The 130,913-nt window shown below is 44.1% G+C and overlaps 2 protein-coding genes across 2 annotated transcripts; both read left to right on the top strand.

Annotated features, from left to right (window-relative positions):
* Nucleotides 1–838: 838 nt before the first annotated feature.
* On the top strand, nucleotides 839–25,933 carry KDSR (3-ketodihydrosphingosine reductase). Its single transcript, XM_030041854.2, has 10 exons — nucleotides 839–1,136; nucleotides 9,855–9,944; nucleotides 11,061–11,117; nucleotides 15,039–15,104; nucleotides 15,256–15,351; nucleotides 16,463–16,654; nucleotides 18,507–18,590; nucleotides 21,339–21,422; nucleotides 22,450–22,551; nucleotides 22,907–25,933. Exons 1-10 carry the CDS (start codon nucleotides 1,029–1,031, stop codon nucleotides 23,024–23,026), a joined length of 999 nt encoding a protein of 332 aa, XP_029897714.1. The 5' UTR covers nucleotides 839–1,028; the 3' UTR covers nucleotides 23,027–25,933.
* An 8,872-nt stretch (nucleotides 25,934–34,805) lies between these two features.
* BCL2 (BCL2 apoptosis regulator) lies at nucleotides 34,806–130,699 on the top strand. The gene is made up of 2 exons (XM_030042030.2): nucleotides 34,806–35,940; nucleotides 125,899–130,699. Exons 1-2 carry the CDS (start codon nucleotides 35,338–35,340, stop codon nucleotides 126,031–126,033), a joined length of 738 nt encoding a protein of 245 aa, XP_029897890.1. The 5' UTR covers nucleotides 34,806–35,337; the 3' UTR covers nucleotides 126,034–130,699.
* The last annotated feature ends 214 nt before the right edge of the window (nucleotides 130,700–130,913 follow it).

Genomic DNA, 130,913 nt, shown 5'->3' with positions numbered 1-130,913 from the left:
ATTTTAATCGCCTCAATTAGTAACCTCGGGCAACGTATTAAAAAGTTTGTGTACAAACAGGTGCTTAATATTCAAGACATTCTTGTAAGCACACGAGGAAGCCAAGACAAGTGCTTAATACTGCCATACTTAACCAACGTCGCTTTTTTTTTCATCCCTCTCCCCAAACTGGCGTTTATTGCCCCGTGAAAGGGGCATTCGGGGCTGACACCGTGCACGGACGACTCCACGGCGAGCCGGCGCACACCGGCCATCTCCGGACGGACGGCAGCGGCAAGCCCAGGGGAAGGGGACGCCCCCAAGCAGGCCTCTCGCTAGGAGCCCGTACCCGCACAAGGGCCGAGCTCTTCGGACCGAAGCTCTTCTTCGGTCACCCCGGAGAAGCCTCCCCTCGGCGTCCCCCCGCTCCCCGGGCCGGGGTGCCGGCCGGCCGCCCCGCACCTCACGGCGCCGCGGCCCCGCCCCTCCCTTTCGGCGGGAAGCCACCGCCCGCCCCACGTGACGAGGCAAAGGCGCGGCCCCGCCCACCCCGGGCAAAGACCCCGCGGGGCGACAGGCGCGCAGCGCTGCCGCTCCGCCCCTAGGGGGCGCCCGCCCGACCCCCGCCTCCTCGAGAGGGATTCTCTCTTCCCCGCCGCCCTTCGCTTCCAACCGCGACCCTGAAAACACCCTCGGGCTCCAATCTCCGAGCCCCGTCCCGCCCCTCGGCCAATCCGCGGGCACCTTTCTTCCCCCTCTTCCCCTCCCCTCTCCTCGCCGGCCAATCCGAGCCCGCAGGCCCGCGCCCGCCTCGGCAGCCAATCAGGTGGCGGAGTGGCGGCCGGGCCCTCCTACTCCTCCTCGCTCGCCCCGTGGCAGCGCCTTCCCCCCTCCCGCCCGGTGCCGCGGCGCAGGCGGGCGGCTGCTGCTGCTGCTGCGGCGGGCTGCGGTCGGCGCCCCCTCCTTCCCCGCGGCGGCGGCGGCTGCCGCCTGACGGGCTTCGGCGCCCCCCTGCTCGCCGCGACCCTTCCGCGAGCGCAGCCCGAGCCATGCTGCTCCTGGCGGTCGCCTTCATCGTGGCCTTCGTCCTCCTCCTCTACATGGTCTCGCCGCTCATCAGCCCCAAGCCCCTCAAGCTGCCCGGCGCTCACGTCGTGGTGAGTGAGGCGCCCCGGGAGCGGGAGGCGCTGGGCGAGGCAGGGGTCCCCCTCGCCGGCCCTTTCCGCCCGGCGCCGAGGGAGCGGGCCGTTGGCGGGCGGCCGCCGCCGCCGCTCGGCCTCGGCGCCTTCCCCCGCCCCGCCGCGGGGGTGGGGGCTTGCGCGCGAGCCGCCCTCGGCCGTTTCGTCCGTTGGGCCGGGGCGGGAGGGAGGGAGGCCGCTGCCTCCGGGGTGGGCGCGCAGGGCTGTGGGGAGGAGGGTGCCGCTGCCGGGCAGGCTGGCCGCGGGGGGGTACGGCGGCCTTTGGGGGGGGGGGGGGGGGCCGCGGGGAAGGCCCCGCTCCGGGGGGGGGGGGAGCGGAGGAAGCCTCTCGATCACGGGAACGGCGGGCTGCGGGCGGGGCGGGGGGGGGGGGGGGGCTGGCGTTCGGCGGCAGCCGGAGCAGGGCCGGTGGCCGAGGCCCGCGCCGGGGAGGTTCAGCGTTCGGGGTGCCCGCCGGTTTGCAAGGAACCTTGGCGGCTCGCCGTAACACCCCAAGCTACCAAAACGTGGGAGCCACAAGTCCGAGTGATAAGGAAATGACCTGTACTGATGACTCTGACAACGGCTGTCTTTCTCGGTTGGCTTAAGGCGATCTTCTGAGTCACCAGAAATGCAAACCCTCTTCAGTCTTAATGTTGACTTTTTGAGACGTTCCTTTTGTACTCCTTGGGTTCTGTTTTCTTTCAGCATCTGCCAAGGTATTTAAGTGGTGTGTGCGCTCATAAACAAAAGGGAAAATCTATTGTTTCCTTGGTCTAAAAAACAAGTCAGATGTGAGGAAATGGGAAGACTAATACAAAGGAAGTGGTCAGATGACACTCATGAAACTTTTCGTATTTAACTACGTGGGTATCGATGTCTATGAGCAATATTTTGACTGTCTGCAGTCAAGAAGGTAGAAGTTTTTAGAAAGGCGTCTTCAGAAGAACATACTGGTGAAACAGTTCATGAGTAGATGACGCTCATGAAACTTTTCGTATTTAAGTACGTAGATATTGATGTCTATGAGCAATATTTTGACTGTCTGCACTCAAGGTGGTAGAAGTAAGTTTTTAGAAAGGTGTCTTCAGAAGAACATACTGGTGAAACAGTTCACGAGTAGTACACCATTAGACGTTCCCCTTCCTCCCCTGCCAAGCTACACACCCATACAACAATACCCGGGTGCTCTGAGGTGGATCACAAAGTCGTGAATTTGGATGCATGAGAGCAAATGACTTAAGCAGTTGCAAGAATTGGGGTCCTAGAATTAGCTTTCTAAACTTAGCTTTAAATCCCTAAGATATGCTCTATGCAGAGAAGCTGTAGTTTACAGTTTGGTTAAATTTGCTTGTAAGGGGCGAGTTACACTTGCAGATGCCCTTTGTTACACTGGGAGTTTGGGATAATCCAGAAGTTAGACCTTTTAGGTGCAAGTGAATTTACAGCTACTCTGAGTTAATATATATATATATATATTTTTTTTTTTTTTTTTTTTTTTTAAGCTCTGTATGGTGCCTATTTGTTTTGGGGTTTTTGTTATTATTTTTGGAGCTCCTCTTTGGAGGATGGATCTGTCCCCAGAATAATTTAGACCCGTCCAAGTTGCAACAGTGTTCCCTAGTTGCTTTATGCAATAGGTGTTACTTGGATGCTGTAACTGGCTTTACAGCATCATATACTGTGTGAGGTGTGTTTGAGCTTGCATTAAGGTTCCCTGGTTATGGTTCTTCCCACAGGAGTAATGCTTGTTAGGGAGGAACCCTTCAATAGGATTTTAGGAACCTTCAATACTGTGTAAAAGAAAAGGTGAAGCAGACTTAAGAGCCTTCTGTGACTTTTATGCAGAAATAGAATAGAAAACAACAAAAAGTTTAATGGATTTTATGCCAAATTTTTGCTTGTTTTTTTTTTTTTTTAACATGCATTATGATTATCCCAAGTTTTGTCTGTTCTGTATGTGATTAGACTCTTTAAAAGCTACTGTCCTTGTTCTTCTAATCAGAATGGCTCATTGAAAAAAGTTAACACTGAAAATGACGAGAATATTCTTGTCGGAGAAACCTCCCTGTAACCACTGACGCTAGTTATATGAGCAGTTTAAGCTCAATTTGAAACAGGTGGAAGTCTCAAAAACAGTGTTGCTGAAAGTAGTATAAAATTAGGAGTTCAGCTAGAGAAGTAACTATGTTAATATATTGATGGAGGAAAAGGCTGTAGATACATTTAACTTGATGATACAAATCAAAATCTGCAGCTAAGCAATTTTATTGGTGTCACCAGTGGCAGAACTACATGTTTTATTTTGACTTGAGTTAGGCTTTTAAAGTATTCATGCAAACTAATGACATGTGGAACAATTGTTTCAGAGTTCACTAATTCTTAGATTTGTAGATGCTGTTAACGCTGGATGCTTGTACATTTGGATTTCAAATTTTCTAGTGTAATGCATAAGGAAAAATATTGGATGATGGTACTGCAAATCGGGAATTTTGTTCAGGGAGGCTTTCCGCGTTGTGTATGTAAAGTGAATTCTTGAATTGTATACTGGGAGTAAGTGTTCTCTGCTACTGAAATGACTGAGAGACTTCATGAAAATATTTAAGGACCATAACATTCTCTAAGGACTTCTCTGAAGTCTTCTCACAGAAAAATATCAAAAGCTGTTTAAGTAATCTACATATGTAAATTCTTTTTAGTTTATGACTCGATTCAGATAAGACTGTAGATTCATATTTGGTAATCTTTGTCAGGTGTTAGTTAAACCCAGTCTTGAAAGAATAAAGGAATAAAGACCTGCAAATTACGTATTTAGCTGGTTAAGCCCTCTAAAGAGGGCAAGTGATTACCATTACACAGTAAATATGATTTTTCAAGATGTACTTGAATAAATTGTTTTTCTGAAACGGAAAAAGTCGGTCTTACCTAGAAACTCTTGTTCCTGGGGGCCTCTTGAAAGTATGGTGAAAATGTATCCGTTACATTTCTGAAGGAAGGTCATTGGGCAACTTCAGAGGCTCTTACATACCAGTTAATGAATTTTCAACTTAAGTCAGCATTCTTTTCACTCTTAATCCTTCATAAAAAGTACTTCACTCCTAACAGTTATGGTTAATAGATGTTTGAGTTATGGCTAAGTAACTGGCTCTGGCTGCCTTTTGGGATAGAAATTTGAAGCAGAAAACTTGTGAGTTTTTTCTCTCTATCCTCTCCCAGAGTCATTGCCATGATGGAAGTGCTTGCTGTGTTAGGCGAGGCATGCTTTCTGGAGGAATCATGATCATAGGAGTCTCTTTTTCCTTTGAAAAGAATAGGACTGTTACTCAGAGTGAGAGTCTACAGAACTCCAAAATTACTAATGGTCTAATCTTGTGGGTTCCCTCCCCCCCCCCCTTAACTGCTATGTATTTTGGTGACCCCAGTGAGCACCATTAAATAAAAAGGACTTCTCTGCTATCAAATTGGCTCAAGCATGAGGTTTAGCTTATTTAAAACAAAATGCTTTTTAGATGTTTAATGCTACTTGCTTTGTTTCTAGCACGAGTAGGAAAGTGTTCTCAAATAAAGGGTATAAAAGTTATTTTTGTGCTGTAAAGCTGCTGCTTCTTGTGCTGAAATTCTCCATGCTTCAAAATCCGGAAGACTATTTTATACATCTTTTATTTTGCCATGGGCTTTTAACTCTCTCCTTGGCTCTTAGGCTACGTACTAGCACATCACCTATTCTGTAACAATAAGCTATTATTTTGGTAGCTGGTTCTCATAGTAGACAGGAAAATAAAAACAGCATAAGGCAGTAGTCATCGCTGCTTCATATGCATCATGCTCACTTGCATCACATTTAACTGTCCTTTGTCAGGGATGTTACACCTGGCCTACACATGTTCTCTCTGATCTTTCCTTCCATTTCTCTACAAAGGTACTTTTCTTGATGGAGCAGAATGCAACAAAAACTTACATTGTTAGGGCAAAAGCAGCCTTCTGTAAATTTCATGAGTGATGTTTAGAAACTGTTTGCTGAAATACCAATGCTAAGCTTCCCCCGCCTTGTTTCAGCCTTAATCTTTCTAAAACAAAGTTGAAATTTCTGCAGAAAAACCCCTGAGATCTTAGTGATATGAATGCAGTTTATCAAAGTTTGTGGACTAACAATGGCAGGAAATGTAAAGATGTTCTCTGCTTGGGACTATCTCCCATTCAGATTGAAAAGGGCCTTTTGCTTGGACATAGTTCAGGATGATCATGCCAAATCCACATGCATAAGGGTCATCTCTAGTCTAGAAGTAGTTTCACAACTTCTGTGCAGAGCGCAACTTGATAACTGCAGTCAACTTTAAAGGATGGCCAATCTTGGTGTCTCAGCATTGTAGCTCTTGTGTTGGGAGTGATATGATCTGTGGTTTGGATGCATCCGAGTGGTTCGACAAGAGGTCATTTTGACTCTAGTCAGGCATACTAACCACTTAGATTACAGGGCTGTTCTGTTTCAGTGGAACTAAATACCTTCTGTCAGAGCACTGTCTAAAAGCATGAAGGCAGCTTGGATCCAGTGCCAAGTGAAAGTTAATAAGCTCTGTTGGAGATACAATATCAATCAAGTCTTGATTTTGATCATTCCTGATGATAGTTCTGTTAATTTGGAGTTGCACTGTCTCATCAATTGAAACGAATTTCCAATATCTCAAATCTGAAAGTCAAAACCAGCAATTCTCTGTACCCTCACCCCAACAATTCCATTTATCAAGGGGGAAATAAACCCTATGATCCTTAGAAGCTTAACTCTGTTATTGTGATGGTCTGATAAATTATAGTCAATGTCTCAAACATTTGTTAAAGAACTTTGCTGGAGATGATGGCTTCTGTAAAAACGCTGGAGTTGTGTGAACAGGACAATGTGGCCGGAGGACAGGGCCCCACGGAGAGTGGGACTACGCTTCTCCAAAGCCGCAATTCCTTATCTTAAGTGACCATGAGAAGGAGCACAGCATATGCACCTGGAGGAGGTGGCCTCATGGAGGATGGGACTGTGCTTCTATCTTAAGTGGTCATGCCAGCAGGGAAAGAGAGACAACTCCCCAATGAACCCCCAAGCTCACCAAACAATTCCAGAGAACCCCGGGAATGTGAACTGTGCATCTCGAGACCACCGACTAATATGCTATAAAAGAAGGGAGAATGAGTTCTCAGTGCGCACCCTCTGGAACTGGGTCTCTCCGCTGGCTGGACCAATGCTGGACCCAGGACTGGTGAAACCCTTTTCTTCTCTCTTTCTTTTTCTTTCTTTCTCTCTCTCTCTTTTTCTTCTCTCTTTTCCACAGTCCTTACGCCTCATCCTTTTAAACATAAACCGTTGACCAAGTCTGAGACTAGGAGTGGATCCAGCCTCCCCTGAGCTCCTTTTTGAGAAGGAGTCCAGAAAGCAAGGGGGTCTGCTCTGAACCTTGTGACTCAATGGGAGGGCTCTCCTTCTGACACAGTTTCATGTTCCTTTTTCTTCTTCTTTTTACACCTCCCTTCTCTTTTCAAAGAGCAGCTTAATGACATGATGCAAGGTTCATATTGATAAGTTCACTTGTACTTGGGCAAGGTTAGCTAGGTTGAATAAATGTTGATTTGTTGTTTGAACTCCCCTGGTGTTGTTTCATCTTAATTCTGACAAAGGAAATCCACAAACCTGAGTCACTCCAACTTTGGGATGTGACAGTTATCAAGGATCATAGCTCCAGAAGTTGGAGCCAGACTCTTTTTGGAATAGCTAATTTGGTACCTGTTATTCTCAAACACAGAAACAGCTCAACAACCCTGCTCAAGGCCTGGTAGTACTGCATCCTGAACATCTGAATTAATACTAGGATTTAATTGTCCCTCCCTGTCAAGAATTTAGTCTGTGTTTTGAGTTGCTGTGACCAGATTTTTATTTTTGCTAACTCCTCTGAGGCTGGGTTACAGTGAAATTTAAAAATGGGATCAGTGGCAATTCAAATGTCTGGAACTAATGAAAGGCAGTAGCACTGTAGAACTATTGGCCACAAAGGTAAGTAACTGTAATAATGTCTGGTTTAATGGAGTAGATGTGTGCTCTTCCTTTAATTCTGAGCATCTATGTTAGTAACTTACCTAACTAACAGACTTCATAGATTTACTTAGGCTAACTTCATTGTAGCACAAAGCAAAGTTTTCACTGGTGTTAGGGTGGGGTTTCGGGTGTTTTTTTTCTGTTACATTGGCATTCATGGTGAATGTGTCTGAAAGATGTGCATACTAGTAACAACCTCCCACGTACTGGTAACAGCCTCCCACCTAAATGATAAAGTTCCCAGCTAATGGATATTGCCTTTTGTCATTGACCTATCTGACATGAGCCCTATCCAGTGTTCTTGGGTGTGACTGTGAATAAAAACTTCCTTTTTCTGTTTCTTGCATGACTTAGACCTTCTCTTTCTGAAATGAACATTAGTGTTGCCTGACAAGTGGGGCTTGGTGCCAGTACCATCACCTTCAAAGAATTTCTCAAGCACTGGTGTAGTTGACCTGTTCATGATACTCAGCAGTTTGTGCAGGTAGTAATTGGCTGTCTCTTGGTGCTATGCCAAATATTGGAATTGGAGTAGTCTTCCATGCACGTTGATTAGTTCACGTGCTGGTGTACCTGCTGCCATTGAAAATCTGTAGAAGCAGCTCACAAGTGCTGTGGAACTGAGGTCTGCCTAAATGTATCAAACTGAGCCTTTTAATCTTTCCAGAGATGTATTGAAATCTTGCAAGCTATTCTGCGAATACACTAACATTCTTAACTTCTATCCATTGTGAAGCATTAAATTAATTCTGGGCTTCTGCTGAAGTCCCGAATCGTTAACTAACACTTGCACTCTTACGAACTTCATTTACTTTGAAAGCAGTCATCCTTGCTTCAGAATGTTACAGACTAGGTTTCACATTTCTGGAACAGGACATGCGTCTTGGAGTCGTCCTCAAAGATTAGTGTACTGTGAAGCTAATCTTGGAGAGAGAGAGAGAGTTAGAAGCTAGTTTGAAGCACCTATCTCTAATAATAGAGGAAGCCTAAAGAGCTGAAATCAGTCTTTGTGAATATCACACCCATTCTTGGCACATTTGTGACTGCACACAAACCAGTCAGAAACCGTGGACCACATTGTAAGTCTTTGTTTGCTGGGATTATTTGACTTACACTAAGCTATTTTTGAAGGTTAGTGGTAAAATACTCATATGAAAGAAGAATTTAGTGACTCGTGGGAATGTACTTCTGACTCTTCTGACTTTACTGCCTCCAAAACAATTTTAAGGATAATGCATCTCTAAAAACAAAACTGAGTTACTGGCAGATGAGGAAGCAACACAAGGTTTTTGATAGGATGTGTAGTTAGAGATTGCGGATCTTTGCTCTTCCACTAATTAGCTCAATGCCTCCATTTTCTCATACTTAAGATGGAGGTGATACCTTACATTCTCTGACGCCTTTTGAAAGGTTTTGATAAAGAACAAAAAATTACAATTTCTAGAGCAATCCGAGTCACTTCTTTTTCCAAGTACTAGGAAATCTGTATTTCAGAACTCATTTCCTCAACAGAATTTTTTTACAATAACTGCTTCTAGGCATTTTGTTCCAATATTTGCTCAAGTATAGCGTCTTAATATGCTGTTAAAAGAAAATTCAAATAATTTGGGTATATAAGGAAGATACCAGTGTTTGTTTACGGACCAAAGTCACATGCAGACTGAGACTGGGCTTAAATGAACAAGTCATCTAAAGGCAGTGTCAGACAGGCAGACATTTTTATTTTAGTCAAAAAGAGAGGTCAGGATTGTTGTCTGCATCTTGTTCCACATGGAGTTCATAAGTAGGTTTATTGAGGGTAGTGAGAGAGGTGTTAAGGTGACTTAAACCTGTATATTGGTATCATTTGGCACTGTATCCTCCTACAACATATGGTGTAGGACTGTAGTCATCACCCTGCGTTTGTCTATAGACAAACTATTAATTTCCTGTTTGCGTGTAAGACTATTCAGTGTTACAGTTTAGAGGAAGAAGAAAAGGTAATGGAAGCTTAGGTGCGGGCATCCCCACAAAACTGGAATTGCGGGGTGACATGGACAGTTAAAAGTCCAGACTGGGAGACTGAGAAATTCTCTACAGAGGGCCAACTGTTGAATTAATGGATTTTTTTTTTTTTTTAAATAAGAAAAGGTATTTTCTGTTTATTTTTACATGATGATATTTTCAGCAGGCAATCTACAATTGTTAATTTTACAAATAATTACTGCTGTGATCAGGTATGGAAGGGTGATATATAATTGTATTATTATGGCTAACATTAATAGTGATTTCAAACTTGTAACTACTGCTTTTAGAAATAACATACAGAACTTAGTCAAAAGCATGTGAGAGAGCCCATGTGGGAGTGGGTCTAAGTGTGCCTAACGTTAAGAAATGAGCAAAAAAATACCACTGAGGTAAAATTGGTTTTGGGATAGAAACAAATGCTCATCGATCTATTCAGATCTTATTTTTCATTCATACTCAGTAAGTAAACTAACTTTAGTGTTTATTCTGTATTCATACCTAATTGGGTGATATTTTAATCTCAGTATATTTTTAGAATTTTCATTTGATGTGACTCATATGGGAGAAGGGATGAGAACAGTGAACTAACACTGCCATTTTCAAATAACTTTCAGGTAACTGGAGGCTCCAGTGGAATTGGAAAATGTATTGCTATTGAATGTTATAAACAAGGTGCTTTCATAACACTGATTGCAAGGGATGAGGTAAGTGTATGTGTGTTTTTACTGGCTAAACTCTATTCACAAAATCTATATAGGTGGGGAATAATTTTGGAATTGATAATTTTTCCATACTTTCTTCAGTGTATATTTTAAGGGGATCCTGAGTATTTCATGTTAATACATGTGAATAGCAGAGGTGGCTGCCTTTTTAAGGAGTGTAGCCCAATGTGGAATTTGTGATGAGCTTGCCTTAAAACTGCCAGTGCTATCACTTCTGTTAATGGCATTCATTATTTCACTGTCTAGATCTGGTAGAGGACAAAAGCAGGAAACACCCTATATTCTTTAAAACTGTAGAATTTCCCTACAGTAAGTGACAACTGGGGGATTAAAGACAATTCTTAAAATTCACAGAATCTTTTGGTGTCTAATTAGCATTACATGATACTTTTTACTAGTGAAAAACTGTTCATCAAGACAGCTTTGGAGGAAAAAGGGTTTAGTTGTTTTTTTAACTAAGAAGTATTCTGAATTTCATTGGAATGAGTCTGTTTTCATAATGGGTTGTTATTTGTAGAGAAAAAACCTAATTATTCAGGAAATAAAAGCACTTAACCTCTTTGGGGGGCCTCAGTCTCAGCTGTCTTTGATAATTTACTTACACTTGAGAACTGACTTTGCATAATCTTGAATGCAGCCAAAATTAACACAAGTTTTCTTCAAAGGAGTATGACAATTTGAATTTACCAAATTTTATTTTTATTTTTATAATTCCATGACAGTGATTGTTCTTCAGAATAGTTTATGTAGTGTTACATAAATACAGAGTAAAACCAAAATCCAAGAGAAAAATGAATACCTACAGCCTTAGGTGCTCTGTGTAGTTGTAGACAACAAAAGCATTAAATCTATTATAGAAGTTGTTACTGGCTTCAGAAGATGAAGTGAAAAATAGATAAGCAAGTTCTGTAGCTTGATGGATTTCATGTTTTCAGCATCTATTCATAAATCTGTAAAAGAGCAATAGTAAAGTGTTGTAACTAGTTGAGGATGACTTTTGGGGGGTTTAGGGAATGTTTTTTAAGCCTTACTGAAATGCTGAAGACTAATGCTGCTGTCAGAACTGCAATGCTTTAGCTGTTCTTGTATCCATTTCAGAACAAGCTGTTGCAGACAAAGAAGGAAATAGAAAAATATTGTGTTAATGACAAGCAGGTAAGATCACTGCTAACAGTGGCTGTTGTGTGTTTTAAGATAGTCACTACAACGTAGTTCAGTAGTCCTGTCTTTAAAACAAAGCTGTTTGACAAAAATGAGTGAGGACTTAGTATTTGAATGCAAAAATACCAATCTGCTTACATGAGATGTTCTGCACTCTGCTACGTTTGATGTTGCCTAGCTAGTGCATTAGCCTGCTTTTCTTAGAGGAAAAGATTGATGTCTTCAGCTGTAGGTGTAGTATGCTTTTTTGGATAGCTGCAATTTACTGTCACTCGATAAGCGTTTGTATTCTTGAAGATGAAGAACCAAATTTTTTTCAAATATCTTGCTTTTTGCAGTTCATAAATACAGCGATTGTCTTGGCAAAGAAATTTAGATACTTGTTTCCAGGTTTAGTTCACTACATCATACTTGTATTCCTTATCCTGGCAAAGTACTGTAACACATACACAAATTAAATATGTGAAGTTCTGAGACTTCTAAACACTGAAGCTGCTTTGGTGAATAGATAGTGCGCTCATGCATAAAGGCACCATTTTAGAGCTTGCAGAGCTACTAGCTTAAAATAGGTAAGCTTGCTATATTCAAAATATGCAACTTCAACATGAAATGCTAAAATTATATTTTTGCAGCACGAATAATCAAGGGGAGAGGGGAAACAAGATTGAGACTGTTAAAATCTTTGACTTTTTCTTTCTTGTGTTCAAGAACTTTTTTGTTACTTTCATGATTACAAATAAAAGCAATTTATTTATCTATGAAAAGGGATTTGAATTGATAAATTGGATATTCTGTTGAAAAGAAGCAACAGAAAAAGCCGAATATGTGGAGGCAATAATGTTAGTACTAGCTGATACAAAATTTTCTTAATACCTCTATGAGATTATGTCTTCACTTCCTTATATTTTTGTCAAATGGCTCGATCTGATTTTTTTTTTTTTTTTCTCTGCACATGCTGCCTTACTCAGACCAACTTTATTTGAAAAACTAAGCCATTTGAGGTGAGGAGAAACTATATTTCGCCCATTTAAAAAAAAAAAAAAATCCTGATAACCATTTTCTTTTAGCTGCTCTAGTAGTTTCCCATACTTAGCATTAAAGTTAATCTCTTGTCAAACACTGTGTCAGGATGTTCTTGTTAAAATCTGTCCAAGCTTGATAGATGCAGACTTTTTAAAAGACTGTTACTTGGTGCGTGTTCGTAAGAGTTTCAGTTAAAATCTCCGAAAGTACCCTCAGGGTTGAGCAAGCTCCAGTGTGGACTGAACAGGACTGCTTTTGCAGAAGCAGCTTTAGACTTGCAGCCAGGTTAAGCATAGGCAGTGGGAGTCATAGGTAGGCTGGCTCTTTGGTAGCTGTTACTGGGTTGTAGACGAGGTCACAGGGAAGCCTGCCTGATCTAAATGCAAAGAACAGAACTGGAAAAAGCAGGAGTCTGGGGCAGAGCTTGCACTGGAACAGCAGATCAGAAGCTGGGAAGTGAGGATAGCTGAACTGAGAGAAGCTGTACAAAAGGATTGCTGAAAGAGTGTAGAGAAAGGTGTTGTCTGATATGGATCATGTACACAGAGACTGTTATGTTTACTAGATGTCGAGCTAAGAGGTGAAGATCCTCAGGAAAGATTACTTTTTACATGAGCATATACTGTAACTGTTCAGCTCTTGGATATATACATGAAACCAGGTTGCGTACATACATTTTAGTGTTCGATGTTGACATGCAATTTATTTGGAGTGCTGACAGTGCAGCCTTTATGGGTATAGGTGTGCAATGGAACAAAATCCTTGCCCTTAGAGGTTTCTTTGCAATATTTTTTTTTTAAATCCCTTTCCTAATATAGAATATTCCCAGTTACTGCACTGGGAACTGAATTGATCTTTTATTGTAAAAGCTTTATTAATGATCCAACACCACACAATATTTAGAACAAGATGTGAGGAAGAGGGCTGGCGATACTAGACTATTTCTGGCAGCATATTCTATGTCCTAGGCGTGGATCTATGGTGCATGCTTTGGAGTGAAGGTAATCAGTATATTGTAGCAGAAGAAAGAACGTATGATAATAGAAGCAGAGGTGAATTGTATAATGTGATAGTAGTCAATAAAAGCTGTGGTACTTCCTGAGTGTTGTTCACAGCATGTATAACTAATCTATGCAATCTGATATATTAAACAACTGCTCTAATTTTGATACAGAACTGTGATTTTTTTTTTTTAACCTCCTCGCTGACCTTGCAAAGACATCTTGATAATAAATCAATGTCCTTTTCGTTCAACTGCTATTTTGTTCTTAAACTTATGTAAAAGATAAATATTTCCAAAATACAATAAATGCCCTAAGGGCATGCAGACCCACCGATAACTTGCACCACAAGTTTACTCTGATGTCCAACTACACACAGTGCTGGGAGGCAGGAATAGCCAACCTGCTGTACAGGAATGGCAGGCAGATTCTGTTTATGGAGCTAAGAAGTGTTGCAGTCTGACCAGAGGCAGAACTGACAAATGACTAGCTGCCAAAGCAGTTAGTTACACTGTGGTAAGCCTTTTTTTTTGTGTGTGTGTGTGTGTCCACGTGCTCTATGACAAGTGGTCATGATGATACTTGTTACAAACTGGTGATGACTTTGTATTATTTCACCTCAAACTGAGTTTAAATGAATTGACCAAAGTAACAGAAAGGATAGAAGTTGGAACAAGAATACAGGAGTCCCTCCTTTTATTGAGATAAGAGATTGCTTTTGCTTTCAAGATGATGAATTGCCCTGAAGCTCTGCTGATTGCTCAGCAGAGAGGGTAGCTTATTTGTCAATACCTGCCCAAGCTGGAGTTTGTAGCAATCTTATAGCTTGTAAGTGGTAACCCAAAGACAGTGCTTCCTTTGGCCAGAAGTTGATTTGAAGGTGCTTCAAAATGTAGGTTCTGAGATCACCTTGCCGAAAGTAATCGGTAGCTTTCAAGAAAAACAGGGCCTAACTTTCAGTTGCAAGAAAACTTAGGTATCACTGTCACCTGTTTTTTGTCATCCTGTCCTGCCCCCCTCCCGCCCCCCACCCCGGGCCAATGCTTATTTTAATTTTTCTGTATCTTTCAAACTAAACCTCATAATCTCTGGTTTCTGGACAAGGAGTAAACATATACACATTATTTTACTTTTTAGGTATTTTTGACACTGTGCAACTAGTCAGTTTCTCATAGAATTTTTATTTTAGTTTTGTCCTTCATGTGTCTCAATTAAACAGTATCCAATTAAGTTAACTACTATTCTTTTAAAAAAAAAAAAAAAAACCCACCCAAAAAAACCCCCATGAAAAAAGTGGGTAGCGTGCATTACCAGTACTAAAGTTAGCAGGTTTTTAACACTTGCTTTATAAATTTTGGAAAAGTTTCTTTGCTGTGCTGATGCTGCAGTTTCAGAGCAACACTCTGCAACCATGCCTTTCTATGATGTGGAAAAAAAAATGTTTTTTCTTAAAGATGAGCCTAAGCCACACAAATGGTTCGCTTTGTGTTTAGCGCTCATGAAAGTTAAATGTAGCACTGTAGAATTTTGACTGCCTTAGAATAGTTTTTACTACACTTTATGTAAATAACTTGAATCATAGTGTGTCTAGGTACAGTAAATTAGAAATGATACTTTGCGCACGAGTAGCTGCTTTGAAGATCCTGAAGTGCTTATTCGTTCTTAATATAATCTTTATTATACTAGAATGGGTGTGTGAGGGGGAGGAGCTCAGAGGGGGAAGGGATTGCTTTCTCCAGTGTGGGAGAAGTGCAAACTGTACTGTCAAAAAGACTACTTCTTTTTCTGGAAAAGATATGCCATTGGGTTTTGTTTCATTTTGAAAGGCTCGGAGTCAACAGTTACTGGACTTACTGTGTTGTAAAAATGTTCTTTCACTTCCCTTTTCTAGGTTGTACTGTGTATTTCTGTTGATGTATCTAAAGACTACGAACAGGTGGAGAATGTTCTAAAACAGGTGAGGAAGTAACCGATTCCCCTATGTATCTTAAGAAGCTTATTGGTGTGTGATGTATTTCTAATGGAAATAGTTTCTTATAATGATACTGTGCTATAGGAAGGGTTTTATTCCTGCTAAAGAACAGCTTAACCTCTATCCCTTCTTCCAGGCTCAGGAGAAGCTGGGGCCAGTTGACATGCTTGTAAACTGTGCAGGAACATCAGTTACAGGAAAATTTGAGGATATTGAAGTAAATTCTTTTGAAGTGAGTGAGCATACTTTTTAATTTTATTTTATGATGATTTCTTACTCAACCGTTCTAACACTGCATTCGTATATCTTTGCAGACTTTGTATTAATAGTGATACACTTGATTTGTGGTAGCTGTCAGAATTAGAATGTATCTTTAGATTTGTGAGGATTGCCTCTGGTTTCTCAGCTAACTATCAATCCATTGATGGGTCAGAACAGTGAATTCTCCCTCTGGGAAAGAGTCCTCGAGATGGCAAAAAAGCCTGGCATGTATTTTTGTAGTTTAATGCACTGTGAAAGGCACTGAATTTCACATGGTCTGATTTTTATTCTGGTGAAGAAATTTTTTTTAATACAATTTTAACCTGTTTAAGAAAAGTTTGGCTGTTATCAGTGTTCAACTCTGAGGTGCCCAAATTGTTTGCAGCTTGAGAAGCTGCTGCTCTGATGAAAAGACCAAAAAAAAAACCCTGCCAAACCCCTGTATTTTGGTTACTTTATGCCCACAGTCCTCAGGCCCCCAGTCATCTACAGATAACATTGAATCGTCTGAAAATAATAGGCGTAATTTTATAATAAATTTGAATCATCCCTTCTATTGCTTCTGTGGGCTATCAGTTATGTTTTAGGTCGTCTAGAGAGTGAAATTAAAGACTTCCCCTTATCCTGCCAAAGATTAAAATCTCTGAAATGCATAAATACATAAAATTTTTCCTGTTTCCTGTTTTAGAAAGCTCTTTAAACTTTCATTTCAGTATGTTTTCATACATCATGTGTAAATGGATTGCTTCCTGGACACTGTTTAGGTTAGATTTTTCCTTCAAATATTCTTCTTTTTTCCTTGAAGGCCATATGATTCACAGTATTATCAGTATCCTGGATGCTATTAAGACTTGCAGATAGACTGGATTTCTTTTGGCTTGAAGTGAGATTTTTAGCTATAAAACAGTTTATGAAGCTGTAGAATAGAGAACAATTGTTTCTTTTGCCAGCTGATAGAACTACAAATCTAGTGAACTTCATTGTTAAAGCAGACTGAAATAGGGATTTTTGATAAATAATGCCAAACAGCTGAAGGATTCCGAATCTGTGGCTCAAATACCATATTAATATCGTTTGTGCAGAGATTAATGGCAGTCAATTATCTGGGTAGTGTTTACCCGAGTCGAGCAGTAATCGCTACCATGAAGGAACGAAGAATGGGAAGGATTGTGTTTGTATCATCTCAGGCTGGGCAATTAGGCCTATTTGGTTATACAGCTTATTCTCCAACAAAGTTTGCTCTTCGAGGGTTGGCTGAAGCCCTGCAAATGGAGGTACGTGTGCAATAATTTAAGTATTTTTGATTGTAAACAAAAATACTTTTTTTTAACTAGCAGCACAGCACATTTTCATTTAAATAGTTCTCTTTTTGTCTTGTGCAGCACTGCTGATATCTGTGTGCTATGTTGGCCCTTTTTTTGGCAGCAGTACAGTCCTATTGCTCTGCATGGGGTTGTAGAAACTAAGCTGGTTTCAGTCGCATAAGAGGGAATAGATTGAATCTGTTCCTAGAACTGAAGATGACCACATGTGCAGACATTTTAAAAATAATTTATTTTAACTAAAAGGACTTGGATTTTAAGTCTTTTGAGTAAAAGTCTTTTTCAAGGCTCTAAGTGGAGAATGATATTGAAGATCCCATGGATGCATGAGGGGCAGGCCACTGATTCCCAACTTGTTTGTGAGGCCATGGTAAGTGGTATGTGAACCATATGAAACAGTAAAACTTGCAAGCTAGAATTTGAGAATTGTCCACAAAAAAAAATTGTGTTGACAGTGGTTCACCCTTCTAAATTTTGGTACATATGAGCTTTTTAAAGTGCAATGATCTAAGCTTATGCTTAAGTCAAGACTAAAAACAAAAAAAACACTGTTTTCATTATTCAATAGAATGAGGTTGGTAAGTACATTGTAGTAAGACAGGTAAAATTGATTTGAAAATTACTTCCCTCATTCTTCTGTTAAGAATTTATATTTTAGTTGTTAAGTGTTTATGTATTAAGTGTCTGTGTTTGGTTCTAGGCCCTTGCATAGTCCCTGTTGTTACCATGTTCTGTTCCATTTAGTTGTATGCCTTGATCAGGATAAGAATGTGAGGTAAAATTGCTTCTAATCACTTCTGGCCTGCCAAATAGAACAGCGTGACTGCAGGGTCTTTCTTCAGACTGGTGATAGATATTTTTGTGAAGACTGAATTATTCAAAACTAAAAATAGGGCGTTCATGGACCTGTGATGTGGTATTTCAGTAAGTGTTTTCAATATAGAATGTTTCATAAATAAAAATGCTTAGCGCTTTAGAACACTTTGCTTTATCTTAGCTCTCTGAATATTTTCATTAAAAGCTTCTTTATTTGTATTTGGAGTACAGATCTGCATTGTAGTTTCTGAATAGTAGTGCAGTAAGTGATGTAATTCTGTGACACATACATACAAATACATAACTAACGCAATTCTTGACATGAGACCTTCCATTTTTCCTTACGCTTTCTACTTATTTTTTTGTCTCCTTAGACTTTGAGCCCTTGCAAGTTTATACCATGGCTTGAAAAGCCTTGTGACTTGAGTATACCTCTTAAAGATTTAAAATTTGAATTTTATGGTTTTGTTGCATTTTTTTTTTCTTGTATTTGTCCAGCAGTAAAAATGTTGACATAAACAGCAACAAAAGAGCATGCTAATAAGCCTCAGTGAAGGCCTTTTTGGCCTTGTGTTTATGAATATTGGTTACCGGTGTTTGGCAATGGTTTAGTGTTTTTTTTGAAATTTGAAATTGATAAAATTATAGAGCTAAACTACTTTCATATTCCTCCTAAATGTCTTAAAAACACTTAGGTTCATCAAATAATTTACATCAAATGCAAGGGTTTTAGATGCTTTTATTAAACAACACAACCATCTTTTAAAATCTTTGCTGTTTTGCTTTCTCATTTGACAAAGCTCTTGAGTCTTGCAAGTGCTGAATATGAGGGTGGCTTAACCCTAGAAGCAGTTTAAATTCATGCTTGCTGTATTTCTTGAAAAATAAGAAAGAAAAATTCTTATTAGTTCAAGAGAAATTAATGAAGTTATGAGGGACATGTAAAGGCTGTCAGTATTAAGATAACACTTACTTTTGTAAAATACAGGTAAAACCTTATAATGTCTACGTAACGGTGGCCTATCCTCCAGATACTGACACACCTGGCTTTGCAGAAGAAAGTAAAACAAAGGTAAATTGTCCTTCAGTAATACTGTAATGTTTTGAAAGCTTCACTTTGTAGTAAGCAGTGCAGTTCAGATTTCATTCACTTTCTTAGTACTTTTGAAATCAGTGCATGTTAAAATTTTAAGAAGTACTCTTAAACTCTTCAATTTTATCAACTTAACTACTCAGAGTTAAATAGCTTGTAGGATAATTGTGTAGCTTATTGTTCTGGCTTTAAATGGAAGAACTACCTACCTTTTAATATCTGAAACACTGCAAAGTCTTTTTGTACACAGTTGAAATATTGTTGTAGAATGGTAAACTGTAAAACCACTTTTTTTTTAATATCAAAGCTTAATGAGCCAAAATTAATATTCTTACTTTGCATCTTTAATATGCAGTTGTTCTGATAGATGTGACAGATCAAATAATCCTCAGTTCCTTCCGTGAAGTCTGCGAACTAACCATGCTATATGAATATATGTAATGACACAATTCAATAGTGGCTGTTGTCTAGTATTAAAGTAGGAAGGAAACTCTCTTGTGTTGTGTTTGTAGTGCAAATGACAGTATCTCTTTTGGGAAGGGTATGTCAGCAGTAGGCCTTTTTCATTTGGCTTACCTTAAAAGTGAAAGTTCTAACCTTCAAAAAATTTAGTTGCCTCTCATCATTTGACATGTCCCTACACATGAAGTATAATTCCAAAAACTACATTCAGGCCCCGCGTTCAGACTGAAGTATCAGGTAACCAGAGAAAAATATGTCTTATTTTTTATTTGCATACTGTGAACTAGAAACCTGATATCTAAGGAGATCAGCCTTTTCAAGATGCCCCATCATGTATAATGGGAAGTTGAGGTTGAATTCCATTTTGTCTTTCACCCTTTGTATAGGAATCAGTAGGGATTGTATAATGCAATTCTTACTTCATAATTTCTTGATATCTTTAAAAGAGATGTGTGATATTTATCTTTGTCAAAAAGTTGTCTTTTAAGCAAAGACTTAAGCTTTGTTTTAGCATAAGTGAAGTCTTCGGGTGACTTGCTCCTGTCGTGATAGTGCACCTTAAATCTCTGCAATATTACACTGCTCTGACAGTTCAGATACTAATTTATTATTGTTGCATTTATTTAATACTACTTAGTTTAGAACACCTGTCTCTGTAGTTTGCATCTTGTTAGGACTTTGCTATTTTTCTCTGTAATCTTTGAATATAGTAAAAGAAAATGTCAGGAACTAGGATACAGCTTTCCTGTGTTTAATTTTTTTTTTTTTTTTTTTTTGAGGTAACTGCTTTACAAATTACAACTGTGCTTTGGTTGGCTGATAGCCAGATCACGTATTTAATGGCTGACTTCTGCCTGCCTTTTTCTCAACATGTCATTAACTTTAGCTGTTGCTCTGGACAGTTGCTAATTTTTTTCCCAAACTTACAGTATTTTAATTACTGTTGACATCCCTATATCTCTTTCAGATTTGGTTGATACTGGCCAGTAAGCTCAAAAGTACATAGGGGTTATGAGATGGATATCTGATGACATAAGTGATATCACCATAGGAAAGCATGTAAAAGGTGTTTGTATGTGATTTCTGCTGGCAAAGACACTGATTCCCCCCCCCCTTAAAATACACATAGTAAAAAAACCAACCAACCAACCAACCAAAAAAACCCAAAAAACCCAACCAACCAAAGTTTTCAGTGAGCCTGAGTTTTCAGTGAAATCAGGATTCATAATTCTACAGATACTTGGAAATGGGCCTGTTTCTGTGAAATTTAATTTCTGTAGTACTTTGGATTGATAATGAGAGAGAAACCTGTAGTTGCTCAGCTCTTCCCTAGAAGTGCTTTTTTAAAGTATTAATCTCAGAATTAAACTAGTTCCAGTATTTGACTAGCTTTGAATGCTTCAATTAAATTTTGTTATTAAATGTAATTGAATTAGCCATTAAAACAAGTCAACCCGTGACCTAGTATTCTTTTTCTCCCTAATTTAGCGCTGGTTTTTTCTTCATCAACAGAACCATCTATCTTAACATATTGAGCATTTAAATAGCTTGCTGTGCAGTTACCTCCATCATTGTTTTATTTATTAAAATGACATGAATGCCAAACATGCTTCTAAATACTTTAAAGCATATTTTTGCTGTTTGCTTTTGTAACAGACCAGATTTGTTTGGTTTGGGTTTTTTTTGTGAAAGAAATTGTGGCTGCTAAAAAAACTGCCATAATTGCTTTCTTCTAGTGAGGTAAAATTGCAAAAATGCTCTAAAACACGAAGAGATAAAATGTAGTGATGGATTTTGTTGGATACCAGTTTGTGGAGTTTGAGAAATTTAAAATAAAAAAAAAAAAAGTGGTTTTGTAGGATCTTAAAATATTTCAGGCCTATCTTTTGCTTCATTTCTGGCAAAAAACCATAAATGAACTAATGCAGGTGTTGAGAGGACATAGTTTAAGCATTTTGATAGCTTTTACTGAAAATAGAATACTTGGGGGGAAAAAACCACTTTTTCATATTTTATTAGTAATAAACTATTAAAAAAAAAAAGTACTACTCAAGGAAAAGCTGGCATTTCCCTTCATAAAATTAGACTATTATTTATGAAGGTGCTTTTACCTTTCTTTAAGTGAATGTTTTAGGTGACAGTATGATACCACTTGCTAACGGTGATGCCACCCATGACAAAAGACCCAAACCCAAAATTTGACCTTTGTATTTTTCTCTCCTGTGTGGTGTTAGTCAAACTTATATTGGTGTTTTTCTACTAAAGCCCTTAGAGACGAAGCTAATTTCTGAAACCTCATCTGTTTGCCAAGCAGAACAAGTCGCCAGAGTTATAGTCAAAGATGCTGTAGTAAGTAAATTATCTTTTTAAAGTACATTCTTCGTTAGAGGGACTTAAGATCCCATGTAATACTTGTTTAAGAGTGTAAAACAACAGCTAAGCTAAATGCAAAATCAATTTACACGAAACAGTACTCTCTGCTGGTTAGTTTGAACAGGAAGAATTTTCTTTATTATTCTTTTGCCCCTGCGCCCACAAATGAGTTTATACAATCTCTTGGAACTAAAAAGTATCTGAAGTTGTACATTAGATAGAACAAAATGATGCGTCAGTATGATGCAGTGTCTCAAAGAGAGATTATGACTGACTTTAAAGCACTAAACTTTATTGACTTTTTATGTATCAAATACCATTTGTCTAACCTCAAAAGCTTGTTGGACTACCTTATTTTTCTTGAAGTTGAGTTCATATAAAAATAATTTTACAATAAATGAAGGCAGTCTAGACTTTTAATGTTGTATGTGATTTATGAGTGATTAAAATACATAAAATGCTGCTCTTAGTGGTTAAAAGTGTATTGCCTTTCTGAGGAATTTTTTTAACGTTTTGTGCTATAGAATGCTTGCATGCTTCATAAAGCACCTCAGAATGGAAACAAACATGAAATTTCATGTTCATAAAGCACAGCAAATGAATCCTAGAATCTGTAATTATTTTGCAGTTCCAAATACTCTTGATCTTCAACATGATTTACATCTACAGCAGGTGTTCAGTTGTGAAGTTTTTACAATATTTTTACAAATACAGCACATAAAATTGTCTGGTTTTGGAGTGGTGAGTTTTAAAAGCAAGTACTACCTCGCTGTCCATTTTTAAGTGAATGCCTTTTGGAATGTCGCTGTATAGCACAAAATATTTTTGACTATTTTGATTCTTAATTGTGTTAATATTTTTTTACATAAAAATATTCGCTGTTAGTGACATCAGTCAGCTGTGTTAATCTAGAATAGCTGTTGAAAAAATACACATTGTGATTTGCCACAACGGGGTAAATTACTTTTTTGCTTTTCTTAATCTCTGTCTTCCTTCCATCCAGCAAGGGAACTTCAACAGCTCAGTTGGATCAGATGGTTACATGCTATCAATATTGACAAGTGGAATGTCACCAGTCACTTCTATTACTGAAGGTCTTCAGCAGGTAAGATTTGGGAAGGCCCCATAGTCACAATTCCTTATAGTTTAAAAGACTTTAAAAGGTAGAACATTATGTAAACATTGATTATTTTTTCATCAAATGGCTCTTAATACTGTGGAGACTTGGGTTTAGGATACTGAAGTAGTATTTTCAAGCTGGAGCAGCAAGTTGGCAGGAAAACTAAGATTACTACCTGATACTCAGTCCTGAACGGTTACATGGTTACGATGGTTTTCATGAGTTTGTTTTCCTGAGGTTATATAACAAACCTGCCTGGAACTTTTTTATTTCACGAGTAAATAATATGCTGCAATCTGGGATCTTAAATGAATTGAAAGATGTTTCTCTCTGTTTCCAGGTTGTTTGCATGGGCATTTTTCGCATCGTTGGCCTATTTTACCTAGGAAGTTTTGACAGCATAGTTCGTCGCTGCATGATGCAAAGGGAAAAATCTGAAAGTGCAGATAAAACTGAGTAATCTTTACTTTGAATTGAAAGAAGAATGTCAAACAGTCCTGGACAGCTTGCTGCTTAAGTGGGACTCAGTTTTTCTCCTGAAGGATTTAGACTGGAAGTACTTGCTATGTGACCAATGAGTCCCCTTAAAAGCTATGAAAGAAAACAAAAGTACAACTCCAGAAAATGCCAAACTATGCAAAAGTGAGAATGAGGATTAGATTTTTTTTTTTTTGGTGATTTGAGTTGGAGAGAATTTGGGGAACTTGTAAGTGACCTGCAGAGTAGGATTTGAGAATGGACTATGTGTGGTAATTCTGGACAAATGCTTAAGTTTTCTCACTTTGGTGCTTATGGACAAAATAAGTACCGTGACAGACTGGGCTAAAGTAGACTGAAGTCCCCTGAACAAGTTGGTACCTTTTGCTAACGTTTTGGGACTGTTTTTAATTTAGAATGTTAACTTTTCCTTTGGCCAATCTACAGATCTTCTGTCAATGACAGCTTTCCTTATTCTGTCCAACATGCAACTGTGGAAACCTTAAGATGGCAGATACATTTGTACGATCCAAGCTTTCTCAGTTTGGGAGTAATTAAAAAGTATGGTTTAATATATGCATACTTTCTAAAGGGAGATGAAGAACCCATTCCCACAGAGAAATGCTAGGAGATCGGGTCTGTAGCTCTTCTGGCTTTTGAAGAATGTTGTGAACAAAAAAAATCAAACCAGTATCAAGTGTGTTGATTTATGACTTTCAGCATTTTAAGCCATTGAAATAATGTACAATTTTTACAGATACTTACTTTTCCTTATCTGCCAGTTTTTGCTCTGGAAAGGAAAGTAGCTTAATGCTACTGTTATGCACATTATTTTTCAAAGCTGCAAATGATGAGCCAAACCAGTAGTTGATAGAATCAATTGTAATGAAAATGCCAGGCTCTTCCAGTAGCAGGAATGTAGCTTTTTGGGGCAGAGTGGTCGGGAGGGGGACTGGTGTGTGTCAGAATGGCATTCCACACTTAATTGTATCACTATATGGAAAAACTTTCACATGACAAGAAATTATTTAAAATACTCTCCTTCTGTGCCCCACTTCTAATTTGTTTCGTTTACATTATATGAAACAAGGCTGCTCAATAACTGCTTCAGAATACACAGAACCCAGTGATTGTTTCTAATAAATCTTAACACTGAAAAAGCTTGATGCATAACAATGATGTTTTAAGGGTGCACTATATATACTGTTTATTTAATGGACCACTATAGCAAGTGCCTTGTGAGCTTTTTTTTCAAAAGCTGCATATTTTGTATATGTTAGCAGTGATATGTTTTCAATGTCATATTTTCCATTTTCAGTCAGTACTCTGAATCTAAAATTACTTGTAAAACTGGGCACTTTCACTTCCTTGAAAGTAGTATTTAACAACAAAATAGGAAAAATTGATTGCTTTTGTTAAGATAGTCTTTACATCTATTTAAGAAGAGGTATTCAATTAAACCGAGATGAAAAATAATAGGTGGTTAACTAGAAAACCTTTAAAATTTAATTTATTGAGGCTATTTATTTTCCCTCTCTGAATTCAGTTGGTCACTTTTCAAGTTTTCTTCACATAGACTAAACTTGCTTTAATACCTCGTTTACAAACATATTTTGGGGGGAGGGTCACATTGACACTCTCGTTTTAAGTGGTTAGACTTTCATTAGATTGCAAATGTTGAGGCACTGTTGAATTCTTCACAAAGCCTATGTTTTAGGTCCCGCTTCCTGATTTTTGTTTAGAAATGTGAAGTTGTGCATGCCTATAATATAATACAAATTTTGAGAATAGAGTGTATTCCTGCATTTTTAAACAGCTGGGCTTCAGTGCAAAGAAATGTAGTGTGCATATGTGTTTCCTGTGCTGCTTAATGTGAATGACATAATGGAGCATTTATCGTATATCCATTGTCAACATTGCTATATTTTTTAAAGCAACATAACAATGCTATTTGGACCCTATTATCTATGTTAGTTCTTATTTTGATGCAAATCAAATACTCCTTTGACCACCTGCAAAAGATACCAAAACAGGTGAATCGGTTGTGCTGTAGTTTGAAAGAAATGCTAATGTAAATGGCTTGACATCAACACAAGCTTGAAGGTCAGGACTTAAAACCAGTAAGACTTTGGATACTTGAATTTTTGGATCTTCAGCTTGGAATGTTAAAGGGTTTGCATTTAAGAAACGTAATCCAGAAGGTCAGAGCACACACAAGACACTGTGGCAGCTGGGCCTCTTTACAATGTTTCAGGTTGGACATCTTAGATCACTAATCACTCTTTCTTGACTGAAGAGTCCTCCAAATAATGACTGATACAATTCAGCGCAAGTGTCTGTGAAGGAGGAATAAGAATACAGGGTGAAAGTTATGGCACTGATCTATAGAGACGTCAGTTCACACCTAATTTTGCATAGTGTAAGTGGTTGTATTGACAGTAAAACTGTAGGTTGAACCCCTCAACAATTGTGGAAGTTGGAACGAGGCAAGTCTTTTGAAGGAACAAGTAAAGAAAAATCTTCTTAAATGTCCTAGTTTCTGCTGTTGCAAGTTAATGCAGTTAATTTTAACTGATAAACTTTTCAACTGTTTTATTGTCAAAACATAGTAAATTGTCAGCTACAGCAACCTTAGGTGTAAATTTTGTTTTCTTATGCGCATTCTCTATCTACCAATGTACTCATTTTAAGGTCCAATATTAAGTGAAGGAGATGCCTTGTAATCTTGTGGAAAAATGTTTAGCAGCCAAAAAAATATTTTGCCAGTTTAAATGTTACAAAATCTCTGCATTGAAAAGTTTTAGCAGTGTCTTAGATCTGTGAAGAACTTCAAATAGGCTTTATTACTTCTTGTCAAATTGTCAATAATTTAATCACTTGTGCCATATCAGTTGGTGTCTTGTCTCTTGTTTTCTTGGTCAGTCTTTAAGATTCAATTTAGGCTTTGATAGTCTTTTCCGTTCCATGTAGTTTCTAATGACTGTCTGCTTTAAATACAGATTTATTGTAACTTCACATATAGTTTACTTCACCAAGGTGTTCATGTGCAATTTAAATAGATTTAATATTTTACTAAGAAAAAAGATAAAGGTAAATAAACTTTATTTGCTGTGAAAAACTCTAGGCACTTTTAAATGGTAAAAATATATAGCATTATTTGTAAAAAGAAACTTTGTGCTTATTGTTTCATCATTTTTGTGCCAGAACTGTAAACTAGTTTTCATATTTTATATTTCTCAAAATAAATGGAGAATCAACAAAGCCTGTAACTTGTAAGTTCTTTGAGGAGATGAAGAGCAATGGATAAATGCGTTTGCAGGGCTTGGTGGGGTTTTGTTTGTTTGTTTTAAATCTGGGATTAGTTCAGCAGGATCCTCTTAATTTTGTAGGATAGCAGAGGGGGCAATATATCCCTCCATTTTAGCAGATTAGGGCAGAGGTGTACAGCAGATGAAGGATGTAAAGAATTTGACTGAATATTGTCAGCAGACCCAGTGTCATCAAACCATAGTGAAAGTGGGATTAAATTGACAAAATCTGCCTTTATTGCAGGAGGTGCTGCCAGTATAGAACTAGTGCTTGTGCTCTCTGGAAGTGCTTGTGAATCCTGATGAGCCAAGTGATGCTTATCCTTCCTAGTGGAAAACAATGGAAATAATAGTTATGGTAGCTGTCTTTCTGTAACACCACTGAGCATGCAGCTGTGTAGGAAATTACTATATTATGTTTCAGCTGTGTGGTAGGAGGGCTTGAGTGGATAGCTAGCTTCAAGATAATAGTAGGGGAGAAATAGCCCTAAGATACTTATTCTCAAAGTAAATCCAAAATCTCAAAAGTTCAGTCTTTTAGAAGGACATTAAGTTATCAGAGCACCAAAATCAAAGATGGATTGAGGAAAGTATATGCTATCTAAAATGTGTTTTTAAAGCTGAGGGGCTGTTAATCTTAGAATGTTGGAGAATTAGAAGTTTTGAAATGGAAGATGGCCATGTTGCAACTGGAGCTCCTGACTTTTCAGTAAAAGTAGCAGGCCAAAGTAGATTGCTCTTCATTCCTTTTTGTAATCAGATTTCAGCTACAAGGCTAAATTATCTGCTAGCTCCATTTTTTTTTTAATTTTTTTTTTCTCCTGCCCAGCCAGTACCAGGCACACTTGAAGAGTAGGTGTGTGTTTGATTGTCTGTCAAAGCTGGTAGTAAAACCTCATGAAGTCATTTCCTTTCCTCTGTCACTGGGGGGGGGATTCTCACAAGAGCCAGAGACCTTTAAATGAGGTGTCTGTCTTGCCACACCTCCCATCCTCTTTCTCCTATTTCCTTTCTTTCAGCCTAGATGCACTACATTGGTGAAAAAGAAGACTGTGCTAATCTTCTGTTGTTGGTGGTCTGTGGTGGGGGGGAAATAATACTGTTAAGCTTTTAGACAGAAACTTGAGCTGAAGGAAGCGGGAAGTGCAAATACTTTTTTTTTTTTTTTTTTTTTAAACCCCAAAGATGCATATCTAATTTGATGGGGGTGGGGGGAAGCATTTCATAAAGCTCATTGGGAAGGTTTGCTGTTTGGGGAAACCTTGATGAAGGAATATAATACCAAACCTCTTCTGTGGTAAAATTGCCACCAAGCCAATCTGAAATTTTATTTTTCTAAGTTGAAAACAAGTTTGTTTTCAGCTTGGAGGGGAATCCCCATGCTAATTTTAGACCTTTCGAGTTCTATGAAGTTTGTTCTGTAGTAGTGCTGTTAGAGCAATGTAAACAAACACAAGGGGCAAAAGCAAAACATACACACGACTAACACTAAATGATGCTACTGACCACTGACAAGCAACTCCTTTGGCCAAAATTAGGTGTTAAATCTGTAAAGATACCAGCTGTAAATAATGTATATAACAATAAGTCTAAAACCAAATTTTAAATGTTATAGGTAACTTGCAACTGAGGGGAATATCCTTTTCGAAGCTAACAGGTACTTCAAAGAAAGTAGTTAAAATGAGGTGTGTTGGACTTTATTTCAAAGCATTTGCTCAAAAAATGCTTTCCCCTGTTTTACCTTCAGAAATTTTAACAGGTGTAGTAAAAGTTTATGGATCAGAGATGAATGTTCCTATTTGTCCAGCAGACTCTTCCCATCTCGTATTCCTCCATGCTGAAACTGTCTCCTTTGCTATTCTGCTGTTTCAACTGGGAAGTTGGTCTCTGATTCCTTTTTCCATAGCAGAAAGAAAGGGCATAGGCGGCATTGCCCAAGTCACAAGAATAAGTTGGTAGCTTGCGAAAGGTGCTGAGACAGCTCAGATACTGTAAGGACAAGACCCTATTGCCACATCGTGAAGCAGCGATGTCAAAGGGAAGGATTTCCTGAGCTGGATGCAGTTGTTTTGCCTCCTTCCAATCCAAACCATGGGGCCTCTGTATCTTGACAAGAAGTGGAGATGGTTGAGGGATGAGTACGGCAAAAGGGGTCTGAAAGTCAGGAGCTGTTTGCTATGTTGGACCCTAAGGGTATTATCTGAGTATCTCATCCAGCTGCCTTTCCTCATGAGCACAATTAAGCCCCATGAAATAAACCATAATTGCAGGTTGAGCACCCTTTAAGTGTTTTACAGTAGCATTCTCTGCTCTGCAAGCGCTTCCAGCCAAAAAGGATCCACTCCACACCTGTAGCATTTGCAACACCGGCAGGATGAAAGGCAATCTCCCATTTCAGGAATGCGCTCTGAAGAAGTTTGTTCAGGTCAACCTACCACCGTCCTGGTTAAAAATTAGGAAAATACACATCCAGGCTTCATGGGTGCTACTTTCCCCTATACTTTTCACATGCAGAAAACTGTTTTTTAAAGCATTGTATATGACAGATGCTGCCTGATAGCAATGTTGGGCAATACGTTGAGCAAAACAGATGAGACAGTCTTAGCAATAAATGGTGGTGTGCAGTTGATAGCAGAGAATTAGGTGCACGCATGCAAGTCTCTAGAAAAGCGTTGTTTTTAAGGCATTTTATGCAGCTTGGCAGAGATACCGTGGGTCCGTGGTCTCACGGACAGAAACAAACGTGAAAGGTCGTGCAGTTGGTGGTTACTCTTAGTCAGGGCAAGTTAGAAAGCTCTTGCAAGCACAAAGGCACGCAGAGCAAAATACGTGCTGGTGTGGAAAGGAGAAGCCCTGAATGCCTTGAACAGAGGGAAGCACGGCCGTGGGTGGTGCAGTCAAATGCCTCGCTGGACTTAGCACCAACAAGCATTTACAGTGCCACTGGCATTTACAGGCATTTACAGAGCTATTGGCTGTATGAGGAGCAGCCTGCTAATTTGCATACGTGCAAATTCCCCACCCATGGGCACAATCTTAAGTGGACACTCAGTAAAACCAGTATTTAAGCTGTGCTAGAACATCGTAAGGCAAAGCACCTCTTTAGTTGTCATAATTGTACTTACCTGTACCACTCTAAATACTACTTTTAGGTTACTCAGGGTTTTTGTTGCGGGTTTTTTTGTTGTTGTTTTGATTTGTTCTAGAATAGAAAATCTCTGCAGATTTTCAGCAGAAAGTGTGGCAATGTCCTTGCTGACTTTTGAGTGCTGTCACACGGTGTAAACGTACACCCTGCTTGTTTCATGCCTGCTCAGGCAGGGCTTTAAACAATCGCTTGCTTCTCTCCAACCTGCCTGCTCATGAGCCAAGGAAATAAAAGGGTGGGCAGGTCACCAGGAACCAGGATTGCTGTTGAAATCCTGTTGATGTTAATACAAAGGTACAGGGAAAAGGTGTCCACTTTCAGATTGTCGGGAAGTTCAGCGTTGCCAGGCATTACAAACTTCTAGATCATTTGTTAATAACGCGCCTATGTACATGGGGCATCTGGGAAGCTATCAAAGAAACAGCAGGCTTTGCAGGACCCGGCCTGTTTGGTCAGTGGCCCAAGCACGGATAAGAAAGGCATCTCAAGAAAACAGTCTGTCCTTTACACTGCCAGACCCGACTGATGCCTGCTATCGATGCTCCTGCCTCTCTAATTGTCAAGGAAAGTTTTTTCACGTGAGCTTCTGTTTGTATTCCTAACCAAGATCCAATCCTTTATACAGCTAATTCTTCTTATTAGGCGGATAAACTTCGGTGGGCCAGCTCACATAAAGGTAAATGTGTGTGTGAAGGATTTGCGGTATCGGATCTTGAGCAGTCAGCATGTTATTCTGCTACCTAAAAGCACCGTAATGATTTCTTAGCTGACTTTATGCGCTCATTCCATGTTCCTTGATAAATCCTGAGCCTCTCTTGCCAGTTTCTTCTGTCTGCCCCCCAAAACATATTGCCCTTATTTTGGATGTCTTTTTAACTTGTTTTGTCCTGCTGAGCCCAAACAAACAAGCAAGGTAAAAAGCAGTACTGTGGCGCAAACTTGTGACACTTTAATAGATGCTCATCACCCACTCAGGTAACATTATAATTGGTTTTAAGGTGCCGCTCCCTTCAATTACAGCCATAAATGCAGGTCAGATGCAATGCATTTGACACATTAAGTTAAGAACAAGAAAGACTGTTTAAATACACATAATTTTGTTTTGCGTTTTTACAGAGTCCCAATTTGTCATTCTTCAAGGCACAGTTTTTGTTTCCCATGACTCATCCCTGATATCCTTGCTTCAAGCAAACAGTTCTGAGGATTTTCCCTTGTGTTTTTAATTTTTTTTGGTACAGGCTCAGCTGTGTTTGGTATTAACAAGCTTTCTTGTGAACCATGACCACTATTTTCCTATTAAACTTTTAAAGAGGCTGGGATCTATCATTCCTATGGTGAAGTGCTGAATGTAGAGCTGGTGGGGAAGAAGCATCATTACTAAATCCATTCCAAACAGAGTATCTCAAAGTTTTGCTGTACCCGTTTCTATCAGAAATCAGTTATGAATTCTGAAACTATTTTGTTGCACTGATTATATGCCCTCAGTACACTCTGTTCATTTAGTTGGTCTTACTTCCATTTCTGCATACAAGATACATTTAAAAACCCTAAGCAAATTCAGTGATATTTTCAATTGCTCCTTACAAAAGCCCATTGATTTTATATGCATCTTTGTTTTCTGCATCAGTCCCACACTGATGTATCCTCTGGGCTTTAAAACCGATCCTGCTATGACATTGTTTTGCAGCTTACCCAGACAGTTTTTTCTGTGTTACTTAACATCTGTGTCTGATGTATTTTCAGTTGCGGGACCAACTACATTAGATTCAGTCACTAGCACAGGGACAGACTGAATCGGCAGCCTGGTTGGTTACGGCTGTTCTGATTTTCTGTATCACTCGTTCCATTTAAACCATAGCATGTTACGTGGAAATGTCAGGTTACTTTCTGTATTCAGAGACCTCTTTTCTTCTTTCTCTTTTGGTGCAAGAATGTAAAGGCAGTGATTTTACTCGGTTGACAGATCCCTCGTCTACATTTCTGCCATCAGAAGCAATCCCTCAGCTCATCGCAAACGCCTTACTTTCCGAAGTCTTTTATACAGACAGAGACGAGGTGTGTTTGCGCTCCGGCACGTAACCATGCCCCGAGTTACACGCGTGCCCTGGTGGGCTACAGCCCTCAGCCCACGGCCGCGTAGAGCATCGTCTGTCGTCTTTGGACCCCGTTTCACCTGCTGTCCTGCAACCTCCGTCCCTCTCAATCCCCGAGAACACAACCGACCCCAACCCGCCCCGTTTTAAACACCAGCAGGCGGGAGGGAATACGAGGCGGAGCGGGGCGGGGGCACCGCTTTACTCCCCGAATTCCCCAGGCGTGGATGAGGCGGGTGAGCCCCTGCCTCCCCCCCAGCCTACAGGGCCGGCCCGGGGGGGGTCCCGGCTGCCGCGCCCGGGGCGAGCAGCGGCCGCTGGGTGGCAACAGCCGCCCGCCGGGGAAGGGCTGACGGCGGGGAACGGCACCGCCGGCCCCCGCACCGCTCCGCACCGCTCCGCCCCGCTCCGCCCGCCGCCCCCGGGGCCTCGGCCAGCCGCAGCATCCCTCCTCCGTTCGGGGCCTGCGTGTGCGCGGCCCCCCGCCGGCGAGGGGAGAGGGGAGCTGCTGGCAGGGAGGTGGAAAATGCTGGCACTAAGTACGGTGCCGAGCGCCTGCCCTTGCCCCCTCCGCCGAATAAGGGACGCCAGGAGCATTAAACATCCTGAACGCCTCTTCGGGTACCTGGAAAGGTGCTGGTGTTTGTACACGCCGGAGACAAATTCCTCGGTACGGCCTCGAAACAACTCCCCGGATCAGCCGGGGCACAAGCGAGCTCCTTGGGCGCGTGGAGATTCGTCCCCGTTTGGATGCCCGGAGCTCCCCTTCTTCTGGATGGAGCGAAAGGTGGTCACCCTGCCCCGCGCCAGTGCGTCTTCCTCAAGCAGGGGAGCTGCCAGCCCGTGAACCACGCGTGATGGGGCAGTGCGTGAAGGAAACGTGACCCCGAAAATGGAGGCTTGGAGGGCAGCGTGCAGCCACTCCCTGTGTCCCCTTGTTAAAACAAACTCACCTGCACAGCTTTATTTAGGCATTTTATTGCTTTTAGGTTCGGGGTGGTTTATGTATGAGATTATCATCCCAGTCACACTCGTATTGCCAAAAATCGGCAGAATGTATCAAACATCTCTTTTCCCCTCTCATATTAAGCAGCGAAAGGTGGCCGGTACCTCCTGCTCCCGTCTCACTTGGCTTCACCCGGGGCTGGCTCCCCATTTCACTGGGGCTGTCCCAGCATCACTCATCCTGCCCTGGGGTCGCTTCTCGGGGTAGGAGGGGGGCAGAGCCATCACTGTTTCCCAGCGCTGTGGGTTTAACCTACTTGGAAGGTCAACTCTGCTTCTTTGGTCAAGCTCCAGATTAACCTGATCTCCCAACAGTTCGGTTCCCCCCTCTTCAGTCTACAGGCAAACCTTCAGGCCAGGTGCAAGGACAAATCCCAGTCCCGTTTCTGCAAAAAGTCCTAAACTCCAACTCCCTGCCTGTCCCACGGGCATGCCTGAAAACCGACCGGGCGGCCTGTGCGGAGCAGGTGTGCGGGACCCCGCACCGCCGGGGGGGGGCCACCCGCCGAGGCGGCCCGCGGGGCCCGGCCCCGGTCCCGCACGGGCTCCGCGGCCGTGCAGGGGCCGCTGCCAGTGCAGACCCCGACCCACCCCGCCTGGAGCCCCTGTCCGCCTCCATCGGGCCGCTTTTCTTTTTAAAAAGGGTGCTTCGGCTTTCTCTCTCCACTCCCCATTTTATTTATTTTTTTTTTAATTTTTTAATTTTTTTTTTTTTTTTTTTTTAACAAATCCACGCAGCTGCAGCAGCCTCACCCCTCCGGCGCGGGGCGGCAGAGGCGCGGAGCGGGGCGCTCCCCCGCGGAGGGCCGGCAGCCCGCAGCCAACCCTTCCCGCTCCCCGCCTGCCCGCCCGCTTCCTCCGCGGAGGCGGCGGCAGCGGCGGGCGGGCGCGGTCCGGTCCGCCAGCACCACCCGCGGCCCCGGTGCCGCCCCTCCGCGCCGCTCCGCTCCGCTCCGCGCCGCTCCGCCCCGCCGCCGGCCCCAGGCCCGCGCCGCGATGGAGGGCGGGCCCGGGCTGCGCGGGGCTGCTCGCCTCCCCCCGCCGCCTTTTTTTTCTTTTTCTTTTTTTTTTTTTTTTTTTTTAGTATTCCCCCCCCCCGCCTCCCCTCCCCATTTCCCCCTTTTCTTGAATGAAGCGTGAGGCGGAGCTCTAGGAAACCACCGCGCCCGGCTGCGCCGCGCGGGGCCGGAGCCGGAGCCGGAGCCGGAGCCTCCCCCTCGGGCTCCGCTCCTCCCCGCCTCTCCCCGCCCCCGCCGCTCCGCTCCGCTCCGCTCCCCGCCGCCGCCGCCGCCGGGAGAGCTCCCCGCCCGCGCCCGCCGCCGCCGCCGCTGCTCGGAGCCGCCGCCCGGAGCCGCCGCCCGGAGCCGCCCGGAGCCGCCGCCGCCGGCAGCAGCAGCAGCGCCCGGAGGAGCCGCCCGGAGCCGGCGGGGTGCGCGGGGCTGCGCGGGCGGGCGGGCGGGCGGGCGGGCAGCGGCCGCGGTCCCCATCGGCACCGGTCACACCGCACACACGCCCCGTCCGCGCCCCTCCTCGGCAGCGCCGGGGGCTCTTCCTCCTCCTCCGATACAAAGCTGCTCGGGAAATGGCATTTCTCCCCGGAGCCACAGTCAAACGCAATTTTCCGTCTTTATTTTTATTTCTGTATTAATTTTTTTGACGCTCTTGCTCGTGAAACAGAATGAATTTCCTAAATGCGTATGATTTTTCTTTTTGATTTTTTTTTTTTTTTTTTTTTTTTTGGTGGGTGCGTGCGTGTGTGTGGAAGCACCGGGCTCCTGCGATCGGTGTCTTGAATGAAACTACGTAAATGCATATGTCTGTACGTTGCACTGGAGGGAAAAACGGAGCACTTCTGCGAGAGCTTGGATTCAAATGTGGTTCATCTGGTCTCCAGGATTTTCCGTCTCTTTGGGGTTGTTCGCCTTCCCGGGCTGCGAGGCGGGATTTTCTGAGCTTTGACACATCTTTGGAGATGTCTGTTAAACAGGAGTCTGGGAAAAAACATTTGAAATCGTAGAGATACTTTTTTTTTGTCCCTTTCCCATCCCCTTGGTGACTTGAAGCATCAAAGCGGCCAGAACTTAACGTTTCTGAAGACTTCTGATGTTTGGGTTTTGTTGTTGCTATTTTTTTTTAGAGGAAACTTGACAGAGGAACATATTTATAGTCCAAGTAAGTACTTTACAGAGGAAATTTAGTTTGTGTAACTTAACAAAAAAAAAAAAAAAAAAAGCAGTGTTGAGGTTTCTAGCTTAAAGTGCGTTGGATTAACGTTCATCCAAGGCTGTTTAGCAAGTCGTATTGAATTGCAGTTTTTACGGTGTGTGTTCGTCCGCTCCGTCGTGTCCGTGGTAGTTCAGCACCTAGGGGAAAATGCACCTGATTTTGAATCGGTATAATATTTTTTAAGATGTATTTCAACACCGAGGAGGAAATGGTCCTAACGTAAATTTATAATAAGTAATAAATGTGCACCTGGAAGTAAAGTATTTACAGCGTTTTAATCCCTATTTATACCGTGCATCTCAAACCGAGGAGGAAACACTGAGAAGACAAAAGTACCTCCGAGACCCTGAGAACTCCCCCACACCACCATGAATGAAACCGTGCCCGATACAGTAACTGGATTATAATTTTTGGTGTTATTAATTTTATTATTATTGGCTGCTTTACTTTTTTGGGTTCAACCTGCTCCTCTTCTTCCTCTCTCCCTTCCTCTTGCTGCTTCCTCTTGGGAATTATGGCTCATCCGGGGAGAAGAGGCTACGATAACCGGGAGATAGTGCTGAAGTACATCCACTATAAACTCTCGCAGAGGGGATACGACTGGGCTGCCGCCGAGGACAGGGCACCCCTGCCTCCGGGTCTCTCTCCTCCTCCTGCTGCTGCTGCTGCGGTTGCTGCTGCTGCTGCTGCTGCTGCTGGGACTTCCTCTGATCACACTGGGCTGGTGTCTCCGCACCCCGAGCCCCCCGGCTCGGCTGCTGCTAGCCACGCGCCCCCGGCCGAGGGGCTGCCCCCCGCGCCCCAGGTCGTCCACCTCGCCCTGCGCCAGGCGGGCGACGAGTTCTCCCGCCGCTACCAGAGGGACTTCGCCCAAATGTCCGGCCAGCTGCACCTGACGCCCTTCACGGCCAGGGGCCGCTTCGTGGCGGTGGTGGAGGAGCTCTTCCGAGACGGCGTTAACTGGGGCAGGATCGTGGCCTTCTTCGAGTTCGGCGGCGTGATGTGCGTGGAGAGCGTCAACCGGGAGATGTCTCCCCTCGTAGACAGCATCGCCGCCTGGATGACCGAGTACCTGAACCGGCACCTGCACAACTGGATCCAGGACAACGGAGGCTGGGTACGTCCCCGCGTTGCTCCTTCCCTCTCCCGCCTCTGGCCCGCGGCCGGCGGGGTCCGGGGTGGGCAGCGCCCGGGGGGGGGGATGCGTTCGCGTCACGGGGCGGGGGGGGGGGGGGGTGTGTGAAACGTTTCTGCACTGGCGTGCGCCGAAGCAGCACAGGCCTTTTGCCGGCTGTCGAGTTTCGCCTCGTCGCGGGGATACGGTGGAGCGGTTTGGGATGGGGGCAGCAGCTACAGCTGGGGAGCGAAAAGGCTGAGCGAGGCACCTTCTCCATCAGCGCTCCCCGCTCTCCCACCCCCGTCCACCCTCGCCTGCTGGCGGCACCGGCCCTGGCCAGGGCAGCGGGCCGGGAAGGGGCAGCGGAGGTGCCCGTGTGCGTGCGCGGTGGTACGGGCGGGCAGGTGGACGCCGCGTGCGTGTGTGCCTGCGCACGACGCGCACGGGATCCCGGTGGTACGGGCGGGCAGGTGGACTTCGGTGCCAGCATCTACAGCTGCGGCGGCGACGGGAGTGGGGTTTTATGGTATTGGACGTGTCTAGCGTGAAAAGTCTGCCTTTGTCTCAAGATGAAACAAAGGTGCGGGGAGCCGTGTCTGCGGGATTGTTCTGGAAAATGAGTATTTGTTGTGATCCGATGGGTGACTGTGTTTCGGGGGTAGAGATCACCTCTGGCCAGGGTTGGCTTCAGCATCGTCCAGAGAGGGAAGAGATCCGCTTGTGGAAAGTGGACAGCTTTTACACTCGTAGTCAATCAAAAGCCTTTCCTTTTTCTCTCTCTCGCTTTCCACAATACGTAACTGCATTGAAATTGGAAGGGTATTTCTTTCCTTTTTTCCTGTATTAATTGACATACTGTAACAAAATGCGGTCCCAGCCGTTCTCCCGCAAACCAAACCTGTTGTATGTGTGAAGCTTATGATATTAACGCGTTGGAGGAGTAAATGGCAAAAGTTATACTGAAGAAGAAGCTTTACGTATGGGCTGAGAGCTGCTGTAAGTCACCTAGAAATGGAGGTCAGCTGGGCGGACACTGGCAGTTTCAGGTCCGGTCCCCTGTGAAATACAGAGAGCTGACTCAATTACACAGCACACCTTTAAGAGGCGTGTGTGAAGGAATGTAAAATACAGCGTATGTTTCCCAGTTAACATGATTTGCAAGCCTGGTGTTTGTGAAGCGTTGCGGCATTGAATTTTTAGCATTGGGTCTCTTGCTAAGTCAGTGTTAGGCTAAGTAACGTGCCACCCACATTGACCATCTCTGTTAAAAAATGAAGATGCTGCCTTCCCGCTGCTGAAACCGCCTGACTAAAGGGTGTACGTGTTCGGGGATCCAGAGGACATCTACATGCAGCCGTAACGGAGGGAGTAAGGCTCCAGGGCCCTTTTCTCAGCAGGAATCCACGCTGCGCACCTCCCAGAGGAGTGCTGCAGATCCCTGGCTACAAGTCACGTTGGAGGCAGGATCGTTCTCCTGCTCTCCCCTGCTTCCACCAAGAAGAAAAAAAATTCAAGATTCATGGGGCCAGAAGGGGGAGCAAAAAATGTGTGTGCGTACGTGTGTGTGTGTGTGTCTGTGTATTGATATACATATATGCTTATGTATATACAAATATGCATATGTATACAGACACACACACACACATATATACACACATACATAAAATGACTCCAGTGCTTAGTGGTTGGGACCACACTTGGGAGAGGGAGACCTATCCCCTGATCCCCTATTTCACAGATGACTACAGAGGGTTTGTCAGTGGCTTTTTTTTTTTTTCATGAAACACGTAACTGGGGAGAAAAAAAATCTGCAAACCATTCAGGCTTTTGGAGACCTTGGCTGCTTAAAAGACGAGCAGCTAAAGGGTTAGGGATTTTGTGATTGCACTTCTGGGCTGGGATGCCTAACTTGTGCGTAAGTCCCTCCTCAGGCTGGAAGCCCGTCTGTGGAGCTGGGGCCCTCGGTTCGCTCCAGAGCCAGTGAAGTCATTCTGTTGACTCCAGTGAGCTTTGGATCAAATCTGTAAGCATGCTGGAGATGTATTGTCCTGTGAGTGTATTGTGTAAAGAGAAGCATAAATAATGAATAAAACTAAGAATGTGAAAAGACAGGTGTTACCAGGCGTGATTGGCCAGATAAGGCGAGTGCTGGAGCTGTTTCTCGACAGTTAGAAATACACAAAACTCGGACTATAAACACCGACTGCCTTTAAAAGGAAAAGATGCTTCTTATCGATAGCCGTTTCGTTGTTTATTGAGGTTTCCTATAAACAAAAGCTCCAGAGTTTGGATGCATGTGATGCCATTTACTGCCACGTGTTATTTGTAATGTACACATGGAAGAAGATGTGCAAAATATTACTCCAAGGTGGCTTTTGCCTGTCTGGTAAACGGCTGGTACCTTTGAGCCATGGGATTATTAAACACAGCCAACACCTTCTAGCTGGTTACAAAGAGCAAAAGACTAACATGAAGTTGCAAACACAGCTTTTAGGATCCTGTCTTCAGACAGAAGAATCAAGGATGGCATGGGGAGGCGGATTTTCTTTTTTTCTTTTCCTAGCTTTCAGGATCTGTCAGTGAAAAAAGATGCTTTAATACATGCAGTTGGTCTTCAGCTTGGCACTTGCACCATACCCCATGTACGAACCTTATTAAAGCGTCGTAAATGGCTCTTCCAAAGTAGCTGATCACCTTGTAGGTCGTGATGCTTTGTAGGACCTCAGCACGGCTGCCTGCAAGGTCTCTCTGTCATGCAGGCTCCTGCAACAAGTGGGAGCGCCGGCTGTTGTAGCCTTCTCCTCCTTTACGTTGTGTTGCGGAGCGGTGAGTTTATTAGAGGCTGTGGAGTAGTAGAGAAGAGAGCATCGGAGTTAGTCACAAGCATATGTTACCCAGTGAGTTGGACAGCGCGTGCTTTGAGTTTATTGTATATTGATATTTATTGTTACATCCTACACTCAGGTCTGAAGTTTGGTTGAAATGTCTTTCTTATTTATCTGTTTCTTTTGAATCGGTTCTGTAAGTTGACAGTGTATTTTCAGGACATAAATTCTTTATATTGGAAGGAAAACGAAGAAGGAAAGAATCATATCGAAGGGCAAGTTGGAAGGGGTGGAGCTGGTGGAGTGTATATTTTAAGCACTAGACATTGCCATTAATGGTGTCTGGGGATTGTTAATACCCTTACAATACACAGCATCACGGGTTTGTTTGAAACTTAGAAGAAGCGACAGATGGGGACTGCCTGCACGGAGGCTGTATTATTAGCTTGTGGTTCTGGTGGCAAATAAATGCAGCTTTCAAAGATTTTCAAGTAGGCCAGGATACCGCAATATTGTACTTTGGCCTGATAACATCTTAATTGTGTTACAAAAGAAATAAGAGGAGAACCAGCTCATCTCTGCAATTTTGTGGTACTTGGTGTAACGTATGCTTTCTGACTGACAATGTAATGGCTTCATTTTTTTAGAGCCTGGTGTTTGAGCTGCAGCAGAACTGGCTTGGCAGTGGGCTGTTGCACTTGGTGACTTTTGACTTTGACTTAGGGAACATTGAAGTGATGCAGCCAGCGTGGGGGGAAATAACAGTGTTTGTCTTGCAGTGATGGGTGACCTCTTCGGGCACACAACATGATGTACATGGGAGCCGTGCTCAGCTCTGGGGGCTTCTGGTCCAACACACGGCTTCCTCCCCAAGCTGTTCGACGAAAACCAAGAGCATGAGAACTATAGAAGGAGACACAGGCACTGTCATATACGTGTAGACAAGTACGTTTTTGACATAAAGAATGTAAAGAAGCCCAGGTGAGAGAAGCAGTGTCGTGTTGAAAATTCAGCCAAGAAAGCATCATTTTAAATGACAATATTTACATTTGAACCAGGAATGTGATGGTTGCGTGTTTTCATCCGATTCTGTTCTTTTATTGCGGCTCTTTATTCTGTTTGAGAGTTAAGGCCAGACAGGAGGAAGGATTTAGATGTCTGAAGTGGACCTTAGGTGGAGCGTAAGCGCTTGCGTCCCCCGAGTGCCCGCCTAGCCAGGATGGTGGCAGAGGTCGCTGGCTCCCCGCCGTTCCTCACCCAAGCCAGCCGGGAGCTGCTCCTGCCTTGAGAGAGGGGAGCCACTCGGCACGCTGCGGGGGACACGGATCCCAAGAACCTCCGTGTCCCGAAGCCGGCAGGCATCCTCTGGCTCGGCCGCTGTCACTCACGTGCCATCCTCGTGCGCAACCACAGCCGGGGAGAAGCCCCCGCTTTCCCTGGCGGCTCCTTGGTTAAGGCCTCTCCCGAGGTAACGAGAGGTTTGCCAGCGAGACCTTCTCCAGCGTGGCAGGGGGGTATACACCCGCGTCTCTGACATCTCAGGAGGCTTCACCTGCCAGATGGCTGCTGGTTTTGCCGAGCTGTCCTCCTCCTTCTGCAGGGGTGAGATTTCGTTTGGTGGAGGAGGAAGAACCGGGGTGTCTAATTCCCGCTGTCTGATGTGTTTTCTCAGGTGGCTGTCTGCAGCCAAATGAATAAATGCTTCTTGGACCAGCAACTAGACCCCAGGTTTCCCTTCTCCTGGGTTGACTGCCCTAATCACTGAGCTTCCTCTTTTCTTTTTTTTTTTGCCTAGTAAATCATTAATTCTCTTTGCTCGGTGGCACTCTTTGAAAAGGAAGCGTGGAGAGTCGCCGTGCCCTGCGATGGTCCGTAGCCTCCTCATGAAGGCGAGGGATGGCAGCTGCGTCTGCCTCCGGGACAGTGCTAGAGGTCCTGGATATCGGTGGGATGCAGGGCCCTTCCCGGGCTCGTGCGTGGGCTACCGACCGAAATCTCATCCCTTTTGGGCTCTGGAGCCGCTCTCCCAGCAGCTCGGCCAGGCGCCTGCCTGCACAGCACGTTGCTTCTCTTGGAAGTCCCGAGCAAAAGCCTCGCGCTCATCCGGGACGGGACGGTGCCTTGCTCGGAGCCGGATGCCCCACGCTGGAGCAGAGGCGCTTTGAGTTTTTTTTTTACCGGTGACATGCGGCCTTGTAACGACTCAATCCCCAGCGGGGCTAACCCCAAGTCACTGTTTGACTGGTAAAAGGAAACTATCTGAAATCCACTCAGTTAAATAAATGAATTGGCAGTTTCAAGTGTTACACCTTCTAGGTCCTTTGCCAGTTTTTGTGGCTTTGTGGGTTTATAATCGAATTCTCAAAATATTATCAAAATATTTTTCTTTTTGCTGTTGCTGAAGAGCGAGAAATTCATTCTGTGGAGGATAAGTGCCAAAGCAAGGAGGAGAAGAGCTAGGGCAGAAAGAGAAAATGATTGTGGTTCTCTAGTCCCTTTCATTTGTAATAGCTTTCTCCGTAACTTGCAACAACGTTAGGTTGCGTATTTTCTCAGAAGTCTTGTCTTTCTTGTCTTTTTTTTTTTTTTTTTCCAAAAAATACATGTATTGACCGTGACCTTTAAAATTTCAGAACCAGAGGTCTCGGTTATGGAGATGATGTCATTTGCCTTGATCTTGCAAAGAACCGTAAAGTTCAAACAGCAATCCTATTAAAAAGTTCTACTTTACTTTCAATATTGAGAAAGAAGTTAGTTCTGTGCCTGCATTAACACAGGCCTCTCTCAAGCTGCTGCGTTAGCTCTGCTGGGCAGTAAGTAGCTTAGTTTTTCGAGTATGTAGCTTGAAATTCAGAGTCGGTAATCCACGGAGAAAATCCAGTTGAATTTTTCTGCCGAGGCACAAGCGTTTCTCCGACGGCAAAGCATGGCTCTAGCAGGAGAATCACAAGACCTATGCAATGAGGTGTGAAATTGCATGTGGAGCAGAAGCGTTTTCTTAGCGGCCAGATACCAGGGCCTGGGCTTCCTAAGGCAGCACGGGAACTTTGTACTGCATCGCCAGCAAAGGTTGAGCCCTCGTGCCCGATACGGGCGTCCTTGACGCGAGGGTCGTCTTTCAGCGGGTTGGACCTGGGGTGGCGGAGGGGGGCGGACGTAGGAACGGGAGCGCCGCTCGGCTGTCGCTCCGAAGCCTCTGCTGTGGTTTCGGTCTCGTGTGACGGTGTGTGCCTCGCGCTGGCGAGCCAACCTCGCGCTCCGCCGTCGCCACCGAGGGGTGCCGGGCCCGGGGCTCGGGGCGGCACCGGCTGAAGCGGCGGCTCTCCGTACGCCGCCCCGCTCGCTAGCGCGAGCCGCCGGCAATCTTGCTGCGTCCTCGTCTCCCCTCTCGCTCCGCAGCCGCCTCGCCGGGCCGGCCCGCGGTGTCGTAGCCCCGCGGTCCTACCCGGGGGCTGCCGGCGGGACGGCGGGCGCTCGCTCCCGGCCTGGGGTCCGGGTCAGCAGCCTTGGCCGTCGAGCGGGCCGTAGCTACAAAACAGCGCGATAGGCCCGATTAAACAACAACTCGCCTGCGGCGAAGCGGATTTTTATTCTTTGGCTATCGCGTTCCCGTCCCGTTCGGCGACGGGGGCTACGGTGAAGGGTGCGGCCGGGCAGGGGCGAGCGCGCAGCCGTGGCACGCTCCCCGCGCGCTCGCGTTTGGCGGGTGCCTGGTTCTTTGCCCGTTTTGTGTTTCTGCTTCGTGGAGGGCTGGCGGTCCCCGGCTTTCCGCAGGCCTCTCCGACCATCCCTTTCCATCACGGCGCCGGGTGCCGGACGCGGTTCTGGGTGCTGCCGCCCGGCCGTCGGCCACGGTGCACGCCGGGTCCGGGTCCGGGTCCGGCCCTTCCCACCTCCCTCCCTGGACTGTTTTATTTTCCTTCACGCCCTTGGCGGGGGCAGCCCAGCCCTGTTTGGTTTGTTGGTTTTTTTTAAATAATTTATTTATGAGCACCTCGTGGCTGCTCTCCTGCTGACTTGGTAATAATAATAACAACACTTGTTACTCAGTGGCAGCAAAATACTGATTATTTCTGAGGGTAGTACCGGCCTGTTTTATTTTCCATTTCATATATAATAATAGAATGGATGAAGGTGTGCGTTGCCATAAATCTTCTCTTCCCCAGCAGGATAACATCCAGGCCTTCTTGGCAAACGCAAATGCCGATGACAGATTTGAGGGATTTTTATTTTACTCTGGCTTTCAGTCTCATTAACAGTCTGATGGCTTTTTTCCCCCCCTTTTTTTTTCCCCTTTTTTCCCCCTTCCCCCTACCCCCCCCCCCCTTTTTTTTTTGGCTCCTGAAAGACTGTGAAACCAAAGAACTTTTCCAAATGCATCTAAAAGTCTGGAATTTATTTTCTGTTATTTTATCCTAATGTCAGTTTGCTGTCATAATTATTGTATCTCGATAGACTTTGCTAAATCCCCCTCGCTGGAAAGTTCCTTGTGGGTTTCTGGATTTTAAAGTTAATGAGTAAGAAAACAAATCTGAATTTACAAAGTGTTGCCATTGACTTCAATAGGAACAGGAAGAGGCACTTAATTGGACAATTGTAGTTATGTTTACTTTGTATATGCGGCAAGAAAAATAAGATCAAATGAAAAAGCCACGGGTTTTCAACTAATAGAGAAAAATAGCCTTTTCTGCAATGCATGATTAACCTTTGGGAGCTGTTTTCATGGGAGAGCTGTGAGTGGAAGTACTAAGCTGCATTCAGGAAAGGTTTAGGTATTTATAAGGGTAAGGAAAACATCTTACTTACATTTGAATAAAATTGCTTGAAAGGGCAGTCATACACCTTGGGGCAAATTTAACAACAGCTGCTGAAATGAGATCACCAGGTGCTGAGGGTGGACCTTTCTCTGGGGAATGCTATTTCAAAATTATCTATGACATTGCTTCTCCCCCAGAGCACCTGGTGCTGGTTGGTGACTGGGGATACTGGGATGGATGCACTGCCAGTCTCATCTGTCCAGGAAAAACTTCTTACTTCTGCATGTGTCTTGTAAAGGTAATTGTAAATGCGCTTGTTGTGTTGCGAAGAGCACCCACATCACTGAATTTATTCCTGCGCTGACTGAAGACCTGTTATGAATTGCCACATTTAGAGCTAGTTAAAAGAAATAGCATCCTTCAGTGCATACATCATTTTATTGCTATTTCATTTTATTGAAGCATAAAAAGGATGATTCCAGCTGTTGATTGAAAAGGCAGCTCAGTGGGTTTTGGGGTACTTCAGTGAGTAATTTATGTACATGGGCCAGGTAAAATCAAAAAGAAAAGGCCCCATTTTTCCCACATAGTGATTGAAAGAGGCTGTCGCGCAGTTGTTCAAGAAAGCAACTGAGAGTCAAAACTTAACTTCCTCTTTTTGGCTCTAGTACTGAGTACACGATAGGATATGGGGCAAATCATTAATAGCTCTCTTTTTCAGTTAACCCAGCTATGAAATCGGTATTCTTGCTAGCTATACAGCACACCAGCTCTGGGAAATGTGTTGTTGCCTACCATGCTATCATGAGTTGGGCTGATGTTTTTTAATTAAACAAAAGAGGTCATACAAGGTACAATATTGAACAAAATGTCTGTCATGGTAATTTGGGGCTTAGAATAAAATTCAAATCTGTCGCATTACATTTTGTCATTGCTGGAGCGCGCTAGCCTGGAAAAGAGCAAAGTGAGTCAGATTGTGAAACTACCTGGGGGTGAGATTTGAGTGGAGAGTGGAGGTAGAAGAAAGAAAGAAAAAGTTAAATGGAAATTAGGCTTACACTTTTTCAGCTCCACTGTTTGGACGTGTTTAGCAATGCTTGTGATGGAAACAGATGAAACAGATCAGTTTCAGTGTTGATTTCTAGTTTTTATTTAGGAAAAGGGTGAGAAATGGCAACTGACAACGTTAGTGTTTTCCTTTATGTATCAGCACAGTTCATCGGGTGTTTCAAGAAGGAAATTGTCCTTCCTTTTCCATTCCCACCATAGGTAAAAGCTGTCTGTGGCACTTCAGGGGAAGGAGCAATAAGCTGTATTACATGCACTTGTAAGAAGTATCTTCATGCACATGTATTCTTTTGCTTCCATTCACAAGCTTCATTAAGTGTTCAGATACAGGCAGAAAAAGCAATTTTAAAACATTAAAAATAAAAGTGAGTAGTAATCAAGCTTTTGGGCTTGACCGTGAGGTTGAAGTTAGTTTTAACGGTCTTGCTGAACTGAGGCTTAGGAGACAAAATTCCCGTTGTGTGCTCTGGAGAGACTTGCGAGAGTCACTAGAAAGTCAGGATAGGACCTTGGACAGGAGGCCAGTGAAACGCCTCCCTCTGCAGTATGGGACAGTCCTGTAGCGTGTCTGTGCAATGGAATAACTACTGCCAGCTTTGTCTCTGAAGGAAAGAACTCCTTTCTTAAGAACATTCATCACATGTTCAGACCGTGTATTATAAAATGTAGTAGAGGACCCTATTTCTAATCTTTTTTCTAGAGAAAAAAGAATTAAAAATAATTCAAAGACAAATTCAAATATAGTACTAAACAAGTTGGCATTTCCATTAGAATAAGATGGTCAGTGTTGTAGATTAGTGAAATCTGTTGAACTTCTCCAGAATGTACGCACAGCTCAAGTGAAAAATGACGTTAAAAAAACTGAAGTAAAAACTCCCTCGTTCATAACAGAAGCAAGTCCTACATCGTGCTCCAAGTGTCTGCAAATTTTAATTCAATTTAGACATATCCAAAGCCCCTCTCCTGAAGGCATCTGGCAAATCACAGTAAATCACGCCGTCTAAATCCCCAGTCTGCTGCTGGATGCGAAAGGTCACAAATATAACCGAGAAGGAGGCCTAATGCCCGTGTTATTTTCAGGTTCCAGCTTGACCTGTTCCTTTCTCCGTTGCCCAGTTCTGCAACAGATAGCAGCGCTGCCGTGGAGCCTGGGCAAGCTAAAGGTTTTCCTCCTTGCGGGGCTGGAGCGCGGCGGTGGGGCTCACCGGCAAGGGAGGAAATAAAACCGGTCGCTTGAAATGTCAGGTGGCAATCAAGGCTGCAAGTCGATGAGCCGGCCTGGAGTCTGTTCAGGCTTCTGCAGTAGCTCATGGCTGTCTGCAAAAAATTCCTGCAGCAGAAAATTCACGTATTTGGCTCTGGACTGAATGTGTGAAATCCTTGCCTGGTTGGAGTCAATAGCTGTTTTTTTCCAGTACAGACGCTAAAACCGGCAGTATCCAGCCTCGTACAGCGGCGAGCATGTGGGCAGACCCAAAAAGGGATCTATAAAGCGTCGTACAAAGCCCCGGTTGCAGTGGATGGTTGGGCAGGTCTCTGCAGCGGTGGAAAACTGGAGCGAGGCTGCCTTGGGTTTTGCCTGGCGAGTGCTCCTCAGCTTCCCCAGGCGTCCTCGCTGTAGAGGGAACCTGGCCTGGGACACTGCAAAGGTCCCTCTGACGGTGGGCCAGGGGTGGTAGTGTCCCACCAGGACCACGGCAGCTTTTTAGAAATGAGTCCTGTTCAGCTAAAGCCGTTGCCTCAGCCCCAGGGGCGAGCCGAGGAGCCTCCCTGGTGCTTTGGGACCATGAGGGTGGGAGCTCCCCGCTCTGCTCTCCAGCCCGGCTGGCACAAGGGGTAGGGAAACCTGTCAAGGCATCTCCTCCTACCTTTTTCCGTATCTGTTGAAGTTGATTGTTTCACGAGGGAATCGTGTATTTATTTTGCAAGCAATTGGAAATTTTTGCCTTTTTTTTCTTTAGTTCTTTCATTTTATTTTCCCCAACCCAGAGAGAAGGATGTTTGGGGCACGGTAGGACATCCCGCAGGCTGGGAGTTCCGTGGCGGTTTAATGGGCTGAAGGAAGAGGCAGCACTGGCACGCTGTTAGGCTGTGTAAATGGGCTTAGGGTTTGTTTTAGAAAACTTGCTCTCTTTTTTCCCTCTCTGCTCCCTTCTCTCCCCCCTGCAGACACAAATACATCATTCTCACAAGCGAAACTGTTTAATTTTAATAACTGGCCTAGAGCTAAAACTGACAGTGGGAGAGGAGCTGTTTGGTTTGCAGTCGCTGACAGCTGGAATAAACTACCTGTTCTCTTGGAAGGGATGGACAGCCAGCTTGTTTGGTTTTGAGGACACTTTGATCCCTAAAGAAACTCCTTTCAATAGAAAAAAAATTACTGGAACTGTGGCAGCTTGGTGTTACTGACTGCTCTTTTTATGTAAGGCTCCGAGTATGATGGAGAAACACTGTGCGCAGGCGTCCCTTGTCTCTGTAGTTCAGACCCTTCGGTTGAGAGCAACTCCTCGTCGTGAAAGGTCACCGTCACCAGTGCCTTGGGAGAGACTCGGGCTCCCGCTAAAATAAGTTTCCTGTGATCGAGGTCCCTACCAGGCTGGTTTGACAAGAGCTCTTTGGTATAGTTAAATGGCCTGGGTTCTCAAAACCCTGCCTTGAAGCAACGAAGGCTGGATGATTAAGTTAGATATTAAATAATTTTGCAATGACTAGTTTTACCTCTGGCTCCGTAAGAAAGTCAGCCTTCTTATTTTGCCAGTTCTCAGAAGAAAATGGCAGCACTCCCATTTCCTCTTCTCCTCCCTCAGGGCCTGCCACCCTTTTTCTTTTTATTTTTTTCCTCCCGGGGCCACCAGACAACATGCAAATTATTGTTAATAGGGCCAGAACAATACTGCGTTCCCAGTGGGATCGTTAGGGTCAAAGCCATCGCGTGCCAGCCCTCAGTGTGATACTAATTTTGGCCGTGTCCGCCCCACGGTTTGGAGGTCAGGCGGAAGGGGGCCGTGAAGCACGGACCCGAGCAGGACCTGTCCCTGCAGCCCCCCCCCTGCCCCAAGGTGGGCCCTGGCCGGGCTGTGCCTGGGGGCTCTCCTGACCCCCCCCCCAGCAAGGCTGGTGCCCTGCAAGGCACCGGCTCCTTGCTCTACCTCTCCTGCGGCCTCGTCGGAGGTCCCTCAGGGGAGACGAGTCCTCCCCTGGACAGAGACCTTGCAGACCGCTTCCCTCCCTGCCTTCCCCTGCTGCTCCAGACAGGCGTCTTTGCCCTCGAGAGATAAGAAAGCCCCGCGTGGCTCGTTTCGACGTGAGCTCCCGCTTGAAATACGGGGATGCCCGGCAGCAAAAGGGCGGCCGCGGGGCTGGGCTTGCCAAAGGGCAGCTGGCAGGTCTCATCCAGCCGGAGCTGTGGCGCGGAGTCTCCAGAGGACAGGGGCGGGTTGGGGGAGGCGTGGAGACGATGCTCCGTGATCCGCCCGCATCTCATCTCCCTCCTCTGCCCCAGAGCCTTCCTCCTGGAGACCCCGAGAGTCCTCCCGCGGAGTGACGCGCTGGCAGCAAACGTTCTAACGTTAGCTCTGTAAACTGCGTGGACTGTCTGCCACAGCTCGGGGGCAAAGGTAGGGCAGCTGCCTCCAGACCTTGGCCTCGGGCTGCTTTCTGTCTCTGCCTTTGCTTTAAAATCATGGGATTTTGTCAATGGGGTTGTTGGGGAGGGGGATCGGGGCATTTGCAAGGCTCCTTTTGTAACACCTTTTACAGGGAGGTGGCTGTAACTGTATTTAAAAGTGAATATAGGGGACGAAAGAGAAATGTACCTCTGACATCACTGACTGCAGCAAAAGTAGGGTACGTTGGGTGTCAAGACTGGGGTCGCGAGTTCCCTGTTTCTCCTACAAGCCTTGCCAAGGGGCAGCTCCCCCTGCCGCAGGGCAGGGGCTGAAATCCCTGCCGCGGTTGCACTTTTGGAAATGGCAAGTGCCTGACATCCTATCTTCACCCTAGGGTTTGGTGGATGAACAAAATGAAAAGGGAACGCTTTGGATTTTATAAAGGACTTCAAGCAGTGGTTTGGGTATTTTTCTTTTTTTTTTCTCCCCCCCTCTTTTTGACCTTGCCAGGGATTCTGCTAGCTCCCCAGTGCTGTGAACCCACATGTGCTTACCTTTAAGAGGTAGCGGTAGCCTCGCTGAAGTCTCTGACTTCCAGGGAAGCAGGTTGAGAAGGCTGAAGCAGAAAGTGAAACTCTCTAAAAACAAAAATGCAACAGAGCAGCCTTCTTTCATTTTCCCAACTGAGCATAATGCAAAAAGTAAACAGTTGGCACAAATGACTAATACAGGTTTGCCAGGGGGTTGATCAAAAACATGCCAAATTCAGCAGTATGTTTTGCACGAAGTTCAACGGGGTTTTGCATCAGACCCGTTGCAAGGTAAGCAAGAACATTTTTTGAAAGAAAAATGTCATTTAAAAAATGTGGAAAATTCTCCTGCTCTACCTCCTACATGTTTCTATTGTCAAACAGTCACTGATCTTATTTTAGACTTGACCTTCGTGTTCTTTCCACAGCACGCAGGCTGAATGACATGTTATTCAAGTTCTCAGACAATATTATGATATATCTGCTTTTATATTTAGCTGTAACTTTTATTCTCCTTATAAACAAACCCACCTAATGCAACCACCACCTATCCAGGGAAAGTATTTCCATTCCCCTCGGTTTAATTTGGACAAATTTGGCATGAAAACATTCAATAGTTCCATAACAACCTTTGCAACAGGATGCCTGCTGTGCTGACATGCAGGTCTAGAGCAACTTGTACCATGTGCCAGGAAATTGCATTCTTAAGAAAAATCTAGACATAAATTCTGAACAATCAACACTTAAATTTTGAAAAGTCTGGCAGCAAGCTGTTATCTGCCTCATGGGTTTTCGCTTTAATAGCTTTTTACTTTCTGCGCTCTACCTCTCTGTCCTTTATGCAGGCTGTACGCCTCTGGCCCGAGTAAGCTGAGCTCTGTAAAGTGAAGAGAGGGGGCAATTAGTTGTTTCTCTCGCGTAGTTCTTGTGTGCCTGTGTGCTCCAGCACTGCACCTTGACGTGGCGGGGGGGGGTGATTTCTTACCAGAAGAAAGCAGAGCTTAGCTGGAAGTTACACAAATGGGCATTTAGCTCTCAGTGGGCATTCACGCAACAGGAGCTTGCTGGGTTGCAGTGCAGTTCAGCCTTGCCTCTCAGCCTGGAGAGCTGGAAAGGGGCTGGGAAGAGATGAAGTACCACCAGACCCAACTGTCCTAGATCAGCCGGGGACGTCCTTCGCCCTGGGACAAGCCGGTTTGCTGAAATATGAGGGGACTGAAGAGTAGACTGACTCCAGGGTGAGAAAAAGCTTTCCCTGCCTTGAGGTCTCCGAGCACTTTGGTCTTGTTCATCTCACTGGTAGTGGAGCAAGCAAACAGCATCTTCCAGAAGTGCTGCTGGCTTGGCTGGAAGGGTCTATGGCTCTCAAACGTTCCTGAAAGCTGCGTTGCTCCTACTTAAGGGAGCAACAGCGCGGCTGGAAGACCTTTATGTGACTCTCTGCCAAGACCATCTAGATGTGCGTCGAATGTTACATCAGCAAAAAAAAAAAGGTGGTTGTAGATGGATGCTACTGTATCCGTGAGCTTTGCTGCTAGGAGATTGCAAGAAAAACTGACAAAACACGCACGGCTCCTTGGGAAAGAAAAAAACCACTGGTTTTTGTGATGAGTTCAGTAAAGCAACCAGCCAATTTAATCGGCAAAACATTAAATGGGATTCGAGGAGGAGGTGGGGACGGGGAGGGGATGTTCCGTGGATATGAACTCGAAGCAAAATGAAGGGCTGCGAAACCGTGTGAACTGAACCCCATCAGGGAAGACTTACTAAATCTTGAGCCAGGAAAAATTATAGAGCTCTATAAATAGCTACATTGAAAATTGAATGCATTTGTGTGTGTGTGGATGCACACATCTATCTATGAGGTCATGTGTGTAAAAGAAATACAGTAGTACTTCATGTGTTGGGTTTTTTTTAAGTAGTGGAAAATGTTTTAATGATTTTTTTTTTTTTTTTCCTAGAGACAGTACATTATGTTCTGTCCTTAGGGCCAAAAACACAAAGTGCCTATTTTCATGAGGAATCCTACAGAAGGAGGAAGGGAAAGTATTATGCAGTGTAGCAAGGGTATAGTAGCCATTCCACAGTGATTACACATCCAAGCAAAGCCTGCACTAGAAAACCCAAAAATATATTAGAAGCGGAAAACAAGATGTGTGAAGTGTTTCCTATTCCCTCCCCACACTTAATGACAACCAAGCAAGCAGAGAGGCAGTCATGGAGTTTAAATTTAACCCCTTGTATTTGATAATAAGCCTGTATTTCAGTGGCAGGCAGCAAGCATGTTATGTACACACTAGATTGAGGACTTCCTCTGCTTATTAATTTTGCTCCTTCAAAACTTTCAGTTATTTTCAGTATGTTAAAATAGTCCAGACACAAACCAGAAGTGACTGGAGGCACTAAATAATGCAGTAGACGTTCAGGAATTAAGGTAGCTGAAATGAATCCCAGCCTGAACATCTCCTTACTTAAAGTATGAAAATGCTTTTAGTTTTATACCAAAAAATTGTGATCCAAAGTCTGACACCCCCCCCCCCCCCCCCCCCGCCATTACCTTTTAATACCTTTCATTCATCCTGCGACGGTCAAATGATGAATGAAATCAGTCTTCTGGGAAACAAAAAAAAAAGAAAGAAAAAAAGGCTCTTTTTCATACGGAATTCAAATGAACTAAAGAATCTGTACAGTATTTCAATTTGATTTAAGAGCAGGACGCAGTCTAGAGTGTAATGCCCTCATACCACAAGGGAATCAAATTTGTATTCGAGTCTCCTTTGCCGGCTTGTTTAATCGTTTATGATAACATCAGTAGCTTGGTAAATGATGTAATGGGAGTTAAATCAGGATGACCAACATAAACATCTGTCAGTGCATGTGAACATTTGATGTATGACCCCAGGGCCCAGTGCAGCAGTCAGTATCTTGGCAAACAGTCCTTGGACGTCAGCGTCACTCGAGGTTGCAGGATCGCACGCTGGAGAGGATACGTGCGGTCTACTCTGTGCCGTTAGCCGGTAATTGGGTACATGATCTGGCTGGTTGGTATCAGGTGTATCGCTTGGCAGCGTGTCCCCTCCGGCTGCTCACTGTGGGCAGAACTCACCCCGGGGCCGAGGGTCAGGGCCAGGCATCGGCGTGGCGGTGCTTCTCCCGCCGAGCCTCAGCTGGCATTAGGAGATGAGTAGGCTTGCGCTGGTCCTCCGAATGCAGGCGAGTTTTACAAAGGTAACTGGTAATCATTCTGGATAGCCATGTGGACTGAGATTCGCAGTCCGATTTGTACCCAAAAAATCAGCCCTAGTGTTTTGGGACCATAATATCAGAGGAATCATTTCCTAGGCTTGGATTATACTGGTGTTATTTTCATTCAAAATCATCTTGTCATCATGTTCTTGCATGGATTTGTAATTTTCTGAAAGCAAGCTGGCTGGTGTGTTCATGTTCCTCGTTAATCTTTTTTTTTTTTTTTTAATGAGATTCATATGGGAAGCTAATAGTATCTAATATGGACAAATGTGTAAGTTATTGAATGTGTATGCCCTCCGCAGAATTGGACAGAAAGGATCTGAAAAAAACGTGTTGCAGAGAAAGCACAGAGCTAAGGGAACTCTGCCTGTTACATTTTGCATTAAATTGTTCTTTGAAGGCAAAGTCCTTGGTGCAGAGGTAACACAGGTGAGAAACGCCTCAATGAGGAGTACAGGGGAGCGGATGGCTCTGGCTCCCTTGTCGTCAACGTGAGCCTCAGCATATGCAGTGGCTGGACACGAAAACCGTGGTTGGTCCCATGTGGCCACCCACCCTGAGAGCAGCTTTGCTTTGATGCATGGAGGTACGGGAAAACTGTTCCCATTCATGCTACCTCCTTGCTGTTATAAATGTAGTTGCTTTCACACAAAAAATGGGCATATTTAGCTATTTTACTCCTTTTTAATCACTTCAAGGTACTGCACGCTTATAATTTACTTCAAAAGAAGTCTTTTATTGGTCTTGAATAAGTACATGAAGTTGCAAAACGTAGACAACTTATTGCCATGACTTTTCAAAAGAGGGCTGGCAGCATCCCTCACTTTTTATTATGAATCTAATCTAGAGTCTGTTTGCAACAAGAAGGAATAGGTTATATATTCCAGAGTTATTAGGATTTTTTTGAGATGAAATGCAAGCCATTCAAGAATGCAACTTAAGCTCCATTACTTCAAAATAAATTCATAGAAATAAATATAGTGCAAGCTAAAATATTTTATCTCTTTAAAGAGGCACTACCAACTTTAAAAAAAATCATAATTAGCTGGATATGTTAAAATTAAAAGTGCCAGAACAGCACACGGTTATTCTAAATGAGAAGGAAGACTGAAGAAAGAAACCACCCCTCCTCACCCGCAGATGTGCACACGTGCACCACACATGCCCAATTTGGTTTTTACAAAGTATGCTGTCAAGTGAATACTGTCATGTTCCCTGTTTAATCAGTTTCCTCTTTTATTTGTGTGCTGTTGTATATGAAAGGAAATCTGCTTGTAAAGGCAGGCTTTTTAATAATTCATTCAAAAATGATTAGAGTTCAAGGGGAAAGTTGTTCCTTTAAATGACTGAGCCAAACAGGAAAAAAACACGGGTATCAGAGGGTGAAATTCATTTCTGCCTACATTATGTATTGTGCATTTAATTTCCGTGTTCAGACCTAAAAATTAGGCTTAAAGTGGAATGTCAGTAGTTATCATCTCTATTTGGGTCCTACTTTACCCTCCGTTTGGGTGTATTTTGTTTGTTCTGAATCTTCAAAAGTGCTTTCTTATGCAATAAGATAAGAAAGATGGTTTTTTTTTTTTTTGGTCTTTACATATACTGTGTCTTCCCAAAGCAGGCTGAAAAATTCCAGTTGGAATTTTTTCTTTTTGCCAGCAGTAATTTTCATCTTCTCTTCAGGCTATGCTCTGCTAAGTAGCCCGGCGGCAGCATCCCTGAGAACTGGTCATCATTTCCAGCCGGGTGCTGGGCTGGCAGGGGGAGGACCAGGTGCGGCAGGGTGTTTGCTCCAGGAGAGCGGATCAGCACCCGCGCAGTCGCCGTTTAAACAAACGAAACGGTGCTGACCGGTGTGACGGCGTGATGTTTGGAGGCTGGCGGAGGGACGGTGCGAGCGAGTCGGTGGGTGGGCAGGGCGCGGGACCGGCTGGGCTTCGGCCCTTTGGGTGATTGCGCCTGTGCCCTGGGAAAGTGCTTGCAGTGGGTTTTTCATTTTGTGTTTTCTCTCCTTTCTCTTATGCAACAAAACAACTACCAGGGGCCTGGATTCAACAATGTGTTTAGATTCGAAATGTCCCTTTGAAATCCCTGTCAACACTTCCCCAACATTCAGCTAAAGCACTGAAACAACAGGGCGTGAGGACGCTGAAGCAGAGATGAGAGCCTGTGCATTGTACTGACTCTGGTCTCCAGAGCTGTCCACGTGGCCCCAGAAAGCCTCTTTCTATTAATGAGAACATTTCCTTCAACTGCTTTGCTTTCCAGAAGCAGCCTAACCAGCTGCGACCTGTGTTTCCAGTATTTGCTGGGGGCTGGTTTTGCGAGTGCTGCTCGGAGCTTGCGTGGTGAGACAGAAACACCTTTCCGTGTCGGGGAGGCTCAGCCAGGGTGGTCTGCACTTGCCCCATGCAAAGCTAGCGTGTTGGCGTGTGCTTCGTGTGCGTACCACCCTTGGGGATGCTGCCATGCCTTGCGCTTTGTCTCTTTTCCTCCTGAAGCCGCTCTTGAATGAGCGGAGCGTTGTCAACTGAGTCACTCGAGTGTGATGATGCCACTTAGATGCAACTGAAGCCCAAAAGGTGATAGAGGCGTGAAGAGGAAGAAGGATAGCGCTTGTCAGATAGCACTCTGTGGTCAGCAGATCCAAGGATATTTATAAGTCAATATTGCAGGTATGGTCAGGACTGCCTTGGTCATGGGAATGTATCATCTCATTTCTTGAGCTGGAACAGCCTTAATCCAGGCCCCTGGTATCATGTGAGCTGGTTCAAGTCTAAGCTCTAGGCGTCTCAGCATGGGAAGGAGTTTGGTAAGGCCCAGAAGTGTCATTGGGATGTATCCACCATGTGGGAAAGGCTATTGTTAGTGACAGACGGACCCTGGACCCGGTGGGGTCCATGGTTTTCTTGGAGGAATGGGCAAGTGACAGCTGGCCATGGCCTGAAGGCAAATAAATAGTTTGATGCTAGGTACGGTGCCAGTAGATGGTGCTGAAGAATGGATAGCACGGTTCCCGGGTTTTGCGAGGACCCATTAAGACTTCTTGTTTTGGGGCATTTTACTAGCTCCTTGCATGCGGGTCTTTGTGTGGAGGTTGTATCATCAGCTGGGCGCAACCTGGGCCCTGAGGTCTGAGCCATACAGGTTGTTGAGTATATCACAACTTCAGTTTCTCCTGCTAAATTGAAGATGTTTCATGTTTCAAAATTGTGCGTGTTGCTAGTATAACATTCCCTCTACTAAGCATGCTCTGAAACTGCTTACTCACTGGCAGTAAACAGCATTATTTTAGCATCTTATCATAACACCCAACAGCTGCTCATTTTCAGCGAAAGGCCAATGTTTATTGGCCTCCTGCTATTGCCTCTGTGGTCTTCTGTCATGTACCGCTTTTGTCGCAGGAGGTCTGCAGTCCTTGCGGGCGTGATCCCAGTCCCAGCAGACTCTCACTTGACCGTGGTACACTTTGAGTCAGATCCGAAGCCGTCTTTTTTCACCTCGGGTTATGCCCTGCTTGCTACAGGTCAGAAGTGCTGGAGTTCATGAAAGAGTAGGTCATTGCTGTAGTGTTTTCCATTTGAGGTAGGAAACCGTCTGTATGTGAAAAAAAAAAGTAGAATTTGAGATTGTTTCGTGAAAAATAGATTCTATATTTTACAAGTTCAATTACGAGTGATTTTCCATTTTTAGCTTTATATGCTTTTAATGTTGAGTCTAAATTAGGCCACAGGAAAAGGATGGTCTATCTTCAAAGAAACAATTAGGCTGATTGCGTTCTTCAGATTCGTGGAAAACAGCTGTGGGTGTAGCGGTAGCTCTCAAGCTTTCTTCCATGCTAGCATACAAGATGCGGGTGCAAGCTGGCTAATTCTGCTGTGTGGGAGTTTGGAGGAGAGGCTTGGTAAAACTGGTTGGTGAAATTACCAACAGAGCTGTAGAGCTGCGATGGTAGGACCTTTTAGAGGTGCATGAGCCAGGGGAAGTGGACAGGACGAAAGGCATTCCACACCCTCCTCATGCAACTATTAAGCATCACTGGATTTTCATGGACAGAGACCACATTGCGCAGATGCATGAATACGTTCTTTTTCACTGCTGCCTGCCCGTTAAGAAAAGTTTAAGTACATAATTATTGTTCCTTTGATTGAAATGCAACCCTACCCTTATTAATGCAACCTACAGGAGGCATGTCTTGTGCATTTATTACACATTCACAAACCTTTGTGAGATGTTTCAAAGGCAGGTGGGTATGTGGGTAACTCTGCTGAATTAAGTAAAGAAAGATCTTCAGAGAGGCAAGAGTAGGAAAAGAAAGTACCATCTTAAAATGTATGTATCGTACTTAGCTGTTCAGTATGTCTTCTTGCCATTCCTTGTGCAGTGTACTTTTAGAATTTAGAAAACACGACACTAATTTTCATGCACTTGTTTGCATGTTAACTTTCGTACAGAAAGGCTGAACTTATATGCAAAATAAATTGCTTATCTTCCATGTGAGAATACCTTTTTTTGTGTGAAAAGGCATGTTCATGAGGGATCACGTGTACGCAGAGGGATAGGCCATGAAAATCACCAGTGACTTGGTTGTATCCAAGCTGGAAGGTGGTACCACTGGGAGAGCTCCACAGAAACCCTTTGGGAAACCCATGGCGGTTCTGCCAGCAGAGACTCCGCTCTTTGGTTTTTAAGGTTTTGTAGTGGCTGTTCTTCTGATTTCCTGACAGCTTTTCATATAGCTTATCCAGGACAGTTAGTTAACCTCCACTATTCGTATTTGGTACCCAATGACCTGCATGTAGGTGGCTAACATATCTCACCAGTCCATAGCTTGACATTTGTGATGACACAGATTTCCCAGGATTTCTCTACTCACGTGTTATTCAGAAACAGGTATGGAGGAGCAGCTGTTCCTGAATGAGGCCATGAACCAGCAGTCTTTTTTGGAAGGAGGCCGTGTTGCTCCTGAGCAGTCTTTAGTGTATTGCAGTGTTGGTTTTGGCTAAAGAGGAACAACACACTCGTATTGCAGAGCAAGAGTGGCAACTCACAGAATTCAGAAATAGCTGCTCTTCAATAATCCCACATAAAGCCGAGCTCTATTCTTTCAGTGGGCTCTGTGGATGTGCTGCAGGGCTTGGTTTGGGGTTTCTGAAGACCTGTCTTCATAGTTTATGTTACTTAGTGGTTGTCTGAATGGTGACTTCAGAAACATTTAGCTTGGCAGGCAAACTGAACAAGCTTTGTTTAAATAACCAAACAGGTACAGGAGGCTATTTCATGTTTGGAATTGTCAACAAATGATGTTGAATATATATTTTCAGCAAAATCTTTGTAAGTTTCCTACTGCTTCAAAGTATGAATTCAGAGATCAGCATTGGTTTGAGAAAATTGAATGTACGGGGGTACAAGTGCATGTATGTGAGGTGCTGCAGTTTGGTTTGGGCAGGCAGCTATTTGCTGGCTTGCCAATGGTAACAGAAGCAATAGCTGGGCCTTGCAAAAACAAGCGTTTCTCTTCTTCTGAGCAACCGATAGCTCCAGCCCTTTCACTGAACATAAAAAAATTTGCAAAGATCTTGTTTTGGTCTTATAGATTTCATCGGTGCCTGGAAGAAGAAAGCACTTAATAATTTAAAACCTCTCCAGTCTCCCTTCCAGCGCAGGCCAGTTGGTGTTTCTGAAAGACACTCTTCGTGTGTGTGTCCGGACAGGTCCTGTAGCCCATCTTCTGTTTTGAAGGTGAAAAATACAAGAAGTCATTTTGAGTGGTATTCATTCTACCCAATTTTCATTATACCTTCCTTCTGGCCAGGCTGTGATGCTTTTGCAGATGCCAAGGACTGCTGGGGCTATCGGAGAGCAGCTCCTGAGCCTCCCCAATGCTGCTCGCTCCGGCGCCGTGCCGCAGCAATGGTCAGACCCTGCAGGCTGCATTTGTGCCCAAAAAGCCGAGAGTATTTATGTGACTTTTTTTTGCAGCACATGCCGATATTTCAGTACAGTATTTTGCATTGCTCTTTGTCGCTTTGGGTTTGCAAGTTACGGAGACTTAGGAAGCCTCCTTGTTTATTGTTCCCTCTCTCACTTTCACATGACTTTTTATTGAAGGCCCGAGCACTTCTTAGGCAGAGTGTTAGATTCAACATTCTTTTTAAATTAAATGTACTGGGGTGACCTAATCAGATGCTAGCTGGTTGACCACAGGAATGGGAACCACGATACTCTGTAATCTAGTTTAACGTTAATTCACTCTTTGACCTTAGGCAAACAGCTTAGTTGCTGCAAAATGGGGATGATAATTCCTTTGAAATGTTGACAGAAAATTGAATAAATAAGCAAGTTTTACTCTCCGTGGGTCAGGCAGTCTTATTTTCAAAGGGACTTCAGAGCTTCCATTCTTTCAAATGACTTTGGAGTCAAGGGATGTAGCACAGGGTTCTGGATCACCGAGACTTACTGTGTTTTCCAGTACTGACCCGCGTACCTCAGCTTGCCGTTGTGTGTTGGGGCTTTTTTCAGGATGGAGTGAAGGATTCATGCCTTGCCTCCAAAGTCCATGTCATTCGCCATCGTACACCTTGTGGCGCGTAGACACTAGACGGATGGACATCTTACTTCCCCGTCAGGCAGAAACGTGACACTCAATTTCATGATGTTTTTAGTTTTGGAATAGTGTGCCTTTATACTAAATAACGACATTCATGAACTCAGCTCCGTAGGGTTAAGTGCAGCAGTGGTTTCGTTTGCTGCCAGTGAGTTTGCCTCTCTGGCCTTGCCTGAAATTTCCTGTGAAGCCCAAAGCGGACCGCTTGCTGTTTAACATCCCGGTGACAAAACACCTTGTGACAGCAGAGCAACCTTTCCAGTTTTTCATTTCTCAATTGTGTTTTTTAAACTTTGAAGTGCCATTTATTTTGACACCTGGTATTTTCCAGGCCACGCTTTTATTTGGTGAGAATAGCATTAATGTGTATTAAAGGCAGAAAAGCCTGAGGAAACGGTTAGAAGTTATTCCCAGAATGTAAATAATTTCCTAAATTTTGAACTCTACAAGTCTGATGTGTTTTAAATGGCCTTCCAAAGTGCAAAATGAAACTCAGCGTGGCATTTAACCAACAGTTTACAGAGGTGCTAGTTATTCCACTTGGCTATATTTAGGAGTCCAGGAAACAACAATGACAAAAAAAAATCGCGAAACATTCTTGCAAAAAAAATTAAAGGAACAGTTTCAGCTATAAAACTGATGTCTACAGCAAAAAACCACAGCTGCTAAATGTTACCAAATCATAATAATTGTGACAGAGTTACATCCTGATCTTTCTTCAAGACATCTTCACCCATGTGAAGGCCTCTTGATTTAAACAGGGCTCTGCAGCAGCAGGGGGGTTTATGTTAGAGGATCCTGGTAAAACTGGACTGCTCATGTAAATCAAGGCTTGTTTTTGCATTCCAAAGGGTGAAAAAGTCACATGAGGGGAGCGAGACGCAAGACGTGTGAAGAAACCTTTGTACAGAGACTCCGTGCTGGTGAAGTCTCAGCTGGATGCTGTGCCCCGATTCGAACAAAAAAGCAGTCGACGAGCCCGAGGGGGAGTCCAGAGGGACTCCCCCGTGGCCTGGGCGGCATCGCCCACAAGGCAAATCAGAGCAAACGCTGCTTGTTTGGTCTGTGAAAGACCGCAGAAGGCTAAGGGATGGCAGGGTAAGTCTTCAAAGAGCGAGAAGCAGCCACAGAGCCCGAAGGGGGTAGGACAGGAGCAGGAGTGTCAAAAATTACATAGGCATAGTTGAGGGACCACCTCTAGCTTAATGCAAGCTTGCTTAGTAAAGACGAGAGAGTACAATTAACATAGGTAAGTGGACATAATTGGTCCCTCTCCAGCAAATAAAGTAGGTAAAGTAACTTTAGCTGATATTTTGCACTCTGCCTTATGAAGTGATGTAACTTTTACCAACCTTTAAAATACTGATTGTGAATGAGTCAGTGTTTCTCAAGGGCTTTGGTCAGCTGTTCCCGTTTACTGGTCTGGAATCTCACTTTTATCATCCAGTCTCTCTGAGCTTCCCCTCATGTGTTTAAAACCGAAGTTACCTTCATTAAACTGAGACTGTCATAGTATCGAGGTCGGAAAGTCACTGTGAGAGATGCTACTTAAATATACGGGGAGGCAGAGTTACCTGCTTTTGCAGGTCTGTGGTTGAATTGTTTTCCTGCTACAGTACGGTTCATTAGGGCTGTGATTTCTCGTCACGGCACTTTTATAACCCTAGCATAAATGCAGTTTTATCATCAAAAGGGTGTTTTTTGCTGCAAGAAAGTGCTAGAGAGCGTATTGAGGCAAGCTTCCTTCCTTAATCCCCACCCTCCCCCAGGATAAACGGCGTTTGCACCGCCTGAGCTCGCCTGTGCGATGAAGCTGCCGCAGTTACCCTGGTCAGCTATTCCCGGTGCCGACCTGGCCTCAGCCCGGGCTGCTGTAAACACAAGATGCGTTGCAGATTAGAGGGTCCCGCTTGAATTGGAGCATCAGCGGGCCCGGGCCGGGCACAGACGCCGTATTGTTAGGAAGGGGAGGGAGCTCGTCTCGCAGGGCTAGGCTCGACATCCTCCGGCCGTGCCAAAGGGAGAGCCTGGGAACGACCGTGTTAAAGGGTGGGTTGACGTTTAGCTCTCGTGTTTCTCCTCTGAGAGCGTCGCCGCTATCCAACGGCGATTACTCGGCGGGCAAAACACCCCCTTTGCCCTCCTCGCGGGCAGGTAGAAAGTCATGTTATAACCAAGCACTCTCTTTTGCCCGTCCTCCCTCCTGCCCCGGCGCCTTGCCGTGAGCAGGTCGATGGCAGTGGTCAGAGGCACCCCTAATGAGGTCCCTAGCTGCTCGCTGGGCTGATTTGGTTGTAGTTTTTAATAATGCGAGGTTATTTTGTTAGCGGCTTTACTTTCCAAGTCTTTTCCCCCTTCCAGCACCCCTAGGTACAGCTCTACTGGATCAGTTACCATCTGCTCCAGTGTTTGCATTTAGCCTGCAGGGCCTGTGATCTCAGAAATATTTCCTGTAAATGGGATCTCTCATGCCAGGCCTGTCACACAATAGATATATAATTGGATAAAACCTAAACTGAAAACAACAAACAAAAAGAAGAAAACTACATGTTGTGCCATACACAGCGCATGAGGCAGTCCAAAATGGGATACGTTCCTTATGTCTGAAGCTGCTCTCGTATATCTTTTTTATTCCACTTTGCTGTTTAACGAAATCAAATTAATGTAATAAGTAAATTCCACTGTGCGTTTTTTCCCCACTTAATATCCAACTTGAGCAGCTTGCGGTCCGCAAGCAGAACATCGTTAGCGCCACAACAAATGCATTTGCTGCGTTTTAAGTCTTGATCCTGGTCTTGGATACCAGGTGGAGCCCGCGTGGAGGTCGCAGATCTTCCTCCTTCTCCGTGGGCTGACGCGCGCAGCATTTCTTGTTCAATGGCAGGTAGGACGATGCGCGGCCTGGGAGCAAGGCTTGGCCCTGGGGGGAACAGCAGGCAAACCACAGGCAGCCAGTCCCCCTGGTCAACAAGAGCAAGGGTGAACATGGCAAACGATGCATCACTTGCAAAGGAAAAAGAAATGCAAAATGTCTTTAAATCCTTTAAAGCCAGTTTGAAGGCCTCCTGAGCAGGGGTACGGGTTTGTGTAAGACGCATGCTGCCTTGTGGGACAGCTCGCCTTTGGGACCTGCCAGCCTTTCTGCAAGAAGCTGGAGGTGACAAAAAACATGTGACTGTGGTGCATCCACACCTAAACATAAAAAACCCCCAAACCTGATTAAATCAATCAGAAATCGATCACTCTGATTTTCCCCTTGCTCATACTGTGAATTTTCTTCATCATCGCTGCAAGAACAAACTGTGTGAGTCGTGTCCGTGCCGTTATTCTAGTAGTAATGAGCTTACAGATACGTTTTCTGTTTTGTTGGAGGGACTGCAAATGCTATATGCTAGTCATAGCTTGCAAAAGCTGCTCAGAAGTGCACTGCAGAACATCAAAAAAGGAATTGAATTCAGCTTCAGTCAAGAGCAGTAATTGGTTTTTATACTTAAAAAAAAAAAAATCCCCAACCAAAAGCTGTTCATCTGTCTCTGGAAGATAAAAAAAAGCCCAGAGTTTGGATTTGATTGCCCTCCCGTAAAGTAATAACAGTAATCCTAATAAAGGGGCTGATTTGTGAATTTTTCCCAACAGACAGTGCCACAACGTTATACTAACTTTGGCTTATTTATGATAAATGTAGTCTAAAGCACCAGAAATATAAACCTTGAATCCTTTTAGTTCCAACATAAAAGGATTACATTTTATCAATATAGCTTATCTCCTAGCACTCTGCCTTTTTTCTTGCATCCTTTTTTGTGAACCTGCAAAACATGCTTTTTGTCTTCTTTTTTTGGTTTGGGTTTTTTTTGTTTGTTCATTGTTTTTTTTTTACCATAGCCAGGATTTTCTAAATCAAGAATAAAATTGTCATTTTTGGCAACGGTCTGTTTTACTGATTTCCACAATGCCAGCATTTCATCAATAACGGTTAAATACAGGCCTGTAAATTCACCCTTCCTAAAAGAAAGTGGCCTGATCTTTCATAGCAGCTTCCATTTGCCTTTGATTTGAACTGTAGGTTTAGTGGTTCAGAAAAAAAATCAGGTTTGATGAGCCTTAAAGAAACAAATAAATCAAGCCAGAAGCAATCAAAAATACATGCGAGTTCATAAAAAGTGAGCCTTGGTTTCTTTGTCTCGAAGATTAACACTTCCTCAGGAGGGCTGTAATAGGATTGAGCCTTCCCCGTGGTACTTCAAAGACGTGCTCCTGAAGACTTCACTGAGTAACTTACAGTATCGTTGGAAGCTTTGCCTTTGCTTTCCTTCCCGATTTCTTTCAAAACTTTGGGGAAGATCTGAACTGAGGACCGTGTTGCTCCTCCTCCTTATTTTTATCCCCCAAACTTTTTCTCTCTTTTGTATGCAAATTTTTTATCCTTAAAGAAAAAAAATCTAATTTGCATAACAGTTGGAGATTTTTAAACATAAATATTCGTCTCTTTCATGTTACTACTTCAGTACTTGCACGTGCCGTATTCTTGCATTTAATGCTGCGTAGTAAAATACGTTGGTTTTTTTTTTTAATTCAAAGAGACCCACAACGTGTATTTTTGTTACACCCGCAGCGCTGTCATTCTTTCTCCGGAAGAACACCCTGTAAGCTCTGCTATCCCAGGCACTTTGTATGGGGTAACGAATTCAGGTCTCGGTGTTCGTGTGTGGTTGTAACACGCTGGTTCCTTTTTTCCATACTTGGGCTCTTTTCCCCACCCTCCGGTCAGATGGTTAGGCTGCTTTCCTTGGTGGTGGAAACCCTGAAAGCCTTCAGACTGAAGGCAGAGAAAGCCACTGCCTAAGTAAGTGTTAACTGCTGGCCTGGGGACGGCTACTGCTACGTGTTTAGAGAAAAGGCGGCAGCTGTACTGCACGGGAGAAGCTGGTCCTGTGCGTGGGTTAGGCATGTTCCACCGGTTTGGCTCCATAGGTAATAGGTCCTACCTGCCTGGGTTGGGCAGCTTCGAAACGTAAAGTTGTGGTGACCCAGTGAGTTCCCCTGGCTCCGGGGCTACGCGGTGGCAAGCCAGGCTCTCCGGTTCTCGCCGTGGGTCTTACAGAGACCTGTGGAGCCTGGGTCCTGCTTAGGTGCCTGCAATTGCCATCTCTGGATCTGGCCATGAGTTGATGTGCCTGGAGTCAGGCAGGGAACAGAGAATCAGACCCAGATACATGCAATCTTTGGCCAGTTGGCTGAATCACAGGATGAAACCCCCTCTATATGACCCTAGGAGACATCAGGGAAAGAACCAGAAAGTCCCCGGGCATCCTGTTCAATTAGTTCTTGTTCTTTCCATGACAAGTTTTGCTCTCGTACTGGTTGAAATGAATGGGATTAGACAGGGCACACCAGTTATGATTTAATTTTTCACTTTGAATGTGCTGTCAACCTCTGTAATTCTATTGCCAGGATTTCTCATAAAGCATCTTGGTATGTTAGTTAATACATTTAAATCTACTTAAAAAGCCTCTCTCTCTCAGGAGCAAATGGAGCCCTGCTTAACATTCCTTATTAGCTTGCTTAGGGGGGGAAAAAAAACGGTTGTCCTTGCCATATTGGCTGGCAAAGGGAGTTGCATTCTTACTCCGTGTACTTTACTAATTTGTAATCTTTCACTCTAACTAGCTTGTTTCCATCTTCTAGCGATTTGGTCATTTTAGTATCTGCCCTGATGAATAATGCGGTGGTTTGGTGTGTTGTTCTTGTGTTTTTGTTTGTTTTGTAGTTTGTAGCAGTGCAATTTCAATGACCACAAATAAGCAAGCAAAAGTTGCAGACTAATTCTGGTAGTTGGATGTACCCAAACAGAAATTTCCCACCCGCCACGCGACGTTCACCTAAGCCCCAGCGAAGCAGCCCCCTTTGCCCAGCCTCTGGGCCTGATTGTCACCTAAGCGATTACCAGGAAACTTTAAACAAGCTATGGAAAGTACCCTTTGCTGGCACTTCTCGCATTACTAAGTGGTGCACAAGGGCTCCAGCCGCGGGGTGAATAATCCCAAAGTTTCCCACCACGGCTGCAGGGTGGTGGGACTCGGCCCTGGGAGGGCGTTGAGGGCTTTTTGGAGCAGCTGGGTGGGATGGGACCCTCTTTTGGTCCTCACCCGAGGGGAAGAGGGTGGTGGGTACCTGGGGTGGCCCCGCTCCGGTCGGTACCCAGCGCTGTGGCTGGTGACATTGTCCAGGTGTGACCCAGCGTGCAGCTATGGCCCGTGTGACGGAGGGGGAACGGGTGGTGTGTCGTTGACCTCTTTCGTATCGGGATTGGGCTCCTGGCTTGTTGCAACCCTGTAATTTATGCCTTTGCTTGCTATAAATTAACCACCGTATTAAGTGCAAAGTCTAGAAATAAAAGGACATAAATAGTTGCGTTTGAAAGCTGTATCATCGTCTGTAGATGTTTAAGTGGGGATTTTATCCTTTAGATTAGAAATACCACTTATCTCATCCTTCTGGTTATTTTCACTGCCCTTCTAACTTGTAGATAAATATCCCTTAATGGTTTTTTTATGTGTTTTATTTCTTTTTCCATGATGATCAGATCAGTTCTGACTGAAAACGAAGCCAATTATCAAGAACAATAAATAAAAAAGAAGTGCGCATTGCTCCTTCTGCACTGGAAGAAAGAACAGTAAGTTGAGACAAAACAAATTTGGTTGCCAAGTCCAAGTACCAAAGGCAGCAAGGAGAACTCGGGCCCCATCCTAATTAAAGAGATCTAAACACAATGAAAACATATTGTACTGATGTCATATGTTAAAATATTTATAATTGCACAAAAAGGAATTGCAGCCTATTGAAAACATTTAGCTCGCCATTTCTGCGAGCTAAAGAAAAGAGTGACTAAAAAGGGCTAGTTTTGCTCAACTGTGAAAGTTTTGCTCTTCAGGTTTCTCCTGTGAGGTCCAACATTACCTTGCCGCTTCGTCTTATCACTCGCTAACATAAATGAAGAGCGCTGCTGACGTTGTATCTGAAGACAGGAGATGGTATCTGTCAGGAATTGCCGTTTCCCTCAGGCATTGCGTTGCGATTAGCTCCGCTGGAATAATTTCAGCTGCTGGGAAGCTGTTTGTAACACGAGGGCCCTTCGTATCGATCCGGCGTGCTGGGTCGCGTGCAGGAGGGCCAGGGGCTTCCGAAAGGAGAGGGGGTGGTGAAGGAGAGCACGGCAGGCACTTTCCTCAGGTACGTTCCCCAGGCTCGAGATTCGGTTTGGCAAAAAGAAATACTTTTGCCTGGGTGCTGCAGGGAAATAGCAGGGGGAAAGCGATGTGCTGGAAATCACGGTCCGTTTCAGCAGAACCAGAGAGGCAATAGGAAGATCCACAGCCGTATGTATAGAGAAGTTGAAAATGCTGGAAAGTCAGGCTGAACCAGTTTTCCATAGCTGTGTGTAATGGGGGTGACGGGCAGAACGCATGGGTGGCTCGTGATGCTCCAGAGTCCGCTGTCGGAACATGAATCCACCTGCGTACGTTGTGTGAACAAGATCCCCATATAAGTTCCCACAGAAGCTTATTGCAGATGTGCTCACTTAAATACTTTCTGTAGTATAAAAATAGGTTTTTGGCTGCACGTCATGTACTCATTGGAGTAGGAACTTTTCAAATGTGGCTTAATTTAATATCTTCCTTATTTGTGTTTATGTTTCTTGGTATTGATTGTCATGTTTTTCTTCCTCAAATGCTGGTGAGATTTTTTTTGTAAGTAAGTAAGTAAAACTAATACAAGCACCTTTCTAAGTTTCTCTAATGTTAGAGAGCCCTATGGCAATGTGCGGACATACTGAGGTTTCTTAGTATCATATTGAAGAAGAGCATTTATTAGTCACTTTTTAAATTAGGAATTTATGTGGCACAGAAAGGTGATTGGAACTTGAAATATCTAAAGCGTCGTTTCAGGGAAATAAGAGTATCTTTGTTTAGCTAGTTAACGTCTACCTATGATATTTAATACGAGATGACAAATCAACTTGTAAATCACACAACAGAGGAAAAATGGGGTTACCCCTCTGAAATTATTAATGAGCCAAGAAATGCTATTGCATTTCTGTACAGCTTCGCTATAATTGGAGAAATTGACACTTTTTGTCAGAAAGAGATTGATAGCTCTGCAGGGGGTCAGGAAAGAACAAAAGCAGGTTAGTGGGGGAGTGCTAAATAGACATGTATGAGGAAAGACGCTTGTGGTTTTTCTGAGTGGCTGTGGGTCGCGGTGGGGGGGTTGCAGACCATCCCGTGCTTGCCCCACTTACCCACCAAGGGCAGCTTGAAGATTAAGCCGATTCCAGTCCAAAATGTATATACGCGGGTAAGCGTGAGGCTGTCCCCGAGGTAACGCATTTGCTGGGAAGCTGGAGACAGGGCTGGAGTAAGGGGCCACGCTAACGGGGTGCGTGGCTTTCCGTCGGCGTGGAGGCACTTCAGCCCACGGGCGGCCGGCGCGGCCGACGCTTGGTAAGCACGACCGGCATCGTGAGGGCTGACGGCGAGAGCTCAGCGGGGGCAGAATGCCATTGAAAAGGCAAAGATTTAGCTTAAGTGCCAAAGGAGTCTTTCTCTGTTAGGTTAAAAGCTTTTAGGGTTTGCAGTTGTCTCCTCAGGGAAATGAAAGGTGGCAAACCGCCTGCAAAACACGAACGTGGATTGCTCTCCCAGAGCCAGACAAAAGTGATGATACCCAAGTGAAACACCTTCAGAGGCAGGGGAGGGATGGGTCGCTGCTTCAGCCTCTGAAGCTTACTCTCTCCACCCGTCAGGGCGGTGGTTTCCCCCCTGCGGCACGGACATGGCGATGTTAGCCCAGACTGCACCAAGTAGCGTATGACCCTCTCGTGGTCAGAAGCAGCCACCAGATCTGGGGACACCCGATGGCTTTTGTCTTTTACTCTTGATACCGCTAGCAGCAACGGTGCCGGGCCAGAGGCCTGCAATGGCTTGTTTCTCGGTGCTTCCCGACCCAGGTTTTCCAGCCGTGCTCCTAACGGGATGGTGCTGGTGTTTGCTTTCCAAGCGGCCAGCGCGCCGCCCGTGCTCGGCTCTTTGCTAGAGCCATGCGGCTGCTTGCTGTACCCGCTGAAGCAGACGTTAGCTTGCCCTTCTGCTGCAGAACTCTCGGGCTCTGTTCTCTATTTACTCCTACAACAACTCAATTAGTTTGATGGAAATGAGATGTCAAAATGCCCCAGGCTTCAGTGACTTACCCAATGTCGCTCAGAAAGCTCTGGCAGAGCACTGCCTCCTGAAAACTGCGTGCCCTCTAGCAATGGGCTATTTCTCCTCCTTACCTTCAGAGACAGCTAGGGTGAGTGAAAGTCTGAGGTGTTCAAAGGACAGTTAAAAAAAAAAAATCGCTTGTTTATTTAACTTACTAACAATTTAATCAACATCCTATTATTCTTAGGAAGTTTAGATATGGCTCTACTTTTTTTTTTTTTTTTTTTCTTTTCCTTAATTCAATTTGACATATGCACTCCTGGGGTCAGTCCTTTTACACAAAGCTTCAGCCTTGGCAAGATAAATCTAGACTAACAGAGAAGAAACATACTTATATGATTTGTTTAATAGAGTATGGACATACTCCTACAATTCAGTGTTTAGCAATTGAAGCTTACTATGAACATAATTTGACTATGGGGAAAAAAACCCCTCACTTACCTTCAAATACTGCATATGAGACCTGCCTAGCTGACAGATTACAGAGCAGGTTTTAAAGTGGACATGAAAAGAATGCCAAATTCAGCTTTCCTGGCAATAATTGCTGTAAAAGGAAGCTGGATTAGAGCAGCTGGAATAAAAAGTCAAGCACTAAAAGAAAAATGCTAATTACTGGTTTCTCTAATCATGCAAAATGAATGTTTTATGACATTTTAATATGATGCTTTTAGCCTTTCCCACTTTGTCAGTGCCAGCATCCTCTGAGCAGCTCAGGGATGCTATAATTATGTGCTCTAAGCGATCAGCTGCATTGTGCCTTACCTGACTGATCAAGCTGAGCTGGAGACATGATATTCTGACTCAGTACTGTGCAAACCACTGCTCGTTGGGAGACAGGAATGAGGATGCCAAAACAGAAACCCCTAGCACTTACTGTAAGCTTTTGGAAGGGGATTTCTTATGGAAACCGAGGCTTGAGATCTAGAGGAGAGCTTTGCATCTGAGGTGTCTCAACATGATAAGGTAACTGAATGCAGGCCTTCAATATAGCTTATTAAAAATACATGGGCTAGTCACAATGTCTGGATATAAGTTTAGACCTCCACAAAGTTTAGGAGCATTTGGATCTCAGCTTTGGGGCCAACCTTGCCCCTTCAGTGAGATGAAAACCCTTTTCATATTTATTAATTTAAATTTGGCTGCCATCAGCCCCTAACCATCTTCGGTTTTGAGAGGGTTGATTGTAGATTCATATTTGAAAGGGGAACACTCATCTACCCTTTCCTTTTCTTAAGGCTTAAAATTTTCCTAAGGTCAACATTAATTCTCTATTGATGCCTAATTTAGATGGTGAGATTGGCTTATTTAGGGGCTGACTTGGGTGCACTGCTATTGAAATTAAATCTGCAGTTTAATTTCCCTTTTAATCTGTTTCTTCATCAGAGAGAATCATTACTTCTTGGTAATGCTCTGTAGGAGGAGCAGGCTGCTGTTTCTATTTCAGCATTGCACCTCAGAGGTATACCGCAGCATTTGGACTTAATGCATCTCTGTAACGTTGCTAATTTCTTATATTTATTCAGGTATATGATTTTTAAATACTATGGGAAAGTAAGGGGAAACTATTCTCATTTCAAGTGGATGATGCAGACAGTATACAACTGTTTTCCACCCTACCCCCATCAGGACGTGAAACAGCTGGTATGTCTCTCCAGAGACTAATGTGCTGTCTCTAGCTCCATTTTGCCTTCGTAAGCCTCAGGCATTACTCTGTAAGTGCACTCCAGGAATTAAATTAATTTACAAGATGAGGAATACGCTGTTTCTCCTTACTTACAGGTCTCAGATAGGACTGCTACTGTATGGTTGGGAGGATAACGCGCACGTTGCCGTCAAGACTAACTAGCATCTTCCCAGGGCAGTCAGCATGTTGGCCAAGGCAACGGCAGCCTTGCAGCCTGCACCCCTGTCTGCCCACGTCACTTCAGGTCCCAGTAATGTTAGCTCACTAGTGGGGTTATTAGGAGATAATTCAGATAAGCTATGCCTCCCCTTGTCTTAACCTTATCCCTGCCATGCACATGTTTCTTGATACGCCAGTTTGGTTCTTCTAAATCATGTCCATCCATACTTAAAACCAAATCATTTTGAACGGTCTCCCTGGAAAATGACAGCTTCTGGGACCTAGCTCGTGTTTTCCTGTGTAGAAAATGCAGCCAGTGTCTGTCTTTGAATCAGTTCAAGCTTCAACCCCAAATACGCACTAGCTGACCTTCTCCGGCTAATGAGAGCAGTCCAAAATGGACCGTGTTTTTTTGTTCGTGCCGGTAATAGCCGTGTCGGTTGTAGTCACTGCAGGAGCTCGGTGGTTCCTCCTTTCTCCCCGCTTCGCCCAAGCTCCCCCCGGGGGGGTGCATGTTTAGGTGTGCTGCTGCAGTGCTTCATCCCTGACGGCCCTGGCATCCTCAGCTGCCTTCCTGCATTGAGGTTCATCAACACACGCATTTAGTGCCCACCCTCGTTAGCACTGAAATAAACCAGAACTTTGCTCCTGCCTTCAGCTGGAGCAAGATTCCTCTTTGCAGTGAGACCACAATAAGATCCGGTCTTCAAAGCCCTATGGAGGGTCTGCACATAGGAGTAATTGGGACGCAGGGAACTATCTCTCCTCATACTGTATTAAAATAAGATTTTTGACACAGTTAGGACCTTATGTTTCTGTGTCCTGGGTAGCTTTAATCCCGCTGGCATCCTCTGTCGGCGGACCTTTCGGGGCTGTCCTACTGCTCTCCATCATGCAGCCAGCCCAGCAGCTTTTGTAATCGATTGAACCCAACACATCCAAAGTTTATTCTTCTGTTTCTACGTTTGTTGCTAGGGAGCTCCACTATACCTTGCCTTACATCCCTTCCAATGAAACGCCACTCGCAGATGGGTAGTGCATTATAAACAAAAGCTGTACACCTACACGGAGAGGAAGGGCACCGGCCCCGCTGCACGCCGGTGTTAGAAACCTAGTGGTCAAATGGCAGCGTTTGAGTTAGAAAAGCAATTTTTAAACAGCTTCAAAGCATTATTCGTGTCATGGTGCAGGAATGCCAAAGGCTTTTTGATCTTCGTCATCATGGACCTAAAGGTGAAGGGCTTTTTTTGGGGGGTAGTTTCTTAAATCCCCCGAGAAAAGGTAACTATAACAATAAGGGAGCAGATGTGTGGGAGTAAATGCAGCTGTAACTGAATCCAGACGCTCTTCTGTATGTAGGGACATGAAGGGAATGTTCCAATAAAATTCACGTAATAAAAATCTGAGCCCTTTTTTTTTTTCTTGCTTAAACTTGGATTCACATGTGTAGAATTCCTGTGGACTTTGATGTGGATTGACATTAGCACCATACAAAACCAAGCTGGGAGAAAGATTTTTAACAGGCGTGGGGTACTGGAAGGTAAATGATCTATGGAGACCTGCAAATTTCAATAGAAAAACACTGGCCCAATTAAAGAGTTTAGCAAACCAGATATTTAAGTGATGCAATCACCCTGGTAGGATGAACTAGCTGGTCTAGTAAAGAGTTTCTCAAACTTTCTGGAAGTGGGACTCCCTTTTGGCTCACCTGTTTCCGTGCCACCCTGAAAGCCACGCAGAAGCAGCTCGGCTCCTGGGAGAGGAGAGCAGGAGGAGGGTGAGCTGTAGTCGCTGCCTGGAGGTGCCCACACGCTCCCCCCCAGCCCGGAGAACGGAGCTGCTGCCGGCGACTAAAGGACTAAACCTGCCGAAGGTACAGGCTCCCCGGTTGCAGCTGCTCCCTCTTCACTCTCTTCTGTGCTGAAAAAGGAGTTTCTCGAGGTTGTTGCTGCCCTCTGACGCTTGCTGTCCCCTCACCCTCCTTTGAGCTGCCCGGGTTCCTGACCGACAGCGTGAGCAGCTCTCTTCTAGGAGAAAGGAAAGAGCAGAGCGGCAGGGTAAGCCATCCACTCCTCCTTGTTTTCCTGTAGTTCGGAGAGCTCTGTGCTGAATTAATTTTTTACCAGACAACTTACATTGCACAGTAGCGTATTTTGTTCTTGCCCCACGCACGCTTCCGAACGCGGGCAGTACCAGACATTTCAGCGTGGCCAAAAGCGCCTTCCATCTGCCTCACAGCAGCTGAAATCCTCTTTGTATACAAAAACAATTTCATTGAATGCACACAAACCCCGTTTGCGCTCACGCTTGTGTTCCTCTTTGCCGGGATGTAGCGGGAACACTGCGGCGTTGTCCCGGCGGGACATCTGTAGTGCTTCGCTTCCTCCTTCACGTGATGTCCTTCCCCATGCCCCCCGTACCCGTCTCCCTCCCGCACCGGGAAGAACAGCAGCCTTTGGCCACGAAACATCGCTGGCTGTTTCTAATCAGCCTGGTCGGTCATTACTCGCGAAGTGTGGGCTCGTTAAGGCGCCAGCGATCACAAATTGTCTGCAGGGCGCAGCATCAGTTGAGCCGGCAGAACTCGGTGCATTTGCTGAGATGCTGGGTACCCATATAAGGCTCTTCTATGAGTCTGTCTCTGACATAAGACTATTTAATTAGTCCAAACTCCATCAAGCATCAGTTTGCATAACAATTTATCAGAGAAGTGTGTGGTGATGGTACATGAAAAAATGGTGAGCTCTCTAAAGCACTGGCCTTGTCTTTTTGTAGATTTTCTGAGGGACGTGTACGTATTTCCACTCCATATAGCTGTTTATTAATTATTATTGTTATGTTCAGTTTTAAGGAATAATTTTGGGCTTACTTGGGTCCTGGTTTACAGCTGTCCTTCGTGGGGGATACCAGGAACTGAGAGAAATATGGTTGTTACTGACTTGTTTGCAATTGTTTGGCCTTGTAACCATTTAAATATTTAGTTGTTATGCTACTTGCAGAGGAAAATTCCAGTTCTTGTCCAAACATACTTTGGAAGTATATGTACATAGATTATCTCCCTGGTGTCTTAACTGTAAATATGTAGCAGCTTATACGTATATCACTGTAGCTGGAAAAACTTTGCTGAAAGACCTTTTCACGTAGCAGACTGCAAATTATTTTCTTCCTTTCTTCGGAAGATGTATACTGGAATTACTGCTGCGTCATAAGGCCCCTCTGCTTCTGTTTTGCCGTGTTGTGTACACTTGGTGCCACTCACTTCTCTGCGACGGGGAGGTACGTGTGCCTGGTGGAAACAAGACACGGTGAAGACTATTTTGCATAGAGCTGCTACATTCGAAACCATCCGCCTGCCCGGCACGTCCCCCCTGAGCACCCCTGGGTGATGTTCCGCAGCACTAAGCATCCTTCGCACCCTCCGTGGTGCCTTTCCTTAGGTGCTGGGCGCTGCAGCTGAGGATGCTCTAAAACTCAGCATTCAAGGATGCTCTGAAAGTTTTGCCCTCTCTGCTCCTTGCCTGGGCTGGGAAATCCAGGTCTTTCTGTTGCGTGTTTTGATTGTAGACTTCCCTGCTTTTAGGAAATTTGGACTCGTTTATTTTACTACGTACAGCCCGATGATGCCATTGAAAATTTACTCAGTGTGCTTGGTAGAAATGTCAACGCTTCGTTAGGCAGACAATGCCGGCTCTTACCCGGCGAGGGCTGGCACATGCCCACAGCCGGGCTCTGTTTCCCCCGCACCCGGCACACAAAGGCTGCGATTCAGCCGCCTCCTGAAGCGCAGACGTGGCTTTTATGTACCTAAGGAGGCCCAGGAACCGAGAACAATTCAAATCCCGCGGTTCAATGTCTGGCTGGCAAGGGGTTAAGTTGTTTTACATGCACTTTGCACAGATGGAAATGAGTATGGAAGCGGTAGGAGAGTGCCAAGGGGGAAGCAGTAGACGCAGTATGTACGTTTCTCATCTTTTATCTCGCCGACATTAGTGTGGGTACAGCTTTACACAGGGGGCAAATAGCGAGGAGATGTTAGGACCTGCTTTTTCAAGCCTGGGACTGAGTTTCAAAATCCTCTCCACCCACAGCTCCCCCTGAGCTCTGAGTTATTTAGGTGTGGGTTATTTGCCGAATACCCCAGGGAAACGCGGTGACCCCACCTCTGTCTGCGTCCCAGGCTGGGGACATCGCCGCCCTCCTGGCGAGCGCGGCAGCACGCTGCTGGCAGCAAAGCCGCGGTTCCCACTCCCGCCTCGGGTACAGGGAGGCAGAGGGATGCAGTCCATCATCTCAAGGACCTTCAGGAAGGAGCCGCTCACCTCACCGGCCAGTGTCCCACCAGAGGGGACAGTGCCGATGGGACACGGGAGGGTGGGCTGCCCCACTGGTGTAGCCCATGAGCCACCGCCAAGGTGGCCTCGCAGGGTGCCACCGCCGCAGCCTGAGCAGCGCCAAAAAAAAAAAAAAAAAAAGAGGATGTCCAGAGATCAGTTGTAGATGTTCTTGTGCCCTCCTTGTGCTGTACCAAAAAAAGGAAGTGTTTTTTTTAAAAATGAAACAAAAGGGGAAGATTAGGCTATTGAAATTAATCTGTGCAGAAATTATTTAGTAATAATGATATCATTCTTTACGGTTTTATAGCCTTAGTGAGTAATGAAAGGTGGCAGGAAAGCATCATGATTGCATCAGGATTTCCTTGCTAGCCGACCTTGCTCTACCTGAGACAGAAAGAAACTGAACACTGAGGGGGAGAGAAGGAGGGGGAGAAAAGGAAAAAGGGGAAAAAGTAGAAACTAAAGGGAAGATAAAGCATGAGGTAAAGAAACTGAGAAAGAGACAAGATTAGTACCATGGTCTGTACCAACAAAACTTTAGCAGTGTTTCCACAACTCTGTGTTTTAGCAATATAAAGCCAGACAGTTTAGTTTTTTGGTTTAGTGTTTGTAGCCACAAAAATGTGTATTATTTCCTTCTTACCCACAGTGTACTCAGAGTCATCCGTCCAATACAGAAGTTAATCCCAAATAATCTTGTCACCCAGAACAGGGAAAGTGCCTTCAGTTTTACCACCCTTTATTCACTTTTTTACTTACATGCGTATCTTGGTGGAACTTGCGTTACAATATTTTGGAGTTTATAACCCTCTCCTTGCTGTTTTTTTTAGATAAATAGCTTCCTTACCAGTAAGTTATGCTTCCTGCCAGTTTTTCTAACTGTCGTGGCATAGTTCACAAACCTGGCGTTGGAATGGACATGCTGAGAAGGAATTAGTTCATCGTAAGGTAAAATGTAATATAATATCTTTCCTGGATTTCAGTGCTTAAGTAGAGGAAGATTCAAGAGCCCTGTATTTTTGTCAGCTATTTATATAGAGAAAATATTATAAGGTTAGAGGTTTGTGGAAAGAAGCACAGCTATATTCAGCCTCACCCATAACCACTGGCTCTGCCGTACACCTGGGGAAGGAGTTGTTCCATTAATCTTATCAGCAATGCAATTGCTGCTGTTATAATTTAAGTTGTCCATATAGCTCAATGGGAGCAGTTCCCAGAGCTTTGATCTTTTTCTCCTGGTATGCTGGTAGGCTCAAGAATATTAGCATCACATCAGGTCACATTCAGAAGCTTTGCTTTGCAACTGAACAATGTAAGAGCTGACTCTTTAAAGCAGGGAAACTGCACTTTGGGACTAGGGGAGAAGTTCTTCTGTGATCTCTGTGCTTCTTACTAAGTCCATTTTTGCTGAGAGGTTTTAAAAGATTTTTTTTTTTAGAGAAACAGATTTAAGAAAAAACCCCACCTCTGTTCCTTCTGCCTGTGAAATCAAAGAACTAATGGTGCAGTAGTGGGAGCGTGCTAAATACCTGCAACTTCATGGGCAGGAGGTCGTCATTTTCCAGTTGCTAACCCTAAAACCCTGAAGTTTCCTATGGCAAAGCAGTAACATATGGTGCAGAATGCCCAGGCTTTCAGTTTTAGTCACCATGTTTTTCATCATGTAGGCTTTAAAACACTTGAAGAAAAATCCCCAAGCTATGCAGAACCTCCCTAAAACCTGTTGGTAGCAGTTTGGCATGAAACGGGGAGAAATTTTTACCCTGGGGATTACTCATAAGAGTGAAATCAGTCATGAAATAGAGACTCATCAGTTTGAATTTGAGGCAGTCTATCTGTTGACTTGCTGTTGTAAGTGCCTTTTGATATTTCTAAGGCACTTGTCGCTGTGGGAGCAGAGATGCTTTTTGTCTGTCTGTAGTTCTTCTCGGATGGGCCTCTTGGGTTTTGGAGGCCTTTGGGGCTGCCACGTACGCTGGCAGCACTGCCAAGTCTTACAGGGCTGAGTCTCACCCTGACTGAAGTTCTTAAGGCCTCAGCTTCTGGAGCTAGTTGCAGAGAATTTTCTCAGTTGCAATGTCCTCTGAAAACTCAACACCAGTGCAACCTTAAAGGGTCAAAAAACAGAGGCTACGCAAACCCCCCAGAATAACATTTTTTCCGAAACCCAACGTGTTATTTTTAAGCTGATGGCTTGGAAGGGGTTTGGCTCTCACATGGGAATTCACTGGGGAGTTTTCCCGAGAGGGGAAACTCTCTGTCATCTCTGTCATCCTAAAGCAATTAATTCCTACAGCTAGATCTGTACTGAGCTCCACCATCTTCTTTGGGACTGGACACCAAAAGTAGAGTGAGCAACAGGCACAGGTTTATACGGGCAGCAGAGATTTGTGTCCAGCTGTAGCACCAAACTGGGGGTGACCCAGGAGCTCTCCGTTGTTTCAGCCAAAATTTGGTCTCAAGAAGGAACCCGTCTAGCAGACGACTGGAGAGAAAACACGCATGTAAATTAAGGTCCTCCTAAAACATATGTAAAAAGCTAGAACTACAAAAAAAGGCATGTTTGCTGCAAAGTTTGATTATGTGTTTGTATTCTCTTCCTCACCGTCTCGAATGAGAGAGTTTATTTCAATTGTGTAGTGTGTCTGACGAAGTAATAGTTTCTTCGAGCATTTTCTATTTAAACGTAGTGGCTCTTTTGTTTGTTTTCTGTCAGGAGAATTTGTTGAGATTATGAAAAGTAAGAATTTGGTATTTTTTTAATTGCCGTCAAAGAATACAAGATAAAACACTTTCATTACTAGCCTTGGATAGATTCATTATAGAGTTTGTTAACTATTTGGTAGTTAGAGATAATTGTGCTTTTCTGCATAGGATGGATTGGAGATGTCTAAAAATTAGGCATCCAGCAGACAGACGCTTTCAGAAGGTGATTCATCTTGTCCTAAAATAGGTAGGGCGAAGCGAGATGATTCATCCAGGGAAAAAAAACTACATGATTAGCTTTGTCTAGACTTGCAGTTTTAAGACAACTCAAGCTAGGTAAAATGCATCCCACCCTACGTTTCTTGACTTCTCTGAGTGGCCTGGTAGTCTGAGCAGGGAACAGACAGCGAGGGCTCAGCCGGGGGTTGTGCTTTGTCACCGACGCAGCGGTGTTTATCCCAGCCTGCAAAATGGGCCCAATGCTATTTCCATACCCAGCAGATGACGGATGAGTGACAGAATTCACAAGCACTTAAAAAAATATCTTTACATCCCCAGGCTAAATAGATGATATAAAAAGCCAAGAAGGATTACCGTGACCCGGAAGACTACCCATCTATCCAAAGGCAATAAAAATTATAATGATGGCATTTTTCATCTCTTTCTCCATTGTGGGAGAAAAGGGCTGTAAGATTTTCCTATTTCTCATTCGACTGCTATATTTAAGAATAATTAAAGCCATTCTGGCTAAGGGTGATATAATGCATATACTCAGAAGCAGGCTTTCAGTTTAATTTTTCCAGCTGGTGGGCCTGTTAGCCCATTTATTTGACTAATCTTCACACGTTGACTGAAATAGGTAATTGCTCTGTTCCCCCTGAGATTTCGCTTCCATTTTTTTCAGGCACGAAAGATATTAGGCTGTGTATATTTTAAATTCAAATACACTGTAGGATAGATTTATGTCCTTAAACACTATGCAGATCTAGCTATAATTCATTTCATATAAAACTGGAAAATGGATTAAAACAAGAGTGCTAGACAAGAAAATCCAGAGTCTTATCTGATGAGGCTGGAGTCCTTTAATCCTCACTCCTTGAAGTGACAGCAGTATCTCCCTTCATTTTATGTTCATTTCACATTTTTATCTTAATGGAAATGCGGGGTCAATTTGTTTGTTTGTTTTTTAATTTTTGGTGTTTCTTTAACGTGTTGATGTGGGATCGTGGATAAGATACTGAAGGGGTGTAAATCAGGATGAGCCCGGTGGGGTTGTATCGGACCTTGCAAGTCCAGTGGTTGGCCTCACGAAGTGGATTCTGCGGACCCTCACCTCAAAATGAACAGGCACTGAATATTTTTAATAGTCAAAGGCTGTGGACTGGCTATATTCAGAGCTGGAACCGTGCCAGTGAAATATTGCTAGAGGAAAGAAGCAGCAAGAGTTTTAAGGTCCAATAGCTCATAAATCACCAGGGATAGAAACACATGCCGTATCCCACGGGAACGCCGGGATTATACTGTTGCAACAGTATCCAAACAATGTTCTAGCTCTATACTATCTGAGGATACTAACCTTATATAAATAAAAGTCTTTATTCATGTATATATAGATAATACTTGTCATCTTAATTCAAATTTCAACATGCTTTTGCTCTCCATTGTGTCAGGAACTATTAGACATAACAACCCCCTTCTTCATACAGTCCAGAAATGCAGCATTCAGATGGTACAAAGCAGGGGTTGCTAATCCGAGGAAATTTTAGCTAGTGGGCTGCTAAATCATTTTGGATTTAAACAGCAGGCAGGAGATGGGAAGACAGGATTCAAGGTGCTATTTAGTATCAAACGTGACTGAAGTACATGATTTTTTCAGATAAAACTCCTGCTTCCAGGATGCGTTAGGTTTCCTGAAATAAAATTGAAGAAAGGGAATGATGTGGCAAGAATTTTCTGAATCAATATGCAGATGGTTTCCTAGGTTTATTTGGTTTTCACCAGCTGTTCTTGGATTACTAGTGTTGTATTTTTCAGGTCCTAACAAAAGAGAATGGCATTTTCAGGTAAGAGGAAATCTTAATGCCCAGGTATTGCGTAGTGTATTTTATAATTTTTTATATATATATATATATATATATATATATATATATGTATGTATGTATGTATGTATGTGTGTTTTTCCCCTAAGGCAAGTTTAATGTTTTCTCCATTTTTGGCAAGCTGCAAACCCCATGAATTCTCTCTCAGTTTATTCTGGTGGAGTATAGTTTTCTGGGTAATAAAATAGGGTTGCGCTTACATTAAGTTCTTTGTTACAGATTATTTATCTTGAACTTTGGAAATGAGTGAACTAAACCAAAGTCTTCGTGGTACCTTTAAACGTGTGGGTGTTGCTCAGAAGCCTATTTCTTATTATTACTGCTTAGGTATTTTGCTCTATTATTAGCAAAAATATAATCCAGAAGGATGGTATGTCACTGTGTATTATGGTTTTCTTTCAAAAGTACCTTAAAATTAAGGATGGTATGTCATTGTGTATTACCATTTTCTTTCAGAAGTACCTTAAAATTGCTTGATATTTTGTAGCTTTTTGAGGAACTGGGTTAGAGTGTTCTTACCTATTTGCAGCTGCAGAAACCCCATTTTGGCTTCTTGCTGTTTGGGAAAACATTCCAATATGTCACCATCTGTGAAAAGCATGAAATGCTGGCTGAGGCCTGGAACCCATTGATTTCATAGATATCTTGTCCTCCGAGTATTTTTCCCATAAACATGAAGTTGCATCACACTTTCTGTTTTTTCCTCCTCCTGCATCCCCCTCCCCTCCCACCCAAACACTTGCAACTGGGCAATGGAAAGCAAAAATTAATTAAACCCCCTTCTCCCGCATACACTTTGTTTTGGTTACAGAGTTTGATTGGAGTATTTTCTTAAAAGATTAAGGCCACTATTATCATCGATAATGAGTAGATAAAATAGATATGAGAAATTATGAACTCCATCTTTTCCAGTGCACTTAGTAGTATAGGTTGTCTTAATCCCGTACCCTTCTGGGGTAAGACTTTAGAACTTAATACCAAGAGAAATCATAATCCACAATTTAATATGGCTATTATCTGGTTTTATCTGTCTGTGAAGAAGATTAAATTCCAGATGGTAGAAGTTATAATCCAAGCCTGTTATGACCACCAAAATGAACCAAATAACCAAATGGAAAATGGTCTCACCAGAATTATTTGTTCAGGAGCTTATCTGCTGTAGCCGCCATAAGAAATGCAAAATATCAGAAGTATATTGGAAAGGATTTGGACAACGGTGCCCCCAGCGAAGAGAGAGCTGCTGTCAGGCAACATACTGGACGCGATGAAAGCCCATTTCCCAGGTCATCACTTCAGACCAGCTTTTCAAGCGCCTTGTTACCGTCTACAAGCCGTATGCTCCCTCGTCACGTACATTAGCCTTTGGAGAGGAGGAGGGAAGGAGCGGCGGGAGCAGCACAGGACAGGATGGGAAATAAATGCTTGTGAAGAAGTGCCCTGCAGTGACGCGTGCCTGGTCACGCTTCGTGGACAAGGTCGGGCTCCGCCGGAGGCACCCACCAAAACGCCAGAAGCGGGGTGAGCTCTGCAGCAGGGCTTCCAGCCCTGGTGAGATACAGGGCTCGTCTGGCTGCGTCGCCCCGAGGCCAGAGTGGGGACGGTCAAAATGCCGTCCGTGCCCATAGGACGTCTTGGTCTCTGCCCCGGAGGCCTCGCAGTCTGACGGAGATTCCGCAGATAGGCTTCCAACTTGTGCTAAGATTTAAGGCTTCATGAAAGCTGCCGTCTAATCAGCGGTTCGTGCGCTGCTTCCCTAGAAAATTAAGCCGTGACATCCCTCCGAAATGGCGTAGGTCAATTGTGAATACCTAACAGGACCGGCTTCTATTTTAACGGGCACTACCAGCAGAATTCATGCGGATTTTATTCATTTGGTAGCCGTGTATGAAATGGGCAATGCAACGTGCTTCTTTGGTGTCATTCAGGGAAAGATTTCCTATAACCCAGCTCAGAAGATGCTTTTCAGAGAGACGTTAACAATGATGCGGTGCAAGTACTCACATATGTGTCAAATATGTGATAATTCCTCCCATTAACAGTGGCTTCCCTGCCTAGAAAAAAGCGTCGCGTGTCTGCGTGTAGATAAGCAGTCCTATTTCCATTTTTATTGAGGAAGAAATTGAGTTGCGCGGTGGCAAAGCGACTTATCTATGGTCGCCCTTAATGGAAACTGGACAGGGCACAAAAACAGGTTCCCCTCTTCCCAGCTTATCTCCTACGTGTCCCAGTTTCTCCAGTCATTCCAAAACATTGACTCCCAGTCAGCTGCAGAGATTTACCAGTAAACAAAGTTACTTCATGTAGTCACATGCAGGATCCCTAAAGGATTTATTTTTTTAAAGGCTATGATTTATAATAGCCCCTTTTCAAGGACTAGCTGTGCTTAGGTGAGGTTAAACCAGCGATTATTCCGAAGTCCTGTTTTCAGTGCAGGCTCTCCGGATGGTTGCTGATTTTGTTCCATTTAAAGCATTTTGTGGCATGAACTCACTTTGTTTCTGCCCACATCACTGCATTCCTGGGATGTTTTTCACAGGCCTTAGCAAGATCATCTGACAGCAACTAGTGAGGTCAATGAACTTTATACACAATTAAACACTTGAAGCTAGGAGAATTAATTGTTATTTTTTTCCCCTGCAAAGTTAGGGAAGGATACACGGTACGTTATAGTCTGTAACAGAGTCAATGTTATGTGTGGTAATCAAGCTAGTTTCACATGATTTAATGCTGAACGGAGTCAGAAAATGATTGCATCCTTTACATGGGCCTCACAGAGCAGTCACCACCCACACTGTTTATTCAGACTCGGAGCTCTGCCATTCACTGTTTAAGCCAGAGGAGGAAAAAAAATCCCTTCGTGAATGCTCTTGAAGCCATGTATTCTCAGTGCAAAGTGGAGCTGGGGGGAGGAATCCAAATAAGGTCCCTTCAATTGCCGCAGTTGCAAGGAGGTGCGGTTTTCTTCAAACCTCCAGCGGCATGGTAGAGGAAGGATTATTTGGAGCCAGGGATATTGGGGGGAATCAAACCAAACATTTGTTGATGCCACTAAAATTTCCAGAGACAGCTGGGTAGCTTTTCTCCTCCCAGCCTTCCCATCTGTTAGTACCTGAACAAAGAGGTAAAATTACCTCCTCTGCTCTGTGCAAAACTGGTACGGTTTGCTGAAAAGGCATGTGGTGTTGCAGATTTTGTTCAACTAGCCTCTTTCAAGAGTGAAAAGTTTTTCTGTTGTCTTACGCCTTAACTTTTTTGGTAATAGAAGTGTTCGGCAACCAGTCCTTTGCTCCCTCATGCCTACCCATCTGTTACAAAGGAAGCTTTAACCAGAAAAGGTTGCAAGTGAGGATGCAAGACATCTATGACAGCCTAGTAAAATTTTATATGCATCCAGTGATAGTGTTTTTACTCCTTCTGTAGCTAAACTGATCTCATCAGGAAGGGTTTCGCTACACTTCCATTGATATTTTCCCTTTTACAGTTCTTCACATTTCTTCTGCCTAATCCCTTCCCTTTTAAAAAGGGATTCCTCACTTCCCCAGGCACTTACATTTTAAAGTCACGGCAGATCTAAGCCACTCTTTTAAATTTATATCTGCAAGTTTCTGAGGTTATAGAAATGCCAAGAGTATATCATCAGCTAGTCTAGAGACATAAACTAGAACCCCCCCTTAATTTTATGCAGCAATTAAACTTTTCATCTTAGGTGCCGGCTAATCCGAGTGGCAAGCACAAACTGGTTGGTCCCTCATCTGAGACTGCTCCTATGCCGTGCTCTATCCAACACACAATTTTGGGTCCCACGAGTGGGAGATTGTGTTCGTCCTCTCCCCACCTCTTAATTGCTGGTCTGTTTGGTGGGGTTTTTTCCCTTCTAATTAATTTTGAATAAATGAAACAAGGATTCCCTTTCTTGGTAAACTCGGGGAAAAAAAAAAAAAGAGTATTTTCCTTCTTACAATAATAACTGGGTGATATAGAGTGATGTAGTGTTAGAGTGGTACCTTCGTGCTATCTGATTGCCTTGAAACATCTCAAGACCCACTCGGTTTGTGTATTCCCTTGACTGGAACAGTTTTATTCCGAGCTCAGGTATCTCATCCATTTTTCCATTTAAGAATTGATCACGAGATGTGCAATAGCTGCGTCCACATGCTTTTGTTCTTCTCGCCAGACTCTTGCTTCATAAATTAGAGCTGAGCCACGGTAAACCCAGGGATCTGGAGTGTCCTCCAGGTTGCAGTCTAAAAATACTTAGGGCATTTTTCCAGTCATTCAATATCTAATAAGGCAGATTTGTTTCATGCTTATCGTAGTTAAACATTATGGGTGAAATTCTTCTTGGAGAAGCATAAACAGGGCTCTCACTGACTTCAGTGGGAGCTGCATGTGCAGATCAGGGAATAAAACTTGTCCAAAGTGTCTCCCGTTAGGAGGTTATGGGGCACGTGAGCTCACAGAGCACATTGACTGTTTCAGTCATTGTTTTCCTTGTTATTCAAAGCACTTACATAAGGCAGTGCCTGGAGGGAAAGAAAGTTAATTATCCCCAAACAGAAACCCCTTTAGATATAGTAAGGGTTATTGAAGCAGTATTTATATTTCCAGCATAATGCTGCTTTCCCACTTGCCTTTGAGATGTGACAGAAATGTTCCTCTCCTCCCGCCAGTGAATACGTTGTTAATACAGGATTCATTGGTACCAGAATTATATTTGTATTTCCGCACTGGGTCATTTGAGTACTTTTAATCCACGTTTGCCTCTTTCCTCAGCAGCCTGGAAATCGCAGTACTTAGTGTTTTGGCTTGGTCAGCCTTGGTCAAACAACCGATTGTACCTTCAGCCCAGCTCCATGTGTTTTGACTCTCCTTGATAACAGGTGCCCCACCGAATCAGCTGGCTTAAGAGGAGGAAAATTACTATTAGCTTTGTGAAGTGAGTGAACTTCATGTAGGAGTCTCTGTGGGATTAAATATATTTACAGATACAAAATAATCGTATTTGATATGGAAAAGTGAGTCATCCAATGGTTTTAGTTTTTTTCCTAGGCATCGCTGGAGTCTTTCCACTTCCCCCCAGAGCTGTCAGCCTTATGGGCTTAGAGGGGGGGTGCGTGAAATCTTTGCCCAACTCAAGCCAGTGAGGGTAGTAATTAATAACTACTCAGTTCAGTGGTGCCCCGAGCCTGTTTAGGTTATGGCACAAACCACTGCAGAAATCCTCAGGGCTGTGCCTTGAGCCAGCTCTGCCCATGGGCAGGCACTGCCAGGCTGAGCTGGCACATCCCGCCTTTACACGGCCCCTGTCCTGCCTGTAACTGCATTTTAATTTCTGTCCTCTGTGATTGTGGTTCTGTTAGCTCTCTCAAAGGCTCAGGGAGTTGAGAAACTGCTTTTTCTATTACTCACTGCTTTTCACAGTCCCTGCTCCACTGTTATTTGGATGTCCTGCATTACTCTGTACCAATATGACGCAGGCAGTTGTCATTTTACAGCAAATACTGCCCAAAATTGCAAATACATTCAGGGAAATGTCAGCAATCACTCTGAGGCTTTGATGCAACCGGTGGCCACCTTGCCCTGTGAAGACCATCTTGGTTTTTACTGTTGAAGTATTGAGACAGCTTTCAATACTGCTGGATTTATTGCTGAATCCTGATGCTCACCTAACAGTGAAGGCCAAAAACTGTCTGACTGTGGTCACCTGGAGCCTGTTCTGCCAGATGGGCCTTGTTAGACTTCCCTTTATCAGCTGGAGAACAAAGTCCTTGCAAGCTTGGATTGAGAGTGGGGCTCGTTTGTGGTAATATGCAGCCCCTGGACTCTTGAGAAGCCCTGCCAATAAATGCTTCATTGAAAGGTGCTCTTTCTCTTCAGCTACATTTCCTACGTGACAGCAGGGCTAAACCTAGACTGAACAGAAGGCTTTCAAGTCACCTAGAAAGCTCTGTGTTGCTCCTAAAATGCTATAATATGCTAACAGAGCCTCAGGTAAGACTCTACCTTCTGACTCCCACCTTCAAGTAGGTGCTTCAGCAATGGTTGAAGGCTGTGCTGGGACAAGACCTGTGTGCCCTTCTCCTCCTCCTCCCCCTGGTTTCCTTGGGAAGGGGACAGACATACGTCAGCCTGGAGGAGTGCAGGATGTGCCCCACTAGTCTTTTTCTCCTGAGGATGGTCTGTGTTGCTGGAGCTCAGATCTGGGTTGCACTGTGCAGGTGCAGCGCTGTTAATTGCTATTTCTTCTTGCCTGTCTGAAATAGTGAAAAAAAAGCCCGCAAAAGTAATGTTACTGGCAGTTTGTCGCATTAGGCGCAGGAAAACATCTCCATGGGTTGTTTTGCTGTCGGGTTCCACAAGCCTTGCCCTCCTCTCCCCCCAGGACAGAAGCTGCTTTGCCAAATACTTTTTGTAACCGCGCAGCTCGCATGGACCCAACCTCGGATACCAGCACGCTGTAAAGGCTGTTCATGCTTCTCTGCTGGAAAAATCAAGTGAGCCTGAGGTGGCCCTGCCAAGCCATAGCACGTAGCCCAGGCGAGCAGGAGCTTGCAGAGTTTGCTAGTCCCGCAGGTCTCCACGAAGGGTTAAGCGTGGGCATTTTTGAAGCGTGTTTCTGAATCGGGATGCTTGCTTGTTTTGGAGACTGATTTATTTCCTCCTGTACGTGTTTGGGATCAGAGCACTTGCTTCCTCTGACTCCCGGTGTCTCTGTGGTCTCTTTGGACTGCAGCTCTGCGAGGGGGGGACTCTTACTTTGCTGTGAAGCTGGCACGGTGGGGCCTCTCGGCACCACTGTAACCCAGAAGATCAATAATAATAAGCGGTGGAGACATTTCAGATGCCTTAAATTAAACAGTCATATGGAAAAAGAGTTTGTATTCCCCATGGCTGTAGTGTGGATGCCTAATAGGGAGGGTCAGGAGGTTGTGCTGGGAGTCAAAATGCTAGATGTGCATCTGAAAATCCTTGCTTTTGGATGGCAGAAGCTGGGGGGTGGGGATGGAGGTGGGATTTAAGACCCTTAATTCTATAAAAATATAGCTTTGTGGTTTAATGTGCACAGCAGTAGCTCTGTGGTTTATCATTTACTGAGAACTATGCTTTTCTAAGAAAATGCTCTCTTCCTGGTGCATATCTAAGCCAAGGCCTCCGCTGTCATTTCGTTAACTGTAAGGATTACTCTTTAAAATAACTGTTTGGTAGTAATAAGGCCAAACAATTGTCCGATTCACGCCGCAGGTGAGTTTAACAGAAATTGTGTTGACTAAAGCTACCCTGAGCAAGACATCAATGTTGCATTTGAGTATTTGCCAAGAAAAACCTGAAAGTTCTTAAAACTGGCTACAAGGACAAGGGATTAGCCTGTCCTTCCAAGTCTGTAAATAAGGTCCTCAGACACTTTTTCCACTTGGGAACACGAACACTGACTGTTTATGTTTTTTAAAGGAAAAAAAAGAGAAAATCCTGTGATTTTACAGATTGCAAAGAGTCAGCTTTGCAGTTGCTCAGCTACCAGCATGTGGGTCATTTGATGTTCTTTTCTAATCAGGAATGCATTGTGAAACTGCTGTTCCTTGCAGTGAAAGGTCACTGGATTTTTAATTTCTATTCACTGTTTGTATTTTTCTAATAAATCACACCCTCTGATAAACCGAATGACCGAAACCACAGAGTAAATGGAACTTTGAAACAAAACCTTTCTTTTGGCACACATATAGATCCTAGAGTTTGCCTGAATTTCCAAACAAGGTGCCTTTTTAATGAAGTATTTGGTTATTGGGAGGCAGGCTAGATTAAGAAAATAAAGGGTGTGCACTCTATATAGCTGTGGAAGTTTAGGCTGCCAGAATATTTTGGTTTGTTTGTAAGCACGGATATTTAGTTTCAGAATTAGTATAGGGGCCGAGTAGTTGACAACTCAAGCTGTTATGACTACATTCACAATGCAGAAATATAGCTGAGTGCAACTTCCAAAAAATAAAGCTTGATATTTGTGATGCCTATAAAAAGCATCTTCTGCTGTAGCTGTAAAGGAAAGACCAAAACCATTGCTGTGTTGCTGGGTTTTATGCAGTGTGACTCCCATGAAATGCCTCCATATAATGGATTATCAGTAGAGAGTCCTTTCTTCTCTTTCCTTTTCCCTTCCTTAGAAAGAAAAAAAAAAAAAAAAAAGACATTTTTAGCTAAGGGGTTGCTTGTTTTCAAATAATGGGAGTTGAACTGGTGTAAAGATGGAACAAGGTGATACTGAATCAGACTCGGAGCTTCATTTTTTCTCTGCTGGGACCCACGCTGGGACAGAGCTTGGGTGCAGGAGGGACTGCGGCCAGGCTAGAGCTCCCTGGCTCAGAGCTGCTTGGCTTCGCCTCTCCCTGTCACTCCCCTGCTGCTGAAGAAAATATTTCCATTTGTTCTCTCCAGGTACTTTATGGCAGTGCGACGTGGCCAGAGAATGCAGTCCTCCCTCCGCGAGAGGGGCAGGACATATGTCCTTTATTTCAGTCGCCCGCTGCTTCTGGTGTTGAGCAGGCAGTCTCAGTTCTGGCATCTCTGACCTTTTGAGTACTTGCCTTTGCGAATTTAGGGTTCTTTTGATTGGAAAGGGTTTTTTGGATGTCTTGTCGCTATAACTTATGGATACTTTTTCCCCTTAATGAGAAGAAGAGGAAAGGAGAAGACATACGCTTTGTTTTGCAGATTCAACTGAGGCACAAAGGGTGCGTTGTTCTGGCCCTCCCGGCACGCCGGTAAATTTTTTATGTTGGCAAAAAGGACTTGGACCTCAGAAGTCCTGAGCGCTTCTGTTTTCCCGTGCGAGAGCTGGGGCCTGCGGCGTGAGCCAGCACAAAGTCTGGGAGCTGTGTCCGGCAGAGCGAGCAGGAGCCGGCAGCCTGCAGCACAGGGCATTTCCCGGGTGGCGGGGGGGCCTCCCGGCATCGCTTCCCCGCTCAGCTGAACGCTGCTGCCCGTTAGGCATTGGATAGAGCTCCACGGGAAATATTTGAGGCTCTGCAAGTGCCATTTGCAGGCATCTGACTTTCCCGGCGGTACCCGCAGCAAGCCGCCCGATTCATCTCACGTGCTGCAGCGTTAGGCACGGCGCTGCTGAGGTCTGGCCCGGAGGCTGCCGGGAAGATGCCTGGCCCCGATTTAGTGTCCCGGACCCCACGCGTATTTCACGAGCGGGTTTGGTGCAGCAGGGAGCCACCTCCGCGAGCCAGTGGATAACCGTCCTTGGGGCCAGGAATCCTGGCAGCTCCGGGGGGTCCCAGCAGCTCCGGGGGATCTCAGCAGCTGAGCACAGCTGTGCTCAAGGCAGGGGGGTTGAGCTCCTTCACAGCACCGGCCCTCAGCTGATAAGGCCTAGGACAACAGGATCGGACAAAGGCAGCCCAAACACCATGTTCGTTTTCTCCTTGAAGCTGTTTTCTGGCAGCCAAATGAACTCCCTGAAGCAAGAGGTGTCCTTTAAAACAGGGCAGTGGTGAGCGCGCAGATGCATCACTTGGGTCAGAGGCAGCCTGCTGCGTCTGACGGGCAGAAGAGATTGTAACTCTGATTCTCTCGCACAAAGGAAGCGCCCTGTCCTCGCTTGGAGGGTTTGCTTCCTTGCTGGGGAAGCATTGGTTTAAGCTGCTGCCTTGCTCTTCCTTCGCCTGTTCTTCAAGGTTTCAGAGAGAAGAAGCCCTTCCGCAGGAGTCACAGAGCAGAGCTCGCTGGTGTTTTAACCCTGTGTGTCAGCCAGGTATTACGAGAGAAGAGCAAAGGATATACTTCCTCTGGTGGGGTGTTTTCGTACGCCGCGTGCTCATTCAGAGGAACAACTTGCTTTTTAGTTTTCTGTGGAACTGGCCCTCTTACCCCGAAGTGCTTCGCCTGCATCCTCCCCCCCGCTCCCTCCAACATAAACCCCTGCGTGCCTGGGATTCGGGCTTTCACTGCAGTGCCGGGGATGCCGTAGGCTTGCCTGGGGACCTGTCCTCTCTCTGCAGGTGCCTCCATGAGGACAGCACCGCTTTCGCCTCCCCTGGGAAACGCCGGTGGGGGCATTGGCAGCCAGCAAGGCTGGGGGACCCGCGGGGGGTCCCTGACCCCTGGGGCAGCCAGCATTGCTGGTCCCTACCTGCCGGCCCAGGAGGGCTGGAGCAGGCTGGGGTGCGTGAGCCCCAGCCGCAGGTATCTCCATCGAGGCGTGGGGTGACGCTAGGAGCCTGGTAAGGGCCGGGGTGGAGGTAACCGTAGATGGCTCTGATTCGTTCGGCTTCCTGTCTCTCTCTAAGAAAAGGATGTAAAGAGCCAAAAGCTGGGGATTCCAGTGAAAAGAGCAGGCGGGTGCCGTGCCGTGCCGGCTGCGGCGCCTGGCCTCGCGGAAGGCCGGTAGTGGTGAGAGCCGGGGTTCTCAGAAGCGAGGGAGGTGTGGGCTGGCGCCGTGCCGCATCGCCCCGTCGCATCGGAGAGGCTTCCTGCGGACGGAGGAGAGCGTGGAAGGGAAAACCTCTGCGGCCACGGCGACCTCGACCCCGACTGCAGAAGGGGTGCGGGCACCCCTGCGCCGGGGCCAGCCTGCGGAGCGGGGAAGCGCCGAAGGGCTGGCAGCTGGAGCCGCGGTGACATTTTTTCACGGGAGCTTCATGGCTTGAGGCTGCTGGCGGGGTAGCGTGGGCAAGCTTTGTGTCCGTACTGGGTGCTCATGCTCATGCCCGTGGGTGTGGAACAACTCCCTCCTTATAGAATTACAGCCTCTCATCGCCAGTGTTTTCCATGTTCCCAACACAATAGCAAATTACAATGATCATACAGAGGCTCAGACGTCGGTGTCCCGCTACTGTAAGAAGGCCGATGTCACTCCGGCGTGCCCCTCTCTCGAGGGCATTGGCTGGGCGGTCTCCTGAAACCGGCCGTGCTGGAGACTCTCGGCAGCGAGGTGGTGAGCTCCATCCTCCAGCTCATCTCGCGCGTCGCCTTCGCGGTCGTCGGCCGGCTAAAGACGTGCCACCAGTAGTGCCTTCATCTGGCTGGCTCCGAGGCCCCTCTACCTCTTGCAGTTTCCTGACGCTCAAAAGGAGAGCGCTGAAGAGGCAATCCGAGTAAAGAAGGTGCAAAGGGGTTTCAGTTTTGTAGCACGGGCGAGCGCATGCCTGTGGTTGGGATAACATTGTCAAGGGACTTGGGGGGCATTAGGCACCCGCTGCCCACTGACAGCCAACGGACATGGACGTTCACCTGCCTTCCTTACCTGTGACGGTAATCTCTGTATAAATCCAACACCCCGGTACCTTTTTGATGAGGAAGCAGGGAGGATGGCTCGCAACGCAGTGCTGGAATCGCCCATTTGGTGTCCAGCTCCGCGCTCCGGCAGCAGGAAAACATCAAGGCTTTAATCAATTGTTTTTAAGGCTGTTACGCAACTAAAAAATGCACGAGCTGGGGGCAGAACTGAGGCCCAAGGTGTTAATCTGGAGCAGAGTTTGAGATCTTTTTTGGAGTGCAGCTTTCTGAGACAAGGTCGCAGTGACGGAGTTCGTGGCGCGTTTGGAACCAGAGTATGAAACTCTTCACTTGTGACAGACTTGTTAAGGCAGCTCTGCTTATTTAGAAGTAGCTGCATATGTAAGTGGAACTCAAAGAACTCGTGGCTTTTTTATTTTCTATACTATAAGCCTAAAAATTTACTTTGTTGATGGTGAAGTTGCAGGCAGGAGAAGGTGGGAAATGTAATGCTTTTTACAGGGAGCAGTAATCTAATACAAAATGCATTCAAGGTTCAGGAAAAAACAGGTGTGGGTAAGGATTAGCTAGCTGTATCTTCTAAGTGAGGGCTGTGGGGACGCTTCCAGGTTACAAATAAAGCTGTTCACCAATAAAGAAGTTATCAATGCAACAGATACTAGCAAAACCCCCACAAAATTTCACATACAGATCAGCTTAATATTTAGGAATATATTTGCTAGTAGAAGAAAGTTAATCTACCGTGTATGACTCTGGAAGAGGCTAAAACCACTCTTACTGACTTTAATGGAAAGGTGATCTGCTTTCCCCACCATCTTATCTTCACTTCCCTGCCAATGCACTCTTTTCCCTTTCAGACTGCTCAAAATGGTTTCTGCTGTCTTCCTGTAAGAAATTCAAGCTCCACCTGTGTTCAATTAGATATTGGATAACCTGGGTTGTTGTATTACGAACATCTAGGGCAAGAGTCTAGAAAAACTAATCAGTCCTAGGTCAAAGAGCAATAGTTCCAATTTTAAGCCAAGTGAAGCGATAGGAGGTATAGAGCACAAGACCTAACAAATCCAGAACAACCGTTAAAAAAAAAAAAAAAATTAAGTAAACCCTGTTGCTTGTATCTACTGGCTTGTAACATATTTGTGATTGCATAAAGAAACAAACGCATAAAATGATCTTTCTCAAAGACACATGAAAATTATTAATTCTTACAGGAGGTTTTCATACCCTTTAGTTCCTTTACATTCCTCTCTTGCTTCACAGCTTTAGGAATTTGGACTTACATTTGTTCTGCAGGAAATTTTAGATACGCGAGGTAAATCCAACTTGCAAAAGCAAAGGATAAAGGAATTATTTTCCTTTAAATGCTCCTGCCGGCTTTCAAAGAAAGGATGGAAAGCACAGTGTGCAGGCCTCTAAAGGAGCTGCTCCAGTGTTAATATGGCGTTTCTATGGCCTAAGGTACCGTGCGGGGAGTGTGGGGATCGGCAGCTTGCTGCCTACCCCGATGAACGTTAATGCTAGAGGGAGGCAGGGTTTGGAAGCAGAGGTGGTATCTTTACAATGTTCCTGCTCTAGTGGGTGGTGGTGGGGAACAGATGCACTTCTGGGCACACAGCTCTTCTTTGGTGCCATACATGCTGGATCTCACGGTTCTTCTTGGGTGAGGGCATCTGTTGCTCCATCACAGGGCTTATTCCTCCCTGTGTCTCAATAAATTAGCTGTGAGCTGTGGAAACCCTACAGTAGGAGGGGCTTGCTGCATTTTCACCTCAGGATAACCCACAATGTTGCGTTTGAAACGAAGTGAAATAGTGGGCTGCAGTCCCTTCGGGCTGGGAGAGGAATGATCCCAGGTCTTCCCATATCCCTGCAGAGTAGGGTGAGCCCAGACCCCCTGGGTTAGATCAGAGAAGTAATTTTGGAAGGAAGAGGAATGTACAGGCCTCTGGGTTATTTTTTTCTTTGAAGGGAAGTAAGTGCTTCCAAATGTAAGCGTCTAAATTCCCTGAGGACAGAGGCATTGCTCTGCAATCCTGAGTTAACCCCACACTTTGGCCTTGGGGTGAGGGCATGGTTTGTCTCCCACATTTTCTCTGGGCTAGCTCTGTGCTCAGCCAGCTGATTTCCTCTAAGTCCTTTCTTAAACATTTAAAACTCCCTCTGCTCTGAGCAGGGAAGCCCCAATGCCACATGTGGTTTTGGCTGGACTCAACCCTAATGGCGAGGTGCTTGGGGCTGTCATGGGTAAGCCTCTCCCAGGGCAAGGTGGGTAGGCACATGTAGTGCCGGGGGCTGATTAGAAAGCCTGTGGCTTTGGCACCCTCTGCTTGGATATGTGAAGATGTAAGAAAGATAGTTGTAAGAAATCTTTCTCAAGATCTCCATGCTACAGGATTTTCTTTTTCTAGCTGCAGGCCCAGTGCAACCCATGCCATGTCTACAGCTGATGAACCTTCAAGTTCATTGAAAAACTGTTCAGCCTTCAGATGCTAAAATATAAGACTCTTTCCCCCACCCCACCGCAAAATTTCAGCAGCCCAGTGGCTCCTCTTATAGCACCCACCAGGCTCTCCCTCCTCACAGAAATGTCATTCTTGACGGTCAATGGCCAAACTCTCTTGCCCTTGACTTCTTTCCCTGTGGGTGAAAAGGGGCTCAGCTCTAATGACAGAAGCTCTGATGGTTATTAACATCCTCTTCTGTTCTCCCAAGAGCTCTTCTGCCACACATACACTTCTCCTTAAGAGCTCGTGGTCTCCTTTCCCTGCAAAGGCTCTGTGAGTCAGCAAAGCTCCTTGGAGTGCTCATGTACCTTCACAAAGAGCTTTGTAAATACTGGACTTTTTTTTTTTTTTTTTTTTTTTTTTTTTGCAGAACAGCCAAGTAAAAGTTACCTGTTTATGATATGATATGACACCTGCAGATGTATCTAAATACCTTCCCGCTTGCGTTCGTTAGGGCTGGTGCAGATCCTCTGCCACTGGACCAACCCTGGTGCAGCTTTGCATGCCTTCTGTCTTGAGATGAAGAGCAGGTCTTGCATTGCCACCTGCAAACTGGCTGGGAGAGAGCTTGCTGGAGGATAGTTAAATGTGTTTCTGATCTGTGGGAAACATTAAGATTCTCCTTAGGTTTGTAGAGGTTAGGGGCACAGTGGCTATTAAGTCATCTAGCCTACTTGCCCGTGTGTCATGCATAAGTTTCACCCACATGTTCATTAGCTAAGCCCGAAAGATTTTTATATTGCAGTGTTTTGGGCCACAAAGAGAACAGAAAATGAAGTGTCACCAAGTGTGCCCAGAAATATAGGCCAGATGATTGCACCAGGTAGATGGATCACAGTGGCAGGCTTGTCTCTCGGCCCTGGATCATTTTTGTGATTCTTGAGTTTTCCCATGTGTATCGGAGCTGTAGGAGCTTTCCAAACCATCCTGTGCCACTACTGCGTGGGGGAGCAACGTGCAGGCTCCAAGCTAGCTATGGGTCCAGAAACACAAGAGCAAATCAGGACAGAGACAAACGCAATGTTGCACCATGCCGCGTTACCCCCAACAGTCTCACGTGTGGCTCCCAAATGTGGTGCTTCCCCCCTGGATAAGCCTTGTACTCCTTTCACTGGGTTGGGACCATGGAAACAGGCATTAGGCTTTTCACACCAGGCTCCTATGCTGATTTCTAAATCCTTTACTAACTGAATTTATGTCTTTTTGGGTTTCCTGCCATCTTTTATACTTGTATGTTTTATCACTGCTTCTGTATCTTCTTCTTTAGTAGAAATGTCTTTCTAGCCAGACTAACAGTTTTACGCTTTTTTTGTTTTGAACTTGCCTGTGGAATTGTGGATATCTCTTTATAAAACCGTGTTTTTGTTAGTTCTTTCTATTGCTAATTTTTGTTGCCAGTCAGTTATGCTAATACGTCAAGTTTGGGGATACTGACGCATTTGAATTTCTGTCATACATTTTCTTGGTTGATGCTTTATTCTACTTGATCCTAATATAGTCATCGTTATGCACAGCCACCTGCTAATTCTTCAATCTGTAAACTCTTTTTTTTTTGTTTGTCTGTTTGAATGAGGTCAGTACTCATCTCAAGTATGCTGGGTGCATGACTGTCTAAGGTATTTTTTGAATGACCACATGAGATCTGCAGCAAATATCTCTGAGGCTGAAGTCACCAGTGATGGTAATTCCTCTTTCTACACGTTACAAACAGATGGTTGAGGAGATGTTCCATTCACTGGTAAAATTTGTTCTGTAACAGATGCCTGCCAGCTGCCATTCCCTGCCCTGCTGCGTGATTTTATAGAGCTAACGAGATTAAGAAACTGTTGAAATTGATTTTTGCTTCTAAATACAGCAGATCTGATTCTGAAAATGCAGGGAGGGCTCTGTCTCAGGTGGTGCAAAGCTGGCGCAACTCCAGTGAAAAGTCAGTGGAGCTGAACCACTTCACATCAGCCACAGCGCTGCCTTGAAGAGACATTTCTTAAATGAAAGCGTCGGCATTAAGAAATCAACAACAAAAGAGAAGTTTCCAGAGTAGAACAGCAGCGCGAAAAGTGGGAAGAGGGGAGAGTTTGGGACAGTTTAAAAAACTACCCTTCACTCATACCAGCAGTTCAAAACTGCTGATACTTCTTCAAAAATGCCTTTCATTGGAAACTCCGGCACATCAGATAGTTTATTGCTCAGCCTCGGTGCCATGGCAGAAGGTTGTTTTGCAGCCTTCAAACTTGCTCACTAATGAATCAACACTTCCCACCTGTAGCCACTGGGGCTGAAGCCACGAAACCTCCCAGGCTGAAATCCTTCTGCTGATAAAAATCTAGAATGAACTCGGCATGAAGCTGTGGAAAAATGCAGATGTATATTTTGAGAATCCATGGTCGGGCTTTGAACAATCAGATGAGTATTAAGAGAAAAAAAATGCGGTAGTTTAAAAATAACAGATCTACTGCATGGCAGCCATAAAAGGAGATTTTAAGGAAAGGAACAGAAAATCGTGCCAGACGAACGCATTAGGAACAGCAGTTGATACGGCATGTACAAATGACAACATATATATCCCCTTTCTCTCCAAAATACATGTGAGAACCTTACAGGAGCAGCCAGAGCACACTGTTGAGACTCTATTAGTACAATGTTCACCACATCTTCTATCACTGTAGGCTTTTGCTGAATGCTACTGCTGTTGCTTATGTCTCCGGCCAGAATTTAAACTCAGGTCAAAGCTTTAGCAGTGCTTAACTGAACAAACCACCTTAAAGCATTACAGGCTGTTTGAAAGCATCTGTGACCCGACAGATTTGAATAGTGAAAAACATGACATTCAGCATGATCTTTCCTTCCCCACTGCTCTCACAGCTCCTTTCTTCTCGGTAGATGTTTGAATCTCTACCGTCTTCCTAGTCTTAGTGCCTGCTGTGCTTAGTTCGCTGCATCCATCCCACCAGGACCACTAGTTGCAGGGTCATTTCTTCCCTCTCCTTTGTTTTGTAAAGGGACGAGAAGGCAGCGCCAGGTCTCAGCAGCATCCCCCAGCTAGCCAGACACTGTCACGGGCTTCTCAAACACCCTCGTCCCCGGAGAGTAGGACTCTGAGGTCTGTCATGGTTTGAGCTAATCGGCAAAAGAGTTCAGGCCTGCCGCAAATGTCCCTGCCATCACCACCCCGCAAGCCCAGCCCGTCTTAAATCACTGTTTGCCTGCTGCCTACATCAAAAGTCCTTTGTGAAGAGCACAGTTGCTCCTCTGTAACTGATCTACATGGAGCAGGTCATGAGCTGCTTATGAGCTTTCCTTTTTTTGTTTTTCAGTTTTTTTCTTTAAAAAAACCATAGTATGAAGTCATGTTAGAAATAAATAGTCTTGTACTTCTCCCCTAATTATAGAAAGAGGAGCCTTGTTAGGCTATGTGTGATTTTCAGTGTCAGCTCCTCACCTGGGAGGATGAGTGGCTTTCTGTACCGCAGAATAGGTGTCTCTACAAGTTACAGCAATATGATTTGGCAAAATCCGAAACAAAATGCTTTGTTTTCTGCCAGTCCAAAGGATGATCTTTGAATTACCGAGCCTTTCCTCAAGGTGACTTTGAGAGCCATCTCCCTCACCCCAGCAACGAGGTCTCTGTGCATGGCATACAGCTGTGAAGGTCCCTGGAGAGTTTTGTCTGAGCCAAGAAATGAAGAAACCCATCTAATGGGGTCACCGGCTGCTAATGAAGTTGCATGTTCATAAACTACAGCTACAGCCCTCAAGGGAATCTCCCCGTCATCCCTGCTTCGGGCGGCATGGTTTGTCTGTGTCATAGGAGCTCATAGGACCTGTGAGAGCTGCTGGAGGCAATCTGCTGTGTGGGCTTTATTTTTTACCACCCCTGCCTCTGATCAGGTTCTTCTTTCATTCCCAAATTGAACTGAGCAGAGTTTTAATTTCAATGCCTATGTCAATTTGTCGTCAGTAGCCAAACGAGACGGGAGTTATTCAGCTTTTTTCCTCCTGTGGAGGATCAAACAACAAATCTGTATAAGGAATTCCTGATGGAGAAGCCTAAAAGGAAGATTATGAATTTTCAAAGCCGTGGCCTTGTAAACCAAGCGTCTCTGCAGACATCATGGAACTAGAGCTCATTAGGAATAATCATCTAAAACCTGACTGAAATCTCTGTAGCTTTTCTGACTTACACCAGATGAAGATCTGATCCATTCACCTAGTTTTAAGTCCAGACACACACTCTTGTGGTGTAGACATAATTTCCTCTGCATGCTGTAACCATTGCTTTGCACCGTGACAAGCAAATGTTTATTGGACTTTATAAGCTCACGCTGAGCCATACAACACATTTCTTTATGGCATTTGTTTTGCTATAGACGATGTATATTTTGGTGTTTTTGCCGGTACTTTATTTGACGCTCGAGATCACTCATTTCTTAAGCACAAGTGTGACATCTTGGGAAAAATAACTTCCACTCACTCAGTACTAATCTATCATGTTGACTTTATTTCCGTCGCAGCATACCGAGAGCAAATAATTTCCTACTACTCCGTGCTTTTCAGCTAAATGCCTTTTCCAAAAGGCTAGGGAAATGCTTGTGTCATGGAAAAAACAGAATCTAGCTACGCAGAAAGTAAAGAAGGAGGTGCAGTGGATCAGGCTTAATTGAGCACTTAACAGGTTCAGACTAGCCTGAGCTTACGTTAACTGAACCACTGAACCCATCCAAGCTGAACAGATGTTGAACACTTTGGATGTGCAGTTGAAATACACTTTAGCATGGTGTTTTTATCTGCAAGTAGTAACACATAACCACCTGGGCAGCCGCACTGAAAATTACTCCGCAGTGTGGGCAGGAGAGAGGGGCATTTTGCATCTGCAAAAGGCAAGCTGCTCTCGGGGTCTCTGAGTAGGGTATGCCCCTCTGCCTCTGAAGATGCAGCTAAGGATGCTCCCAGGCTCTTGTTCTTTTTTTTTCTCAAGTGTTTGTCTTGGGAAGCAGGTGTTGGGGCATATGCTCGGGATTTCAGGTGGCTCAGAGGCAGAGGGGCTAGTGGATGACTTTGTCCTCTCTGCAAGAGCTTCACCCTTGCATGCCTCTGATGTCTCACTAGTGTGATGCTACTTTTTCCTTTCTAAGGACTCAGTATCTCAAAGTCAGTGTGGGGATTGCCCCAGAAATCTCCACCTCACTGGAAACAGTGCTTCTAAAGCTGAGCATTAGTCTTTGCTAACTAGATGGTGTTGCTACCACCCCTGTCACAGCTGTTGGTCATTCTACAGTACTTTCTGCTAGAGAAAGGTTTGTCTTTTTGACCCGGGGGAAAAAAAAAAACCCTGTGCACGCTGTTATGCTTGGACAGGTGATAATGTGCCTGTCCTAGGTGATCACAAGACAGTTTGTATCATCATTATGTCTGTGGTTAATTTAGGGTTCTTTAAAGCAAATGTTTGGGGGAAAAAAGTGCATGATTGCAGTTTAAGGTCATGGTTATTACAGCATCCCTGGCTCTAGCAGGCAAATCAGGAACATTGTAGCTCAGCATTTTCTGGATTGTAGGGATCTATCTGTTGGCTTAGGCTTTGCTAAAATGTAAGTGGTATTTACAATTGCACTTGGCCATGAGCTGCTTCTTTTTGATACGAGTCCAAATGCTAGGGTTATAATTACTGCGAATATTGCATCCTGCAATCTGGAAGCATAAGCTCAACTTGCATTGGGTTGGTCTTCACAAAGAACTTGCTGAGGGCTGCAGTGGCCATCCCCGAGGAATCTTCCCACGGCCCTGAGTTACATAGCAAGCCCTCATCTATGTCGTCTCTTCTTGATGCTGTTTCATTTTGCCTGTAATAACTGTGTTAGACACCATTGCAGACTGACTCTGCAGCCTGATGCTGACCCAGGCATACTGTGTGAGATTCATCCTCTTCCAGTGACTAATTTTAAATACTTAAAACAAAATGGTAATGCTTCAATAGGGGAAAGGAGAAAAGGGATACTCTCTTACAGAGTACTCCTGTAGGTCATCTTGTGGTCCTTGTAGTGAGCAAGGGAGGGAACAAACTTTGATTCTCCCAAAAAGGGGAGTAGTAGCATGAGGATAATACAAGTCCTCTTTTTGTAAGGCCTGATCCTGGCAGTGATTTGTGTAGGTGCATACCAGATCAAGCCAGAGCAAAGCCGGACAGATAGCTAACATCTAGAAACCTAGGAAAATATTACTGGTGCAATATTAGGACATCAACACTCCTGGCAACTGAGAGGGTTTGCCTAAATTTGGGACTGGCGTGCCTAAAATGACAGCTAAAGGTATGAATCTTTTTGTGGGCCTGCCTGTGTGCTGTTGGTGTTGAAGGGTTCGGCATTGCCAGCCGCCAAGCAGTAAGCCTTCCTGAGGGATGGACGATCCACACCTCTCAGGCCAAAACAACACTTGAAATCTGCTGGAATTAGTGGATGAGAGCTGAAGCTAAAACCACAGCTGAAAGTTTGGGCCAGGCTATAAATAAAGTACCTAAGTAAACTGAGGAGAAATTGCTTTTAAAGGAACCGAGTAGAGGGAGGCACCTGTCCACAAGCCTTGCACTTCAGTGCTGGGACATGGCTTGGTTGAGTTTTCTTCCAGTGGGTAATACAGTCTGTGCTTACACCAAATACATTTGGACAAACACAGATGCTACGTGATGTTGGTGGGGTTTTTTTCCCCCCCATAAGCAATTTGATAAGTTTTTTCTGTAAAATTTGATTAGCAACAGTATTTTTATAATGTGTAATTGGTGAATTTCCTGTGCTAAACCTTTGTCTTACAAATGTAGAGTCAAAGAAGGGTAAGAGATTCTTACACAAGACACAGGTAAGCTCATAGTCTTAATTTTATCTATGTGGAAAAAATCCCCTGAAAACTAAACAGGTCTCAAAATACTCTTCTCTAGATTTTGGTTTTGCACTATATTCTGAATTTGACACAGCAGAAAAATTTTCAGCTAAAGATAGAGGGGATTTTATACAGACAGACTTGCTCTTTCTGTCCTGTGTGTGTCTACATATATATTTATGTGTGTATATATATATAGTTTAGAGAAGAAAAAGATGAAACATGCCTTCTTTAGCTTTGTAATAAACTCAGACTTAAGTGAAGCCAGAGGAGGACTTTGGCTGTGTACTCAGCTTCTGCAGGTAGAGTCTCATTTCCAGTTTGTTCTATAAACAGACTCTTTTCTTCCATTATTTAAAACTGCCCAGCTGCTTCTCTGCAAGAAAACAGCAAAGGCAATTGGATACAGCCTTGGTCACGTTAAGTGGCTCTTGTCGCAAAAGCTAGTTCGTATTTGATGCTGTCCTAGTTTTTCTTTTCTCAATCCCATAAAGGTCCTTTTCAGAGTTGAAGAAATTCCAATTAGTGAGCGCTGGAATTGGTGTGTGAGCAAAAAAAGTACAGTATATAGTGTACTGCTTTAAAATTACATATAAATATTTACATACCCTTTAATGTCACCTCATGTTCAGTTAAGCTGTTGGGGGGTTTTTTGCAGCTTTTCTCTAAACTTCATTTGGCCATTTCAAGCATGACTAACATATTTTGAATTATTTTTAAACTTCCAACATATCTGTAAAAACACTGTACGTGAAAGTGCAGGTGGCTGAGCTGAGTTCAAAGGGTTAATTTGCCGAGGAGACCTAGGACTTTCCGACTGTATTTCTGTGCTTGAGTTTCTTAATAAAGCCACCGCGTTATCCTGAACTTAGGCTAACTCCATGGTTACAGTGGTGTCGATTAACCGTGGTGTCAAAGAGAAGAATTCAGCCCAAAGCAGCCAATACGGAGATTTTTATTTTCCTCTCCTCTCCTCTTTACCAAGCACGGACAAAGAGGCAGGTTGCTACGTATTCTTGTTACACCTTATCTAAATATATTGATCAGCTCCTCCAGACTCTTATCTGTTTGCTTGGCAATGGCTCTGGTTCATTCACACCGGGATTGCAGGGGAGCCGAATGGATACAGCCACGTGAAAGGTACCGGTGGGCTGGTTCAAGCCGGGTGACACCGTGCCTGACTTCTCTTTTGTTTCTCCTGGCTGGTTGTTTGACATCCGCCAGCCTCTCTGTTCATTAAGTTGGCACGATGAATAGAAGGCAGCAAGCATAATTCGGGCAGTTAGGGCCACCTGGTCGATAAATATAATAAACTTCCACTAGCGTGTCTCTTTCAGCACCATGTGCGTCAGCGAAGTGCAAACTGGAAAATGTATGATAGTGAATGGAAACCTTAAATCGATGCGAAGATACTAGCGGTTTCCAGAGTCACGCTGGCTTCTCTTGCCTTGCCCCCAGCCTTTTTAAGCCCAGTAAAAGAACGTTTTCAAAGGTGAGGTTCCCCCAGTAACAAAGAGATTACATTCATGTAGTAGTATTTTTTGTGCAGAAGACATCTGGTTCCACTAGTTTTTACACCGGGATAACTTCACTGGAGTGGGTCCTGCACTGCCCCAAGGGTAGGTGTACCCAGCCACGCGGGATCGGGCTGGCGCAGGCGGGCAGCACCGTGGTTTCTGTGCCACCCGCGCGCGTGCCGCAGGCGATGTGCCGGGGAAGGCAGGAGAAGGGGTCTCGTGCACCGCCCGTAGTCCTTGTGCAGAGTGGCGAGGAAGCTCAGCCCGCAAGAGCCCCAACGCCAGCTGATTTTAAGCACCAACTTCGCACTTAACACTCCCAGCCTGTGCCTTTGCCTGAGCCGAGCTCTGCCAGTCCCGACTTCGGCAGCGTTACTGTGGGCAGGGATGTGGCGTGGGCTCGAGTCAGAACCAGGGACGCGCCATTTGGGCCCGTGACTTGATAATATTGACTCGTAGATGCGACCTTGGACTCAATGCTGATCGGTGAAGGCAACGCTTACGGCGTATGGGAACAGCCTCGCGCTGGCCAGTGAGTGTGGTGTCTTTAACAGACTTTACATCATGAAGCGGTTAACAAATTCTTTTGTACTGAAGGGCTGGATTCAATAAAAAGTTTCTGGGGCAAGTTACCATAGCCTGCCATACTGCAGTGCGTCAGGCAGACCCTTTTTTTTTTCTTTTTCATTTATTTTTTCTTCCCCTTTTAATTTTAAATTGAGTGCAGCTGACTGCCTCCAATGCTGTTAACAATGGCACTTCTTTCCCTGGGACAATGTAACATTTAAAACAGATAAAAGCCCATGTGGGGCTAATAAACGTTTGCCCCCATCCTCATTCCTGTAGGGCGAGTTTCCCCATCGTTAACATTTTAAGTAGCAGGCCACTATGAATATGAATGTAATGGACTTTTACACGCTATTACTCATCAGCGGGTAACTCCGAACAGGCGTCACTGGAGGGATGTGCTGAACCTCAAAGAACCTTTGCGTGGCCCAGCAGCGGGGGAGCAGCGCGGAGCTGCATGAGCTGCAGCCTCAGTGGGGACTGGGGAGTCAACGGGCAAGTAAGTGTGGGGACCAGAGAGTCGGGCATGGCAGCCCAGCTGCCCCAGTCCAGCAAGAGTAGGAAAACGGGAGGGATCTGCAGATGACACGCAGCGTTTTGCCCCAGTAGACTCCTGTGCGCTCCTTCTGGTGGCTAATGGAGAGAGGGAGAAAGTCAGCGGGTTCCTGTTCCAGATTTTCCATCTGAATTGCTTGTGCAGCTTGGGTTAGGGGTCTAAATGAAATCCTCGGAGGGTTGGTCTTTCTGTCTATATCAGGGAGAAGGCATGTGACTTGCATACTTTCTTGGATGGAGAGTGTTCCTTGAATCCTTACAAAAGTCCTTACAAACAACATTATGATTTCCAGGGCGCTATAAAAGCGTTAGGTTTTATAAATGCACTTTGAGGTGGCTTCTCTCCTGAGCAGTTTCTGCACGGTATGTATGTGCTTTTATATGATTCAGTCTAAATTCTCCCTCAGTCAGCAAACCGACTAGTTTTGAAACAGCATGTGTGTGTGGCAGGGGCAAGTGTTTTGCCTATCCTCCATGCAGAGCTCAATCCAGAATGTCCATGACCGGAGTCTTCCTTTGCCTTTGGTGGTCTTTGGATGAGGCTCTGTGTTGCTTTGCGTATCCTTGCATCTCTGTGAAGGGTGGGGTTTTTTTTTTTTCTTTCTTTTTTCAAAAATGGTTTGAAAGCCTCTGTCAGTGCTATGATGGGAAGGTGCCTCTGTTCCTATCCACCTCCTCCCCGTCTCCCTGTTGCTGGACAGCTCTTGGTTCCCCCGTCAGCCGCCGGTGGCTGTAGCTACCAGACCTGCCGGCCGTGCAGGCTGAGCCCCTGCCCTGCCCTTCCCACCGAAAACTCACGTCAGTAACAGGACCAAAGAGTCGGCGCAGTAAGGACTGTTTTTGTTTACAAATCTAGTAATACGATTGCTCCCTGCTGGTGTTTACCAACTATACATTCCAGCTGAAGCACGAATGAGTCATTTTTTACATTGCTCATAGAAAATAGAAAAGGGCTTAAACACCCACAAAATTTGCTTACTCTTCAGGTGTAGCCCCCGGAAGGGTGAGGACAGCTTCCGCCATATTCTGGTTGGAAATATCACTCACATGACTATTGGAAAGTCGAACAGTCCCTACCAGTGACAGGTGATGTGCAAAAAATAAGGAAAAGGCCATGAGGTGAAATCCTGAGGACGGTTTTAAAAAAGGACTGGAATGTAAAAAGCATACTTGATTTCAGTTAGGCCTTTTCATGACATGTAGCCCAATGATGCTACGTGGTGTTTGTAGAATTAGGTCGGTCTTTATCCACGCAAACGTGAAGTTAGATCTTGTGATGCACTAGTGGCTGTCCGCAAGCTGATACACATGGTCATTTTGTTCAAAACAACATGCACAAAAGTATCCCAGAGGTGAAGTTCAAAAATACCCTCATTGCTCTAGTGTGCTTCTCCCTCTCTTTGAATTAATGCAAAATGACTCACAGGCTTGAAAAGAGAAGCATCGATCAAAAGACCAAAGAGTGATTTACCGGTCCAGTATGGGACAAGATGTTGTTTTAGCCCAACAAACAGTAACTGCATTTAGAGGTGAGTATTGCCAAGGGAGCCCAAGGCGGTGCTTGCTTACTAAATTGGGTAAAATGCAGGGATTTCACCAAATGCAAATGACAATGAACAATATGTATGACTCAATATATCCGCTATGCTTTCAATGTGCAGTCAGAGGGTGGTATAGCTGACCTTTTAAAGTGATGCTTTTCAAACCACATTGTTATGATTGTCAAAGTGTTCATTTTAGAATACAATATTTGGACCCACTCCCGTTAATATTCTCGTGTGTCGTTTGAAGGCTGATTTCCCCGCTTTTTGTAAGAAAACACTTCCAGGCAGCCCCTAGAGTGTCATACTTTTATTTCTGTGTCTAAGCAGGGAACGAAATTTGCCATCAGTTCTCCGAGGCTTGACACGCACCCCTGGAATACTTCGAGTCACGTATGGAATTAGCTAAAATAAGTTTGATGGTGATTTTGCGAGTCCTTCCTGTGTGCCAGAAATAGTCTCCGAGAACAATGTGGGGCGAGAAATACTCTCTGCTCTTTAGCCTCAGCTTCCTTCTATCTAAAAGCCGTCGGTGGCATCACTGGCAGTGCAGAGCAGATCGCAGCACGGCTGTGGGCTGACTCCAGTTTTGCAGTACTGTAAGAGAAAGAAAAAATCTGGCATCAAATTTGTAAATTTAAGTGTAGAAAAGAATAAAAAAAAAAAAAAAAAATCACGGGAGAGTGTCTCTAACATGGTCAGCCCAAGGCCAGCGAGCAGAACGGAACGAGGCCCCCGCAAGTCCGAAGAGAGGCGGTTATGCTGGGATGCATTTCCTCCCCGTCCTCCATCGGCCAAGCCAAAAACTTAACAGGAAAAAAAATAAAAAAAGGAAGCCGTACAGAGCAATTTGGCTGCACAACGGTACTCATTACAAATAAATAGCCTGGGCCCGGCTCCTCCGTGGTGCGGGGGCTCGGGGCAGCGGTGGGGGGCCAGGCGAGCCGCTGCCGCTGCGACCAGCGATGTCCAGCAGCCCGGTCCCCGCAGCACTGCTCGCCCCCCAGCAGTCACCCCTCCGGCCTGCGAGGGGTCTGGCACAGGCTGGGCCGACCACAGTTAAAGCGCCGCTTTCCTGCAGCGTGAGCCGCGACGGTCAGATACCCGCCTGGGTGAAGAGTTACGTGCTAAAAAAACAGCAGAATCTTTTATCGGGTTGAGGATGCCTTATTTTGATCGTGGAGGTCGGACACAGACGTGGGAATTCCCCCAAGTTGGTTTATTTGCAGATTTGTTCAGACAGTTTCTTTCTTTCTTTCTTTTTTTTTTTTTTTTTTTTTTTGACAAATCAGCCTTTTTTAATAATAATCTCATCTTGAAACTTGAGAGGAAGGGAATGTATGGGTGAGCAGCTAATATCAGTGAGTTCTGGAAACTCCCTTTTTATGATCTCTCTCGTTTAGCAGCTGTACTGTTTTGATGCTTTCATTGCATTAAAAAGTTATTTGACAATACTGCCAATAAAGTAACTTCATCTCTTCCAGGAAAATTAGCTTCAGCTCACAGTAAGTTTGAGAAAAGCACTACTAAATAATATTAATATACAGACAACAGGGCTTTGATCTAATATTTCATAAAGAAGAAAAACATCAGAGGTGTTAGGATCGGAGAAGGCAGAGCTATTTTCCTTTTTCTTTACTGATTATACTCCTGATTCAAATATTATTTTAAGGGTGTATATGTAGCATCGAGTAGATGTAAACATTGGCTTAAAATTAATTTTAAAATATCTCTTTATACAAAGCAATATATTTACTGATTTAAATCATACCCATCTGGACATGTTTATCAAAATCAATCCTTGTCTACTATAAGCCATTTGCTGCCATTGCCACCCACTGGCCAGGGACAAATAACCATCCTGTTACTGACCCAGATCAACAAATATCCTGATTAAACAGACACATCTTGCTACATATCCAATTGCTTCCTATACAGCATCTTGCCTTTAATACAAAATCTGGCCAGCTTTGTACAAAATTTATTTACTGATTTTATCTTCAAAACAAAAGTCGTAGTCTGGGAGAGGGGCAGGGGGGAGGGAGCATGTTTTCCAGACCATGAACTCTGATCTGGTAGTTTCATCCTTCTGTTGTCTCTTCAAATGTACTGTTTAAAAACCAAAGGATCTCATCCTTTTATGTTTCTGTAATACAAGACACAGTTTTGGCAATATATAGTAAAATAATGAAACTGAACTACAGACTGTAGCGAGCCATTTTTCTCACATAGGGGTCAGTAAACATGGTAATACTTTGGATTAAGGATGAAATTACTACAGGACTGTAATAACTAACCTTATTAATCTCTTCTCATTTTCTTAGGAGTATCACAAAAAGAAATATTACAGCAATCGCAGCTTAACATTGAAATCGTTCTCTACTTTGATCACAGTCCTTTATGTACTGTGATTTTGTGTGTTATTTTGTACTAATTGTACTAACAATTAATTTTATTAATCACATCTGTTGTTGGTTTACCACTTTCTTTCAGAAATGGTTTTAGGGCCCAATATTTGGGCCTTTGAAACAAATTTGAAAAACTGATATAAAAATGATTCTTCTTATGGGAGCTGGCCTTCAGTTAGAAACGCATGAACAAAAGGTAAACCAGGCCCTAAGGTTTCTCTCTCCTGTGCCTTTCGGTACCATACCAGGTGCATACCACAAATGCTGAGATAGCCTTCTCTACAAATGGTTAATCAGAAGCAAAGAAAGGCAATAATGTTTTGTTCTCCGCATCATTAATAAGGGGGAAGGAGGAGAAGGACTTAGCAGAACAACTGCATCTTTTGTTTTTAAGTTCTTTGGAACAATTCTGCCAGGCAGCGCATTTTCCCTCTGTTTCATTTGTCGTTGTTATTTTCCTATCTAATTAAAATTCTGCAATGCTGTCATGAAATTGTTGTCGGTTTAAGGTCACAAACAGCTTCTGTCCTAATGAAATATGAATTGCATTAGTTAATTGAATTGTGCACTTACTGTGTGTTATGAATGGACTGAGCGCACATATTCTTAATATATACTGAGCATTTTATCAGTCTAGGGAACATGTGGACGTAGAAAATGCTGCTATCATTCTTAACTTCACAATAGGGAGATTTAATTGGCAATAGTCGGGGCTAAGAAGTACTTGTGAAGGACAAGAACTGTAAGATCTCACACAGGCATCTGCTAGCTGGGATGAGATCGGCTCTTCAGTGGTCTGGGGTCAGGTCACAGTCCCGAGCGGAAAGCTCGAATAAACCCGTATTACGCACGGTGTGTCTGTGATGCCTGTAAAGATAGGAAGAACCAAGGAAGAGTAACAAAACATCTGTGGCCTTCTGCAGCAGCAGGCTTTTTGGGTTAAGTGAACCTCGTAATTGAAACCCTCGGCGCACGGTCCAGACCGTTCTCTTCCAGGGTCTGCCTGGTCTCTGTGCAGATAGTGCCCTCACACCCCTGGTAACATAACAAGATTGGCTCTGGGGCCCTTTTCGCAGGTGGGAGATTCTTCTTTGAACTGTGGGAAAGTTCAGTTTAGCACGTCGAGGACCTGACCAAAGTCAAATGAAAACAGGGGAACTCCTTCCACTGACCTCGAGGCTGTGGATGGAACAGGTGCTTAAGGGAAGTGCAGGCTCTAGCACTCAGCCTTTACAGTGTCTGAGGTACATAGATATATTGCATCTGTAACTGCTCGGTGGTGGACTCTACTCATGAACCAGACTATCGTAGAGGACGGTCATTAGCTGGGAAAACAGTAACGGCATACTAAATTTAATTTCTTTACATGGGTCTTAATTTTTCACTTAGTTGTTCAAACCATTCAGCATTATACATACATACACATTTATTGATGCGTATATACGTATGTATATGATATACATATGCATATACACTTATCTCCAATGTTTAGCCTTTAGATTTATTTACAGAGAAAAGTATGTTTAGATTCAGCATAATACTTATGTAAGATAATTGATCCAAATATAGTACCTTCCAGTTACTCTTTAACTTGACAGGTGTGGAGAGGTATCTATTGTTCTGTCAAATAGTGCCTCCCTTAGCTTGAAATTTCATTCAACAGTAGGCTGGAAGAAAAGATAAGCAATGTTCAGGTTGACGAGTCACTGAGAAATTTCTTCTCGTTATCATTTTCCACTCGAAACCTGAGGAGATATGCAAATGCAAATGGCAGTCTTTCTTTTACTACAGCAAACTAATGCGGGAATATAAAACCACTTAAGACAAACACAGCTAAAATTGACTTGCCGTGATACAGTTCCCAGAGGGAAATACCATGACCCTTTCTACAAGGCTCAGAGTATCTGTCCTTGATCTGAGCAGGCATGGACAACCTCTTTGTGGGGGACTTCCCAGCTCTGTGCACGTGCAGAGCCACTCATAATTTCCTACTGTGGGTGATCCTCCGCAGCTGCTGTAGCACTTGCCTTCCAGGAACACTCCTCCACATGCCCCAGTCAAGCAGTTCATTACCACCATCCACAGATGATGCTCGGAGATAGAGAGATGAAACGAGGCATTCTCGCTCCGGTATGCAGGCAAGGACTTCCCCTATACTCTCCACAGAGGAGGAGAGAGGTTTCTCCGGAGGGCAACTTGGGGATGGCCGCATTAGGCTGCCGCTTCTCTGAATCACCTTATGGAAGAGCTTTTTTTCTCTCTCTCGATCGTTGTCTTTATTGAACCTAAGGGCATCTGCCCTCTGGCTGTAGTTGTTGCATTGCAGAAGTGCTTCAAGCAGCTGAGTTTCCTGCACTCCCCGGTCCCTCCAAGGCAGTCATACCTGCTAAATCTTCCGATTAAGGAATTTCCCACCTAGTGCTGGTATCACTCAGTTATCTCCTCTCTCTCTCTCGCTTTGAATTTTCTGCATTTACCACAGTACCGACAGCTCTAGCTGAGCTACCTTTGAGCACCCCTGCCTGCATGAAAGGGTTCGGGAGGTGAGTGAGAAGGGGTGGGCGTCTGCCGTGGTGTGGTGAGGTGCATCCTGGCAGAGTCACGGCAGTGGGCAAATGACTGAGAGCGAAAGTGGTGGGATGGGGCGTGAAGGGTGATTGACGGTGGTTGCTTAGTGGTCTGAAAAGAGGTGAGTGAAAGTACTCGGGGCGGGGGGGGAGGGGAATTTGGGAAGCACGGCTGACCGTGAGAAAGACACCACTACGTTACCCGTGGCACACTACAGGCGTCTACGCTGTATTCTCTTCTGTGAATGCAGTTTTAAAAGACTTGATGTCATTAAAAATATTCACGTACTTCTATCTAAAAATACATGATATAGTGATGTATAATTAAGGAGGGGAGGAAATGAAAGAGATTCAAGGAAGGTTGAAAAATAAAAATAGACCAAGGAGTACTCTAGGGAGAGTAGAGGAGCAGCAAAGACTGATAACAGCCTTGCAGCCTTTAAGGCGGCTTCGTCGTCCCCTGCAGCACCGTCACGCGCGCGGGTGGCCCTCCGTAAGGACACCTGCGCTCGGGCTGCCCCTGCGCCCCCCGGTCCGGCCACAGGATCCAGTTGCCCATGTGAGGCTCGGTGGAGCCGCCTCTGCCCCAGCGCCATCAGCCGTACCTCCGCGGCCTCCTCCCGCGCCCGCCCCAGCCCCGCGCGGTGCGGGGACGCCTCGCTAGCTGGCAAGGGCCTGGGAGAGCCTGCTCCCCACTGTAATCAGTTCAGTTAAAAACCCACAACTAACCCTCGGAGTCATCTGTAGCCGGACAAAGGTGTGAAGGCAGCCGTGCGTGAACGGTAGCGTTTTACACCTTGGCGAGGGTTTAAATTCGGTATCGTTAGCAGGTCGTTTAGCTTTATTTTCAGTTAAATGAGGAACGCGGCTATCTTTTTTTTTTTTTTTTTTTTAATACAGCCTCTTCCCTTTATGTTGCTGTCATTATATGTTTAATTACTATTCCTTCCATTTGGATAAAGCACATGGACAAAACCAAATTTTTATTCTGTTTGCTTTTTAGTTTTCATTATATATTTTATGTAAATGTTCATTTTAAGATTAAAGAACTTGCCCGTTTTAAAAATCTGTCTTGAACTTCTCTTCTTAATCTTTTATGATGACTAGCATTTAACTTCCAGCAATTTTTTTGAATACTAAGTAGTCATGTTAGTTTTCCAGATAAAAAGACATATATTTTTCTTAAATTAAAGGTACTATTTTTTAAAATTTCTATACAAATCTTCTTTTAGGAATCCATGTGTTTTGTCTCAATCAAAGTTTTTTTTAGTTAGATGAACACTAAAAAGTTTAGAAAAAATCATTGTAAAACACTGAAGGACACAAAACTCCCCTGCTCAGCTAATCCACAAGTATTAAAAATTGCCCTTCTTCGCCAAATCGTAATCCATCCAGCACACACTGTGGCTGTGCCTGTGCTCAGCATCACCTGCTTCAGATGAAGGCGAAGAAATGCCACAAGAGGCGGATTTAGGATAACCTTTTCTCTCTCCCATCCTTCCCCCTGTCCTGCATAGTCCCCTTGAAGACCTCACACTAATCCCAAGAATTCAGAGATTGATTTAATCCTTCAAGCATAAGGCTTCCAATATTATTATTGTTATTGTTACCACCATTATTATTATTATTTTTATTATTTTTTTATTACTACTACTACTATTACTATTATTTTGGAATAACTGTTAACAGCTCTTGTTTACTATAGAAATATTTAATTATTCTTTGAAGCTTGCTAAACTCATTTCTCAGCATCCTGTAGCAATCACCTAATTTAAATACTTTATATAATAAAATGGTCTAATTGTGGATCCTGTGCAAAAGCACATCCTGTTACCAGCTTTGAATTTCCTGTCTTTCCTTATGTAATTGAAATCCCTCTATTTCTTGCATGGTGAGGACCGGGAGTGCTGAATCTCCATCCCTACATTCTCTCTCCCTGTCACTCATTCACTCCTTGTTCAGTTAGTTGGTTACTTACTAATGTGGCTAGTTCCGGCACCCTCCCTATTGAAAAGTTTTTTTCTGTTCTTACAGTCTCATTGCTGCACTCTGATCCCTGTCAAATAGATAGTGCAGAAAATTAAAACACAATTTTCAGAAAAGATTTTTTAAATGCCAACAATTTTAATTAAATTATTATCAATGCAATGATTATTAATGAATAATATTAAAATTTTAGAAATGAGATCAGGAGTTTAACTTCCTCTGTCCCCATTCAAACTGTGGCTTTGTAATGTCTTACTTGGCACAAGACTTTAAATGCTTAGCACCTACCTAACTTCAGACAACCACGACAGGACGTCCCCCTGTGAAACTCAGTCTGTTCATTCAGGTGTCTACTTACGTGTTTAGGAATCTAACTTGAAAGCATATTTGCTGAAGATTTAGGGAAATGGGATACATTACAGTGAGAATGAGAAAGAACTCTCTTGGGCAATACAGTACTGACAGTTATTTGCCCAACCGAAAGCCCACCTTTTTATTAAAACTTAAGCAGGTAGATAAAAAGATAGTAACTCTTATTTTGACTAGGGAACTGGTTAAAATATCTTACCTTCTGTTAAGGACCCTTGATTTTACAAAGCTTCTGCTTCTTTACTTTCAAATGTTCTGAAATCCCACAAATGTCTGTGAGAAATTGAGGAAGCTCAGAAGCTGCAAGGTCGTCTGGGAGGGGAAGGGTGGCTCTTAGGCACAAGCTGGCCAACGCTTTGTTTTGAGAAGCCAGTCTCCTGAAGGAAGAGAAGCTCGGCTACAGAGTGGAGGGTCTGATCGCCCTTCGCTGGCAGAAAATGCGATTCTTTGCGACCGAAGGTGGCTTTTGCCACCAGGCAGAATGAGACTGGCGAGACAAACGCCCCCAGTTGTCCCCACGAACGCAGTCGTGAGGAACGTGAACTCAGCAAGCTTCTTAATTTATTTCAGCCAAAACAATGGATATCATGTGACACTGGATGAGCTTTTCTTACCAGTAAGTAAGAGACTGTCTGGGAACTAACATCATTTGGCTAGATAGAAAACTCTGGGTCTGAGACGAGGCTAATGGCTTTGACTCAGTTGTTCCCAGTTTCGTACACAAGCTTGATGAGACAGTGAGATCTATGCCAGTTCCAAGCGTGGCCAGAAAAGACTGTGCAAGAAGGCGTTTTAGTTTGTTAGATAGAGAGCGAGGAAACCTTCTGGGGAAAGGAGAGCCTAGAAAAGGGAGAGGACCAGAACAGAAGTAGATCCTGCAAATAAGCCAGAAGTTATGAGGAACTGGGGAATATATTAGTCAGATACGTCTATTAAAGACATCTGTATATATGGCAGCATCTTGTGAATTCAGAGAACGCAATGCCAATTACGACCATCGGAGAGTCGTAATTTTGGTAAACGCATAAATGGGAATTCAGTAAAACTGGGAAGGTATCAGAAAAAGGAGTTGAATAAGCGTAAGTATTTAGACAAATGTAACAAGCTTAAAAGCAAAAGAACAATCGGAGTATTTTGCCATGGAGGATGATTTCAATAATAATGGGTGGTAGGGAAATGTAGTGGAACAACATCATTATCTACCTACAAACTGTTCAGGAAAGAAAGACTGGGCCACGGAGGCAGAGGAGATACCGCTGTATAGAAGGATAACATGAACATTATTTAGCTGAACTTTAAGTGGGAAGGACTACGCAACTGAATCTCTGAAGACAGATAAATAAACGCTAAACTAGAAATTCCAAGGCATTTTAACAACTTTTGGAAAGTAACGACATTAGCAGGTCTTTTTTGCTAATATCCAGCTTAAGAAAAGGAAACAGAGTGAGCAACATTGAACTCAAAAGAACTGTTAACAAAATTGTGGTAATAGGGACTTTGGCTACTCCCCTATGCTTTGCCAAATACATCAGGAGGCACACAGATTAGAAGAGAGATTTCTTGACACGACAGCATCTTGGAGAAGTGACACGCAAAAGGAAGGAACGAGTCTTAGCTCAGGTATTAATCACAAAGTGATTGTAGCTGAGTCACCGAGTCTCAACATCTAGGTGGACCACAAGGCTAATTCAGTATAGCAGCTCCTATGTCATGGATCATACCTTTCATCTCTTCGAGGTGATGCTATTTCATTTTCTTTAAAAACTGTGACATAAGTAAGTATTTTAGTATCTAAGAAATTCAACAAAGAGCAACTTCGTCTTTCTTCTCCTAAATCTACCCTTAAAAATTGGCCAGAGATGAAGTACTAAATACAGCTTTACAAGCTGCTCCTCCTCCCAGGGGCGTGAAAGCCTTCAGAGAGTTTCTTGTATGGCTCAGCAGCTACCAGCTTCTTGATAAAATGCATAGACACACTGTGCATTCCACGTATCAGGATTCACTGAGCAGGGCTGCTTTCCGAGCACGGTTTTGTGTTGCCTTCACAGCAAACCAGGCACAACTGGTGTTTGTACTAAGCCGTGTTTCAAACACTCCTACCCAACCCTGCTTGCTTCTAGAGGAACACCACCTCAACTTAGGTTTATTCAAGACACAAACTGGGTATTGGAGTCTCACCGAGTACTAGGCAGGGCTAGTCTTCACTGCAAGCTGCCACTGTGTCACAACACAACCTCGAAGAGTCCCCTTGGCACAATGCCCACGGTGACTTGGCAATGACATCCACCTAGGCTGCACTCAGCATTGTGGCAGCCAGCTGCAGTTAAAACCTGCCGGGACCACGGCTCAAGCACGATTAGCTGGCACGATGACAATCATGTATTTGTCTCTGCTAACTTCAACTCTATAGACAGGAATAAGCAATACACTGGCAAGGAAAGGCGTAACTTGCGTACGCACGAATGCTTTGCGGAAACTGTGCAAGGTAGTACTGGGTGCATGAAAATGAATAGTGAAAACAGAGGTAATGAAGGAAGGAAGGTTACACAGCCACAGAAAGAAGGAATCACACAAGGAATACCTGAAGAAACATACATGAGAAGGAAAGCGAGTACGCGAACAAAGCGTGCAAAAAAACCCAATGAATGAAAGGGGTGCAAGTTAAGAGGTACAATTTAGGAGTGGGCAAAGATGACAAAATTAGACTAAAACCAAAGTACAGGGTCAGACAGGCATGAGAAGAGACAAACCCTCCCGTGGTTGTTACATACATAGGAAGGCCATTTGGATGGGACAGAAAATGTTAGGCAAAAAGGATGCAAAGGAGCAGTGTATTTTTTCCAATCAAAAGCCATCTGTAACCTATGCTGAAAAGGTCTTCTTTCTGCACTTCAAGCATATTGACAGTTTAATGTATGATAGTATTGCTGGTGACACTGAGAACACTGGGCTTTAATGAATCAATAGATTTGTTTCATCTTTAACTAATTTGAACCTTTAATCCTCTTGCTTGTGCAAAGTCTTCTTCCTTCAGGTCAAAGTATTAAATAGGCTCAAGAAGTAAATAAGGAAATAAATACCAGAAACCCCGTGGGGAACATTTAAATTAAAGTTTTCTGATAGTCAAATCAACTTAATACCGTGATCACAGGCTCAGTTCAGCTTCTTCCCCTCGCTGCCCCCCCCCCCCCCCCCCAACTCTATGGCTAAAGCTGTGGGAATAAATAGCCAAAAAAAAGGAACGGGCTTTGGTTTTCTTTTAGTTTCTTAATGCTTGTGTTTCTCTAGATTGTTTATATATATATATATATATATTAACTGCTCTCATTATAGACTTACAGGAACTTTTAAATCACAAATTTGTAAAAATTACATAGCCCAAAACATTGGCCTGCAAATGTTCCCGTGTTTCATGTCTGGTTTGCACTCTACTGTATGCCCATGTTGGTTATGCATCTGACTTTTTTTATGGATATAAATTATACTAGTGGAAACCCTTATGTAGACAACATCTTGCTGATATAACTGTCTTCCACCAGCACAACATATTTCAGTTAATGAGTCAGAATACACTTTGATATCAGTATAAATTGTTCCTCCTGGGGGAGGTTTGCTTCTTTACTGTTAAAGTGTAGATAAGTTCTGAACTTTTCTCTTCCCTTACTTGGGCTTAATCAATCAAACCGATATCTAGTTATTTCTCATCCAGAAATAATAGAGCTTCTTTTCATCACCTTTTTGACTGCTGGTCCCTGTCTGTGTTCTTGCTTCGATTGTATGGTCAACAGAAAAGGGTATATCTAACATCCTCTTGAAAGCAGAAGTTCTGTTTCAAGCGACATCAACCACAGGATCAAACACCTCCAATCTTAAAAGAAAAAGAAAGAAAACTGACTCCAAAGTTTGAAGCTAACAAATAGTTTGTAGTTGGCTGAGACGCTTGTATTTAATATTGAGGAAGCAATGACTTTCTGGCCTCCAGTGGAGCATCTCCTAGACAGACAGACAGACAGGCGTACAACAAAATGAAGTCTTAATGCCGTGAGCTTCTTGAGAACGCTACAATAACATTCTGGCAGACTGGGCTCTCTTGGCTTCTGTACTCGCTGCGATGTGAACGTCTCTTTCAGTTTAGCGTGATGCTTGGCAAGTTTCCCAACCTTACATTATCTGGGAAAGGAAGACAAGAGAAGCTGGTACGTTCAGGGAGCCTTTGAAGAAGCTTCTTCACAGTTTGCTCACAGCAAAACAGTTGGCTGCATGTAGAAGTGTCAGGACTGCAGCTTAGACTGCTAGCTTGAAAAGGGTTTAACTGAATTGCATCCAGGCACCAAGATGCTCAGATACCACAGCAATGTGTGTGGTATAAGAACCTAGATAGAAGAAGATTAGATAGCAAATCAGACAGAATTTTGCATGTGATTTCCTGGGTTTGTCTAAACTTATAGCAGCAACAGTTAATTATAGGAGGTTCTGAAGGCAGCTCCTGGGTGGGTTATGTCACTGATACATGAGATTCCAGCCATAAATTGCCTGCTGAGTTACCCCTGTGGCAGGAAGCCCCTATTGATGCAAAGCTGATGGAAGCCATCCTTGTGCGTTCCCACTCAGGGGTAGAAGCAGCAGATATCGGTGATGGAAGATCTGGGGGAGAAGCAGCAGGTTGACAGCAATGACAGAACTCCAATGAAAAGAGCATCAAGATGAGCACAGGTCATCACCCAAAGAGAGACAGAAGCAGGAGGTGGTTGCACACAGGAGTTATTTGTGGTCATCCTCTAGATGATTGCTGTAGCTATTTCCAGATCTAATCCCTCTCCTTCTACCACACGTGAATCCCTCAGCTCTCGTAATCACTTCCTCTGGCTTTTAAGCAAGGGTGACTCTTTAATTGCAGATTAATGCTTTAATGAAATTCTTGAGGCTATTTTGAAGTGACTGGGCAAGAGAGACTGGCCTTTCAGCAGCAGCTGCTGGCACAAGAGCCGCAGCGCACGTTGCCGTACGGGGAAGGCAGTGCCGTAAGAGACTCTGTGCGCAGCAGGATCCATCATTTTTGCTCTGGTAGTGCCTCAGGGCACATCTACACGGCACAGCTCAGTGCGGCACAGCGATACTGGAGCTGCCTTGAAACAGTGATTGCACTAGTTTCACAGCAGCAGTAGTTAGCCCACCTGGAGCATGATTCTAATATACCTGTAGCGCTTGCACCCCTATACCTGCCCCTGCTTGGTCAGTGCAAGGTCAGCTCTCTCTTCCTCTCCATAGAACTGCACTCCGCTCTGTGGACCCACCTGCACTTAGAAGTATTAAGAAAAGTAAATTATGAAGTTGAGGACCTGATATCAATTTTGATCTGCAGTTTCCAATCTGTAGGGTCTTATTTATTTTAGAAAGTGGGAACGCTTTCAAGACTGATTTCATAGGTAATGCATTTATTTTTTTCTTGGCTGATATTCCCGAGTTTGTTTTTTATTCTCTTCTTTGAGTATCTGAATTTTTGCATGAAATTTCTACTTACTTGGAAACACCAACACATGAAGTAATTACCAATCTTTCCTGCCTAAGTTAACGGCCTTCTCCTTCCTCATGCTGTTAGTTCAAGGTCACAATGATAGATTTAAACCCTTCATGAATTTTCATCTGATTTGCTGTCCACAGAAATTGTTCATTAAAAGATCCAATTTCCATTGGCATTCTCCCTTTCAAAGGATGTCAACAGGAAATATAAATGCTCAGCCCTTTGTGAATGATCTGCAAGGACATGCAGGCTTATTAAAAAAAAAAAACACAGCAGTTAACCAAATCCTTTAGTTTCTGTTTTGAATGACTGGCCATAGGAATGCAGGCTAAGCTGTATTTCAGCTGTTCCCAAGGATGTGTATGTTAACTTGTTGATAGTGGTAGGTACTTCAGGCTCCAGTGACAGCTATGTGACCACTCTGATGATCATTGTCCTGTAGCAGAACCAGCCCCTGCCTCCTCTCAGGAACACCAGGCACGAAAGAAAACAAAGAGGGATTTGTTTTTCAAAGGACTGGCAGTCGTACCTCCTGCTCTTTACCGAAAAAGAGAGATCCTAGGTCACCTCAGCTCTCACCCTACACTCCCAGGAACCATTAGGTTGTAAGGAACTGCATGACTTGCTCCAGCAATTGATGTGAATGTCTGATAGACAGGAGAGCTGAGCCTTCTGCTTTACAGGACCTGTAGAGGATCCGATTGCTAGGAGCAAAACTCAATACCCAGAACACCAGCTTACTTCATTGTGAACTACATATCACCACCAAAAGGAAAGATAAGCGCACCACAACCTTAAAGTTTCAGCGTTATGTTTTTAAAATCTTACCGGTGTCCAAGGTGTATGTCTTTCACAGTAAAAATTACTTGGAGTGCACTGTGAATGCACAGACACAGATCAGTGCTGAACATCTGGTTAAAATAAATTACAGTCTTATTTTGCAAATAAAAGTTCCTAGGGTCTACATGACAAAGTCTGGCCAGCATAACTATCTCATGGGGAAAAAATCACATCCCTAGCCTACAAAGATAACTATTTTGGCATGATTCCCTTCCCCACTATGTAGACTTACATAGACTTACACCAAATAGAGGACTCCTTTCGCCAGTATAACTCACATTGTTTCGGAGGTACTTCAACCGTGCTGGCAGACTCCTTCAACTGGTATAAGCCATGTCTCCATCGAGAGATTTGGCCAGAACAGTGACACCAGCAAAGCCCCTGAAGTACAGAATAACCCTTTTTGTCCTGCTACTAGTCTCTTAACATTTTTTCGGTTTTAAAGCTTCCTGCTAAAAGGAAACACACAGAATTTGCTCCCTTTCTTGTATCAACAAGACATTATTTCTTTTTACAGAGGAATTAAAGTATACTTACGGGTAGGAGGTGTGTCGGTTTTAAACATCCCAGTGGTACTTGCTTTTGGATGGGAGGAGGATCCCAGTTCTCCTGTAGGATGCCTGTTGTTTGTTTTGGTGTTGGTTTTGGAGGTGGAGGGGCAGAGGGGTTTGCATTTTATTAAGTAAGTCTTCATATTTTCGTTTTGCTTTGTGGCATTTGAATAAATCTAATGGTCATAGTTAATGGATTACAACTGTGTATGCAAATGCATTTGAGCTGGCTTGAATAACAAAACAAAATACTTCAGTCTGTTTGTGAATTGTATTCTTACACTCTGACTCTTCCTTTTTTTTCATACGGTCCCGTCCCTGTTAGCTCTTACCTGATAACACTTGCCAAAAGACTTTCTGGATGAACCCAAAAATTCAAGATTTACTAGCCAACCCTAACCTATGAGCCCCCCCCATAGCACAAGGCACCTCATAAAGCTATCTTGACTTAAAAGTAGGATTCCGCTCATCGTGGCCACAGGCAGTTTTCACCTGTCCTATTTAGACAGTTCATTTTGTCTAAATTCCCACTTGCCTCAGTCTACACAGACTCTCCTCATTGCTTTCCCTGCTCCCTCACCCTCCATTTGTCTCCCAGGTCGTGTGCTTTTGCGCACGTGGTGAACGGGATAGAAAGGACAAGACGGAGGAGTGGAGGGAAGGCACCCGGACCACAGACAATCTCTTCCGAGCAGATGCAGACCAGGAACTTCCCCGTATTTTAATTTCCCATTATCACTTCGCTGTGAAATGATGGAAACATGGAGCAAGCCACCGCGAGGCCTCCACTCTCGTGTTGGAAGAGGGGCACTTGCAGCTTGCTCCATCAGGCTGCCTGACAGCCAGGACATATCTGCCTCCCCTACAGCTAACGCTGACACACAGTACCCGGGGGAGTGTGGCACCCCGGGGCTGACTTAGGAAATGGCCAGAGAAAGCAATGACCAAAAAATGCTGCCTCTTCTCTGCCTCAAATAAGGCTTTTACAGGTGAGCAGAAATGGTTTGGGCTGCTAATGAGGTGTGGGCTGCCAAAGAAAACACATGCGCAAATTCATATTTTCCAGGTGGCTGCTGGTAGAGGTGTAACTGTTCACTGAAGTCTACAGCATAAGCTTTTTTTGTGCTTATTCATTAAATTGCAGATTTGTTGGGAGGTTACTTTATCATAAGGTTAGAAGTGTTGTCTTATTCCTCCTGTAAATCAGTTGATTGTCACAAGATTTAGAAAAAAAAACGAGAGCCTGCTTCAGGTCACGTGAGGAACGGGTAGCACTTCTGCAGAAGGTGCCGGTGGCTCTGCGTGAGCTGGTGCCGCTGGGACACCAAGGGACGCCGAGGAGCGCCAAGGCCACCGCTCCAGCTCCGCGTTACTCTTGCTCAGTGCCGAGCGCAAGTTAGTCAAGCCAAAGGGATTTGGACCAGAACTCGGTGTTGAGACAACAAACACGGGATGGAGTGTTTCCCTGAGGGATGTTAAAACAAGAAGCAGAAAAATGCATGACTGGTCCCTCGTGGCTCAGCCAATGGGACAACCTGCTCAGACCGGTTCGATTTCACCCTTCTCGTTCGCATGTGCGCTTTACCTTTTCTGGCCGAGGCCGCCCCGGGCCAGGCCCTCCTCACCACACCGACAGCCTCGCTGTCTTGCTTTCCCCTCTCTACCTCCGCTAATACCTGCTCCTCGAGCCCAGCACAGCTGGACGCGCTTGTTAAATAAAACCCTCCGTGGCCTTGATGACAGACGCCGTGCCACAGCACTTTGAGCACTTCTTCTACAAGCAGCTACTTTCGGTTCCCATTTCTCAGGCAGTTACGTGATTTAACTCTTTTGCGGCAGCCCGAGAGCGGCCCCGGGCAGCTGGAGCAGGCAGGGAACGTAACGGGGGATGTGTTCACATTTCCCTCTGCTACCAACGTACCCGCTGCAGCCACATCTTCAGATTTGGGCTTTCAAACTAGGTAGGCTATTTCCCATGTAAGGGCACTCATACTGAAAGTAAGTTACGAGCAAGATGGAGAATCTAGACAAGATTTTGAGAGAAACAGGCCTGCATTGTCATTCAGACCCGTTTTGTCATTATTTTAATTTTAAAGTCATTCTGAAGATTTGACAGGGGTCCTAATGCATCTAGCTTCTTTTCAGAGGATGCAGGTGTAAGAGCAATGTTACGGGCTGAGATGAGTCCCTCCAGCAACTCTGTGACACTTGTTCTCTCCTCCAAAGTGATCCACAAATCCATAAATGGGTGTTTGCTAAGTTTACTGTTGTATGTGAATGTAAACTCTCTAGAACGGGTTTGATAAATTTGAGTAGAAGGAGGAGAAGGTGGCCTATACTGAACAGCTCTCGGTGCAACTGACATTCATGAAACTATGTGCAGGCACACATTTGTTTTCTAGGTGTGAGTTACACACAGCTTCTAGCACTCTACTTAAGTAGGGTACCTTTGGAAAATAAAACTAAGACTGCTAAATATTGATGCAAACAAACAGCAAATTAGTTGAATAGGATTATCAACGCACAAAAGATCCGAAAAGAAAATTGTGAAGGATCGAGTAGAGCAGGTTTGACCATTGAGGATTTTGTCCAGAAGGCCTTCTTGCCTTCTTTCTCTCGTTAATGGTAATATTGCTCCCTCAAAGGTGGCACCCATTAAATACCACCAGCTAGTGGCTATAGTGACATTACAGCTGTTATGCTGGTGCCAGAAATACCTCATTTTATTGTGGGCCTTTCCAGGAATAAGAAAACAAGGCAGCCTCCACTAGGTCTGGGCTTTTGCATATTGCAGAGCCACGTCTAACTGAATTAAGTAGAGACGCCAAGACTAAATTACTGAAACATTTCTCATGCTGACTTGGTTTAACAAGAATGCAGCCTAGTCTGAACACGGCATGGGTTTCCATGCAAGCTGAATGATCAACACCTTGCAAATCCTGTGCTTAAAGAGATGGCTTGACCATTCCCCAAAGCCTGGGCTTGTCCTTCATCTCACGGAGGTCCGGAGGAAATCTGCCTGCCAGCAGGGTCACTCCCTGGGAGCATGGACGGGAGGAACAGCCATCCCCGTTACTATAACCACTCACATTTATGTATTTCTAGGCGTATGCATCAGTTTTCATGAGCAAACCTAGCCATGATTAGTCCTTGCTCCTTAGATGTCTCCATCTGAGTGCCACATTTAGTCAGCCTTACGCAAATAGTATTTCCACTGATTTCAGTTCACACAGACTTCGGCGAGCTGAAGCCACTCCCCAGGCAGGTTCTCTGCCCGTGGTCAGCAGGGCTTGTGTGGTGACACCTTCTTTTCCTTCCCATTGTAATTCAGTAACTGCACCTGGCTGGACTGCCAGCGTTTTGGCACTCCCAGGTGTAAAAAGATACCGGCCTCTCTAAAGATACCGACCTCGTGAAACGCCACACCTCGGCACAGCACAGCCAAGGTCTGAGCTGCCCTTATTTACATGTCCTCACGACTTAGGCTTGCATAGAAGACCCATAAACTCTTTGGGAAAAGAACAGCTACAGATTTGTCTATTTTTTGTGTTCCAAGAACTTTTCTCGTTAGCTTCAAGATGACATTTTAATGAGGTTTCACTGCATAGAAAACATGGGACGATTTAACCGGCTCTGTCCGTTCCCTCCCCAAACTCTTTCTGAAATGAGTTACCATTTGGGAACGAAAGCTTTTATGAGCATTTGTGTCGTTCGTGTGGAGGCAGGGGTGAGGGAAAAGTCATTCAGCTGCTAAACCTTGGCATCGGAGCTTATGCCATTCCCTCTCCTGCCCCGTACCAGGTGGCAAAGCTGTCTCGTTCAGACCTGTGCAAGTTTCTTCAAAAGCCCGGAGCTAGTGTGTGTTTGTTTGTTTGTTTTGGAGTCACGGAGAGGGCAGCGTAAAATAGCCGCAAGGTAATTCCCGTTCAGTAAAATGGAAGTCTCGCTGGCTCTTCATTCAATACAATGTGGCTCAAGAGGATATCCTGCCAACCCAATGATAACGAGGGAAATAAAGTCACTTCCTCACCAGCTGTTTGATTCAGGTAGAAAAAGGAAGCCTTTACTTCCTTGTGTTTGCTCTCCCCGCTGCCCCCTCCGTCAGAAATGCCAGGCTGAAACTGCCTTCTCCCTCCGTCTTTTCAGTGAGGAGCCGTCAGATCCGTAACGCTTCGCTGGGCTCAGCCCGCGGGAAGCGTGTACTTCTCTGCGGCCGAGAAGCTGCGCCTCGCCTCTGAACCAGAGGTGAAGGCCGAGTTGCGAAGGGACCAAGACTGAACAAACTCGGCTCGATGCGCAAGCAAAGAATGCCTGTGTAATTAAAGATGACATTTGTTTCTTGGATCAGAAACGCCGAATTTGGGCCAGCGGAAGAGTCGGGTAGTGTGATCTGGACGCTTTGTTTTGAGACTGCCCTGACTCAGAAACACGCCTCCTAATCCTCCGAGGGTGACAAACTCCACTTTTGCCCCGGGCTCCCTGCAAATCCCAGGAACTCCAGCCAGGAGCACGGTATGTCCTCCCTGCATACAGTTCAACAGGCGAGAGGGCAGCGAGAGGTGCCCTCGGGGCAATCTTCCTGGCCTGCCAGCCAAGCCCAGGTAGGTGAGGCAGGTATCTCCCGTGCTTTGGTGCCAAGAGGAGCCGAGGCAGAGCATCTTTCCTTTCCTCACGTCCCTTGCTTCACAGAAACAGTCAACATAAAGTGGCATAGTAAACCAGCAAGGGACTCATTCGACTTAATAAAAGCTTCTTCAGAAATTACTTTTTAAAAACTTACAGAGCTGAATGAAGAGTTCTTTTCTATAGAATTTTTAACTGCCCTGATATGATTTTACATCCACGATATAACTTTCCATTAAATTTTGAATAGGTAGGTCTTAAAAGCAAGGCCTGCAACCATTTTCTTCCAAATTGTGTAAGACTTCCAGAAAGGTTGACCAAGCCAGAACTTGCCTCAGTCTATTTGCCAAGGGGACCCTTGCTTTCATTATGAAGAGTGCTTTTCAGAGGACATCAAGTGTTTCGAGAAATTTTCCTAATCTTATTTGTTTTAGCAGAGATTCTCTTATTTTAAACAGACCGGTTTAGGTGACAAAAATCCAGTGACAAATACATGGGTTTACAGAAGGAGACAAACCTTGTGAAACAGTTGAGATTCTGTTTAGGGTTCTCTGTGTGCTAAAATAGTTTTCAGCAACGAGTCATACTTCCCTCGCTCCCTCTCCTTGTTTTAGTACATAAAATGAACATGTGTTTATTTAAAACAGGTTTGAAACTTAAACAAATAGTGACAGGCTGTTCAAACAAGCTTCGGAAATAGGCCTAATCAGGATGTTTGAGAAGGGGAGGGGGAACGATCATAAAGAGCTACTTGTAATATATAGTGCAGACACCATTAGGTTGGGTTCATGTTATTGTTGTAATAATCTTGGACGAAAAAGTACTGAATGCTGCACATTTTTTGTTAACATTCCTCTTTTGAGCCATAGGTTAGGCCATACTTTTGCCTTGTCTTCAAGTTTTACTGTAACCCTCTGTCCATCTTCATACCCAATACAAGGAGCTCTATCAAATCATTAGAAATGTTCTCCCAGACAAACTGGGAGGAATGTTCCTAAACTGGGACAGAAGGGAGGCACAAAATATGCTCATTTTGATATTGATACTGTGTATGCATCGGCTGTCATGAATATACAGAAGTGAGACCTTCCCCACAGAAAGAAACCATGAAAATCTTAACGTTAAAATGTTTTCACATGACTTGCATTTCCATGTTGGTTTTTTTTTTTTTTTTCATTTCCTCTCTTTTCCACCCATAATAATATCACCAAGTGTTGAACTTTACCCTTGTTGTATTTTTATAAGGCCTGATCTTGGACTCCCTATACAGACAAAGCTCCCGTGGAAGTCAGTGAGTCTGCACTGGCGACAACAGGATTTAGCCCAGTCTGTAACATTTTAGGATATTGTGTTACTTCATAGCCTTAAGGAGAAATAAAAGCAGCTTTCCAAAGAGCTGCACAGCAAACTGAGTGTGCTTTTTCAGCTCTGCAACAGCACAGCAGAATATTAAGGCCAGAGTTTGCAAATGTCTATTGCAAAAACCAGGCAGCTAAGCAAAAGTTGCCAAATTTTCTCTTGAATGAAGAGTTTGCATTAAAACATTCCCCCCAAAGGTTAAGCTGCTTTCACTTAAGAGTATACCTTTGGAAACCCAAGTTTGAAAATGATTGCCTGGAGGAACAAGCATGGGGAAATAGGAGGAGGCAGGCGTGTTTTCAGGTCAATCTGTTGGCCAAAGACTATAGCTATTCTGTTACCTACTCTTACCTACTGACACCCACTCTTACATACAACATGCACCGATATTACTTAATGTAATAACTTATTTTGGAAGTACATACCTATCATTTATTTGAATCTCACTCAGTGTCTAATGAACAGGAGTCAAAATGGCAAAATATTAAAAAACCTTACGCGCCCTCTTGTGGTAAAATCACAAACGCTCTTATGCTGACAATAGAGGTTGGTTAATGATGGAGGCTAATTTAACTACCTAATTTACGGAAAATTAACTTGGCTGGAACGTTCATACTAATACCAGGGACCTTTCCCTTTAATTCCTTAATTCCTTCTGTAAAGCATAACATATATGCATTTTTAGAAGGCAGGTTACCTCCTAGCATAGTAACATTACAAAACAGCTAAAGGCACTCTAACATAAATAGAGAATGTTAACGTCTACCAAAAATGGGAAGTCTAGAGTAATAAAGGTAGAGACAGAAACCCCCATATTAGATAGCTATTTCATGGGTTTCTCTCAGTAGTTTGGGAATAGACCTTGATTGGCTGCACAATAAAAGAGTTGCCCTAAATGATGCTATCAGTTTTGTCACATTTTAAAAGTCATTCAGCTTCGCTGTTTACTGCTTTCATGCCATACGGTATGATTTGTCTGTCTCTCAGGAATGCTCTGAAGGTTCGTGTTTGTTAGGAGCTGCAGCCTGCAAGAAAGGCGTCACGTGCAGAGTATCACCAATCTGGTCACTAGCCCAGTCAAATCCCATTGTATTTATGAGCCACAAAAACTTTATCTTTGCTACCTAAGCAGCCTTTCCATTCGGTGCCTACACACCCCTCCAGAGTTTCCCAGAGCAGCTTTACAAAACAGCTCTCCATACATGGAGGACTGCAGCTCGAAGGAGAAACCCAGGGTGGTTTGGGCTGGGCTGAGGGAGAGGACTCCCCCTGCACCTCACGCCGGGTGACTTGTGGGCGGCCGTGAGACGTGGTATCACTGTACGCTCCCCCTCCTCTTCCTCTAGCTGAATGTCTTGGCTGTAGGCTGGGGGGGCAAGTCAGACTGACAAGACAGCTCTTTTTTTGGGCAGGGCTGTCAGGTCAGTTGGTTGGCCCAACGGACCCTACAGCCAGACCACTGCCACATCCAAGGGATGGTTAGCAGGAGCGCAGGACCAAGGTGTCACCCCTTTTGGTGGCAGTTGGGAAAGACCGTCAGAGGTGTAACACAACCCTAACAGCTTCAGTTCGTATCGAAGAAACATCTGTGGCTACTACACGTAGTCTTCTGAACCCATCCCAAAGGAACCAAATAAATACTGCCTTATTTTCAGTGAAGCTGACCAGCAATATAGATACCCCATGTCCAGTGGAAATGAAAGGTTTGGAGAACGAAGGTCCATTTACCTCCTTTGTGTATGTTTGTATATACAACATTCTGGAGTCAAAATGGTGGTACTCGTATTTAAAAATGCTGCTCCTATATTTTCCGTTAGACTGGGCATGGTTAAAGCAGAAGTCACAACCATAAGTAATTACAGCAATATTTGTAAAGAAATAGGCAAGAGAACTTTGTGCTAAGCACTGCACAAAAACATAGCTCCCAAATCACTATTTTAATAGGTTTGTGTGGGTTTTTTGTGCCAGCGTAATTGCTGGATGACTATTGAGTGTGAAGAAGTTGCCCTCCCTCTCTGAAAAAGTTACTGCAATTCTGATATTCTGTTATTTCCCTTTCTAGGATGCCTTCGTGGAGTTGTATGGCAACAGTATGAGGCCTTTGTTCGATTTCTCCTGGATCTCTCTGAAGACTATCCTGAGTCTGGTTCTGGTGGGAGCTTGCATCACTCTTGGCGCTTATCTTGGACATAAGTAGAGTCACCCAGTTTATCATGGATTACAAAAGTCTTTCAAAACAACAAAATAATATTTTTTTTTCTGTAGCACAATGATATTTTATGAGCAAAACAACTTCCCAGCTAAAGATTAAATCAGCTATTACTGCCAAAGGAAATATCATTTATTTTTACATTGCAGGAAAATTATTTATTAAAAGATATTTACATTTTAACCTGCTATTTTCAGAAACTCTGCAAGTTGTATCTGTCATCACATCATGTTGTTATTCTTAAGTTTAATGAGCCCCAAAGTCTTTTAGGTTCTTTTTTTAATTAATGCAGCTGGCTGGATAATTTTATCTCTGAAGAGCAAATATACTGACAAAGACCTACCTGCTTACACTCACAAGGGCAGTTACTTGAGCTGCTAAAGGCTGCGTAATTGTGTTGATTTTCTTTGCGTTTTCTGGATGGCTGGGAGGGATCTGAAAGACAAGGTCAGCGTGAACAAAGTTCTCACCCTGTCCTGCTGGCAAGAACTTACAAAGTAAACGATTCAACATGGTACATACGTGGAGTCAAGATAGCAATTTCCTGAAGGACACTTGGCTATCCCTACAGGAGAACAGTTGGAAATATGATTGCCTATGCCTTGTGAACGCGCGTTTTCAAGTTACCGGTTGTGCCATCACGTCATAATCACAATACCCTAATACGTGTCAACTCAAATACTTTTTTTTAATACAAGTGTGAAGTTAAATCTTTGGGGCTTGCAGGAAATTGCCGTTCCAATGATTTTCTCAGCGGTAAAACGTTTTTTGCGGCTACTGACACAGAAACATCAGGAGACCTTAAGTGCCTGCTTCAACAGAGCAGAGCTGGAGTCTGAAGACCTGACCTGTGTCCCACTTTAGTGGGCTCATATCTGCAACTAATCCTGTTTACTTACTGAGTTCCTCCAGGGGTTTGAAACCAATTAGATGCGGTCTCTAAATCCCCGAAAGTTGAAAAAGATCTTAATTTTATTTGGCAAGAAGCAGACCTCAGCCGAGTTACAGATTAGCTCTGCCTATCCTTGTTTATCAAACTGGACACCAAAATCAAGTTCATTTTCATAACAGGAAAAGAAAGTGAGCTTTATCCTCCTGCCCCTCGCCCTCAAAATTGTTTCATGCTAATAATTTCCTAAGACTGTCTACAGAAGAAAAGATGATGAAGAAACTCCAAATCCTCTCTCTGGACAGAGACTCCGACACCTCGATTGCGCAGGTGCCTACTGTCATTTCAAGCGAAAATAGGGTGGAGGAAAAGGGGGGGGGGGGGCTGAAGTCATTTGCTCATGTTACAAAATGCAACTCAAGTAAAATTAATGCAGAATGCTCGGTATACAGTTTTATAAACAGACCTGTGTTCTGAAACCAGATGTGTCAATGCATTTTAAAGCGGGGCTTTCCGTGCGCTCGGGGGGGGCCAGGAGTCCCGACGAAGCCGAAGAGTCTGAAGCGTGTCCCACGGGCTGCTTCGGGGCATGGAAATGTCCAGCTTCAAATGTTTAAGTCAAGCGCTCCTATTTTTTCTATAAAACTTTTGAAATCCGGGATTTGTGGGTAAATGGACGTCCAGACATAAAAAGAAAAGGTTGCAAAGCTCTGGATAAAATGTACCGTACAATACATAAGTGCTCTAAGGGTGAAAAAAAATACAGTGAATAAACTGTAGGTTCAACCTCAAGATTTCAGTCGAATAACTTTGTGGCATTATATGCAAAATATCTCCATTAACTTGGGAATGTAATATGTTCAATGTTAAGGCTGTAGTTGATGTGTCTTCAAAGCTGCTTTTTTGTTTGTTTGTTTGTTTTTAAAGAGTTGTACATCTCAGCATTTTTACTGCTATTTAGTCGTGGCACCTACACTTTGTATGAGCAAAGATGGCGAGAGCTTACATTTCAAATTTGAAATTACTTTTGATTTTATAGAAACATAGAAAGGAAATGTTTCTAAGAACACAAAAATGTGAACTATGCTTGATTAAAGAAAAATGAAAAATCCCACCATCAAACAAAAAGCACCTGCAATGTTTTCAGAGCGCTTCTGTCAGAAGTGGGCATGCTCGTGTAGGGTTCGTATGAAAAATATCTGAAATGGGAGCAAACGAATATTGTGGATTGAGTGTGGGCTTTGGTTTTTTCAGCTTCCAAGTTGAATTTGTCTGCAGCCAATTTCACAACTGGAATTGGCTGGTATCGAGCTAATGTTTCATTTCACAATCTAGTCTTCGTTTCAATTTGTGCCCATACGCCCATTAAAGTTCATGAACTATTAGACCTCAAATTGTTTCAATATTGTTTATTTTATTAAAGGTTTACATTGTCAAAAGTAGTAAAAGAGTAACTATCAATTCCAGTGCTGCTATACTACCAGGATAATTTGAATGGGTTTTATTTTTTCATACCTTCCAACGGCAAAAGTTTTTTAAAGCTGCTTTAGAAATAATATGAAGAAGACACATGATACACATTTAAATAAATACTGAGGATTTTGTGTTCTGTTGTGTCTACTCACTGGACTTCCCAGTGTATTAGTTAGTACCAGGCAAAAAGAAAAGTCATGATGACTGTTGATGATTTTATTTTATTAAAGAGCTAATGGATTTTTCCCATCCTGACTGCAGAATAGTACAGTATTGTGGCTGCATTAGGTATAATGATAGTTGATAATACATTTATTAAGAAACATATTAGAAACATTGAATGTATATAAAAGCTTGAACTTCTTTAATAAAATCCTCTCCTCTCACTCCTGCATTTCTTTTGCAATAATTCCTGTCTTTCCTATTCTTCATTACACTTTCACATAAGATTTTTTTCCCCCAAAATGCCTTATAGACTTCTATGCTCCAAGACTATGCTTCAGTGAAAATCCATCCGCTGTCACTATGTATGCACACACAGCTGACCACTCCCAACATATCCAAGTTGTAAAAGCGAAAAATAAAAAAAGAGAGACACTTCTGAAGTTGGTTAGGTGTGGAAGATCAGAGGACAACAAAGGAAGAGGTCAAGAAGTGGAGGGAAACAAAGAGATCACTGAAATATCTCCTTGGTTAAAGATGACTGTTACCTGGAATTTGTTCATCTCTCATCCTTTCCCTTGAAAAAGGATGATGTAAGAAGGGTAGAGTAAAAGATTACAAAGACCCCACAATTATTCTTCACTATAAAACATTGTTAATTCTGAAGGCAGTCTTTTGCAAAACAGCAAATCCATAGGATTTTAAGAGAAATACTTGATTTTGCTGTATTCAATTTATTTGTCATTAATTCTTTTTCTCTCCATTTATTAAGAAAATAATGAAGGAAAATATTTTGCTTCTGAAAAAAAACACCCCTGTAAGATCACCTAAGATCTGTTATAGATCAGTAACTTAGGAACAGATGGAAAAACAAGAAAAAATTCTGCAGGTTAAGTATTCTGAAATCAGAGCTGAAACAGATGACATTTCTTAATAGAACAAGCACTGGATCCACCGAAGGAGTAATGGGGCTGTCCAGGTGACAGAGAATATACAGATAAGGAAGGAGGCTGGAAGATATGGAGAATGACATTGGTATGTAAGAAAATCTTGAGTTTCATATGATGCAGGAGTTCATCCAAGATGGTCTGAAAACCACTTTTAACTAAAACCAGATACAAATGTGCGCACTACATGACTATAATTACTAAAAATTTTCAATTACAAAATTATTTGTAAATTATTATAAAATTACCCAATCACTAGAAAGGGTCAATTTGCTATTGTGATTGGGGATTACACAGCCTGAGTAGGGTTGCAGTAATAAGGAACAATTATGAAGAAACAATGTTTCTCTGAAACCAGATGTGCAAAGGAGACGCAAAGGTGATGCAGTTCGAAGAATACAGACCCAGTACCCCCAATCCTTGCATGCATGCAGTCTCCCCAGCTGAGGCAGTGGGAGTCAGCTGTACGTAAGGACTGCATGCTTTGACCCTGAAGCATGACACTGTGCTTAGCTGTGTATCTGCACTCCACTTCACAAACCTAGAAGTCCTATTGATTAAAAGTATAGTGAAGTAGCATGTTAAAGCCTATCTTTTTTTTCCTCTCTCTATCTTTAAACAAGCTAGCAAGATGATTCATTTGTATTATGAGTTTATGGCTCAGTACTATATGAAAAATTAAACAACTTTTGATTTATGAGTATCAAAATTCTTTCTCATTACAAAAGCCCAGCTTTGATTTTCATTCCTATCTCTCTTTCAAACAAGGCTAAATACAAGGAAGACAAAAGAGCTAGTTTAATCTGTATTTGGTTTAAATCACACTCCTATACTAAGTTAATGCAGCTTCATCACATAATGAAATCTTTTCCAAAAAGTTATACAGCATTAAGAATTCCACATAAAAACTGTATATTTTTATAATTTAAATAGCATATTTTTTCTTTTTCTTCTGAATATTTGAATTTTAATTATCACCAGCATAAATGTACATAAGCAGATATCGTTTACCCAGTACCTTTGGATGATGTATGTATGGTAATGTAGTTTGTCAGTTTATCATCATTTAATATGATTATGTTGTTCTTTGTCTTTAAAATGTTGTAAGAACATGCTGCCATTAAACTTTCCATGTCTGTCTAGTTAATATTGTGAAAAAAATAATAAAGCACACTGTGAGTTACTTGTTTTGCATTTGCATTGTTTAGGATTTGTTGATAAAAACCTACTCAAACATTTTGAGTGTAATCCCATAAATGAAACATAAATGTTTCCTTCCTGATAGTTCTGTTGAGATGTTCTGCTCAATATTGGCCAGTATTTGCCAGCGTTCCTCAAAGACGTCTGTGCATTGAAATGCAATAACCCAGGTTTGGTAAACTGCAGCTGTGTGAAAT

Source organism: Aquila chrysaetos, chromosome 18, assembly GCF_900496995.4.
Source record: "Aquila chrysaetos chrysaetos chromosome 18, bAquChr1.4, whole genome shotgun sequence".
NCBI classification, from domain to species: domain Eukaryota; kingdom Metazoa; phylum Chordata; class Aves; order Accipitriformes; family Accipitridae; genus Aquila; species Aquila chrysaetos.
This window is presented reverse-complemented; position numbering and strand designations above follow the sequence as displayed.

Excerpts from the sequence above, each read along its gene's own strand:
- KDSR (XM_030041854.2), top strand. The coding sequence starts at position 1,029 with ATGCTGCTCCTGGCGGTCGCCTTCATCGTGGCCTTCGTCCTCCTCCTC. Across the intron at positions 1,137-9,854 it reads TGCCCGGCGCTCACGTCGTG|GTAACTGGAGGCTCCAGTGG; the intron begins GTGAGTGAGGCG and ends AATAACTTTCAG. Across the intron at positions 21,423-22,449 it reads TTATAGTCAAAGATGCTGTA|CAAGGGAACTTCAACAGCTC; the intron begins GTAAGTAAATTA and ends CCTTCCATCCAG.
- BCL2 (XM_030042030.2), top strand. The coding sequence starts at position 35,338 with ATGGCTCATCCGGGGAGAAGAGGCTACGATAACCGGGAGATAGTGCTG. Across the intron at positions 35,941-125,898 it reads TCCAGGACAACGGAGGCTGG|GATGCCTTCGTGGAGTTGTA; the intron begins GTACGTCCCCGC and ends TTCCCTTTCTAG.